The sequence below is a fragment of the Octopus bimaculoides genome, chromosome 9 (genome assembly GCF_046866305.1).
Source record: "Octopus bimaculoides isolate indiv1 chromosome 9, ASM4686630v1, whole genome shotgun sequence".
In the NCBI taxonomy this organism is placed as follows: Eukaryota; Metazoa; Mollusca; class Cephalopoda; order Octopoda; family Octopodidae; genus Octopus; species Octopus bimaculoides.
Window position 1 is genome coordinate 83,219,970 of NC_142936.1, and position 144,179 is coordinate 83,364,148.

The following is a 144,179-nucleotide window of genomic DNA, read 5'->3' on the forward strand; positions in this document are numbered from 1 at the left end:
AGATTGCCTCGGTTGCATTTTGAAAGCTCAAATATTTATATTTTCTTTATCTACTTGTGATAAGTAGGCCATCATTATTGTAACTTAATGAAACTATTGTAATGATTATAAATTTCTATTATCTCAAAGTTTGGATTTTTATAAACCCTGTACACCTGTTTATGCATCAGTGCATGTGTACGTGTGTGTGTGTGTGTGTGAGTTGCATGTGTGCTTTGTGTGTATGTGCATGTCTATACATACATACACAGTCATCCAGGCCATAACGCAGAGATTAGCTTGTGTAGGTATGGCTATATGTATGTGCGTGTTCGCGCGCGCACTCACACACACACAAAACCGAGCAGTTTGTAGTTACCTCCCTTCACATTCAGGAATTCTGCTAAGTCAGCTTTACTTTTTCTCCCTCCACTGTCAACAGAATACATACCAGTTATGTACTGAGGTTGAATTAATCGACTATATTCTTCTTTCCCAGTCTCTGAGAAAACGAGGTCACTCGGTTTTCTAAAAATCAGTCCCTATCATCTTGGGAAAGGCTTCACCGGATGATGACGTGTTGGTCATAGGATGGTTTCGATTGTAGGGTTAAAAAAATTTCTGTTGGGTTGCTGTTGGCACTCCGTCGCTTACGATGTCGAGGGTTCCAGTTGATCCGATCAACGGAACAGCTTGCTCGTGAAATTAACGTGCAAGTGGCTGAGCACTCCACAGACACGTGTACCCTTAACGTAGTTCTCGGGGATATTCAGCGTTACACAGTGTGACAAGGCCGGCCCTTTGAATTACAGGCACAACAGAAACAGGAAGTAAGAGTGAGAGAAAGTTGTGGTGAAAGAATACAGCAGGGTTCGCTACCATCCCCTGCCGGAGCCTCGTGGAGCTTTAGGTGTTTTCGCTCAATAAACACTCACAACGCCCGGTATAGGAATCGAAACCGCGAGTCCGCTGCCCTAACCACTGGGCCATTGCGCCTCCATTCTGTTGGGTAAGATGTTAATATTTTGCACTGTGAAGAGGTTACTACCAACTATAGTGTAGCTAGGGAGAGAAGGTGAGGGATCGTTCCGCCCACGCAACGCTTTTATGGGAGTCACACTTTTGGGTCTGCTGTATAAACCCGCAATAAATTTGAAGGCGATGGGGGAACGGCAACCTCAAAAGCTGTCTCGGGCAGCACACATTCGAGCTATGTCACTGAGCATCAGAGGGGATGGATGGTAGAATTGGTAAAGGATCAGACAACATGTTTTGGTCAGACTTTCGGATTATTTTGAAACTTTTACTTGTTTCAGTCATTAGACTGCGGCCATGCTATGGCATAGCCTTGAAGAATTTTAGTCGAACGAATCGAACCCAGTTCTAATATTTTTTAAAGCCTGGTACTAATTCAATCGGCCATTTTTGCCAAACAACTAAGTTATGTGAATATAAAGGCATACCACTGGTTGTCAAGTGGTGGTGGGGATCACACACACACACACACACACGTTGGTGTCCTGACTAGCTGTCGCAACACCCCAGGCTCTCCACCTCCCGCGCTAATGCTGTAAATATTTTGGAGTGTCAAATTTTTTTAAAGAGCTCTCCAATTTTTCCTGGTTCGGTGTATCATTGAGGGAGTATTCGTAAGTCCATTTCGAGCATTTATTTATTTTTTACTTTTCTTTCTTCATGTTCACACTGTTTACTTTTATAAATTATGTTCTTTAGAAGAACGTTCATGACTGGTATATCTTTAATTACAAGTCCGTTACCTAAAGCTGTTCTAATAATATAAAATTGTTCAGTCCCAGAAGTGAAGGTATATAGCGTATACAAACATACCTATCTTGCTTTCTACATTTCTGCAAATACAAAACGGCATACTTACCTAAGTATGCCCCCGCCAACTTTGTTTCGTCATAACTTGCAGAAAAATGGAATACGCTTCATATGGTATAAATCGGAATATTGTAATTAGTTGTGAAAAATTTCCCCGTGAGTAGAGAAAAAAATTCACAAGAGTCGGCTTATTTCCTCATAACTTTCAGAAAAAGAATAGATATTTTTTTAAGAAATTTTCTGCAAATGCCTCTCAGATTGCTATTATATCGGAATTTGATATGAAAAACAAAATATTGGTGGGCTCACATACACCACATCACATATAGCCATCAAATGAAGCATGAAATTTCGAAAAAAAAACTTGTGATGTGTGCCAGTATGTACGTGTGTGTGCTCACCATAAATTCCGATTTAATCTGAAAGATATTCCTAGAAAATTTCATATAGGCATAGGAGTGGCTGTGTGGTAAGTAGCTTGCTTACGAACCATATAGTTCCGGGTTCAGTCCCACTGCGTAGCACCTTGGGCAAGTGTCTTCTACTATAACCTCGGGCCGACCAAAATCCTTAAAGCAGCTCGTCGTGTATATATATGTGTGTATGTTTGTGTGTCTGTGTTTGTCCCCCCACCATCAATCACTTGACAACCGATGTTGGTGTGTTTACGTCCCCGTAACCTAGCGGTTCGGCAAAGCTGAACGAGAGGATATGTACTAGGCTTACAAAGAATAAGTCCTGGGGTCGATTTGTTCGACTAAGGGCGGTGCTACAGCATGACCGCAATCAAATGACTGAAACAAATAAAAGAATATATATATATCTATATACTTTCCCGTCGAAGGCGTTCTGCTTTTGCCGATCGACCTGCACAAATAATTTGTTTATAGTGATCAAAGGCATGTGCCGTACGTTAGCTCACGCCTTCGTTTACCCGAACAGGTGCACAGCGCATCAGGTGTCGAAGTGATAGCAGAGCGACGTAAAAATGAAGTGTTTTGCTCAAGAACACAACGCACCACCGAGTCTAGGAACTGAAATCAAGACCTCGCGAGCGTGAGTGCAATAGTCTAACCACTAGGCCATGCGTCCTCCCATACCCATTTATACACATATTCATGTTTAGACATACAATCAGATCAAGAAGCGTTTTTCACTGATTCCTTGATGAAACAATTTGCAAGTTACAAAATTTGAAATATATAGAATAACATGCCCTGCCGAATTAAAACGCGTCAAGGACTTCTTACAATTTTCTAAGACATCTATCTATCTATCTATCTATCTATCTATCTATCTATCTTTATTTAGTGAAGGTGCGTGACTTAGTGGTTAGAGTGGTTACACAGATGATCGCAAGGTTGTGGTTGTGATACCCAGACCGGGTGGTGTGTTGTGGTTCTTGAGCAAAACATTTCATTTCGTGTTGCTGCCGTCCACTCAGTAATAAATGGGAAACCCTGCGACGGACTGGAGTCTCTTTCAGGGGCAAATGTTGGCCGTTTCCTTGTAGACAGCAGGGTAGCATCATTCGGAAGCTACATGCAACATACCCGTCTCTAAATGGGATGTACTGGACGACACTGCTTCCTCTCTATTCAATAGTGCACCCTCAGATTTACAGCGATACACTTACTCTTTTACTCTTTTTTTTTCTTTTACTTGTTTCAGTCTTTTGACTGTGGCCATGCTGGAGCACCACCTTTAGTCGAGCAAATCGACCCCAGGACTTATTCTTTGTAAGCCTAGTACTTATTCTATCGGTCTCTTTTGCCGAACCGCTAAGTTATGGGGGACGTAAACACAGCAGCATCGGTTGTCAAGCAATGTTGGGGAGACAAACACAGACACACACACACACACACACATATATATATATACATATATACGACGGGCTTCTTTCAGTTTCCGTCTACCAAATCCACTCACAAGGCTTTGGTCGGCCCGAGGCTATAGTAGAAGACACTTGCCCAAGATGCCACGCAGTGGGACTGAACCCAGGACCATGTGGTTGGTAAGCAAGCTACTTACCACACAGCCACTCCTACACTTATTAAAAACTCCATTCTAGTATTAATACAAATTAGGGGTGACCACCCAGAATATTCTGAAGCACTCCACCAGGCACCAAAATCCGATGACGGGCCTCAGATGTAAGGAAGCGTATTGTGACTAGCGATGTATAAAAACATTTCATAATCTGGTCAATACAGTAACATACACACACACAAACACGTCTATGTATATAAGTATATTTTCTAGTAATTGAGATCCGCAGACACCTATCAATTTGCAGATCTATTCAACCCTACGTGGTCACATTAATTAAATTATAATATACCACAGGTAAAATAGACTTACCATATCTGCAGTTTAATTTACTCTAGTTGAAGGTTCTAGATGGTTTCTGTGACTTGTCTGGGTTGTTGCACACAGGTAAAAATACAGGTGGCGCACACGGATTGAATGAAGCTGCTCAATAGGACTTAATGTGATCCGGCATGAGTCAGTTATGGCAAAAAACGGCAAACATTAAGCTTTATTATATGGAAACCCACACATCCACTTACCCAAACCCCCACCGTCACAGTTGCTGAGGAGATGGTAGCGGTGGTAACGGGGATGGGTGTGGTTTGATTGACCAGTGGATGATGGCAGCTCGACAACTACCCGCCCTCCTGCGTCAATGTAGATATATGCAAATAACAATGTCAGTGTGTGTGTGTGTAAGCGAAAAGCCAGTTTATTTTACTGTTAGAACACGTTGTTTGAGTGTGTGTGTGAATGCATGCATATATGTAATTATGTATGCATGTATGTATGTAACAAAACACACACATAGATGCGCGCGCACACATACACACACACACACACACACACATCTTAATGTGTGTGTATATATGTACATATCTAATTTCATGTGTCCACATGCTTCTGGCCTTTGTCCAATAAGATCTCCCCGCATTTTCTGTTTGAACTAAACACGCACCTGTGCGTGCGTGCGTATGTATGTAATGCCAAGGTAGACAAGTTATAACAAGTTGTCACCTGACAGTTGCAGAGCAACATATACTTGTTGGCGTCCCTCATTCATCCCTCTCTGTCCCTTCTACTTTAGGATTGTTGGCTCTCTGTTGGGGGTTACCTAGCAACAACAACAACAGCAACGGGGTATACAGAGTTCTCCTAAACAACACACTTCTTCACATTCATATGCACGCAATGTTTGGTTAGCAACGAGATGTTTTATATTAATGATTGGCGAAATAGCTTAAGCAAGTGGTTACATGTATCAACCATTGTTATACATTCTCACACACGTCGCACGTATATATATTTTAAGCACACACACACACATTTAGTGTACATAATAAGGGAGAGAGTTTAAGGGATACAGAAGGAAGTGAGGAGCTTACGTGTGTGTGTGTGTGTACACCGGATTTGTGTGTTCTACACATACATAGACACACACACACACACACACACACTCTCTCTCTCTCTCTCTCTCTAACACACATACACACACACAAGTCAAGTGTATAAGAAAAGTAATTTAAGGTTGACAAACCCCGGTTGGGGGTTCGAATTGTTTGTTGGCCAACTGTTGCCATAGAAATAGGATCAGACAAACAACATTTAAAGACTACGTTCAGATCAATGCTAGTCAAAGTTAGCAATCGTGAAACCTCCTGGGACTTAGTGAGGGTGGGGTGGGGACAGTGAGATTAGTAGAATTTTTAATAAATTATGATATTAATTGTTATTGCTCCCTTAATCATTATGCTGTATACCAATCCTTTCCCAGAGAAACAAAGGTATATAGATGCAGGCATGGTCGTGTAGCTAAGAAGCTTGCTTACCAACCATGTGGTTTTGGATTCGGTCTCATTGCGCAGCACTTTCGGTGAGTGTCTTCTACTATAGCTCTGAGCCTATAGTAGAAGACACTTGGTTGTTCTGTGTGATTTTCTTTTTTTTTTTTTTTGTTTTTCTTAAGATTGGGTGTTGTGTTCTTCACCAAAACACTTCATCTCACGTCGCTCTTCGATCACTCCGGCGCCTGACATTTGGTTACACCGTGCACCTATTCAGGTAACGTTGATTTGATGGAGCGAGTCAGCTAATGTACGGTACATACATTTGATTACTACAAACAAATCATTTGTGCAGGTCGTTCAGCAAACACTGAACACTCATCATACGTCGTCTTGGATTTGGATGCGAGATGCCATCATATACACACACACACACACACACAGAGGGCGCGATGGGTAAATTGTCGCCGTTTTATATTTTTAATTTCGCGCATGCGCATGTTTTTGTATTTGATTTTGTCGACTACACAGTTTAGTAGGGTCAAGTTGGACAACTTCTGTGAGAGAAACAACACCATGACACAGTTCACTCAGCCAGAAATTTGGAAACGACATGCTGTACTGCAATACGAACAATTCAGAGTGTTAGAGTGTCAATCTGAGGACAGTGCAGAAGATTAGGAAAGAGATGGATGAGTCTAATGGTGATTACGAAGGTACAACAGCTCGGAAAACTCATTCTGATCGTTCTGATAATAAAAGAACTCCCGAATTTGTTAGTGAGATCCAGGCCATGATTGACAACGATCCCGCCAAGTCAATCAGGTCCATCGCCAGGGACATGGCAGTGTCTGGGTTTCTTTTTAGGCAGGTAGTGCAAGAAGACATTTGGTATTCCTCATACGAGATAAGAAAGGACCAATTTTTATCTTAAGCCATCAAGGACAAGAGGAAAGACTGCGCTACAAAGCTTTTGAACAAATTCAAGCATCCCTTCCAACCGATCATACTTTGGTCTTTCTCAGACAAGAAAATTTTCTGTCAGGATCAGATGGTGAGCACACAGAACAACCATTGGCTTGCCGTGTCCCCAAAACATGTACCGAGAATGATAAAAATCAAACATCCAGTCAACATCATGATGTTTGGAGAGATCACTATTGATGACGACGTTATGCCTCCATTCATCTTCTCATTCGGCCTCAAACGCAACTCGGAGGCCTACATCAAGTGATTGGAGGAGGTAGTACTGACCTGGGTCAAGAGGGTGGCTATTGGAACACCCTTTGTCTGGCAACAGGATTCTGCACAATGTCATACAAGCAGGAGAACTCCTAACATCTGGCCACCTAACCCCCCAAAACTGTAACCCCTTTGATTATTATGTATGGGTCCCAGTTGAGTGACAGACAAAACAAAACTCCTTGTAACACCAAAGATGAACTGAAGGCAAGGATTATGGCAGCATTCACCAACTTAAACAAGGAGACCATCCAGAAGAGTTGCAGGAGATGCTGAAGTCGTGTGGAGGCCGTGGGTGAAGCCAATGGCGACTTTATTGAATAAATTTACTCTTTAGTATGTTAAGATATTTTAATGTAATTTTGGTAAATATATCTGTTAAAATGAGATGTCAGTGTTTTTTGCGTAATTTAGACGACAATTTATTCACATACATACAGGGTATTCCGAATTTATACGCATACATACAGAGTATCCCGAAATTTAGGCAACCGAAATTTCAGGCTTTAATAACAACCAATAAATGTGATAAGATATGAAAATTATACATCATTATAAAAGCTTAGTGTGTTTTCATTTTGTTTCAGACTAAACAAATTCAGATTTATAAATTATAGAATGGCTATAGACCGAAATGCAATTGTAAGAACGACCGTGCGAACCAAAAGGAGAAATGGTGGCGAATGGAAAACAGGCTCCTTTTTTAAACGCGTCACACGGTCGACACAAAATATAATATGTTATAATATACTATAACATAGAGAACTAAGAAGTTTGCCAGGAATGACAAGATAGGAACGCAAGCGATAAAGATGAATAACAGTAAGATTTATTGTAGCATTAAACTGTATGTCTGTGTGTGAGTGAATGCGACATATTAAAACACAATATAAGACAGGCCGTCATGTAAACAAAAGAGTGTGTATACAAATGTATGTATGTGTATGTAAGAGTTACAGAGTATAGATAAGAGTCAGTAACACGGATAAGGAAATACCAGTTCTGTTGAGGTACACAGTTCGATTGTAGGTCTGTATGTAAGAAGTTAAGGTTAAGGCAGAGCTGTCATTTGTCGTGATGTTGAGGCTTCTATGCCTGGCCGGATTCTTAATACAGATGGGTTCTAGCAGGTGTCGAATTCTGGCTGTTATTTCGTGGTGAGGCGATTCACACAAACAGGGTTGAGAAGAGAAGCTGCGGTTGCTTGTGTACGTGGAAAAGTCATGTTGACGCTGGCGGCGATGCTTGTAGTACGTAGTTGAACGATGCTGGTGATGTCGTCGCTGGAACTGGCTGGTTGGTTGGTGCTGTGTTACGCGTGTGTGGTCAACGACCAGATCTATGAGGATCTGAGCCGCGACGAATTGCCGCGGATAATTTAGGCTATTTATAAGAAAATAGGGGCTCCAGAAAGCATTAGAAAAACACTCTATCACGTGACCTTATTAGTGGCTACGGTTGGTCGGTTTGCGTCCTGGCGGCAAATGGAGTGGAGACAATTGCCGCGTAAATAAAAGTCAGTCAGGTGATGACACAGCAGGCGGGAATAAGTTGTTTTCTGCTACGCTCGCATTTGTTTATATATATACCGTGAGAGAGGTAGTTTCACTACACAATCATAACCCTACACAATCATAACCCTCCACGAAAGTAATACAGCTATAACAAAAAAGCTTAAAATCAATCGAATAACAGACTGGAAAATTATCCAGAAATTTCAATAGACTGGTTCCACCGCTGATCGACTTGGACATGGCCGAAAAAGAAGTGTACGGAACCCTCAGCTTCTCAAAAGTACCAGAGAAAAGACATGGCAAAATCCTCGTCACAACAAAATAAGCCGAACATCGATGTATCGAGTGCAGAAAGAGGATCTCAAGACACATCCCTACATGATGATCCGCCGTCATGAGTTCACGCATGTTTATAAGGCCATGAGACTGGAGAGAAGTCGTCTTATCCTGCGTCAGATTGCTGAAGGTACCCTGGACAACCTAGTGTTCACTAGTGAAAAGAAATTTGACATCGAACAGACACCAGAATGACTTTGGAGTGTATTTGATCTGTCGAGAATATCGAGAGTAGACTCGTAAATCGACGTCAAAATTCAGTCAGCTGTGGCTTGGGCGGCTGTGAGAGCTACTGGAAGGTTTCCCCTTGTTTTTGTGCCCTCGGGTGTTAAAATTAACACCCAGCGATACATTAGCGACATTCTGGAAGCTGAACTGCTTCCCCGAGCAAATGAACATTTTTAAAGCACACCTTGGAGCCTCCAACAGAACTCAGCACCATCTAACAACTCCAAACAGATACAATACTAGATTCAGAAAGACATTATGTCATTCATAGGCAGGAAGGTTTCACTTTCAAGAAGCCCCGATCTCAACCCCTTGGATTTAATGTGACAGTCCAAGGTCGACAGGAAGCGGTCCAGCTTCCTAGGGCTAAATAGCAGCAGTATGATTCCCTTATTGGGACTGTCACATTAAGTTGACAGTATACAACTGCTTTATGCATATACGTTGTATAGTTAATTAAATATTTTGAAAGTAAAAGGGTTCTGCTTTGCGATTCTTTAATAATGATACGGCGAGCTATATAAGTTAGGAATAGTTAATCTAGGAACTCCCTAGCTGACTGGTGTTGGTGTGAACGGCTGTTATAATGAAGAAAGCTTCTTGTGAAAATAGGGCTCAGTTACAAACGGAGGAAATTATAAGTGAGATAGGGGCCACTAGATAGATAGAGAGAGAGAGGTATTTAAATTAGGAATACATAGAAGACAAAGGATAAATATAAGTTGAAGCTACTAGATAAACAGTGAAAGCTTATGTAACATTAGTGCGTTCCGTCTTGTCAATTGTCCATTATTATAGACAATTGTTACTGTTGCAGTCAATAATCCGTTAACGGTTTGTGTGCTATCTCGCTGTACGCTTTAAGTAGATATTCATGTTGATAAAGATAATTAAGTCAACGGACTTAATTATCTTCACCAACACAAGTTTTGTGTCATTATTCCTGGTAGTATCTGTCCTTCAGTCCCGACCCCTCAAAAAACAGCCAAGCTGACGACTGAAACTATACTTTTAGACATGTTCCTTCATATCGCCCCCCCACCCTCAACAGAGAGCCAGGTGTTCCAAGTTCGGGAGTGGAAGAAAGGACCTACAACGTCTGGCGAATCTCACCCATTCTTCAAAACTGAGTGGCGCTCACCTAGCTGCGCACTTAAGTAAATCAATTTGTGTTCCTTTTCCCTTTGTTAAAAGAGCTTAGGTAGACATGGTTCCATCGGCGGATGCTGTCACGGGCTCTGTTTATGGAATCAATGAAGAATTGGTGCGTGTTGTCCAAATGACGTGTGGATGTGTATGTTTAGAAGTTTGGGAGGAATGATTTCATAGATTCGAAATTTCAAAAATGTGATTGTTTATTTTTAGAACGACATTATCCTGCAGCCTTGGAGCGGACCGATTCCCCCGACGTGCCGCTCTGAATGACATAATCTGAAGGGGCCTTGACGCAGCTGGTTTCCCGTCTTAACTTGAGCCAGCAGGTTTCGACCGCGGTGACGATAAACTCCCCGGCGAGATAACCCTTTTGCCAATCAAGGGGGGCAGTTACACGTTCTCTGGCTCCAAACTTGCAGCATCGGCTGCAAACCTAGATACCGCTGCCCGTAACGCGGAGGAGAGAAAAACCAATATCGGCCGCTATCGGTTTGTGCCGGTCGCCGTCGTTATCTCTATTCCTCTGCAGAATAGGGATAACGGCGGCCTATCCGAGAAATCATCCCCACGAGATGGAGTGGCCGCTTCAGTAAGTGTTGCTGGCCATTCTCCCGAGTAACGCCATCGCGATTACCGCTGGGTACGCTCGAGCACCCCTCATGTTCTGGGGTGTGTGGCCCTTCGTCCCCTCCCCATCCATCTTCCGCTGTTTTACACCTCCCTTTTTTCCTTGTCTTTCGTTTCATTTCTATTATCTTTTCTTTGCATTTAAGCGATCTAATAAAATATAACTTGCAATTCTCTCTAAAAAAAAAAAAAAAAGAAAAGTATCTGATTCGAGGTAACTTGGCAGTTATTTTTAGCATATCGAACCTCGTTTCCTCCTTGGTTCGTAAAGAGTTCAATTTGTTAACTTGATTACCTTGGTTACCACTGTTGGTTACGTGGTTACCATTGCTAACAACTTAGTCAATATGTAAACCGAATTAGTCATATTAAACAATAGTAGTAGTGTTTAGTGATAGCGGTGGTGGTGATGGTGGCGATAATGATGGTAGCAGTGGTGATGGTGTGTACTGATGATGATGATGGTGGTGGTAGTGAGAATGATCATTATAGTAGTTATGGTGTAGTGATTAAGTAGCGGGTGTGGGAGTGGTATCATCTGGTGACGGTGGTGTCCACAAAAGTGAAGATAGTTGGTAGCAGGTAATAGAGAAACCATGTCTTATAAACAACTACGAAACGGTTTCAATTTTCGTCCCGGTTTTCCATTCAAAACACTAATAGGTATGCGAAACGTATGAATATCACAGCTTAGCAGTTCTACCTTTAAAGTACATAACCAAGCTTACTTCCTAACCACATGGTTCCGGGTTCAGTCCCACTGCGTGGCACCTTGGGCAAGTGTCTTCTACTATAGTCTTGGGCCGACCAAAGCCTTGTAAGTGGATTTGGTAGACGAAAACTGAAATAAGTCCGTCGTATATAATACACACATATATATATATATGTGTGTGTGTGCGTGTGTGTGTGTGGAAATCTGTGGGTATGTTTATTTGTAGCGGTTCGGTAAATAAGTTACGACGGAACAAGTACTAGGCTTACAAAAAATAAGTCCTGGGGTCGATTTGTTCGACTAAAGGTGATGCTCAAGCATGGTCGCAGTCAAATGACTGAAACAAGTAAAAGAATAAAGTAGTCGCATAAGTGGTAGATGATGATGATGATGATATGATGATGATAATTATGATGATGATGGTGGTGGTGGTGGCAGAAAACTAAGAATTAAAAATGACTTAGGCAGGATTTGAACTCAGAACAAATAAATACCACATTCCCTCACAGTATTTTTAATGCTGACAGTTCATAATAATAATCAAACTTCACAAAAAGCAACACGCAGACATGGTTGTGTTCTTAAGAAGTTCGCTTTGCAACTACGTGGTTTCGGGATCGTTTCCAGTTCGCTGCAGCTTGGACCTCCGGACCTTGCGAGTAAATTCGGTAGACCGAGGCTATGCGGGAGCCCGTCGTGCACACGTGTGCGCGCGTGTCTGTCCACCGCAGCGTGACAACCGGTGCTGGTTTGTTTACGCCTCGTCATTTGGCGGTTCGGCTTGAGAAACCGATAGAATGAGTACCTGACATATGTACTGGGATCGATTTGTTCAACCTAAACCTTTTGATGCGGTGCCCCAGCGTGGCCACAGTCCAATGACTGAAACAAATCAAAAGAAATAGAATTTCCGCTTCACTCTGCCACCACCACCACCACCATCATCATCATAATCATCTACCACTTATGCGACTACTTTATTCTTTTACTTGTTTCAGTCATTTGACTGCGACCATGCTTGGGACGGCTATGAGTGGAAGGCCTTCCACTCATAGCCATCCCGTTTTTTTTTTTCAGACTCTGTGTATTTGTACTATTCAATGTGCCCTTCACTTTTTAAAAAGGTAGGTTATGATTTGAAAGAGATTTGTCAGTTACTTTTAGCAAATACTAGTCCCCTCTCTTAAAATTCCAGGCCTTGCGCCAATAAATACCAGTCAAGAACTAGGATCGATGTAATCGTCTGCCCAATCCCCCCCCCCTCCAAAATTGCAAGTCTTGTACCTACATTAGTTTCAAATTGTGGTACATGGCTAGTGATTTCGGGAAAGGGGTAAGTCGATTACATCGACCCCAGTAATCAACTGAGACTTATTTTAACGACCCTGAAAGGATGAAAGACAAAGTCGACCTTGGCGAAATTTGAACTCAAAGCTGTTGAGCATTTTCCCCGGCGTGCTAACACTTTTATCAGCTCGCTGCCTTAAGGGCCTTGTAACTGTATGAGAAAAGGATTATTTGTAAGACAGTTGACTTGCGAGTAAGTATTATGAAATAGTTTTTTGTTTTTTTTGTAAAAATATTTTACTGGTAATTGAACTGTGGCCATGTGCAGGGTTTAGCCTAGCATATCAACCTCAAAACTTAATATTTATTTTACCTACGTATATTTATCGACATGCTATGCTACAGTACATAAACAACCAGTTTCAAGAGGCATTAACGTAAACACACTCACACACGACGGGCTTCCATACAGTTTCTGCTTGGCAAATTTCACTCAAATGATTATTAAACTTGAGGCTTTAATTGAAGATAATTGCCGCAAGTGCTACGCAGTGGGATTGATCACAAAACCACGTGGTTTCCAAGCACAATTCTAAATCATAGTTACAGCCACACCTATACTGCTGGTCCTTTTTTAGAATCCACAACTCAGTGGGTCAGCTGCTATGCTCCGTGCATTGGAACAATAGATTCAAGTTTAGTCATATGAATAGTCTTCTCGTTAAAATAAGCACGTGATGCAGCGTATCAAGTATTGTTAAATATTTACCAACGTAAACTTTACTCTAACAGAATAATATATATGGGTTATATCTAATGAATAGCTTCTTAGATTCTAAGTCAGGGTTCGAAACCGAATCTACATTTTTCTACCAGTTCCTTTCCTATTATTCTCAGCATTAGTACTTAAACATCTATGAGACTCAACTGCCACACTTGGTTAAGTTCTAATGTGTAAGTTAACATTTTAAGGTTAAGCATGGTTCAGGCAGCTACGAGCTGGAAATCCTTTGTCGGCAGGGTGGCCGTCTTACTCTGAAAAATCATGAAATCTTAAGGCATCTGTAATTTAGGTCGCGGCTTGGTGAAAGGCAGCATGACAGTGCTTTGAAACTAGCGGCCGTCTATTCTCCGAGAGAGACAGAACAGTCCAATTCAGATGTCTAGAAGATTTCCTAGAGATGTCCCGATCACTACTGCAAGTGAAGTATCGAAACTGCATTTTAATTGCACAGGAGAACTGTTTGAGAAAAGCGCATAGGAAATCAATGTGCAAAAACCTGGAAAACCAGCTCAGAAGTGTCCAATTGCCTGACAAGTACCAATGGAATTTTTCTGTTGTGCTAATGTGGGTATGAAATAAATACAGCGGATCATATAAAGTTATATCTAGTGATTCATTGCACTAACAGATAGTGTAGGATGTCCATAGTTTAAACTGGTCGGTATACACACAGATCGGCTCCGGCGCATGTTATGCGATTGCTGACAACTTTCCTACAGAATTTATGTATATCTGGTAAGTTTTTTTTCTTTACATTTAACCTTTGTATGTTTGTATAACTTGTCAAATTCAATTACATGTAACTTGCAGAAAGACCACCCTCTGCTAACACCTTGATAATATTTTCCTATTTGATTCCTAATTCTAATAATTTTTATATTTTACGTTTAATTATCTCTTTGTATAATAGTAATTATCTCTTTGTATAATACTTGCTTAGTAAGTATTGCTTTCATTATTTTATCACAGTCATAATCTCTCTTTTTTAAACAAACATCACGGTAGTCCAACAACAGAGGGAGAACAAGTTTGTCAAGTTTTACCATCCCCTCAAAGCAACACAGAGATTTCAATTCAGCACTCCTTCTGTAAGTTTTGCAGAGTGTGAGCGAGAGAACATTGCAAACAATGAATGAAATAAACATGAAATGAAAAATCGTATAAATAAAAGGACATTACTACAGATGTATATACTCCCGACTTTGTTGCCTCATGACATCCAGAAAAATGGATACTTTTAAACAAAATTTTCTACAAATACCACTTAGATGTTGTGGCTTCAGAGTATATAGGGATTTATGAGAAAGAATTTTTCCGAGGGGGTGGAGAGAAGTGTTTTGGAAAATTCACATGATCTGACTTTTTTCCCTGATAACTTTCAGGAAGATGGGTATCTTTCAATGAAAATTTATACAAATCCCTTTCAAACGGCATAGATTACGATTATAAAGAAATTTATGGGGAAAATTTCTCCAGGGATTTTCCTCAATTTTTTTTTAAAATCACAGCCTTCGGAATAATGAGTGGGGGTGGGTGTGGGGAATCTTTATATGAAAAACGTTTTGTAAACATTTTTTCTTACACTCTGTCCCTCATCATCCCACTCTAGATCTATTTTGGCTAATTTTTTTTTTTTTTTTGCACTTCAAAACCATGAGAAGAGCATTTTCGGTAATTTTTTAATTTTTTATTGCTAATAATCTCAGAGGGAAAAGTGAGTGATTTAAGGGCGATTTGGCTGTTGTTTCAAACATATCCAAAGACACCCCTCCTCGTTTCTTTATCACTCTGGCATGTATTGATGTTTTTCAATATTTCCCCCCATAAATACATTTATATGCTATAAAAAGAAAAATTTAAGAAATTATGAATTTTTTGCAACCCCTCTCCCTGCCCCCTGTTTAGAAATTAAAATATTGGAGAGACTGAGAAGGTCAATGCTGGCATTTATCCACAGTGATTTAAAAAAATTACGGAGATGTACTTGCATAGCAAGTGACTTGATTTGAAATCGTGTGCTGAAACAAAAACAATTGCAGCGTAGATGTTTGTAAGCCATTCAAGAACACACAGAAACCATTAGTTTCACGGCACTACGTAAATATAAAGGTCCCGATGCTTCTACGTAACGATATGAAAGGGAGGGTTAGTTTTTAGGGTTAAGGTGTCATTACACATCCACACAGCGTACATTTAAAATGTTTTGTACGTAACACCTGTATTTAAGTAGCACCTCTGTATTTAAGTCGTACCGTTAAGGGACCTCTGTATTTAAATTTCATTTGTGTCAAAATATTTTCTTCGCTTTGAAACCGCGACCTGTTCACTGACAAATCTTAGAAAAAGTAATGCAGCAAACACACACACACACACACGCACAAACATTCATTGCCTTACACTTGTGTTTATGTATATCTATGTGTGCGCGCGAGTGAGTCACTGTTGAAGTCGCTCATGCAACTTGTTTGTGTTTATATTTATTTCTTTATTGCCCACAAGGGGCTAAACATAGAGGGGACAAGGCAAGACATCCGCCCGTCCCCACCAAAAATCACCCTTAAAAAAAAAAATTTTCGGCTATGGGGAATACGAATCTGCAAAAAAATTGGCAAAAATCGGCATTTTCAAATTACCACCCCCGCCTCCATTTCCTTCATTTTTTACTTTTTTCAGAAAATTCTTTTTCCAAAATATGCGGGAAAATACGTAGACTATGATTCCGGAAAAAAATTACCAAAGAAATTTTTTTTTTTTTTCTAAATATGCAGAAAAATACGGACATTATGATTCGGACAAAAATTTCAAAACATTTCTGTACTTACGGTTAGGGTTAGAGTTAGTGTTGTGGGATTACATTAAAAATTGAAGAAGTTGTGGGGAGGGGGGAAGTGGGGAAAAAATTTAACAATGCCGATTTTTGGCAATTTTCCGGAACTTCTGTGGCAAAAAAAAAAAAAAAAGATATGAAAAAATAAACAAATTTCGGAGAAAATGGTGGTAAGGACGGGCGGAAGTCTTTCCAACATTATTACAGACGACCACGTTTCTTGATACCTGTTGTTGGCACTCCGTTGCTTACGATGTCGAGGGTTCCAGTTGATCCGATCAACGGAACAGCCTGCTCGTGAAATTAACGTGCAAGTGGCTGAGCACTCCACAGACACGTGTAGCCTTAACATAGTTCTCGGGGATATTCAGCGTGACACAGAGTGACAAGGCCGGCCCTTTGAATTACAGGCACAACAGAAACAGGAAGCAAGAGTGAGAGAAAGTTGTGGTGAAAGAGTACGGCAGGGATCGCCACCATCCCCTGCCGGAGCCTCGTGGAGCTTTAGGTGTTTTCGCTCAGACACTCACAACGCCCGGTCTGGCAATCGAAACCGCGAATCCGCTGCCCTAACCACTGCACTCTTGATACCTATATTTATCATAAACTGACCTATGTGTAAATGTCTGCATCAACATTACTATAAATAGCCACGGATATGTAAGTAGTTGCATTTACATTATTATATATTAGCATAATGTATATGTAGACATACACTCTCGGAAAATATTCGTAGGCGCAGGCGTGTGGTTAAGAAGCTTTTCAACCATGTGATCTAGGGTTCAACCCCACTGCAAGGCACTTTGGGTATGTCTTCTATAACTCTGGGCCGACCAAATCTTTGCGAGTGGATCTGAAGACAGAAACTAGAAGGAGCCCGTCGTGTATATACCTTCATTTTTTACTTTTTTCAGAAATTAAATTTTTTTTTTTAAATATGCGGAAAAATACGGAGATTATGATTCTGAAAAAATTTCCAAAAATTAAAAAAAATTTTTTAAGTATTTTTTTTTCTTCTAAATATGCGTAAAAATACGGACATTATAATTCGCACAAAAATTTCAAAACATTTCTGGGATCTTTTTGGTTTGACGGGCAACACTTGTTTTCTTAACGAAACACTTGGCAAAATAAATAAATAAAATAGACATAGTTGGGAGAAAATGGGGGGGGGGGGCGGAAGTCTTTCCATAACGTTTAGTCATAAGTATGTCTTTGTGCAGCTAGACATTATGCAATGAGTTAATTGGATCTTTTCCTTTTGGCCGGCACATAGAAAAAATAATTTTTTTGTAACTAAACACTTTCAAATTTCGTATACTGGTAGAATGTGTCATTTAAAACACCATTTACTCTTGGCGTTTTTAAGAAAATTCTTTATTTTCGAGTGTGATATAAAGAAGATTTAGCTGTCATCTCTAACGGCTCGAGCGACCATGTTGCTGTGCTTTGCGTTGGGAATAATTCAGTGAGTGTAGAATACCTAAGGGAGGCAACTGCAGTTCTTTTCTTATTACTTGAGTAGGAGAAACCAAATCTATTTTACTCTTTTACTTGTTTCAGGAATTTGACTGCGGCCATGCTGGAACACAGCCTTTAGTCGAACAAATCGACCCCAAGACTTATTTGTTGTAAGCCTACTACTTATTCCTTGTCCCTTTGACGAACCGCTAGGTTACGGGCACGTAAATACACCAACGACTGCTTCTTTCAGTTTCTATCTACCATATCCACTCACAAGGCTTTGGTCGGCCCGAGGCTATAGAAGACACTTGCCCAAGGTGCCATGCAGTGGGACTGAACCCGGAACCATGTGGTTGGGAACCAAGCTTCTTACCACACAACCATGCCTGTGCCTATTATTAAAAATAAAATTAAGGCTTTAAGAGAACCAATGCCCGAGTGTCGGGTGTGTGTGTCATAATTTCGCCATATACAAGCATGCACAACAAAACAAGGTAAGCAATAGTTTAATATATTTAACAAAAATGTTCTAGTATATTTTAAAAAATTTCATCTCCAATGCAACACGAAGTCCAGAAGACAAATCTACTGGAGAACCTGTTCCAATAATTACCTCCGCCAAGGCGGAGATATTGTTTACGGTCGCGTTTGTTTGTTTGTCCCTGGACAAAATATCTTAAGAACCGCAGGATGAATCCAGATGAAACTTTCAGGGATGTTTGGCACGAACTGATTAGATCGATCCAATACCGGACAAGGATTCTGGATTTTTTTTTCTTCTTAATTCTTAAGAGCAGTTCATTTTAAGTATTCTTGTTTGTGAGGACAGTCTAGTTTATTTCAGATATTCTCATTTTAAAAACCATCTCTGGCTAATCGTTGAGAGGACGGTGGGGTTGCCTTGGCGGAGGTTTGCGCTGAGTGCCCGTTTTAAATCTGTTGATCCACAAATACCATTTTTATTTCAGTCCATGTAAAATATGGACAAAGTTAGTGTGTAGCGAACATTTTGATGTGAAATCTGAGTGTATTGTCTTCCTTATTTCAGTCATTAGACTACAGCCATGTTGGGGTACGCCTTTAGAGAATTTTTTGGCCGAATGAAGTCGACCCCAGTACCCACCACCCTTTTTTAAGACCTGGTACTTATTGTATCGGTGTCTTTTGCTGAACCGACAGTGTTACGTGGCTGTAAATACATCAGTTGTCAAGCAGTGATAGGATACAAATATATATTTATGACGGGCTTCTTTCGTCTTACCAAATCGACTCACAAGGTTTTGGTCGGCCCGAGGCTATGATAGAAGACACTTAAGGTGTCACATAGGACTGAACCCGGAACCACCTAGCTGGTGAGCAAACTTACCAGTCACGCCTGCCTTTTCCTTTAGATTTGTCATACGTTAGTGGGTGTAGAACTGGTTCTGCAGTTATAGTAGAGCTTTGCAAATGTGCCTTCAGGTTCGATTCTACTGTTAAATATTATAGCATTAACTCGACCAAAGTATTGGGAGTGGAATTTCGTTGATGGAAATCGTGTGGAAACGTAGAGAGAACACGGTTAAGTGTATGGTAAAACTAATCCCCTGCTCAGTTTAAAACTGGATGCTTTTAGTAGAGTTCACTTTGTAAATTTAACAGAGGCCAGATCACCAAATTTCTTCCAGTTCCAGGACAATAAGACCAAGCTCTCACTTAATGTAAGGGAGACAATTCTTGGGTGTGGAGTAAACCCCTTAAGAGAAATTTTATTTTATTTTAAAAGTAGAGTTTTTTTTTTTTTTTACCGTATTTTCCAACACCCAATCTATGGAATGATATCCCAAAGTCTTTGGATAAATTCTGGTTGCAAAGGCTTCGGTAATTTTGATACTGTGACTGTTCTAAGAATGTTAAATATTCCATTTTTCTGTAAAGATATTACGCTTATAATTTTGAGGTTAATAAGGATATAAAAAAAAAAAAGTAAAATTTGAGCAAACGTGCTTTCATGTGGTTGAACCTGCAAAAAAGTGCAGCCAAACTTCTCTACCATCGTAAAAAGACAGGTAGTCACGACCAGAAAGCTTTTGATTAAGAGTACTATCAGTGTTAACCTAGGTGTAGTCCCAACAATATAAGAAAATGTTGATTAGATAAAAGATTTTACATCCTCACCAACAAAATTTCCTTTGTCTAGGAGTCATCATTAGACTGCCCAGTGAACTTACTTGAAATTGTAGCCAGATCCTCAATAATTTATGACACACATGAATAAACATATGCAATATAGTCATCGGAGATTTAGATGGGTGACTCTGGGTGATTGTCACACCCTATAAAAAAGATGGTAATAGCAGTTCAAGATCTACACAATCAAGGTTAACCTGCAGTTTAACAGCAATTATCACAAGGAGAATGTGCTTTTGCTGTTGTAAGAAAATACCAGAACCATCAATATTTAACCAAGTCCAGGAACAGCATACTTTGTTGGCCTCGGAAAGATGACATGCAAGAGTGACAACGGTGGAATTTAAATAGGATACAATTAGTAATAACATAATCTGAGGCCTCTGCCAGCCCACTTCTGTGTACCTTTCCTTCATTGGACACTAAACTCTGCTTGCGAAGACCTGTTGAGACAAATGAAATAGAAATAAATTTGATGACTGGCACCCATGCCAACCTATCCTTCATTGGACACTAAACTCAGCTTGCAAATACTTGTTGGGGCAAGTGAAATCGAAATCGTGATTGAACCGAATTCGATGACTGTCACCTGTGCCAGTGGAGTGCTAAGAGCATCGTCCGAACGTGATCATTGCCAGAGCAGCTGTCTGGCTTCTTTGCCAGTGGCATGGAAATAGCACAATTTGAGTGCGATCATTACCAGCACATGAAAAAAACATTCAAGCGATGTCGTTGCCAGTGCCACTAGACTGGCTCCTGTGCAGGTGGCACGTAAAAAATACCATTTTGAGCATGGCCGTTGCCAGTACCGCCTGACTGGCCCTCGTGCCACGTAAAAGCACCCACTACACACTGAGTAGTTGGCATTAGGAAGGACATCCAACTGTAGAAACCTTGTCAAATCAGATTGGAGTCCGGTGTAGTCTTCTGGTTCGCCAGTCCTCAGTCAAATCGTCCAACCCATGCAGGCATGAATGGTGATGATGATAATTGATTGCAAACTACAATACTAGCATTGACATTAAGCTCATGTGATGATACACAAAGCTAGAGGAAAAGTAAATTTGATTGTAGCAACGTTTGAACAAAAACACAGGGCAATAACTAAATAGATGGCATTTTGTTCACCACTTTAAACAGGTTTGCTTAATATAGGTATAATGAATAAGGCAGAATCATAGGACAAGATGCTTAGCATCCTTTCAGAATTGATTAAGTATTGAGAACTTTCGTGGGTATAATAGACTTACCCACCTCCAAGATAGCTGGCCTTGTGCCCAAATTTGAAACCAATATAGGTATAAAGCTTAAAAATGATGCTGATGGTGACAGTTGATTATTAGTATATGACTGGTATATGCTTTGAAAAAAAAAAAACGAAAACAAAACGATATAGATAAAACGGCAAACTTTATTTCCATACTTTGTTACATTTCAAATTATTGGAATTAATATTCATCTCCCTCCTCATCACCTTCAGCCTCAACTGTGTCAACACCAACTTCTTCATAATCTTTCTCTAAAGCAGCCAAATCTTCACGCGCTTCAGAGAACTCACCTTCCTCCATACCTTCACCCACATACCAGTGAACAAAAGCACGCTTGGCATACATCAAATCGAATTTATGATCAAGACGAGCCCAGGCTTCAGCAATTGCTGTGGTGTTGCTCAACATACACACAGCCCGTTGGACCTTAGCTAAGTCACCACCTGGAACAACAGTTGGAGGTTGGTAGTTGATACCGACCTTAAAGCCAGTTGGACACCAGTCAACAAACTGAATTGTCCTCTTTGTCTTGATTGCTGCAATAGCCGCATTGACATCTTTTGGTACCACATCACCACGGTATAACATACAGCATGCCATGTATTTTCCGTGGCGGGGGTCACATTTGACCATCTGGTTGACCGGTTCAAAACAAGCACTAGTGATTTCACCAACATTCAGTTGCTCGTGGTAAGCTTTTTCAGCAGAGATAATTGGAGAATATGTAGCCAATGGGAAGTGAATCCGAGGATAAGGCACCAAGTTAGTCTGAAACTCAGTCAGATCAACATTGAGAGCGCCGTCGAACCTCAGAGAAGCAGTAATAGAACTCACTACCTGAGCAATCAAACGGTTCAAGTTTGTATACGATGGACGTTCGACATCCAGGTTTCTTTTGCAAATATCATAGATAGCTTCATTGTCAACCATAAAAGCACAATCAGAATGTTCAAGAGTGGTGTGGGTAGTGAGGATAGAATTATAAGGCTCCACCACAGCTGTTGCTACTTGAGGAGCAGGATAAACTGAAAACTCCAACTTTGATTTTTTTCCATAATCAACACTGAGACGTTCCATCAACAGTGATGTGAAACCAGAACCAGTGCCACCTCCAAAGCTATGGAAAATCAGAAAACCCTGAAGACCAGTACATTGGTCTGCCAGTTTGCGGATTCTATCAAGTACAAGATCGACAATTTCCTTCCCAATAGTATAATGACCTCTAGCATAGTTATTGGCTGCATCTTCTTTACCAGTGATAAGTTGTTCTGGATGGAACAGTTGTCTGTATGTCCCGGAACGGACTTCATCTGGAATTTTGAATTTTAAAAATTTGAGAAACAATCCTTCACAACATGCTAAGATGAAAAACATTTTTAACAAAATTTACTGCAGGGCATCATTTGATTATACATTAATTATGAATTAGGAACTAAGTTTGAAGGAAGTGGCTGAACCATTTAATTGTTTAATTAACCAAACTATCAGATTACTTACCAACAACTGTTGGCTCCAAATCAACAAACACAGCTCTGGGAACATGTTTCCCAGCTCCTGTCTCACTGAAGAAAGTGTTGAAAGAGTCATCAATACCACCGATAGTCTTGTCAGATGGCATTTGACCATCAGGCTGGATGCCATGCTCTAGGCAATAAAGTTCCCAGCAGGCATTACCAATTTGGACTCCAGCTTGGCCAACGTGAATACTGATACATTCCCTCTGAAAGCAAAAATGAGAATATTTTAACATGTTTGCAGATGGAAAATAAACCAAATTTATAAAGACATTTGTGAGGTGGAATGGCAGCAATGGGATTTTAATATCCTCATTAAATTTTAGTTTCCCTAACCACTGACCTCAGGAAATAACAAACCTTTCGCAATATTTCCGAAATTCGTTTAACATGGAGACATAAGTGTAGGAACGAAATTTGCAAATTTAGGCTTGTTAGAATGATGAGGTCAGTCAATATAAAGATCCCTACCCGTTAAGGAAAAAAAAAACAACAATAAACCCCTCCCCCTAGCTTGCTGGGTGTTAAACGTAGAAAACGAATATATAAAAAAAATCGCGCAAATGAACCTAGGAGTGGGGAGTGGACTTACGGAAAATTCACAAGATCCGATATTTCCCTCATGACTTTCAGGAGAATGTTAAAAAAAAAAAACCCTCTCCTCTCCCAATTCTACGGTCTTGGCCTCCAAGCAGGCTGTCTACATGCTAGAAATAACAGCCAAATCTAAAATGGGCAAGACCATTTTCAGTTCCAAACACGATATTTTGCGCCGGTCGAATGACTGTCTTTAATTTCACTTTGTCACAGTATTTCCTTGCTATTTTTACTTTTCTTTTTCAAAAAGAGTTTGCTGCTTATTTCTCTCATTTTTGCAAAAACAAAAAACACTTTAATTTCACCTGAATTACTTTGTCATATTACTGCGGGAAATTACTCTGAAAGAAATCTTTACAGAAAAGTGATTAGTAGATTGATCACACATTAATTTCATTATGCTTTCGCAGGTTTGTGAGATTTGGCCGTTATTTCTAGCATGAGAATAGCCTGCGTGAAGGCAAAGGCCGTAGAATTGGGAGGGGAGAGGGAATGGGAGTACATATTTTCATGTTTTGGAAAATTGAAATTTTACAATTTTTTTATTATCAGAATAGTATTGTCTATAGCCGAAAACGTGGGATTCCGTAGAAAAAAAAAATTTCAATATATATCCACTTTCCGAAAGTCCTCTCCCCACCCCCAGGTTCGTTTGTACAATTTTCTTTTCATATTCGTTTTCCACACAGTTGTTGATACTCAGCTGGTTTTTCTTTTGTTTTCGTTAACGGGTGAAGATCTTTACATTGACCAATGTTGACAATTTCATTGGCTCATCCTGCTCCCAACTTTTTGGGGCCGCGCTTGCACCCCCTAATTCTTGAGCCATTCATGTGCAGGGATATCTTAAGTTCCATTATTTCTTTCAATAGATTCCTGTAACAAATTGCTGTCAGATTCTTACACTGCCCTCCAGAACATGATTACGAAAACCATACATACTTTTAAAACAGTAATTCTATACAACTGCAAAAGGGTGTGCGCTTGTGTTCTACATACACAGTAAGCTACACTTCTATTACGGTTAAGAAATCAGATTGTAAAGAGAATACATAACTGTCGTTTAGGCAGATAAAAATGAAATCGTTACTCGATGTACTGAAAATATACGCTAAAAATCCCAAACCACACCCAAAATTTAGAAAACAAGGTCAATTTTGGGCCAGCAAACCCGAAAAAATATAAAATAAAATAAACTGCATGCCTGAAATATCTTTTAGTATCAACCTCAGAGCGAACCTGAAGGAGAGCAGCCTCTTATAAGTACCCTGAATCAGACTACTGTGAGTTAGTACGCCACCTGACAACTTCACCTGTTGATTGGTTTACAGTAGAAAATTGGAAATATCGCAACCTGCAGAGGTTGAAATAATTTATTAGCAAACAGGTAAACTGTGTGGTTAATTCGCTTTGTATCCATGTAATCTCGAGTTCAATTCCCCTGCACTGCAAACAGCGGAACGACTAAAATAGTATAGATTACAAATCGATATCTTTACATCTGATTAGATTACGAGCTAAAAACTAAAGTCCCATCCATATGTAGCAACTACAGTTTCAGTGCTTTAGTCAGAACATTACTCCTCACTCTCAGATAAAAAGAGTATATACATCACAGAAAACTTATTGAAATACTGATTTCTCCAATTTTAAAAAGAGATATATAATAATAATTACGTTATGAAAAAAAGCAATCTGAGTTAAACGAAATGTCACCACTGAGAAATTGAACCCGGTTCGTCGTGAGAGGAACATAAGAATTGTGCAGTAAATTAGGACAATATTGTAGAAAGACATACTGAGAGAGGAATAGCAGGTGGGAGAAGAAGGAGAAAAGCGCGAAACAAGGAGTATAATGGAGTTCAGTTTAAAGGGAAAAAAAAAAAAATTTAAAAACCGGGTATGAAAAGGCGGGTGACTGCAACGGTGAGCCGCGAAAATACTAGGAAGTGATTGTAGTTGACTAGATAATGATGCCTGCTGTTTGTTTTGATATCTATTTTTATAAATGAAATTAACGGTGGACATTGTAATTAGACACTGAGGGAAAATGGCTGTAACTATGAAAGCAAATACGATTTCAGTTAACATTTAAAATCCATTTTATATTAAAATATTTTGAAAGCCGTAATTTCTTTGGATGTATAATAGTGAAAGTTTGGCGGAGGTAAAGAATACGTACACCACAGTTTTCGCCAAAAACTCTAACCCCTAAATACAGGCTCAAACCAGACACCTGAAAGGATTAGATTTAGGTGCACTCAATTATTTAAAAATTCTCTATAGGAATGTTAATTTCGTTTAATTTTTTTTTAATATTTAAATTTTGCCCAAATCATCTAAGTTTTAAAACTTTGTGAAACTTATAATAAAAAAAAAAATCTGATGTGACGGGCAGATCTCAAATGTTTGTAAATTCTAATCGAACTAAGAAAGTAGAAACGATTAGTTTAAGATAAAATAGGTCCCGATGAGATAAAAGAAAAAAACAAAACGGAAACAAATTTTACAATTAAGGAGATTCATTCATTCAGCAGCAGCACGTTAATCATGAAATCGTAATTTTGAGCCTACATGTGCGTGTCGGCGTATGTAAGTAAATGAAAAGTTATTCACTGATTTATAAATTACATTTTCACAAGATTACAAAATCAGCAAAACATAACAATGCCGCATTAATAATAATAATTATTATTATTCACTGACGTCGCCGCAGCGATAGATCACTTGCTGATAAATATTTCAAAGAACGATGGCTATTAGTTGAGCTTATTTATCATTTTGAAATCTGGGAAGTGATGGATGACTGTCACACGAAGTGACCGTTATAAAAATTCCGCCAAAAAACGTATTTAGAAAGTGACATAGTAATGGGTGAATGATGACTGCTTTAAAATTAACCCAGCAGGTGCTTGGCGACGACTGTTACAGATCGATTTGATGAATTTACTGGAATGGGAAAACATTAATGAGAAAATATACAAATGAAAGATAAACAGAGAAATTGCCACATATTAAAATTCTCGTTTCCCCTTTCTCGGGAAATTAAGACTTTCGATTACATGAGATTTTTAAATACAGACATAGCTTAGTGGTTTCAGCCTCATACTAGTTGAGTCAGAAAGTTCTCGTGGAAGATTCCAGAAGCAAATCGGATGCCAAAATTATCCTCAATTAAATCTTCATCAGAGCGCATTGAAAATTTAGACAATTATGCTTTAAATAAAGATACAGCTTGACAAAAGAAAAAAAACGGTGGATTAGAAAAGAAAATTGATAAAAGTTTTCGAAATTATTGAATTAAAATGCGGAATTGAAATGTAAATAGCTTACCATTGTTCAAGATTTGTTAGAAATTTAGTGAGTTGAAAGAAAGGGATTAATTTGTTCTGTAGATATGAGGGCAAACTTTAGCTGAGAAGACTCACTGGGACGTGATGAATCCTACATGAGATCACAAAGCAACTGAATAAGATCACGCAGTGCCGTGTGGTTTTATATATAGCAGCACTACTCACCCTCTCTTTATTTATCTATCTATCTTTCTCTAATTCTCTTCCTTCTCCTTCTTCATCAATTAATATTCTCCTCTATACTTCTTTTCCCTTTCTTTCCTTCTGTCTCATATTTTTACCTCTTACTATTCCTCAGTTGCGTCCTGCTAGTCGGTCGGTCATTTACTGACCTTCAGTTCACACTACCCAACCACCCTCCCTTTTATTTCTTCTTCACTTCCACTCTATAGTCTTCTATCTTACCTCCTCTTACTATTCCTCTTACCTTCCCCCACATTTGCTTCTCTCTCTCTCTGTACCTGTCTCGATCTTTCTCTTTCTCCCTATTATAATGTGGGGAATATCAGTTTCAGTTCTATTGTCCAAGCCGTTTCGTCATTTATTTGGAACACTTCATTTATGTTGCTAATTTCTCGGAGAAAGGATGACTACCACAACACCCTAGAGTTTCCTTCCTTAAAAATCCACAGACTCAGACTTCGTGTCAATAGCTCTAAAAAAATTGTTTAAAAAAGATGTTCTATTATTGCTGTCTTTTCTTTCAACACTAAATGCTCATCTTAAAAAGTATATACATGGTTGCAAAACGAAATACTATGGCTTCGCCAGCAATTTATATATATATATATATATATAGCTCCAGATGGACTATATGTAATCTGAACCTTTCCCCCCTTATTTTTTAAAATTTTTTTACAGAATCCCACGTTTTAGGCTATGGAGATTCCGATTCTGAAAAAAATTTTTCAAAACTCTCAATTTCAAAATTTCGTGTCCCCCCCCCCCGGTTTTTATATAGATCCACAGGGTAAACCTAACCCTAACTCAAACCCTAACCCTAACCCTAACCCTAACCCTGACCCTAACCCTAACCCTAACCCTGACCCTAACCCTAACCCTAAACCTAACCCTAACACTAGTTTTGTGAGATTTGGCTGTTATTTCTAGCATGTAAATAGCCTGCTTGGTGGGGGGGGGAATTGAAATTTTTCAAACAATTTTTTTTCAGAATCGGAATCTCCATAGCCTAAAAATTAATAAATGAAGGGGGGAAAGGTTCAGATTACATATAGTCCGTCTCTAGTTGGGTAGTGTGAACTGAAGGTCAGTGAATGACCGACCGACTAGCAGGACGCAACTGAGGAATAGTAAGAGGTAAAAATATGAGACAGAACGAAAGAAAGGGAAAAGAGGTATAGAGGAGAATATTAATTGATGAAGAAGGAGAAGGAAGAGAATTAGAGAAAGGTAGATATATATATATATATATGTATATATATATATATATATATATATATATACACTCTTCGGGTAGCAAGTGTGTCGCACACACCTGCATGTCATTTAGAACACTATACTATCAATACGCTTATTCAAATGTATGCACTCTCTCTCTCTCTCTTTCTTTCCAGTCTGACTCACAACACCAGCTTCATCACAAAGTAGGACCACGTGCTAACAGGGAAGGTTCTTACGAACCCACTAGAAATAATAACTAAATCGCCTCAAATTACATCCGCTATTATAAACATTAAATGCGGTAGCCTACAATCCTAAGACAGACGAGATGGTCACGACTGGTACAAGTCTGCTCGATCAGGGTCTATCTAGGATTAAATATCAATAACAACAATAATCCATTTCCACCTTAATCCCACTCCGTTTACATACCCTTATGCCCACATGCAACCACCCGCAACTTTCTCTCATAAACCCTCTATCGAAATCTCACCCAGCTACCATTATCCAATTGATGTTTACGTCATAGATCTTCATTCAACACACTCCCGGATGTTTGATTAGACATTATTGCTCATCATCATCACCACCATTTTTCTACCGCCATCATCGCAACCACCAGCATCACTACCACCAACATCACTATTACCACCACCACCACCGCCATCATCATTCATTACACCACCATCACCATTATAATCCAGAACGTCATAAGAGTGTCACAGAATAAAAGATAAAATTTATGGTGTACGTAGAATGTAAGTAAGGCTGGTTTAAATTTCCCATTTGCAACCAATTTATTCCACTTTGAGAAAAACATTCAAGTCACAGAGCGTCAATTCGCCATTTGTGTGGTATCAGTCTGTGACACTGTGGTACCCGAGATTGATGCAGCAGCTACAAAGTGACTCTGCGTAACACACTGTCGTACTTGATATAGGCGCATGCGTGGCTGTGTGGTAAGAAGATTACTTCTCGACCACTCTGTTTCAGGTTCAGTTTCACAGCGTGGAAGCTTGGGAAATTGTCTTCTGCTATAACCTCGGGCTCACCAAAGCCTTGCGAGTAGATTTAGTCAATGGAAATTGAAAGAAGTCCGTTGTATGTGTTATTTCTTTACTACCCACAAGGGGCTACGCTTAGAGGGGACAAACGGATTAAGTCGATTATATCAACTCACAGTGCGTAACTGGTACTTATTTAATCGACCCCGAAAGGATGAAAGGCAAAGTCGACTTCGGCGGCAGACGAAATACTGCTAAGCATTTCGCCCGGCGTGCTAACGTTTCTGCCAGCTCGCCGCCTTATGTGTGTGTTTAGCCCGTTGTATGTGTGTTTGTCTCCACCGCTTGAAAACGGTGTTAGTTTATTTACATCCCCGTAATGTAACGGTTCGGCAAAAGAAAACGAGGATCTTGTTCAAAACGGGGGCACCAGTATCTTCTTAACGAAACACTTTGAAAGTTGGGACACTGGTAGAATGTGTCATATAAAACATCTTTTTCTCTTAGTCTTCTTAACAAAAAAACGTACATCGCAAGTTATTTCATGTTAAAGTTGTCGTATTTCTGTAATTTCAACCAATCACTGACGTCTATTCAGCTGAATAGAGTTACTGCTATCCGGTCATAAAAATGTTATTCCCTGTGACATATTTCATCCGGTTTAATCGTAATTTATACGCATATATTGTTTATATAATAAATTACGCTGTGCGTATCTATGTGTGTAACAATTTTAGAGTTCGGATTCTAGAGTTAGGGTTAGGGTTAGGGTTAACAGTCTAGTTAATCGGAAATGTCAGAACTAACGGGGATTAATACGATATACACCGTTACAGCGCTAACTGTTTTCAACTGAATAGACGTCAGTGATTAGTAGAAATTATCGAAATAAGACAATTTTTTACATGAAATAAATTCGAATACAAAAATTTTTTTCTGTTCTATAACACAAAATAGATAAGTATACGAAGTTTGAAAGTCTTTCGGTACCAAAAACACTACATAAAACATAAATGAAAACTGGTGCCCCCGTTTTGAACAAGATCCGAAGATCCGAAAACGATACAATAAGAACTTGTCTTTTAAAAAAATTAGGGCTGGTGTTGGTTTGTTCGACGAAACTCTTCACGGTGGCACCACAGCATGGTTGCAGTCCAATGACTGGCACAAGTAAGAGGTAAAAACAAATAACATACACAACTTCTTTCGCTCGTCCCATCTCTCTCCTCTCCCTCCCCCTCTCTCTCTCTCTATCTATCTATCTATTTATCTCTGGCTAACACACATATATACAGAAACACTATGTCCACAGACTATTACGTACACGATGTCACAAGAATAATAACTACACACGCTGCCCACACAGATAATCATTCACACAATGTTTCATTTCGAAGACTAAAACCAGTCCTTCCTTTCAGAACTAGAAAATACTTCAGCTGTCCTCCCCCTCAGCAATTAATGTTTCTCAACAAAACTCGGACGAAGTCCACAATGGAGTATTGCACCTGCTTCTTTCACACAGACTAAGGTGGCCTTAGTCCAGAGAGAGATTATTCTTTTAAACATGTGAGACAGCCTCGTCTCACATATTTGCTGTCTTTTTCTTTCTACAGTAACTATAATGGCCTCTGCTTCGCGAAGGCAGTTGGTCTTGTGTTACCGTTACTTGGGTATTTTCAGCTCTTTATCCCATCAGCCTTACTATGTCCCCCGCTCTAGCCAAACCTAACACGAATTATTATGATTACTCCTTCCTTTCCAGAATGTTGCCTCTCTTGAATTTCATCTCTCTCTCTCTCTCTGCTCATCGTTAACAACATCAATTTCATTGTTATCAGAGGGCGTCCCTTCTTCCTGATTTAGCAAGTAAAAGAATGTTACATGTACAATATCTTTCGCACAACGACAGACAGTATTACCTCGTATCATTTGTGACATACTCTGTCACAAACGACACCAACGCACTGTCACATATAATGGTGTCACTCATAACATAATTTCCCATTTCGAGACATAAATACAGATCGAACGTCACATAGATAATAAAAGACAGTCACACATACTGGCTTGTTCATTGACACGCGCATACAGACAGAATTTCACGCAAACTACACAAAATGGTTGGCACTCCGTCGGTTACGACGACGAGGGTTCCAGTTGATCCGATCAACGGAACAGCTTGCTCGTGAAATTATCGTGCAAGTGGCTGAGCACTCCACAGACACGTGTACCTTTAACGTAGTTCTCGGGGATATTCAGCGTGACACAGAGTGTGACAAGGTCGGCCCTTTGAAATACGGGTACAACAGAAACAGGAAGCAAGAGTGAGAGAAAGTTGTGGTGAAAGAGTACAGCAGGGTTCGCCACCATCCTCTACCGGAGCCTTGTTTTCGCTCAATAAACACTCAACGCCCGGTCTGGGAATCGAAACCGTGAGTCCGCTGCCCTAACTATTGCACTACCACACAAAATAACATATGTACATAATGCGATATGTTCACAATATCTCACACTTGCATATGCAGTACCTGCAGGTCTTTCGTGTAGGAGACAGCACCCCAGCATAATAATTAAGATCTATTAAATAAAGTAGGAAGTGAGTGTAACCTTTAGTAGTATGATGATAACTGGATACATTTCAATAGTTTTAATCCTCCTAAACAAGTCGTACTTTATTTGCGATTATCAGATGGCTGGAGATAAATCCATGCAAAACAGTATTGTAACTCAATGTCAGACAGAAAAAAAAGAAGACCCGACACGTCTGCTGCACGGAAACCCTTGATGTTGAAGACTAATAGTGGTGTAGCTAGAGCGTTACAGCCCTTGAATTTTCTCTCCCCATCCCGCCACACACAAGCTTATACAACAGACCCAAAACTACCCCCTCATAAAAGCGTCGACCGGTCTGCAAAATTTTTTTTTTACGAGAGTTCAGGACCCCAGTTATGAACTCATTTGCATACACCCAATCAGAGCTCAACTACCAAACTAATTTATGAGCGCATAACAAGTGATGGGCAATAAGATAAGGTCACTTGAGTAAGGAATGACCATGCTTCTTTTCTCTTTTAATAATGTTTGTTGTTCTTGTTCTTGTTTCAACCATGGCTGCTTCTGCGTAGTTATTTGTTGTTTACTTTGTAAAACAGTAAAGGGAGATGGTTGCTAGCACATTACCTTCTACCCGCATTTTCCCCATCCACTTCTTTATCATATGGGGTCCTAACAAAATTCGATAATAGGTATAGATGCAAATCTAATTACTTGTCTCCTTCTAAAACCAGGCATAATTTGGCGATCGGTCGACTTACAACACCGTTCTTCGTCTTGAGTTTACTTGGTAGAGTATATTTGTTAACTTGACAACGAAGTCAAGGTGAGCTCTGATTGGCTGTATGCAAATGAGTTCATTACTGGGGTCCGGAACTCTCGTGGCAAAAAAAAAAAAAAAAATCGCGAGCGGGTCGACTGCTTCACTCGTTCCATTGTCTCCACCCACCTCCTGCCACGCTACTGACAACCAATAGATCTCAAGAGTTACATTTTTCGTAATGAAACAATTATTATCGAAATGACTGTAGCAGGGTTTAGAATTGAAACCGCGTTAGCTCAGTAACAAGAAATAGGACCACAACATATCAGGTGATCTCGGCTTCGTTGTCAGTCAATGGTATTTTAGCTAGGTACGATTTCTACTGGAAATTTCCATAGGTTTCCCGCAAAAACTTGGTTATAAATCGAGATGTGCCCCACAGTCAAGGGAGAGGCCCCTCTGTGTTAGACCCAGTGTGGCCAATAAAAGACAGAAAGAGAGGCATCAGACGTCTATGAGAAAGCAGGTTTCTTGGTCGCTGCCCGATCCCAAGTTAAAAAAAAACAAATCATTTGTCCACAATGAATGTATAATTTTCTCAACACGAATACGTTGCTATTTAATTCTTAGACAAACACAACATACATACATGAATACCTCTAGGGATCAATGTTACAGCCTCCGGCAATTAAACACTGTAATCATTGCAATGTTTATGCACAAATAAATGGTCTCATCAAAAACCCAAAATGGACTTGGTTGTATATGGGAAACAGCATGCAGCTTCATTCAGCTCTACCAGTCATTGAACATTCATAATTGTGGGAACGAAGTTTGTTTAGGGGGTACAAACCCAGGTCCAAATTTTTTAACATATAAGGTCTTATTTTTATTAATCTTAATAGCAAAACGAAAACAGGTAATATGAAAATAATAATAATTATTATATTTGAACATCAATCAAATAAGATAAATCCAATAATGGAAAAGTAATGTTTCAAATCAGTCCCAAAATATTTCTACGCTCGTTCGTTTTGGCAATGTAGTTTTTCAGTGGGCATGTTCAAAGCATTTTCACTGTCTCTATTCCCAATTTTTTTTTTGTGGGTGCGGCTTACACCTAGTTTCCGACCTTATTTTAACACTCAGTTTACCAATTTCTACGTCTAAATCTAGTATATATGTGTATACACACACACACATAAGAATTTGTTAAATCCGAAACCTGGTTCCTGTTTAATAATGATTTTTTTAGGTGATTTTAAATGTCTTGCCCGCTCACGTTTTTGGTATGCTGCTATATTTCATGTTGAGAACTTTTTAGGTCTTAATAGACACAAAATGTGATCTATTTCTAGCGCATTAATTGTCCACGTTAGTGGTCGACGTTATTTTTAAAATGTACCTTAATCCCCTGAGATTGCAGATAATATTTCTGAATCTCTTTGATTCTTTAAATGTGCTGGCCCCCTGATAATTAATCGATATTAATTAATAATTACCAGATCTTATAATTATATATATATATATATATATATATATATTCCTGACTCCGAAAGGATGAAAGGTAAAGTCGACCTCAGCGGAATCTGAACCGTGAAGACGGACGATATGCTTTTAGGCATTTTGCACGACGTGCTTACGGTTCTGCCAGCTCGCCGCCTTAATTTATCAGAAGTTATTAAAAGACTATTGTTGACTATCGTCATTGTTGTTGCTACTGCTGCTGCTGTTGTGGTGGTTTTGTTCGTTGAAGGTCACTCTAAAGGTCAACTTCATCAAGAGGTTTCAATTGACATCAGAATATATCTTTTTCATTCATGGCGTTGAATTGGCGGAGCTACTATGTCGCTACCTTATTCACGCTCCGTCTTGTTTTACATCACTTCTACTTCCTTTAGTTTACGACTTCCCTTTCTACTATTTTCTTAATTTCCCTCATCTCTCCTCCACATCCCTCCCCTTTTCTTTTTCTGTTCTTTTCTCTACAACAATTACTAGATACAGTATAACATACCAAACTGAAACCAATATCAATGGATATGTTTTGCTATGGCGTTTATAGACACTCCAATCCTGATCTCTAGCAAAAGAGAACGACTAGACGAGAAGAGGGTGAAATTTTAGTCTATTTTAATCCTTCTTCATCCTAAAAATGGTTTATTTAACATTTTTTGTTGAAAGTGGGAATAGGACTTTTTTTCTTTTGTTCTAGTCAAACAAATATATGTGAGACTGCTTGTTGCCAAACTATTAAAATCAATCGATCAATAAGGTCTTGTAATTAAATCGTGATACCACGAAAGCTTTCTGGATACTCTTCAAACCAGTTTTGTGAGCATAGTTCATTGACACTAAACATGCGAAGTTCGAGTTTTATACAGAAGTATTACACAATTAGTCTGCCATAATACATGCTGCTAATCGCAATGTTATCGACGTAACTTTAGACATGTAGTGAAACTACCTATCGTCACTAGATACAAAACTACTATCGCCATTACATACAATCTTCTCATTTAAATATAAATAAATGCGAGCGTAGTAGAGAACCCATTCCTTGTCCATCACGTGACTGATCATTATTCGAATCGGCAACTTCTTCGAACCGTTCCCGCCAGAACGCAAACTGACCAATCACGGCCCCTAATAAGGTCACGTGATAGAGTAAAATTCTGAAGCCTTCGGGAGCCCATAGTTTGTTATAAATAGCTTTAACTCATACCCAATAATTTGTCTCGGTCCAGTTTCTCTTTGAGAACTGTTCCGTGTACCACACGACAGCAGCAGCAGCCAGCGACCACTTCAGCAGCTTCGTCCAGCCACGATGACCTCCGCCGTCGCCACATCAGCAACAAGAGTCTACGACTACTATCCAGCATCATTGTCATGACCAACACGATTAATACCAAACAGCCTCTACACTACCAGCGTCAACACGAATTACTATGTACACCAAACCAAACCTCCGCGGCACATCTCTCTCTTCGATTCTGTTAGGTGACTCAGCTTCACCACGGTAAATAAACAGACAAGAGTTCTTAAACAGACAAGAAATTCTCAGCCAGCGATGAACATCTGTATAACAAGAAACACGGCCCGGCATCGATACCACGACATCACAACTAGTGATCAGCACTGCCGCACTCAGCCTCTCCTCACTTTCACATACAGAACTTTTCCTATAGTGTACTAACGAACTGGTATAATTGCTCACGTGTCATTTACTGACTCTTTCTATCTGCTGTAATAACTCACACATGTATCACTCACATACACACTTTTCTTTGTATGACGGCCTGTCTTTGATTATGTTCTTATATGTCGCATTCACACTCTCACACAGACATACATCTTTAACGCTACAATAAATATATCTGTTATTCATCTAATACGGTTGTGGTCTTTCATTACTGGTCATCTATGTTATCGTCGCATAACATATCATGTATATCATCTTTGATATATATATTTGTATGTTCGACCGTGTGACGCGTTTAAATAAAAGGAGTCCTCTGTTTTTCCATTCGTCACCATTTCGCACGGTCGTCCCTTACAGAAATTAATTTGTGAGATATGTTCGTTCCGTTTCTCGATTTCCCTCCATCTATCTTTCATCAAGTCTCTCCCTACTCTCACTTAAATTAAACAATGAAGCTTTCTCAAATTCATCTCCTTACACATTATTCTCTGATGAAACCTGCTTTTTTCTTTCATTATACTTGCTGTTTTATACTCCCACACCTTTACATGCATACGTACTTACGTAGGTATAGATAGATAGACAGATAGATATATAGATAAATAGATAGAGATGGGGAGAAAAGAGGGAGAGAGAAAACGATAAACCATTACCGAAAGGAGAGATTAAAATGGTTCGACCATGGTAAATCAATGGCGCATGAACCTTTACAGAGAGAGGCCGACTTCTTCGATATTTCGGGAACAGTCAGCCGACATTATTTACGGATGGCGGCACGTACTGTTGCAATATGATCATCATTCGTTGCCGTGAAAGAAGTCCAAATATGGAATTGCCTTCGAGAGATGCGTCTTACGATTTGAAACGCTTTTACATGTGACATTGCGTACAATCTTCCCGAATAGATGTATACATACATGAACACACACACACATTAATCTGCACATCCAGCTTAACTTGGAAGTGTTAAGAACGCCGTAGACTGTGGTAATCGTCCTGAGAAATCATCTCATATGGACGTTAGACACTAAAAAGTACACACACACGTGTATGTCTGCGTGTGTGTGTGTGAATGTGTATGCGTATGTGTGTGTATGTAACGTCTATAGGAGATGATTTCTCAGGACGATTACCGCAGTCTACGGCGTTCTTAACACATCCAAGTTAAGTTGGATGTGCAGATTAATGTGTGTGTGTGTGTGTTCTTGTTTGTATACATCTATTCGGGAAGATAGTACGCAATGTCACAAGTTGTAAAAGCATTTCAAATCGTAAGACGCATCTCGGCAACGAATGATGATCATATTGCAACAGTACGTGCTGCCATCCGTAAATAACGTCGGCTGACTGTTCCCAAAATATCGAAGACGTCGGCCTCTCTCTGTAAAGGTTCATGTCGCATAATTTTATAACCAATATTTAATATGCATTATGTTGCGGAAAATCTACGACCGAACCACAATCAATTAAGAGTTATTTGATGGTTCGAATGCTGACGAGAACTTACAGAAAGTGTTATAAGAGGTGACGAAATGTATGTGTATGATTACGATATCGAAACTAAAAGGCAATCGTCGCAGTGGGCTGGATCATCGCGGCCAGTGGCATAGTTAGAATACGTGCCACCCGGCACAGTCCTTGTGTTTACCATCCCTCTCCCGTTCATGTCACTATACAGTAGTGGTTCTTAACCCATTTTTTGTAGCGCCGTCCTTTTAAGTAGTTGTTATGTCTAACACCAACGTGAGTGGTGAGTGAAGTATCACGACCATTTTACTCTAAAAATGGATTGTATAAGCATTTACAGTGAAATCATAAAGAATTAATAAAGACAAAAGTTGCAGGTTTGCTTTATACGTTGCAAGTTAATGACTTGCCTGTGCCTGGTGAGATCTCATTTTATTTTAATAACCATTACTCGATTTTTATTATGCATAATATAATTACTATTATAGATATAATTTAGTATGTTATGTTGCCTCATTGTCGCCACCACACTTTAGCTCCCCCTTCGACATGCACAGCAGCCCCTTGGGGTCGATACCGCCCACGTTGAGAACTTCAGCCATACAGGTTTATGTAACAGACCCAAAAGTACCGTTCCTATAAAAGCACCACCCACGTGGGTCGCCCAAACATCCCATTCCACCCGTAGCTACGCTACTGATTGTGACTGCTACATCCTCTTCCACCCACCCCGAAAAAAAAAGTACGTCAGAATCGTTAAACGGAGACGTTGGCCACCAATAGATCTTGAATGGTTTAAATGGGAGAAGATTAAAAACCAAGCAAGACCGTAGTGAGTACCGTGAATACTCCACATCCCCACGAAACTGTCGCCGCTATGTCTTAAACATTTTCGATTGAAAGAGTAATGGTCTCCCCGTGTTTGTTACACGTCATTAGAAAGCAATAAAGAGTTTTACTTGGATGTCTTGAGACGTTTAAGAGATGCAGTGTGAAAGAAGGGGCCTGGGGTGTGGTCAAATGAATTCTAGATGCTGCCCTCGACAAAACATCTGATCATGCATTGTCGTTCTCTACTCGGAGCTTTTCGGCAGAGCACAAGACGGCTCCCGTTCCTTAACTCCTCTACTCTTCGGACTTCTTTTATTTATTTATTTACTTACTTATTCATTTATTGTTCTCAAATTTAATATCCATCCTGAAAGGTTTCTGATTTCAGGTGAATGGAGAGTTCAAAGAATATTTGCTACGAGAGCTGCGACCATCCCTGAAAACGCGTTCCTAAACTGGTGAACGTTGAGAGTTGTGTACCAAGACAGAAGAGAACTATTCTGAAGGTAACAAACTTGCTTAGAGCCATAACTCACTTTTTAAAAAATATTCGGTTACATTTTGGAGAAACCTCTTGTGAGTATGCACTTGTGTGTGTATGTGTACATAATTGTGTGTGTATGTGTGTCATTCAGTTTTATTTCAAGATTTCTTGCCAATAAAGAAAGAGCCGGTTTCTAACCATGATCCAAGGCCCCTTCATTGAAATTTCAACAACAGAGTATTTTTGTATGTGCAGTATTTGGAGTCAGTGCATGGGTAGATTCGTGTGTTTTGTTTGATGAATGTATTCTCATGCACGTTGTTACATGTCTAGACACGCGCATGTGTGTGTGTGTATATGTAAAATTTTTTGTTGTCAACATAATTTTGTATATTGATGCAGTAATAAAACAAAGTAAGGAAGTGGGACAGTGCCACTGTGACTCTTTTCAGAACCGTTGAGACTAGTGAGATGAAGAGAGGGAGTTATCTACGGAACGGAGACCTCGCAGAAATATTTGTAACAAAGTGGACACGACTCACGATGCCTTAGGGCCAACTGATAGCATTAAACCGGGTGACGAGTCAACTCCACTACCTAAGAACAAACCTGGCGGATAAAAGTGTCAGTAGCCTTAAGTTTGGAATTAATGATTTTAGTTTCATTCCTGTCTGGGTGTTGTATATATCTAGGAATACGACAACTGATAACAAGTGGGGATCAATATCTGTTGCCTTACTCACTGCATCTTTGTGATGTGTGTGTGTTTGCATGTATGTATGTATGTATGTATGTATGTATGTATGTATGTATGTATGTATGTATGTAATATCATAATTAAAAGGCCAGTTATTGACCAGTTCATAACGACTATACTGTTATTAGTATCCTTGGTAACATTCATCACGGATGTTTATACTTATTGTGGTAGTTTGTTATTTCAGAAGTGGTGTGTGTGGGAGATAGAGGGAGAGGGAGGATGGGGATATATAGATTATCCTTCTAGTAAACGAACTGATGTAAATGAAAGCCATGACTCATTGTGCGATGATGATCCATTATAATTCACTGAAGCCTTTACGACGGAATCAACATCGTCTTATTTGTTTCCAAGACAACGTAATAGTCGCACCGATCATCATACTTTTAAAAAGTTGTTTTACGTAACTATGTAACCAATAGAAGGCTGACTAAACAGGTTAAACAAGAGAACATTAAGCCAACACCTATAATCGGAGACATATTTCTGGATGCTGGATGGAGAAACTTAATTGGTTTCTTCTAAAGAGACAGCTGCTCTCTGTGGTGAACATGTTCCCAAATAGCAAAGGAACTCCTTTGCAGAAAAAAAAATATATAGTGAGAAGGTGATTGAAAGTAATTCCCTGGGGAGCCAAAATATTTCGAACACAACTCATTGGCACTAAAGATATTTCAAAGAATAATAAGAAAGTATGTTCTTTAATCAGTAAGTGATCTTAATACTCACCAACAAACACAAGTAGAGAAAGGGTAGAAAAGAGAAAGTGAGCTAGTAAGAGTGGTGGGACGAAGCAACTGCATCGTTGGTGAGTTACCATAGTTGTCCATCTGTGCCTTGTCATTTAGAGACAGCGTTTCGTTCAGCCGGTCAGCCAAACTCGGTTCTCACTAACTGACTTTGGCTTACGAAGTTCTAGTGTTCATAACTGTACAAAACTATCTAGAAAATAGATAAAAAAAAAGGCAGTAAGTAAATAAATACCACCTGATGTCGTGGCTGTAAGAGAGAAAAAGTAGAAAAAACTAGAGTTAATAGAGCCAGGACGACAATCATTAAATAAGGATATAGCTCCTCCAGCTACACTATTCATGAGCAGCCACAAACTATGGCACACATAGTGAGATGTTCTCTAACGTAAGAACCAAATAATTTGGTTGTTGACATTAGAATGTATAATGAAGATGTAGAAAACCATTTTCAGGAGTAGCAGATTCGAAACCGAATCGACGAATTTCCAAATAAAAGCCACGGCTTAGTAACAGCCAATTTCACGTGATCGGCCGCTTAACTGGCCAATCAGTATGGAGCCATTACGCGATACAACCTTCTAGAAATTTCTACAACGTCCCTAACGAGACATATAAATAGACGAGTTTTAGTGCCAAGCCTTTGCAGAGTGTCGAAGGTGACTGTGCCAAATGCGCCGCCTCTCTTACCAGGGATATTTGCTCATAGACCTGCCGATTCATTTCACACGTCTCACCCCTTGCCACAAAGTGTTGGGAATCGCCGCCATGAAAATCACGCTCTCACTTTTCAGTATTTAACAATTATTTTAACAACTTCTTATTCAACCGAGCAGACAGCAGCTACGGTATTGCAATTATGAATTTAACGTTTTATCTGCAGTCTTAGCAGTATATTCACAGAGCCTATTTAACTAACTATTTTCTCATAACTACCGAATTGTGCTTTGCATTATGTAAGCTTCGTCGTGTATTATTAATTCAAGACCGACATGGAAAATGTTTTGTGCATTGAATAAAGTTTCTGTTAATCGTTCACGTGGTGTTGTTCGTTATTTTCTCGCGGTTCCTCTCACACCTTGCGATACAGGTTTTGGTGAAGAAAATTTAGCTGAATGTGAAGCGGATTCTATAACAGCAGTTTCAAATTTTGGCACAAAACCAGCAATTGTAGTGGGAGGGGTTAGCCGATACCTTCAACTCCTGTACTTCATTGGTATTTCATTTTAACGACCTTGAAAGGATGAGAGGCAAAACTAACCTTGGTGAGATTTGAACTCAGAACGTGTGTGTATCTGTGTGTGTGTGTGTGTGTATTATATTATACTATATTCTTTTCTACTCTAGGCACAAGGCCTGAAATTTTGGGGGAGGGGGACCAGTCGATTAGATCGATCCCCCAGTACGCAACTGGTACTTAATTTATCGACCCCGAAAGGATGAAAGGCAAAGTCGACTTCGGTGGAATTTGAACTCAAAACGTAAAGACAGACGAAATACCACTAAGCATTTCGCCCGGCGTGCTAACGTTTCTTATTTTTTTATTGCCCACAAGGGGCTAAACATAGAGGGAACAAAACAAAGACGGACAAAGGGATTAAGTCGATTACATCGACCCAGTGCGTAACTGGTGCTTAATTTTTCGACCCCGAAAGGATGAAAGGCAAAGTCGACCTCGGCGGAATTTGAACTCAGAACGTAACGGCAGACGAAATACCGCCAAGCATTTCGTCCGGCGTGCTAACGTTTCTGCCAGCTCGCTGCCTTTATATTATACTATTATGTTGTAGTGTATCGTGCGCGCGCGCGGATACGAATGTGTGTGTGCATGTTCAGGTGCAAAAGTATATAGGTATGTGTGTGTATTTGCATATATCATCTTATTCATAGCGAATGCATCCTTTTCATGCAGACACCTGTCTGAAACAACACATTCCTCTCATGCCATTAAAATATCTCATTTCCGTCTCCGATTGACACTTCAGGTCATCCCTAATCCCCTACAGTTATAATTATCATTACTTTGTTGAAGCAATTACGAAGCAGCCGTTTAAAAAAATAATGAAAGGTACCCACTAAATTTAATCTTTCATATATCGACACATTGTTACATAAACCAACTGGAGAGCCTCTGTGAGGTCGTTCGACCTGCTAGAAATAGCAAATAATTCTTCTTTTTTCAAACTACACTCTGCTGTTTTATATAAGGATCGGATGGACGTAGGAAGAATGCCTCTGATTACAGGTATGTCCGATCAATGTTGGCATGGGGCCAAATGATAATATTTAGAGATAATGAGAGAACCTCTCCGTAGTTGCTTTACAAGCTAGAAACAGTAGACAGTCCTCCGTGCCGTCCTAAGAAAAAAAGAAAAAAAAAAAGAAGAGGAATGACATATTGGTCGCTGATATAAAGAGGCAGGGTGGTCATGACTAGAATACCTTTTCTCGTAGGGCAATTCAGTTATAGTTGAGTGGGAGTAACGAACAGCTTCCTAGCTACATTTTTCAACCAGTTCCTTTCTTATTGTCCTCGGCTTTTCCACGTTGAAAATTATGAGTCAATTCTATTGTTTAAGCGACTATTTCAAGTCAGACTTGGGTCAAGAGACGGAAAATCCTTTGTCTGGCCTGACCTAATTTAGTTAGGAAAAATATAAATACAGAACCCCAAATCGGTTCTGCCTCTTTTCGCTTGGCTCCTGGCCAAAGGAACACTTTACGTATGGCCTATCATCACGCAAGTACACAACTTTCGCCCTCTTTACTTGTCTAATTTCGTTTATTCTTTCTCTCTCCTTTTTTTCCATCCGTTCCATTCAGCAAAAGATGAACTTAATTACCTGTGTTTTTTGTGGGGTCCGGAGGCGGCAAACGGAAGAGCCGCCCCGAGCGGCACACACTCTAGCTACGCTAGTGGGAACGGTAAGTCGAATATATCGATCCTGTGCTCAACTGGTACTAATTCTATCGACCCAAAGGAATAAAAGGCAAAGTCAGCCTCGGTGGAATTTGAACTTAGAACATAAAAAGCTCCGACAAATAAGCAGTAATATCGAGGAAACAGAGAGAACTATTGTAGGGAAGTTTTAGAAGAGGCCATACATATCCACCCAAGGTGGAGACACATAGATCTGGAATCCAAAAGACATAACAGTGCAGCATAACTTCTCTAAACTCCTCTCCCTTTCTCTCTCGCGCTCTCTTTGAGTGTTTGTGTGTGTGTGGTTATCATCCAGTTTCATTTTCTTTAAAAACATCGAACCTGCATCAGTCAAAGAAATATTACAGTTCAAACATGTCTATGGGATTTTATCATAGACGGATGAACAATTTTCTGACAAAGACAGGCGATGGTGTGTTATAATTAAGATAGTATTGTGTTATAATTAACGTAGCGATACAAACGGAGTGTTGTGTAAATGTGGATTGAAAAAAAAAAAAAGACGCCAGTTAATAAGTGTCTCCGTCTAATTTATTAGCTGACACAGTTAAAATAATAAGTACGGACGTTCCTGTAAAAGACAGACTGGTTAACTTTAACGTATTGACGGAAGACTGTAGAAAATTATATTTCCGTTTGCACGTGAGGAATCTGCAAAAATTTCTTGAATTTCAATGTATGGTTCACGGGATCTTTCTTTTTCCTCAAAACATGAGAACGTAAATTTCTGATTAGCATGTCGGGGAAAATGCTTAGCAGCATTCCGTCCGTCTACTATTCCCCCCTCCTCCAAAATTTCAGGCTTGTGCCTATCGTAGAAAGAATTATTATTGCTGTTGTTGTTCTGATGATATCGGTTAGATAACAAATACGTACCGAGCGACAACCAATAAATTAGGGCAAAGACTGTATTGTAAGTTAATTGTTCGACACAGCTTCCGGTCCTGTTTTTTTTTGTTTTTTTTTTTAAGAAAAAAGATGGTTTTCAGAATATAGATTACAAGGACCAAGGACTTGTAGAGTGTGAGCCATATTCCCTGCTGCTGCTTCGGTCTTTGTTACTGTTTTCATTGGTTTCATGCAAGGTTAGTGCACCTCTGTCTTTCTGAGTTGCATTCGATATTGTCATTTGAGGTTATAGAATTGTATATATACACTAAGGCTGCGAGCTAGCAGAAACGTTAGCACGCCGGGCGAAATGCTTGGCGGTATTTCGTCTGCCGTTGCGTTCTGAGTTCAAATTCCGCCGAGGTCGACTTTGCCTTTCATCCTTTCGGGGTCGAAAAATTAAGTACCAGTCACGCACTGGGTCGATGTAATCGACTTAATCCCTTTGTCTGTCTTTGTTTTGTCCCCTCTATGTTTAGCCCCTTGTGGGCAATAAAGAAATAAGAAACGTTAGCACGCCGGGCGAAATGCTTAGCGGTATTTCGTCTGCCGTTGTGTTCTGAGTTCAAATTCCGCCGAGGTTGACCTTGTCTTTCATCTTTTAGGGGTCGATAAATTAAGTACCAGTTGCGCACTGGAGTCGATGTAATCGACTTAATCCCCTTGTTTGTCCCCTCTATGTTTAGCCCCTTGTGAGCAATAAAGAGATAAGAATTGTAAATACACACTACATCAGTTTAGTTGTGGAGTTTGTTTCACTGTTTCTGGTGTTATTTTAGTGGGCTTCTTTCTGTTTGTTGTGCCGGGTAGGTTGCTATGTGAGTAGAACTTATTATTATAAACCTACCTTTCGGGATCGATAAAGTAAGTACCAGTTGAGAACTGGGGTCGATGTAATCAACTTACCCCATCACAGTTCTATATTTAAGATATAAGGAATTATGTACATTATTTACATTTGACAGATGTTTGTCCTCATCTTGCTTGTTATTAACACAACCTTTCGGCTGATATACCCTCCAGCCTTCATCAGGTGTCTTGAGGAAATTTCGAACCTGAGTTCTCATTCCTAAAATATTTTTCGATGTTGTTGTTGTTGTTGTTATTATTATTATTATTATTATTATTATTATTATTATTATTATTATTATTATTATTATTCAGGTCACTGCCTGAAATCGAACTCGGAATCTTGGGGTTAGTAGCCCGCGCTTTTAACTACTACGCCATATGCCCACGGGCATATAATAATAATGTTCTGCATTTCAGTAGGATCGCAACTCAATCATTACCGGAAGACACGAAACATCACAAGAAATAACAAGAAATACTAACTTTGTAAGAAGAGAGATAAACAATAAACATCAATATCAAAAATATCGCATTTATTCCTAATAAAAAATATCCGTTAAAATTCATCATCGTCTTCCTCGTCCCCTTCAAATGTATCAATACCGACTTCTTCATAATCTTTCTCTAAAGCAGCCAAATCTTCACGTGCTTCAGAGAACTCACCTTCCTCCATACCTTCACCCACATACCAGTGAACAAAAGCACGCTTGGCATACATCAAATCGAATTTATGATCAAGACGAGCCCAGGCTTCAGCAATTGCTGTGGTGTTGCTCAACATACATACAGCTCGTTGGACCTTAGCTAAGTCACCACCTGGAACAGCAGTCGGGGGTTGATAATTAATTCCAATCTTAAAGCCAGTTGGACACCAGTCAACAAACTGAATTGTCCTCTTTGTCTTGATTGTTGCAATGGCCGCATTGACATCTTTTGATACAACATCACCACGGTATAACATACAGCATGCCATGTATTTTCCACGACGTGGGTCACATTTGACCATCTGGTTTGCTGGTTCGAAACAAGCATTTGTTATTTGGGCTACATTCAGTTGCTCATGGTAAGCTTTTTCAGTAGAAATAATTGGCGAATATGTAGCCAACGGGAAGTGAATCCGAGGATAAGGCACCAAATTAGTCTGAAACTCAGTCAGATCAACATTGAGAGCGCCGTCGAACCTCAGAGAAGCAGTAATAGAACTCACTACCTGAGCAATCAAACGGTTCAAGTTGGTATATGTTGGACGCTCAATATCCAGGTTTCTTCTGCAAATATCATAGATAGCTTCATTGTCAACCATAAAAGCACAATCAGAATGTTCAAGAGTGGTATGTGTAGTTAAGATAGCATTATAAGGCTCCACTACAGCTGTTGCTACACGAGGGGCAGGATAAACTGAAAACTCAAGTTTAGGTTTTTTTCCATAATCAACACTGAGACGTTCCATCAAAAGTGATGTGAAACCAGAACCAGTACCACCTCCAAAACTGTGAGAAATCAGAAAACCTTGAAGACCAGTACATTGCTCTGACAATTTGCGAATTCTATCAAGTACAAGATCGACAATTTCCTTTCCAATAGTATAATGACCTCTGGCATAGTTATTGGCTGCATCTTCTTTACCAGTGATAAGTTGTTCTGGATGGAACAGTTGTCTGTATGTCCCGGAACGGATTTCGTCTGCAAAAAAAACAAAAAAACAAGAAATTAACACTAATAGTTTCAGGGAATATTATTTATTGTTTCATATAGAATAGGAGAAAAGCAACATAAAATTAGAGAAATGTCGCAATTAACTCCAGTGGCTCTGATAACAAGTTTTTAGTCCTGTGTTTATAGCAATAAGTTGATGTAAAAAATCAATTTTCTGGATAGATCGTTAGTCCAAATAGGACTGAGTGACAACGCATGAAGCTTGAGACTGCTTACAGATGTAGTGTGTGTGTATATATATATATATATATATATATATATATATATATATATATATATATATATATATATATATATATATATATATATATATATATATTATATATATGAAACAGCAACGACTCAAACAAAATCTAAGAAATATTACCACAATAACTTATCAAGTGTTAATTTTATTAAATTTCAGACTGAAGACGAGCAAAGACTCAGAAACTAGTCTCTGGATGCAGGTTTAGCTGGGTGGAGGTGCTTACCTCCCCCTTGTAAACATAAGGACACGGGAAATGTGTCAAGGCTGACAGGAAGCGGTGCTGCTTCCTCGGGCTAAACAGCAGTAGTGTTATTCCCTTCATGGGACTGTCACATTAAGTTGACAGCATACAACTACTTTATCGTATCACTACTGCATAAATCTCTTCGAGAGATTTAGAAATGTATTATTTCTTTTTTTTTTTTTTAATTCCCAAATATTCAACGTTCAAAATCAAAGACTATGACACAATAAACAAATGAATCCATTCGACAATCTGCCTGCCTGCCTGTCTACCTGCCTGCCGGTCTGTCTGTTCTCTCTCTCTCTCTCTCTCTCTCTCTTTCTCTCTCTCTCTCTTGTTTATCTCTGCCCTTCTCTCTCTCTCAATATTGATAAGAAAAATGTTGTAGATTATGGATCTCCCAAATTGAGTCACGATGGCAAAGTTTCGGGAAGTACGGCTAAGTGGACTGAAGTATGCACAATTAGGTAAATAGCCCCAAATCCCACAGTAGAGATGGACATAGATCCTGTAAGTGTGTAGTAGTCTCATAGCTGATTTAATTAATCATTTCACGTGTAGGAAATGTGATATTATATAAATATCTAAAAACTCACCGACAACTGTAGGCTCGAGGTCAACAAACACAGCTCTGGGAACATGTTTTCCTAATCCTGTCTCACCAAAGAATGTACTGAAAGAGTCATCCACAGCGCCCATTGCTTTTTTGTCAGACATCAAGTAACCATCAGGCTGGATTCCATGTTCCAGACAATAAAGTTCCCAACAGGAATTCCCAATCTGGACACCAGCTTGTCCAACATGGATACTTATACATTCCCTCTGAAATGATAAAAGATCACAAAATACAGACATTAAAACATGCTTCAAACGGTTAGTTTGGGGTTAACGGGAGCTCAAGGAAGAGTCAGGAAATATTTCATCTCTCCAGCGAACTGCCAGTCTGTGCCGTTTGGAGGTCAGGCTCCCTCACTGTGTGACTGTAGTGTTGTGGTTGTCCTTGCTTCACAGTCCCTAGTGCATATAAGTTACATTTTAATGTAGTGTATATTTTGTTCCACTTGTTCTACTATTTGTAGTGCGCGTAAGCGGAGGTGTAATGGCCCAGTGGTTAGGGCAGTGGACTCGCGGTCATAGGATCGCGGTTTCAATTCCCAGACCTTGCGTTGTGAGTGTTTATTGAGAGAAAACACCTAAAGCTCCACGAGGCTCCGGCAGGGGATGGTGGCGAACCCTGCCGCACTCTTTCACCATAACTTTCTCTCACTCTTACTTCCTGTTTTTGTTGTGCCTGTAATTCAAAGGGTCAGCCTTGTCACACTGTGTCACGCTGAATCTCCCCGAGAATTACGTTAAGGGTACACGTGTCTGTGGAGTGCTCAGTCACTTGCACGTTAATTTCACGAGCAGGCTGTTCCGTTGATCGGATCAACAGGAGCCCTCGACGTCGTAAGCGACGGAGTGCCAACAAAGTGCGCGTAGGTTATATTCCAACCATGTGAACTTCACATCTACATAAGGAGTAGTTAACTAAGGTTTGCAAGTTAAGAAGACATTATCCAGTGGTAAAGATGCACATCTGTAAAATATATATTTATTTACAGAAACAATATGGATTGAATCTAGAACAGTTAAATGTTAAGCTTTTCCTTCCTCTGTCAAAATTCCATGCATATTTAGGATACTTTATAAAAAGATTATATAGACCGCCGTACTAGTACATTATTTTATCAATCCCGGAAGGATGAAAGGCAAAGTAGGGATTTTGTCTGACAGAAATAATGGAATACAGTACTTAGGTTAATTTCAACATAGTTGATACAGTAAACATAAAAGAAGATGCAAATGGAAGTAAGGAATAGACAACACCAAGTCGATGTCAAGTCATTATGTTGAAACCAACAAGGCGGCGAGCTGGCAGAATCGTTAGCAGGCCGGGCGAAATGCTTAGCGGTATTGCGTCTGTCTTTACGTTCTGAGTTCAAATCTTGCCGAGGTCGAATTTACCTTTCATCCTTTCAGTGTCAATAAATTAAGTACCAGTGAAACACTGGGGCCGATGTAATCGACTATTCCCCTCCACTCCGATTTCAGGTATTGTGCTTATAGTATAAAGAATTATAATGAAATCAATACGTCGCGACGTTACGTTAATATTTCAGGGAGAGAATTCTCCTTTACGAGGCGAGTCCTCTCCCTTAGCTTAGAAGCTCATGAAATTCAATTATCTTGCAGTATTTCTTTTGACACTTAACCTTCAAAATTCAAGTTTGCGTGCTTAAGTATTTCAGAAATAGCAGCTTAGGTACACTGCTCCAACGTCAAAAGATCCAGCAATGAACACCATCACTGAGAAAGAAAGCAATTAGGTCGCTTGCATGTCGACTCATGATAACCACCACAGTTACATACGTACAATGCAATAATCCTGCATGACTGCTGGGTTGTAGAGAAAGAACCAATGGAAGTGGTGGATTTATGTATTAGAAACACGTGTAGCGTGATTAAAAATATCTTCTTTCCCCCACAGACTAAATAACAGGTAAGTTATATATATTTTTTCAAATAATTTTATTGTATTTTATAGTATGTTTTTAAATGCTTATATTATTTCATTGGATATAACTTTCTATGTGTATTCCATACAATAAGGTTATCCTGAAATAGGAGTTGCGGTTCTATTGGTAAAATCACAAATTTGTAATAATAATAATAATAATAATAATTATGTATATATATATATATATATATAAGCAATGTTAAATCTCTGAACGAGGTATTAACAGTAACTGCACGATAAAGTGAAGTATATTTGCCACTTGAATGTGGCTGACCCCGAGGGGTGGATGTTACTGTTGCTTTTAGCCCCAGGAGGACATCTCCTCCAGCTGGCTATCGACACACTTCTGTGTCCTGTCTGTATTTGCCAAGGGAAGTTATCCTTCCCATCTTGATCTACGATACGTACGTACTCGAGTTTCAGGGTTATTTCCCTTCTTCAGCGTACGACAATCGCCGACCTTCGATGCAAAAGGCATCCCTTGGCAAATATATATAAGTTTTTCCAGTGAAATTATTCACTGATATCGAAAAACTGAAAACAAGCAATGTTAAATCTCTGAACGAGGTATTAACAGTAACTGCACGATAAAGTGAAGTATATTTGCCACTTAAATGTTTATATATATTTATAAACAGTAATTAGTATATACATAAATATACAGTGTTTAGTATGAGCATATCAACAAAATATGGTGTGTGTATATATAACCAATACTTAGCATGTATATACAAACAGAATTTGCCATGGATATATATCATCATCATCATCATCATCAACATCATCATCATCATCATTTAATATTCACTTTTCCATACTTGCATGGGTTGGATGGAATTTGTTGAAGCAGAGTTTTTTTTACAGCTTGTTGCCCTTCTTGTCACCAACTCTCACTTGCTTCCAAACAAGGTAGTATTATTTCCCTATGACCAGACATGTTTTTCATGGAAGACAGGGAATGAACAACCTCGCTTGTATGACGATTCTTGTTTAGAACCATCTCATGAAGTCCACTGCATGCACAAATATACTCGTGCACAAACACACACACGTACATACATACATACACCCAATGAAGTTGACATCACTTCATATCCCTCACAGGCACCTCTCTACTTGGACATGTGTCCTTTTTCAACATCAGCTCTTAACCATTAAACACTGATAAATCACCATTCTACTGGCTATTTTCTCCAAGTGTCCTGAAGATATGGCTACCAGGGCCCTCTTGTTTTGAGGCCTTTCTTAGGTTTGTTATTTCTAATCCAGAGGGACCAGCTTGTGCAAATCTAGTTTTAAAATGTTGGCCTTTGTGGTACTCTTGCTGTAACCATTGCTGCAGTTGTTTCTGGCTATCACAATGAATATGTAATGATGGGGGTATTGCTGTTCACTGGAATCATGAAGGTGGGAGTAAACGCCATTGCTTGCCGTTATCATACTGGCACCATTATCAGCTTTAAACACTAATTCACTGAGTAATAATCCTTTCTACTATAGTCACAAGGCCTGAAATTTTGGGAGAGGTGGCTAGCCATTTGCATTGACCCCAGTACTCAACCGGTACCTATTCTATTGACCCTGAAATGATGAAAGGCAAAGTCGACCTCAGCAGAATTTGAACTCAGAACGGGAAGACAGACAAAATACTGCTAGGCATTTCACCATGCATGCTAGTGATTCTGCCTTCACCGAGTAATAATAGTTACTCCTATATAACCAGCAAATCAGAAATATCAATCTTATTGTGGTAGGATGCAGAATGTTTTCTCAGGAAAAATACAAACAACATAATAAGATTTGAATGAATTTACATTAGTTAATTTGTAAATTATATGCATACAGTGTGAACTCTGAAAATATCTGAAACATGTCAAGGTGATGAGAATTCCATATGTGTCGCTGTGTGGTAAGAAGTTTGCTTGCCGACCACGTATTTCCAGTTTCAGTCCCACTGTGTGACACCTTGTGTTCGTGTCTTCTACTACAACCTCAAGCTGGCCAAAGCCTTGTGAATATATTTGTAAGATAGAAACTTAAAGAAAACTGTTGTGTGTGTGTGTGTATATATATATATGTATATGTATTTATTCTTTATACCCGTGGAGAATCTTTATGCCTGTACATGTATGATTCAACTACTTTGAATATTTTCGTTTATGCGTTCGGGAATCTGTTTGACTGCCTGTGATTTGCGTTTTCAATTTTCTCTACTCTGCATTTTATATATACATACATATATACATACATACCATACATACATACATATATATATATATATATATATATATATATATATATATATATATATATATATATATAAATATATATCATCATCATCATCATCATCATCAATTAACGTCCGTTTTCCATGCTGGCATGGGTTGGGCATATATACATACATATATGTATTTATATGTGCATGCATTTATGAATGTGTATCTTTGTGTTTGCACTTGTCCACATCATTGCTTGACCTTTAGTATTATTTTATTTACATCTCTGCAACTTAACAGTTTGGGAAAGTGGGACCAATAAAATAAGTCACGGAGTTAAATAAAAGAAAAAAGTACCAAGATCGATTTATTTAATTAATTTTTCAAAGTGATGTGCCAGCATGGCCACAATCCAATGATTGAAACAAAAAGAAGATAAATGATAAAAGATAAAAGGTCTCCTGAAGCACAACAACTGATTCATTCTCATTGACACTCAGAGATTCCCTGAGAACATCTTCACCCTTCCCCTCTGTCATATAGATTGCCAACATGGCGATTACACTGAGTGCAACGTTCATTAGATAGAGGGCTGTGAAACTGGCACTCCATCAGTTACGATGATGAGGGTTCCAGTTGACCCAATCAACGGAACAGCCTGCTCGTGAAATTAACATCCAAATGGCTGAGCACTGCACAAACACGTGTACCCTTAACAGAGTTCTCAAGGAGAATCAGCATGACACAGAGTGTGATAAGGCTGGCCCTTCAAAAAACAGGTACTACTCATTTTTGCTGGTGGTATGGACTGGAACAATGTGAAATAAAGTGTCCTGCTCAAGGGCACAATGCATCACCGAGAATTGAACTCATGACCATATAATCATGAGCCGAATACCCTAACCACTAAGCCACATGCCTTCACATAGAGGGCTATAAAGCAGCTAGAAACATGCTAGATACCCAGTCTTGTTTTCACTCATCTCAGTACTATAAGTTTGTTAAAAAGATAAACTCAAAGAAAATGTACCTGTTCACTGTCCAGCGATTTATGTAGCTGCCGCAGCCTCAATAAACATCTACAAACCTATAGCCATGGCATACTGAGTCCTCTATACTGAGGACATTGGCAGTATGTGGATTGCGTGATCATGGGAAGGGTGTTGGTAGCAGACTTTTGTATCACCAATTGTTATGATGATACTTTTCTACACTATTACTGTATAACTGTGTAATAAATATATAATGTAACAATCCAACAATTTCCCCGTGAACTATACACAAACCAGCAAATGTTATTCTAACAAACTACCAAAACGACACCTACGATTAATGCCTACTTTCTCCCTCACTCAGACCACTACTATTTATAGTCGTTTGGTCAAGTTTATTCTCACAGGGGGTGTTGTGACTCTTGCCACAACACAGACATTGCCTGACCAGTAGATGTTCAAATCTAGTCAGATGGAAACATTGGCGAGGCACAATGATCAGTTGGTAATTTATAATTGGAAGTGATGTAAGCATTCATCACTTCTACCCAAACTGTCAGGGATCGTTTGCTTTCAGCCCATTTCTAGGTGAGGGTGACCACTCTGCTCATAACCTTGTTCCATTCTCTATATTACAAGGGGACCAAACCAAACTAAGCCCCAAAACAATTTAACTGATTCTTCAGTCCAACACCTCATGACAATGTCCTACAGTATAGACTTGCCTTAATAGATGTTTGAGTGCAAGCCCACCAAATTGAGATAATAATTAAACTAATATTGGGTTCAAATTTTGGCACAAGGCCAGCAATTTCGGGGGAGGGGTAAGTTGATTACATTAACCCCAGTATTCAATTGAGACCTATTTTAGTGACCCCAAAGGGATGAAAAGCGATATTTGAACTCAGAATGTAAAGTCAGAAGAAATGCGGCTAAGCAATTTTTACCGGTGCAATAACGATTCTGTCAGCTCACTATCTTAATAGGTAAAATAATAACTAAATATGTATATTACTACATGTGTGTATGCCTGTGTGAGTGTGAGTGACAGCTGTACTATAAAGAATTTATGAATATAATGTAGAAGAATTTTACGTTAAAAACTTACCATGATGTTGGATAATATGAAGTTTACAAAGACGATTCAAGATGAAAATATGGGAAATATCCCTGTCAATATAGTTGCTGATGATGGAAGTTGGCGCTCACTCAGATTTGAAGTACCTTATGTGAGGTCAATCTGTGCCTGCAATACCTCCTGTTTGTCTCCCACAATATATATATGCGCGCGCATGTGTGTGTGAACAAATCTATAACCCCCTTCACCCCCCACCATCATTAGATATTCAAATGAAGTTAGTCATTTTGTCTATCTCATTTCTAACTCCCCACCACCACCATTACCAACTTCCTGTCTTTCTGTCTTATCTGTTAATGAAGCTCAAAGTCTATTTATCATACCCGAGATAATCGTCGTCTAATTAAATATTTGAACAATTAGTTATCAGTTCCTACAAAAGATAGATTGTTGGTCAGATGACAACACAGTCTTTAGCATTGTCTCAATTCTGAGTTCATACACCACTGACATCAACAGTTTTTCTGTTTTCCCAGGGTTGATAATATCCTGGGGCCTCCACATCACTATACACCTCTACTACCTAACAAACATTGCCACATGATTAAACAATCTATTAATCATTATCAAACCCATTTTGTATCTGTATGGATATATTTCTGGTGCCACATAGAGGAGCACCCATGCTGGTGCCATGTCAAAAGCACACAAAAAAGCATCTGTGACAGTGTTACATAATCCGTGTCAGCATTACATAATAAGCAACAAGTAAAGTAGTTGGTATTAGGAAGGGTATCAAGCCATAGAAATGATGCAAAAACAGACAATTGGAACCTGGTGCAGCTCTCTGGCTGGCCAGCTTCTGTCAAACGTCCAACCCATACCAGCAGGGAAAACGAACGTTAAATGATGATGATGATATGTATGTGTATATCTATGTAAAGTTTATGTGAATATCTTTGTATGTGGAACAATCTTACTTATAAACACATAATTATAACAGATTCTACACACTTCTAACACAGATGTTTATTTAAGTACGTTGTGTTTTTACACACACACATACACATGATGTAGGCTAGTGCCTTGGATGCAAACAATCCTAAAACAGTCTTTTATGGCAAGCTTGCACCCGCAAAGTGACATAAAAACTCTCTGAAGAGAAATCTGATGATGAGTCAAGTGAATGAAGTAGTGACTTCTTCACGGATTCAACAGCTGATCATGATAACTGGAGATCTCACTACATTAAGGGCATTACTTTAAAAAAACGAATCATCATCATCGTTTAATGTCCGCTTTCCATGCTAGCATGGGTTGGACGATTTGACTGAGGACTGGTGAACCAGATGGCTACACCAGGCTCCAATCTGATTTGGCAGAGTTTCTACAGCTGGATGCCCTTCCTAACGCCAACCACTCTGAGAGTGTAGTGGGTGCTTTTACATGCCACCGGCACAAGTGCCAGGAACGCAAAGCTGCAGCACAAGTGCCAGGAAGGCGTCACTGGGCACAAGTGCCATCACGATTTTGCTTTCTCTTGCCCCAACAGGTCTTCACAAGCCGAGTTTCGTGTCCAATGAGGGAGAATAACATTTTATTTTTTCTTGGCCACTCTGTTGTCTGTACTTGTACTCACACACACACACACACATCATCATCATCATCATCATCGTCATCATCATTTAATGTCCATTTTCCATTCTGGCATGGCTTGGATGGCTTACCAGGAGCTGGCAAGCCAAAGAGCTGCACCAGGCTCCAATTGTCTGTTTTGGCATGGTTTCTATTGCTCAATACCATTCCTAACACTAACCACTTTACAGTGTGTGTGTGTGTGTGTGTGTGTGTGTTGTAGTGAAAACACAATTGCGTTCTAGTTTTATTTTTTGTATCAAGTTTTTTTCTCATATTTCCATTCGAGTTTCTTGTTTCTTGTAGTTTGTTTGAAAAACTAAAGTTCTGGACTACATGGACATTTCTAGGCCTTCACAGTCCCATCTTCAAAATGAAGTGATGTTGATGTATGTTGCTGTCTCTTTATAGTTTGTAATGTCCACTGTAAAAAAAGATAAAACTAAAACACTAAATTCTCAAAAATCTCTGAAATAAGATTTTTGAGAATCTTTCACATACAGGATGATACAGTGTTTCTGTTAGAATACCAAAGAGTAGGAATGTAATATGCTGATGTGTTCCCAGTTTTTAAGGACTTCGTCTCTTGTTATTTTTTGGTGAATGATTTTTGTGATCTCCAGTTGGTGAGTAAGGCCTGGCAGTAGGGTAGCTGGGGGAGGGCATGGAAGAATTGTATGGAGAAGGTCCACACTAGGTAACACTTTTATTGGAGTGGCACATTTGGGTCTTTGGTATAAAACTGTATAAAGGACAGGTAAACAGGGGCTGTAAACACAAGATTTGTCTTGGGACATACACACATTCTAGCTAAACCACTGAAGCCTGGGCTGCTAGGAGACCATAGTTGTGAGCAGTAATCCAACCGACACAAAATAAAAGATTTCCAGTGTCAACATCCTTCTCATGTCTTTCATAATAAATGTTTCAGTTTCCAGCCACTGAGCAGTTGACAGATTGTTGACAGACCATAAACATGTCTGGAATGATAAACATCTACTAAGACAGACACAAGCTGGCAGAAACGTTAGCATGCCGGGCGAAATGCTTAGCAGTATTTCGTCTGCCTTTATGTTCTGAGTTCAAATTCCGCCGAGGTCGACTTTGCCTTTCATCCTTTCTGGGTCGATAAATTAAGTACCAGTTACGGACTGGTATATATATATCGACCCCAGTACACAACTGGTACTTAATTTATCAACCCCCGAAAGGATGAAAGGCAAAGTTGACCTCGGCGAAATGTGAACTCAGAACGTAATGAGAGACGAAATATTGCTAAGCATTTCGCCCAGCATGCTAATGTTTCTGTCAGCTCGCCTTATATATATATATATATATATATATATATATATATATATATATATGTATGTATGTATATATATAATAATGTATGTATCTATGGATAACCAGTGTTGGTTTGTTTATGTTTATGCACCCGTAATTTGGTGGTCCAGAAGGAGAATGATAGAATAAGTACCAGACTTAAAAGATAAGTACTGGGGTCGATTTGCTTGACTTGACTTTTCAAGGTTGTGCCCCAGCACAACTTCAGTCCAATGACTGAAGCAAAAAAAAAAAAAAAAAAATCAATATTTAAATATATATTTATAATGTAAGTTTTATGAACTAGATATAAAACCTATTAATTGCTATGTAAAATATATATCAAGTAAATGTTCTCAAACTTTAAACTTTGATATTATGATAGTCTAGATATGCGTCAGTGAATGACATAACCAGTAGAATCACAAAATGTTTGGTGCTATTTAGTTACGTCCCTTTGTATTTAAAACCCAGTGAAGGCACGTGACTTAGTGACTTGGGTATTAGCTCACAATCCTAAGGTCTTGAGTTTGATTCCTGCCAACACATTATATCCTTCATCAAGACCCTTTATTTCTTGTTGCTCCAAATCATTCAGCTGGCAAAAACGAGTAGTACTTGTATTTCAAAGGGCTACCCTAGTTACATTTTGTGTCATGCTGAATCTCCCTGAGGTCTATGTTAAGGATACGCCTGTCTGTAGAGGTTGCTTGGCCACTTTCACATTAATTTCATGAGCAGGCTGTTCTGTTGATTGAACCAAGTGAAATTCTCATCATTATAACTGATGGAATATCAGTATTTATAACCCGGAGGTGTCGACTTGATCTTTCATCTTGCCTCCATCGATAAAAGATAAGATTAATAAAAGATTTCTTTTACCGAAAGTTTTAAGTGCTGGACTTAATTTAACTGCACCCACCCACCTCACAAAATGTTTGACTTGTGTTGATGTTAAAAATCATGAAAATATTCTGGCTGCTTCCTGTGGAAACGGTATGCTGCCAACTTAAATTGAATCTGATCCAGTGCCCAACGAAGTCAGTTCAGTATTAACAGTTGAAGATGTTGCATAACCCCAGGTCAGTCCTGAACCAGCAGATGTATAATCAAATGTTTTCTAGCTGTGACTATCTCATGTTATTTTTTTTTTTCCAGCATAATGTATTTAAGACTACATTATCCTATGTCTCATACCTTTTTTTGAGACAGTAGATTGTGACTTGGGGGAAATTTGGCTGGTATTTCTATCAGGTCAAATAACTATTTAGAGGCATCCTGGTTTTTATTGTTGCTGTTTAACCCTGGATCAGCTTTGATCCAGCAGACCAAGGCTCCACGATCTTGCTAATTTTTCTTCAGAAAGTGCATCTAGATGGTTGGAGTGATTTTAAGCAAATTTGGCTGTTATTTTAAGCAAATTTGGCTGTTATTTCTAAAAAAGCGAAGTGAACACACAGGAACCCTTACATTGAAATATAGTAGTTTCATGATGTGTAGGTAGACTGTCATAATACTTGAAGGTTAATGTATTTGTTTTTTATTTTTTATAAAATGTTCATCAGTGTACAACTTTCAAAGCTTGTTAGACCAGGAATATAAAGTACTCCAGATTAGACCAGTCTTACAAATGCATTGTAAATATAAGATTAGAAATGTGTTATTTTTATATATATATATATATATAGCGGGGGAGAATTTACAAAAAAACAAAAGACGAAGACAGGTGGTGTAGACAACAAACAAATGTAATAGTATAATGCTCGAGAAGTGAAAAAGTCTTTAATGTTTTGAGCCTACGCTCTTCCACAGAAAGAAAGGAGAGAAAATAAAGAATGTGTAGTGGCTAGCAATCTATCATGGCGAATATATATATATATATATATATATATATATATATATATATATATATATATATATAGACACACACACACATATATATATATATATATATATATATATATATATATATAGACACATATATACAAGGGAGTGCTGAAAAGTACTTGGCTTTAAGGGTATTACAAAAGGCCTGGCTGGAGGCCTAACCTTCTGAGTTCTTTCACAGGGCTTACAAAACCTGAAGGACCACTGCAATAAGTGTGTGAATCTGAGAGGGGAATATGTTGAATAAAATCATAATTAACTGTTCCTCTTGTTTCTGACTTTTATCCAAAGTCAGAAACTTTTTAGTAGCCCCTCACACACACACACACACTGTACTTCTGGTTAGACCTGTGTTACATAAACATCACGTATTTCAGGTTAGATTTGTCATAATATACAATATATTTCATGTTAGATCCCTCATATATACACTATGTATTCCAACTTAGACCTGTCTAACATATATCATGTATCCCATGTTACCGCAGAACAGTTGCATTTCAAAGAGAATGATTAAATAAAATGTTCGCCCAATCTTATCATCACACTAGTGTATGTTGATTGTTTAATGAGATACCCATCTATACAAACACCAAGGTACACAAAGTACATATATATATATATATATATATATGTGTGTGTGTGCATGTGTGAGTATGAATCAGTTGTTTATATGTTTTAAAATTTTGAAGAGTGATTGTTATCTGCAGCTATGACCTGATTGACTGTCCTTGTGAGTCATTGAAATGTTCTCACTGAAACAAATCAAGTGTGATTCGTTCAAGTGATAGCAAAGAGTTATAGAGAACTTCCCACTGAAGTAATGGATCCTGTGTGTAGTGAGAGCGCTTATATTCCTAATATCAAGAATGTATGCAATAGGAAAAACAAAGATATGTGGATTCTAATATATTTGAAAGACTCAGATAACGACAATAGATTAAAATTACCTTCCTCCCCTGTAGTGACGTGTAAAAATTATTACATAAATGGCTTCGTCATGAAAGACAGGGGAGATAACCCTAGAATTTCTATTGAACATAGACTATAGTGGAGTCTGAACCCTTAATAGTAAGGGGGACAACTCTGGACATGTTTCTATCTCATTAAATCTCATCTCACCTCAACATCTATTGTATTCTATATTTAATTAATTTATATTCTGGGGTTGTCTTCCCACTTTCCTTGATTAAAGTTAATCATTAAGATACTTAATTTTTTTTTTATCAATGTGGCTGTCATTTTAATTAATAAAAAAAGGTTTTATCTTCTTACACATAACTATTTACTATTAATATGATCCCTGCCATTGTAGATGAAAAATGTTTCCTACTACAAGGCTCAGTTCTTGGTCTTCAATTATATTTCCATTCACATCCAGAATATGTTATAACCATGATTTTTAAAGAGGGAAAGAGCTCCCTTCTGTGTTGAGAGGATTGAAAAGGAGACAGACAAAGAATTGTGTTTCAAAGGGAAAAAAAAATTTCAAGATCATTTGAAGCATTTAAAGCTTCTTGTTCAACAGTATGGGGATGAGGTGACTTGTGGCAGGATTGAGGTGTTCCTTAAGAATACAAATGTGACCAGACTCCTTTTATTTGGGGAACTCATATATGCTATACTGCTTTCTGACTCACATCATTTAATTCATATACTGTTGTTTTATTAGAATTATTCCCTTTCATCTCAGATTTCTCATAGGCATTTTTATATAATTTTCTCTTTGTCAATTTATAAAATTTACTTATTTATTTTTTTTTACTATAGTTTAAAATTATTGAAATAAAATTAATTTACTTTTTATACTTTCTGAGTTTTTTTCATATTAACATTTGTTTTGGCTGTAAAATGTGTTGCCTGTTAAAAGAGTGTGCTAGCATGGAAAATGTGATAATATTCTTTATAAATTTAAGCTGGGAAAGTGCGGAGCAAGAAGAAATTGCTGCTGAAATAAGATTTGAAATAAAAAATATTACTCTTAGCTTCATTCAAATGTAAAGGTATACTAGAATCTTTAGATTCTAACTAACCCCATGAAAAAAGTTCTTTGGTGGCTGATAGGAAGGGCTGGGTTTGAAGTCCTTATATTGATGAAGACGCAAATCTGTCTTTCAAAATTTTAAAAATGCTCAGTTAACTTACTCTTATGTTTTTCTAATTATAGCTGAGCACACATCTAAGAATACAGAAATATGAGCTCATTTAGTTTGGAAGAATGAAAAGGATGCACTCTAACTTGTTTATTAACAGTGAGGTAGGCCATAGTATCCTGTTGGCTGAGAAATAATAAGAGATAAATAGTGTGGTGGTTTTAGTGAAATTTAACTTTCTCAACTGAAAAATGGAAATTCATTCTCACTAGAGACAAAAGATTTGGAATCTCTGTTCATGAAATTCTATAAATCAACACTATTGGACTCTTGATACCCACCAACACTCATAACTTCTATAAAGCTTTATCAACAAACCTCTTTTTTCCAGTGTGCTAAACAGTTATCTTCCCCAGACTCAGCATAAACCATTGAGTATGGTCTCAGTTAGATATGTTCATGGAAGGGCTCTTGGAGGTGAAAAAGTGACCCTTCAAATCTAGTCACTTCACCAACATGCAGCTTAAGTACACACTAGTCTTCTCTTAAATCTCTTCCTTACTTTCTTCATCCAAAACACACTTAAAGGCAAATTATTTAAATTCAAAATCCATTTTCAGTTGTAATATTTTTAAGCTTCCACTTTTTCTTGTTATGTATTTTTCCAGGTTCAATTTAAAATATTATCACTCCTGCATCTGCATTTTTCCTGCTTGTATAAATATAGTACTTTTACAAGAAGAGGGGTGACAGTGACTTCAAAGTTTTGCTCCTACCCTCCCACCTTTGTTGTCCCACTCATTACAGCCATTCTCACCGACCTCTGTTACTGTTCCTCGCCTTCCCCTCCCTCTCTGTTCTTACACACTGCACATCAACTCCCTGATCTATCCACAGTTTCATGATGCTACTGATCTCCATATCTCTTGTACTGCTTCTTGTCATCTCCTTCTTCTTGTCTTTATCTCTTTTCTACTTCACCCCAGTCATTCCAGTCCTCTTTTCTAAAATATGAGAAACCATGTGGCTCCTCTACAGGGAGAAACCTGTACTGCTCTGTACCACTCTCTCATACATTAAACCCTCATTGCCTAACATATAACTGCCCCTCTTGAGGTTCATAGTCTTACAAACTGCATAGTGGAAAGAATCTTGTATACACTGTAGAGTGGTCAATGTTAGGAAGAGCATCCATCCATAGGATCAAGATGATTGGCAATTTATTGGGCTTGAGAAGACCAGTCTGTTTCAGTAAAAATGAGGCCTTAAAAGTATATCATTCATATCTATGTCCCTGTACCCAATCTGTCCCTTATGTGTCTCTTTCCCTCAACTTATCTTCCAAATACCCATCCTTTTATCACTCATGTCCATGGCACGATTCACTCAGCTGCTGTAGTTATATAAGAGTGAAACAACACCAAGTTCTTCCTCATCTTCATGTACTCTCACTCGCTCTCCATGGAACCACTTCTCTCTGTCTCTTGCATTCTCAGTGTCATCCATTATCATCTTATTTTCCACCGAACACCCCTTTCACCTCCATTTTTTCCCCTTGTACACCCTCTCATTCTGCCTATGACAGCCCCCTCGACCTATCTTCAACTGCTATTTTCACCCCTATGTACCTCTGACCTTATCCTTGGTTCTGTGCCTCTCTTGCACACCACTCACATTTCACATCACCTGTACTACATTCTATTACTTCCACCATCCCCATCATTGACCATTCACCTTATCTCTACCTATATTAATCTGTCACTCTCCTTTTGCACCCTAGCACACTTGCCTGCCAGTTCACCCTGTCCACTTCTCTGGACTACTCTTATATTCACTTTCCTGTAACTTGAATGTGTACCTTAACACATCTTAACTACCATCTCTTTTTTCTAACTGGTTAATCATGTGTCTCCTCTACTGGAAGACACGTGTCTGTTCCACTATCATACTGTAACTTCTCGTCATCCATCGATATTACACTCACCTCAGTCGAGAGGGTCTTGTCTTGCAGTTTACTTGATCACACTGGTGACATTTAAATAGTACCCAATACACTCTGTGAAGTTGTTGGCATTAGGAAGGGCATCCAGGCAAAATAACCATGCCAAAGCAAAAACTGGAGCTTGCAGTCCTTTTGCCAAACTGTCCAACCCATGCCTACATGGAACATGGACGTTAAACATATTTCGACGACGACACCGATGATGATTACCTATCAATGTATCAACTATTTTCAAGTCTCACTACTTCAGTACATCATTCATTATTACATTTTAATGTTATATGAAACCATTCACTCAGAAATATTTAATTCAAGAAGTTCGGCATTGAAAATTTAAATTTTTACATGTTGCTGTCATGCAACACGACACCGATATGTTGGATCACTCAAATATCTGTTTGCTTACTTCATCACAAAACGTGTAAACAGCTAATGGATTAATAAGCAGAAGAATTTGTCTTCCTTTAAGGCATGAATCAAATTAGACCAAGAATGGTTAATACGGTATTAATAATGTCTGTCAGAAATAATACATACATCAACTTGATAGTAGCGCAGTAAATAGAAGGTTTTTTTCGTATAATTTTATAAGGAAGGTATAAATGTTGAAAAAATAATTATATTTGACAAATAATTATAATTAATATTTTAGTGCCATTTAAATGTGAATATAACAATATAATTACACTAATTGGTCACTAATAAATATATATTACGATATGTTATGCAATACGGAAAACGTAAATACGGCTAAGAATAGTTAGATAGAGTCATAACGGCACTCGTGTCTACCAAAAACTTAATGTCTGTTGATCTTCATTCCTCACTCCAAGTATTATTTCTTCCAACTTTTTAACTATTTCTGTTCTGGTAAGTCACTTAATTCTTATTGTCCACTCTTTACTGCTTTATTTAGAGATTTTTGATATTCAGGCTACTCGAATGTTCCAGTATGACAAGATTAATGTCTACCATGAAAATATTTCTTCAGAAATACCAAAGATAATGGGATAGTTTAAGCTGCTGCTGTGTGTGTGTGTGTGTGTGTATATATATATATATATATAAATAAAAGAGTTTCGTAATGTGCGTGTTTAATATATATGTATATATATATATGTGTGTATATTTAAATCTCTACCAAATATTTTGGTAAAATATTGTACCTGTTATCAAAGTAGCAAAATTCTCACTTGAAAAGTTAAGTTGTTTATACTTTGTTTAAATATAAAGACTTTCATATATGTGATACAATTTTGGGTGCATATCAATTTAAATAAGAGCCATAACGCAATCCTATAATAATAAAACTTGTTTATTATCCTAATATATTATTATATATATAATATATTAAACACGCACGTTACAACACTTATTTTACAATGAGTTTATTGACGACGAAATATTGCGCATTTCGGTAATATTTTCTCGGTTATAGTTTCTCTTTTCATGACTACCTAATGTTCCTACGTTTTTTCTTTTAATCTATTTTATTTACGTCGTTTTATATAATTTCTGCTACTGTCGTCCTATTTAGCCCTTGCTCTGTTCATTTATATTAGTCTATATCACTGTCTAGGTAACAAGAGACGCGATACTTGTACAAACACAAAGTTCCTTTCTTTTCCCTTATTTCCTTCAATAATTCCCACTCCGTCTTTTTACAAAACACTTCCTCTACAAAATAATAATAATAATAATAAATAAAAAGAAAGATAGAAAGAAAACTAAAAATTCCATGAGCCATGTTTCACGACAGTTACCTAATATGAAAGAAATGATTCTTCCGAGTTCGACTTTGCCTTTCCTCCTTTTGGGGTCTATAAAATAAATTACCAGTCCAGTACTGGTCGATGTTATCGACTATCCCCTTCTCCCTAAAATTACTAGCCTTGTGCCAAAATTTGACACAATCATCAAAGAAACTGTTATTCCTATACTTTTCAATCGAAATACTCCCCACACGCCTTAACAACCCGTGTTTATTGTAAATAAAGGGTCTCTAATCAGTTTTGATTGGGAAGACCAATAGAGGAACATGTATTTACTGCACTGCAACGGTCAATCTATTACGTCGAAGTTAATGTTTGTTTTGACCTGTTTTTGGAGCTGATATTGCACCACCTTGGGAAATTTATGTAGACTAGTTTTGTATGTGTTAGTCTGAGATGGTCGAGGCAGCAGTACCTTAAACTGTTGTAAGTCCCTCATTGGATCTCTACAATGTTAAAGGATGGAATTTTAGATATAAAAAAAAAGGGAGAGAGAAACCCTTCCCTTTTTTTTTTTAACCATTCTACGGTTTCACGCAACACTATTTTTACATAGACCTGAGGGTCTTGCGCTTTACAATAATATATATATATATATATATATATATATATATATATATATATATATATAATGCAAAAACACCCTGCAGACTACTATAGTCAATAAAATAGGGGAGGAAAGTGTTCTTTCTCTGCCATGGCTGGGGGCTTAGGGGTTCCAGGTGTAGAATATTTAGTACTGTGTAGGTAGGAGGAGAGAGGAGGATTACTTCAAATGTTGTTTAGCCCCGGGTCAGTCCTGATTGAGTAGATTTATGATTAAATGTATTCCAGTCGTTACTATCCTGTCTTGAATTATTTGGTACTTAAGAGATTGCCAGCAATATTTGAATGTATTGAAATTAAAATAAAATAGTTAAAATATGGTGTTATCTTTCTTTCATCATCAATTTGTGCTTCTCCAGTTACATGATAGCATAAATATACAAAAAAATTACTGTTAATTAAAAAAAAAAGATCTGTATTGATATATCAAACAGCTTTTCGTTTTACAGCTGGTAATTACAGGCATTGATGTTTTTTTTTCTTTTTTTAGTTTCATGCTTAACTGTCAAAATTCTCTTTCCAAATCCTTCATTTATTTGTTTTGGTTATTGTATAGCCACAGGAGAGCATTTAAACTGGCCATAACTGGGCCAAATATTCTACCTGTTTAATGTGAATGTGACCAAATCCAGCCTTTCACACTTATGCTACAATGTCATTGTAAAAATAAACAATCACATCATCAAAGCTGTATGATAGAGCATGATTAAATGAAAACATTATGAATAAATAAGTATTATATTTGGCAGAGTAATCTAAATACTAGAGGGCCGAGTGAGAGTATTTTTTAAAAGTCCTGATTGTCATTGATGCTACAGGTATCTTTCTCTCCATACAGTCATATGCATCAAGCAGAATTTCTTTAGATCTATTCCCTCCTGCAAGCTCTTTTAGTTTCCATATCTTCCTTCTTCACATTGTCTTTTGCATCTTCCTGGCTCTGATTCTGAAATTACTAACCACTAATCTATGTTGCATAGTGCATTCTTCCCTAGGAAAGGTTTTGTTATTTACAATAGTCCCTCTCCCGTTTCCTGGTGAAAATATAATCTATTTGACTTATGTGTTAACCAGATTGGTAGGCGATGAAGTGACTGGCAGGTTTCTTAAATGGTGTGTTGCAAATTGTCTGATTAAATTGCATTACAGAACTCTCAGAGCTTTACATCCTCTTTATTTCTCTCACCATAGCCTCCATGTATGTCATGGTGTGTTGGCCTATGTGACCATTGAAGATGCCAGTCACAATGATATCATAATCATTGAGGTAGTTTGCAGAAGGGTCTGCTAGAAGCAATCTTTCTTTTCCTCTGTTGATCCTGCTTGTGGTGTGTATGCAGAGATGATAAATATTACTGAGTTATCTCTAATTAGTTTCGTCTTAGTTGGAAGAATGCATGTGTCTTCAGTGATAAATCTGATTGATCATTGGTTCATTACAGCTTGTAACTATGAAGAATTAGAAAAGTTGTGTGCTTTGTCAGCAGTTTGTAGATTTATACATAATTATTTTTTTCCTTTTCTGATGATTAACCATTATTCTTTCATTTTCCAATATTTGCTGCATATGCTACAATAAGTACTGTTTAAATTGTTATCAGTAAATAAATGTGTGTGTGTGTGTGTGTGTGTGTGAAATTCGTTGAATTGTAGTAAACAACTCCAGGTTTTGATTTTTGTATTTGAGTTAATAAAACAGTTTTTTTTTTTTTTTTTAGTAAATTCATATAATTTGTTATTTATTCCAGTCGGTAGTTTCACCTACCACTATGCCACTGTTCACTTGTATCTCTTGTCGAGTGGTGTTTGCTAACTCAGAACTACAAAAAGCTCACTACAGAACAGACTGGCATCGATATAATCTGAAACGTAAAGTAGCAGACCTGCCTCCAGTAACTGCAGTAGACTTTCAACAGCGAGTTTTAGAACGAAAAGCACAGGTCAGTCTTTTACCTCTTATACAATTTTGTTTGTGAAAATTTTTAAAATTTCTAAACAGACGAAGCAATGTGTCATTGGTAATGGGATCAAACTAAATGTGGATATTTTAGTAAAGGAATTGCAAGATGGATTCTTTAAGCTGAGCCAACTAGCAGGAGACCAAAAACAAGGTGGTTTGATATTATCCATAGTCTTAGTTGGTCATGCTTGGGAATCAAGCCAGAAAATCTAGGGATGGTTGCTTCTGATAAGACCCTATTGAGGAGGTGCCTGAGAAATCGACTCTCCCAGGAATGGAGTGGATAGAGAAGATGAATGAATGGATGTTATAAGATATCTCTGAGAAAGTCAGTTTAATTGATGTTTATTTTCCATGCTAACATGAGTTGGAGACAGATTTATTTGAAGCAGTATCTTACAACCAGATACCCTTCCTGTCACCAACCCTTACCTGTTTTTGGAATGTCAACATGCACGCAAATGTGTGCACACACACACGTGCACCCATGCATTCACACATTATGGGCTTCCATACAGTTTCTGCCTACCAGTTCCACTTAAAGGCATTGGTAGGCCTGAGGCTCTTTTAGAAGATGCCCAGGATGTCATGCTTTGAGATAGAGCTAACACCATGTGGCTACAAAGCCAACTCTGTAGCCACTCAGTTAGGCCTATGGGGAGGTGGTGCCATTTTGCAGGCCAATCCATACAAGTAGAGTTGATGAATGCAGTAAAAATTGCAGAGGATCATATGTCTGAAGATGAAGTATTGAATAAAATGTCAAGTATTGGACGATTCAAAGTATGAAGTGGTGAGGTGTATTATATAGAAAACTTACTGCTTTAGAAAAGCAGAAGATATTGTATTAGAGTAGTAAGGAAGATACAGGAGAATGTATGTGTGTAATGTGAATGATTGCAGTAGGGGAACAGACAGAGAAAAAAAAAAGCTCTGTGGTTTAATAGTTGATCTGTATTTGTCAATCAATCAAATAACATTTTTATAGTGATAAGAATGTTCCTGTATGCAGCAGTACTATTACTACCACCATCTAATGTAGGTCTTATACCAGTGGTAATAGCTCTACTACTAGAGATATGTACTCTTTATTTAAAACTTAGATGTGTTCTGTCTAGGCCACCAAATGATCATTATAACTCTTAACATTATAGTGATTGCAGTTTACATTGGACAGCTGAAAATCTTTGTGCATCATTGGGGTCCTCTGTTACTAGGAAAGTCTATTTGAACTGGGTACCCACTCCCAATTATCCAGTGACTAACATGGATAAATATAAGAGTGTATGTTAAGAAAAAATAATAAAAGATATTTTTTTTAATGATTACCCTTCCTTGGTTTTCAGATTTCTGAAGCTAGTAAAAGTCAAGGTAGCTATTGTAAATTGTGCTGTAAACATTTTGGCAGCACCAAGGCTTATGCCAACCATGTTATGTCTAAGAAACATCAAGAGAAAGAGTTAAAAGAAACCCAAACTCTTGTACAAAAAGAAAATGAGAAAAACACTGAGAAGGGAATTTATGAAGAAAATATCAAAGAGTTATCAAACAAGGCTTCAAAACTTGAAATCAAAAATGGTGCCAGCAGCAGCAGTGGATTGGACATGAAATATTGTGTACCATCAACAAAAACTAATTCTAAAAAACCTGCTGATCCAGTAGCACAACCATCTACATCAGCTGCTGATGAAGGTATGATTAGTTGTTATTTATGTTGTTCTATAACAGATTAAACTTTTAATATGTAACAATTTGGCTTAGGCAGGTGAAGGGGATAACATATTTATCTGCTAAATTCCTGAAACTTAAATAGACGAAACAATATCACCTGATCATTTAGATTGTTGAGTCACCTTTGAAGACTTCATCTTTATGAGGTTTCCTGTAATCATCTCTAGTTGGATTGTAAACCCAGTGTTGCAATCTTTATATATTACCTTTTTCATTAACATTCAATAGACTACCTTTCTTGGTAGCTATTTCCAGCCATTGTCACCTAGATTACAAATAAACATGTATACTTAGTCACATTTCCATGGGTTTTATAGATCTGTATTCAGTCTTTGAAACTGGTTTAACTCTTTAGCATTCCGATTACTTTGTCAAATGTAATGTTCATTTATTTATATTGTTTTAAATTATCTCAAAGCTTCAAGATTTTGACCATGTGATTATTTTTAGATTAGCATTGTAGGGTAGGGTACATGTGAGAGGCCAGATCTGTCTGGTCTGAACATAAAACTGGTAAAATATTTGGGCTGGATATGGCCAATTTAAATACTAAAGGGTTAATGATTCACTCTCAACAACTTTTAGTAGTTTCAAATAAAGATGGAACCAACGAATTGTGTCTTCCATTAAAGATTTATCAGTAAACACTTGTATCATTATCTGATACTCAATCGTCATCATTTAATGCCTGCTTTCCGTGTTGACATGGATTAGATGGTTTGACTGGAACTAGCAAGCCAGAGAGCTACACCAGGTTCCAGTCTGATTTGGCTTGGAACTGTCATTTTATTTCAAAGTCTAAAACTGTGATGATTTTGAGGCAGCTATTCTGGTGATTATTTAACCAATATACCTCGGTGTTCCATCAGATATCACCATCTTTGTACTAATCACATACATCCTTTTATTTACAGCTTATTTCTGGTTGTCATTGAATGACTAAATGTTTAGTTGTGGGTCCATATCCTATTGCAGTCATTTTTGACTCTAGAACCAGAGATTTAATTTTACATACTTCAGTTTATTTTGTTGGGAAATTAGTAAGTTAGTTGCAATATACTAGTGTCTTATCCAGGAGAAGCTGTATTTAACATTTTATATTTCATGAACCAAAGGTCATGGACTTTTGCAGTTTATGAAAATATTGACTTTCTTCAACTATTTTACATTTGATTTCTCTACTAGTTCGCTATAAACAAATATTTTTTGATTAATGTATTTTTTATTAAATTTAAATTAATCACCATCCATACATTACTTAACCCTTTAGCGTTCAAATTAATATTTCAAAAGTAATCCTTATTCATTTACATTTTTAAAAGTTAATCTGGTATTATCCTGTAGCTTCAAGAGTTGAAAGATGTAATTGTTTATTTTTAGAATGACATTGCAGGGTAGGTGTGAGATACTTGTTCTAGCCAGTTTGAGCATAAAATGAGTAGAATATTTGGGCTGGATATAGCTGGTTTGAACACTAAAGGGTTAAACATTCTTTTCAATTTATAAATCTGTAAACAAAATTTTTTGTTTCAATAGGAGCATCACTACTTTCAAGACATTTTGTTTGAGATGAACAGAAAATATTTTAAATTAACATGTTTTATGTTAATTTCTCTGTGTGTATGTGTGAAATTTCAGTTCTTTATATTACCTTCTTTCGCTTAACTCAGTTTATATTCCCAAATTTTCACAGTTCTTTTAAGAGATTTGATTTTGCTTCAATTTATGATTGCTTTTATCCATTTTATTGTACACTTTCTCTTAGATTCTGATTGTGAATCTGATGGCTCCTGGGAGAGTGTTGAGGGAGAGGCCATTCCTATTGAAGCTTGCCTTTTCTGCCCAGTGGTCAGTAAATCACTGGAGAAGAACATGCAACATATGACTCAAGCTCACAGATTTTTCATCCCTGATGCTGAATATCTTGTTGATGTTGATGGTTTAATTGCTTACCTTGGTAAGTCATTTTTTCTTTTTCTCACTTTACCTCTCTCTTATCTACTCGAAATTTGTCTGGGACAGAAAAGGTTCTATGTTGGTGTTGTGTCGACGCCCCCAAACGAAGAAGTAGGATCGACCAAGGCATATAAATAGAGGTAGTCTGACCGTGGTAGGGGTTGACTGGCTGTTGAGTAGCAGTTGTGAAGCGATTGAGTAGAGATCATCCGAAGGTGCTTGATAGCAGTAGCTTGAGACATAACAGTAGGTTAGACTGGTCCATAGTAATGTTTCTTATTTCTTTACTGCCCACAAGGGGCTACACACAGAGGGGACAAACAAGGACAGACAAAGGGATTAAGTCGATTATATCGACCCCCAGTGCGTAACTGGTACTTATTTAATCAACCCCGAAAGAATGAAAGGCAAAGTCGACCTCGGCGTAATTTGAACTCAGAAGGTAACGGCAGACAAAATACCGCTAAGCATTTCGCCTGGCGTGCTAACGTTTCTTATTTCTTTACTGCTGACGGGGGGCTAAACATAGAGGGGACAAACAAGGACCCCAGTGCATAACTGGTACTCACTGCCTTTAGTAATGTTTCTGACTACTGTTCACTAAAAACAGTGTCTCCTGGTGATGATTGGGTTGGTTATAATAATGTACTGACAACTGTCCATTAGAAAGGTTTAGAGTTTGCAGCTGAGATGCCTCATATTGTCAACGTACAACAGTTTTAACTTTTTGAAATCTATCAAATGAAGGACTCGACACTTTATGAATTAACTTCCGAGATTCTAATTTGCTATTGAAAAGATTTAATAAGTTTCCATTAGCCAAACTAGAACCCTCTATCTGTTGGTTACCAGACAACAACATTACTAATTACACTAAGCACTGATTGTATTTCCTTCTTTTTGTTAGTTTCTATAAATTGTTTTTGCTATTTTAATTATACCATTTTGTCACCACAATTATTCCTGAAACGAGTTATTTGCTCATATTCTCATTAATAGTGTCTATAAGCAACAATGCAAGACAAGACATACAACACTTATAATCAATGATGTCTTCCTCATTTCTTTCTCACATTACTATTTATAATATCAAAGAGGCTGTTCCTGTTTACAGGTGATGTGCTTAATTCATGTTTTATTCAGCAGATAATAAATTAAATTCATCTCCCCAAAATGGAGGCATTTAACCAAATACACTTTGTTGCAAGCATACAAACCAAGTCTCTGGCTCCTTTCTTTTCACCAGTCTCAGGGACCCTAAAAATACACTTGGATGCTGCCCTTTCTTCTTTGCTGGCTTGGCCATGACATCAAGCAATGGTGGGGAGGACAAACATAGACACACAAACACACACACACATATATATGACGGGCTTCTTTCAGTTTCCGTCTACCAAATCCACTCACAAGGCTTTGGTCAGCCCCAGGCTATAGTAGAAGACACTTGCCCAAGGTGCCACGGAGTGGGACTGAATCCGGAACCATGTGGTTGATAAGCAAGCTACTTACCACTCCTGCGCCTGTTATTAATAATTTACGAAGAAGAATTATGTCTGCTTTGCCATGCTGGCTTCATCATATATTTTATTTTTGGCAATAATAGGCTGAACAGTTAGAGGGGAAGTTGACTACTGCATCTTGTATGTTCGTGTTAACTTTTTTTAAACTTTTCTGTAGAGATGGTTTATACATCTGCTGCATGTATAATGATATACTGTATTCTACATGTAGTGTGTATACATTGTTATATTGTGGTCTGCACATGTGATTTATAAGCAATCTGTTATGATACAAGGTTTTTCTGTTTTCAATTCATATTTATTTATTTGATGTATCTGAAAGATTAAGGCAGGTCAACTGGTGCATCTTCAGGCTTTTTGTGCTTGATGCACAAGCGAGTTCTTGTAGAAAATTTAATCTCTTATTTGCTGAAATTATTACAGCCTCTCTGTGTTCATTGAAAATCATTGTGTTGTGAGTGCAGTTTTAGATAGTAATTGCACAACTTAGATGCCATTCCTGACTTGGTTTACATTCAGTCCCTGTCTGTAATTATCTGTTTTGCAATAAAAATCTTCCTCCATATACAGAAACTATACTGAAGAGCCTGCTGAATTTTATCTGTAGCTAAAAACTTGAGAAAAGCATGCATGTAACAATTTCCAGTATGTCCAGTTTAACACAGTATATCTTCTCTGTATTTTGTAGGTGAGAAAGTTGGTGAAGGGAATATGTGTTTGTGGTGCAACGATCGTGGTAAAACATTTTACAGCATTCGATCTGCTCAGCAACACATGACTGACAAAAACCATTGTAAGATATTACATGAAGGAGATGCTTTACTTGAATATTCTGACTTCTACGACTACAGGTAGGTACTGAAGGCTTTTGCTATTCTAACTCAGAATCTGCAGCCAATTTTAGCCCATTGTCTTAAATGTAAGGAAACTATTATAATAGTTTTTAGTTAAACCAAAGCCTCTTACTCTTTCATCACCATTTAATGATCACAGGTAAGTTCACTGTCATCAATTCATTGCAGGAGAGTTTACCGAGAAAATATATCCATAGTATCTCACCATTAATAGTTTAAAATTATTTAGAAAATATATCCATAGTATCTCACCATTAATAGTTTAAAATTATTTTATTGAAGTTGAAAAAATTATGTCAAAAAATTTGTACAGTGCATTTTCTCTGCAGTGAATTGATGACATTGAACTTACTGGACATGTCATTTAACATTCTCTTTTCCATGGACAAACTTTAGTTCAGGTAAATTTTCTGTGTCTGGATGGCCTTCCTGTTTCTAAGCAAGATAATATTTTTCCAAAGACAGACATGTTCTCACAGAATTTTGGAAATAAATGACACTGCATGCAAGATCATAGCACTCATTTACAGTGATCATGTGGTGTCAAGACAAGGAGACAAACACACACACTTATATACATACAACAGGCTTCTATCTACTAAATCCACTCACAAAGCTTTGATTGGCCTAGGGCTGTTGAAGACACTTGCTCAAGGTGTCATGCAGTGGAACCATTTGCTTGGTACACAAACTTCTTACCACACACCCATGCCTGTGCCAATTTGTTAATACTAATCTACATATATATCTTAATATAATCCATCTCCCCCTAATGGATTAAGTTAATCTACTGATGTTCCATTGGGAACATCAGTAGATTAACTGTAGTTCTTTTTTCCTATAAAATATAAACCTATTTCAGTGCATAAATCTTGTTTTCATTGAGATGATTTTGTATGTCGTCACTTCAGGCCAAGTTATCCTGATTATAAAGAAAGGGAAGCTACTGGAACCGATGATGAGGATGATGAAGAGGTGAATATCGAAGAACTGGCAACAGATGGCTATGAACTAGTTTTACCTTCTGGTAAGTTTGTATTTACTTTATTGTATTTTTGGAGTTGCTTTATTGGAAGAAGAAAGTCACCTTGTATGAGACTTTTTTTTTTTTTATATGCGCCCTTCTAAAGCCAGGCTCATGGGCCCGGTTTCTATGGCGTATATGTTCCCCTGCCAGCTGGACGGGACGCCAGCCCATCGCAGCGTTACTCAAGAAACAGGAAGAAAGAGTGAGAGAAAGTTGGGGCGAAAGAGTACAACAGGGGTCGCCACCACCCCCTGCTGGAGCCGCGTGCAGCTTTTAGGTGTTTTCGCTCATTAAACACACACAATGCCCGGTCTGGGAATTGAAACTGCGAGTTCACTGTCCTAACCACTGGGCCATTGCGCTTCCGCCTTGTATGAGACTACTGTCTAAATATTAACAAAACTTGCTCTTTTGTGTTGTAGGTGCAACTATAGGTCATCGATCACTTCAGGTATATTACAAACAGAACCTGCCGCCTCGAAAATATACACAAACTGGAAAGTTATTACCACGGCTGCTGGCGCAATACAAATCACTTGGATGGACTGGTATTTCTGGTAAGTTCCATACAGTTTTAATATTTGAAGGACAAAGCAGCCAAGTGTCAGAATATATACACTGTTGTATTTAGTGTTTTAAAATACCTGCAATATGTTAATGTAATTGAATTATATTGTCTAAGTAATTATTTTCTATTCTTTAATTTTTAGGTCCTGCAGCACAGAAGAAAGCCAAGGATGTAGCATATGTCCAGAATCTTCGTGCAAAAGGGCATCTCAACTTAAGTATAAAAGCTAATAAATTACAGAAACACTTCCGTCCGCAGGTGGTATTCTAAAGAATATTTTATTTTCATGTTACAAATAAACAAGTTTATATAAACATATTTTTGCGTATTATTTGAAGTATTTTTTTCATCCATTTCTATATAAAAACAAAATTTAATATATAAAATTAACATAATTTTGGAATGTTCACATTACAGTCAGTTGACTGTTGTTCAGAGATGAGCCACTTTGGTATGGATTTCCAAGAGGTCTTTCATTTCATTGAAAACTTCAGTGAGGAGGCTGTTGAATTTCTCACAGTCAGTAGAGTCACTGTCTTTAAATGATGAAGCAAACACGTAGATTCTGGAGAGAATATGAAATTTTATCCATTTAGAACTAAAATCCAACATTATTAGAAATGAGTAAATGAATATTTCTGTTTTATTAACAACATTGAGAAAACATGTGGAAAATGTTACCAAAGACATTCCTTCAAGTAATGTTATCTAAAACCCAACAGCCAAGTGATATCAGCTAGTGACATCCACAACTGATTTAAAAAAGAAAAACATCTTTTCCTAGAAGTTACATACCCCCCCCCCCAATTGCACTGTTTACACCTCCCTACCCTCTTAACACTACTTACATAATACCCCATTCCTAGTTGCATGTCTCCCTCTTCCTTCTATAGCAAGGCTAAAATGAAAATGCCAGTACTTACAAGCCTTCTTCAATGTGATAAAAGATTCCATAACCATCTTTAACCATGGGCAATGTCCCTCCTTGAGCTGTCGTGTAACCAAGGAAACTGGTAGACAGGTAAAAGTTACCACCACCACCGCTGAATTAAAAATTTTGAAGTTGAATTTACTGATTATTATTTACAGCAATATATCTTCACATCCAACTATTCAAAATGAGGCCCCTTCAGCCATTAATTATATCTCAGTTTAAAAAAAAAAATTTTTGCGTTATTTTCTTGTGAATTTGCAGTTTTGTGTGTTTTTTTTTTTTTTAACCTCTTCACCTTTGAGAAATGCTTCACTTGTGCCACTAAGATACTAAATCAGGTGGTATAAGAAAGTGTCTTAAGCAATAACTGGCCTAGCAGGGGCATTAGCTGCTAGAAGGGCAAAGAAAATGTGTTAGAAGAAACTACACTGGTATTAAACAGGTTAAAATGAAAAGAATATCGGTGTAGTGCTGGTTTTGTACCAAGAAGAACTACTAATGCCAACTTCCTGGTGAGACAGCTGCAACAGAACAATCTAACCAGGAATAAGCCCCTATACATGGCATTTGTTCATCTAGAGGTCTTTGATATGGTTCCCTATGATAGACAGTCTAAACTACAGATATACATAAGAGACAGTTGGTTCACAGGCTTGCTAACAGAAAAGGTAGACTTCATATGGGGTAGGTCTATAGGCTCACTCCAATGCCCAACCAGCTTTCTAGAAGTAGTTGATAGCTTGTCAAATTAAGAACTGGTTCAGGAAGTTCATAGGCGCAGGAGTGGCTGTATGGTAAGTAGCTTGCTTACCAACCACATGGTTCCGGGTTCAGTCCCACTGCGTGGCACCTTGTGCAAGTTTCTTCTACGATAGCCTCGGGCCGACCAAAACCTTGAGTGGATTTGGTAGACGGAAACTGAAAGAAGCCCGTCGTATATATGTATATGTTTGTGAGTTTGTCCCCCCAACATTGCTTGACAACCGATGCTGGTGTGTTTATGTCCCCGTAACTTAGCGGTTCGGCAAAAGAGACCGATAGAATAAGTACTATGCTTACAAAGAGTAAGTCCTGGGGTCAATTTGCTCAACTAAAGGCAGTGCTCCAGCATGGCCGCAGTCAAATGACTGAAACAAGTAAAAGAGTAGAAAGAGAGTAAGCTATTATGTTTGCTGGCAATGAAAGGCTTTTCCATTCAGAGTGAAGAGTAGATTGTGTTATGACTTGAATGCTAAAGCTGTATGAAGACTAGAAAGAAATAGAGTGAACATGCTCTGCTGGATGTGTAATTCTAGTGTGTATGAACAATGGAAGACAAATGAGCTGAGAAAAAAAAAAACTGAACCTAAGAAGAACGTGTGCAAGGGAGATGAATCTATTGGTATGGACATGTGATGATAACGATGGTGTGTGTGTGTGTATAAATAGGTACAGGGTGGGCCAAAAAAACCATGCACAAAATAAGTTCAATATGTTCCAGAATTGTCAAAGACCTTCAGTTTTTCTAAAATTGAATAAAGTAATGAATACACATATACATAAACAAAATTAATAATAATAACGTAACAAATAAAATGTCATATCTTCGCATGTGGCTTTTGGCCTAAACTGTATTCAGTTTCTTTTGCATTGAAAGTGTTTACTGGTTTGAAGTGCTCATCTCACAGTCATGGATTTGAATCCTGGACTGAGCAGCACGTATCATTTCATGGGGATCTAAATTGCTCAGCTGAAAATGAGTACAACCCAAGAGTCTCAGTAACTTAAAGTACTTCAATGCCCTATGCTGCTAACAGTAAGAAAGATTTCCTGACATGTAAGGAATAAGCCAAGAGTGCTTGTGACAAGCTTCACAACATCTTTCAGTCAAGTTTCAACGTCAAAGCTAGCCAAGGAAGGACTTTCAAAATAGCTTTGATGGTATTTACATAAAACTTCTCATGGTATGAGTGCAAAGCCAAAAACGAAAATTTATAAATGCATTCCATTCATTGTGAAGGCACATGGCTTAGTGATCAGGGTGTTGAACTCGTGATCATAATATTCTGGTTTTGGGTGATGCATTGTGTTCTTGAGTAGAACAATTTCATGTGGCTCCAGTCTACCTAGCTGTGATGGACCAGCACTCCACTCAGGGAGGAATATATATGCCAGACAAACCACAAAACCAGCCCTATGCTCCTTACGGAGTGATGTGGACTAATCATTCCATCCATTACTATTGTTGCTCAATACAGAATGGGGTTTACTGGCCATAGCTGTTGTACTGACCAACAGGCCATATCGGACATCATGCTTTGGAAACTGCTACATCCTAATACAGGACTACATTGGTGTTACTAGCAGAGACACACAACATGAAATTGAGGACCTCCCAAAATTAATAGTGGTGGGGACAGATTCTTGGTGCAGCCACTTAAAGGAGATTATGCATATACACATACACACATTGACAGGTGTTTTGATGTGGCTACATTAGAAATCATACACAAGGTTCTGTCAGTTATTGAACAGATGACCGCAAACAATGAACTGTTTAAGATGTAACATTTTCATAGATAGATATATTATAAACTGACCTCTTTATGAAAGCTGGGTCTGTAAATATTGCCGGAATATCTTCACCATTATCTCTTGCCAGAACATACAGTGCCAATAAATGTCTGTCGCAACCTACAGTGGAATACAGTGAAGAAGAGTCAGTTGAATGCAGTCAGTGTTGGTGACATGTACAAATGTAATGGATTTAGAAACCTCCAGAACTTACCTTCCAAATTCTGAGCTTCGCTTCTCAGTGTGTTGTGTTTCTGTGCAGCTGCTAACATGAGGTTCAATTTTTCTGCTTTCTGTTAATAAATTGGAATCAAATTCAGAAATAGTGATGAAACATTTAAGCAGCTCTACTTAACTATATATCAGAAGTCAAAACTAGAAGGTTATGACGATTTACTAACATCATGCAGTTTGTCATCTACTAAAGGCTTGGTGACTATATTCTTGCACTGTGATAGAGTGGAAGTTGTCTGAGAGTGAAGGAGAACTCATACATGAATGCATATAAATATATGTGATTGCTAACCTGGAAAAAAGGCCATTTTTCACTGTGGTTTGCCATAGAGAAAATTCTTGCTTTAGGTATAGGTGTCGAAACAACATCAGTCATCTCAGAGTCTCCTGGTTGACCAATAAATGCATTTGTAACTATTTGGTTATTCTCAGTATCAACTACTTCACAAGAGACAACTTTGGAAGCTATAGCTTTGTTTATAGAAAATCAGTGAAAGCTATTTGTTGATTCAAGTGATGACCTGCCAGGCTAGAATAAATTATATATTATGCATGCTAAGTAGTGTTGTAAACTAAAAAATCTTTTAAATCAGTTCAGATATGATGGTGTTCTGAGACCTATTGCCTGAAATAAGAATTTTCTCCATGGCAGATCACAGTGAAAAATGGCCTCTTTACAGGTCAAATATGTCGCAAACATACTTGAACTGATTTATAAGTTTATTTAGTTCACAATACTGCTTAGCATGCATAATATATAACAAAACAGGAAAAGATGCAGCAACACTCTATACACTTTTCTATGAACACACATAAACAATTAGCACTTCTCCAAATTAAATAAAAATTCTCCATACCATTTTGCTACCATTCAACAGAATTCAAATTACCAGAGGAAATTTTAACTTAACAGTGACTATATAAAGTTCGACTGGGGTCTGGGAAGCCAGGAGGCTGCACCAGGCCCCAATCTGATCTGGCAGTGGTTTCTACAGCTGGGATGACCTTCCTAATGTCAACCACTTCGAGGTTCAATTTTTCTGCTTTCTGTTAATAAATTGGAATCAAATTCAGAAATAGTGATGAAACATTTAAGCAGCTCTACTTAACTATATATCAGAAGTCAAAACTAGAAGGTTATGACGATTTACTAACATCATGCAGTTTGTCATCTACTAAAGGCTTGGTGACTATATTCTTGCACTGTGATAGAGTGGAAGTTGTCTGAGAGTGAAGGAGAACTCATACATGAATGCATATAAATATATGTGATTGCTAACCTGGAAAAAAGGCCATTTTTCACTGTGGTTTGCCATAGAGAAAATTCTTGCTTTAGGTATAGGTGTCGAAACAACATCAGTCATCTCAGAGTCTCCTGGTTGACCAATAAATGCATTTGTAACTATTTGGTTATTCTCAGTATCAACTACTTCACAAGAGACAACTTTGGAAGCTATAGCTTTGTTTATAGAAAATCAGTGAAAGCTATTTGTTGATTCAAGTGATGACCTGCCAGGCTAGAATAAATTATATATTATGCATGCTAAGTAGTGTTGTAAACTAAAAAATCTTTTAAATCAGTTCAGATATGATGGTGTTCTGAGACCTATTGCCTGAAATAAGAATTTTCTCCATGGCAGATCACAGTGAAAAATGGCCTCTTTACAGGTCAAATATGTCGCAAACATACTTGAACTGATTTATAAGTTTATTTAGTTCACAATACTGCTTAGCATGCATAATATATAACAAAACAGGAAAAGATGCAGCAACACTCTATACACTTTTCTATGAACACACATAAACAATTAGCACTTCTCCAAATTAAATAAAAATTCTCCATACCATTTTGCTACCATTCAACAGAATTCAAATTACCAGAGGAAATTTTAACTTAACAGTGACTATATAAAGTTCGACTGGGGTCTGGGAAGCCAGGAGGCTGCACCAGGCCCCAATCTGATCTGGCAGTGGTTTCTACAGCTGGGATGACCTTCCTAATGTCAACCACTTCGAGAGTGTAGTGGGTGCTATTTACATGCCACCAGCACAGGGACCAGAGGAGCTGGCATCAACCACGATCAGATGGTGCTTTTTACATGCCACCAGCACTCAAGCCAGTCAAAGCGGCACTGGTACGAAAAGGAAAATTAACTGCAGTATTTATCCTGAGGTAATATTTTTATTATGGATGCATAGTGTTTAAAACCATGAATGTATCAGCACCAAACAAAAGTCACCAAGCAGCAGCAACGAGAATGCTAGAAATAGATTTCTGCCTCATCGAGCTTTCTCAGTAGCATGTACTCACTCTCAACTGCATGCTAAGACAATATCAGAGCCTGGTGTAGCCATCTGGTTCGCCAGACCTCAGTCAAATCATCCAACCCATGCTAGCATGGAAAGCGGACGTTAAACGATGATGACTGCTATAGGAAAGCAGTGATATTTTTTCAATACATTTTTTTCATCATTTAACATCCGTTTTCCAAGCTGCCATGGGTTAGACAACTTAATGTGACAGTCCCCTGAAGGGAATAATACTACTGTTGGTTAGACCTAGGAAGCTGCACCGCTTCCTGTTGACTAGCAGGTCATGCTACTCCAGACTGATGACAAGCAAAGACTCAGAAACATGTCTCTGGATGCAGGCTTAGCTGGGTGGAGGTGCTTATCTCCCCCTTGTAAACATAAGGACACAGGAAATGTATCAAGGCCGACAGGAAGCGGTGCAGCTTCCTAGGTCTAACCAACGGTAGTATTATTCCCTTCAGGGGACTGTCACATTAAGTTGACAGCATACAACTACTTCATCATATCACTACTGCATAAATCTCTCTGAGAGATTTAGAAATATATTATTTCTAAAAATGGGTTAGACAGTTTGATTGGAGCTGGTAAGCCGAAGAGCTGCACTAGGTACCAGTCTGCTTTGGCTTGGTTTCTGTGGCTTCCTAATGCCAACCACTTTACAGAGCATAAAGAGTGCTTTTATGTGTCGCTGGCATGGGTGCCTCTTATGCATCACCAGAATGGGTGCCTTTTATGTGTCACTGACATATATGGACAATGAGGGTGATGGAATGGACTCTGAAACAATGGACAAGTTAAAGAGGCTGACCAAAGACAAGATGATTTCACCTGCTACCTGGAACCTCTATGGCTTTAACTGGTCAGACAGAGGTGGAAGGCATCCAGGGGGATGTTTCTCCTTCAGGAGTGATGAAGCACTGGATATTGGATATATATATGTGTGTGTGTGTATATGTAAAAATGTATATATATGTATGTATATGTATATATATGTATGTGTATGCGTGTATATATATGTATGTATATGTATATATATGTATGTGTATGCGTGTATATATATGTATGTGTAAGTATATATATATGTATGTATATATATTTGTATGTTTATATGTATATATATATATGTGTATATATGTGTATGTATGTATGTGTGTATATATACATATATATATATGTGTGTGTGTGTGTGTATGTATATATATATGTATGTATTTGTACATACGTACAAATGTGCACACATACATGTGAAATATTTCTTACCGAGACTTTAGGATCTAACATTGCTTGGCACCACTTGACAGCTTCCATAGAACAAGATCGGATTGTTTCTGTACGCCCATGCCAAAATACACGGATTGTTGCAGTTTCATATGTCGGAGCCGGCCTGAAGTAAAAGCATTAAATGGCAATTATTTCTAATCTGTGAAGTCTAAATTGTAATCATTAAGATCCTAGATCAATAGTTGTTATTCTAGAAGTTTAACTCTTTAGCATTCAAACCAGCCATATTTGGCCAAAATATTCTACTGTTTTATATTGAGACTGGCCAGGTCCAGCCTCTCACACACGCTCTACAATGCCATTCTAAAACTAAGCATTTACATCTCTAAACTACAAGATAATGCATAATTAATTTTATACTATTTTTTAATTCTTTTATTTGTTTCAGTTATTTGACTGCAGCCATGCTGGAGCACTGCCTTTAGTCGAACAAATCAACCCCAGGACTTATATTTTGTAAAGCTAGTACTTATTCTATCGGACCCTTTTTGCCAAACCACTAAGTTACGGGAACATAAAACACACCAACATCAGTTGTCAAGTGATGGTGGGGGGACAAACACAGACACATAAACATACACACACACACACACACACACATATATATATATATATATATATATATATATATATATATATATATATATATATACGGCGGGCTTCTTTCAGTTTCCATCTACCAAATCCACTCACAAGGTTTTGGTCGGCCCAAGGATATAGTAGAAGACACTTGCCCAAGGTGCCATGCAGTGGGACTGAACCCGGAACCATGTGGTTGGTAAGCAAGCTACTTACCGCACAGCCCCTCCTATGCCTGTATAAACAAACATTACATTTGGCAGCATAATCTGAATACTAAAGGGTTAATAGTTATACTCACTTGCCATTCAGACGGTAGTAGACATATTGCAATGCAAGTTGGACATGTGTATCTGGATGAAGATTAAAACTTCGCAGGAAAGTACGGCCATATTTATCATACCACAAAATGTTACATTTTACTGTCTTGGCCTGAAAATGACATAAAACTGTTACAGAGAAAATGTAGCAAGTAGAGGCAGGCTGGTTGACTGAGACACTAATAAATTAATGGTTGAGCCATTCCATTGTCTCTTTAGTCTGGCTTCAGTCAACAAGCTACAGAGGGATGACCAGCTTCCAACCAGAATTCTCCTTTTATATAAAACCTTCATTGCTGTTTCCTATAGATTATGGCTCTCAACACCACCCTATGAGATAACCTCTAAAATTTTAAACCTGATAGACAAGTTCTATAAAAAGAGACTTCAACATATATATATATCATATAATATATATATATCATCATCGTTTAATGTCTGCTTTCCATTCTAGTATGGGTGGGACAGTTTCACAAGAGCCAGTCAGGCAGAAGCCTGCACCAGACTTCTGTGACTGTTTTGGCAGGATTTTTACAGCTAGATGCCCTTCCTAACACCAAACACTCAGCAGAGTGGACTTGGTGCTTTTTACATGGCACAAGCACAGCCGAGGTCAGTTTTGGCAAGGCTTTTACAGCTGGATGCCCTTCTGAATACCAACCAATTTACAGTGTGGACTGGGTGCTTTTAAGTGGTACCTGCACTGACATGGTCACCAAGTACTTGCAAACCAAAAAACAAAAACTTTTAAGAGGGGAGGGGGCACTGGAGGAGGTGATCTTGTATTGCATGATGAAAGGCAAAAGTGAGACAGACATATAAACAGGTATCTTGCTGTGGAGGAAGTACAAGGTTACCTGGAGAGAGAAGGACAGAGATCAGGAATGAAGACAGAAACAGGTGTGCTACTGCAAAGGAAATACATGGTTACATAACGTGAGGGAAGTGCAGGAGAACGTGTGAGAGAGTGGGAAACAGCAGAATAGAGACGGTGGCAAAATGCTTGGCATACTCACAAGGGACGGGGATCAGAATATAAATGGGATGGTTGAGTAAAGGAAGAGAGGGATATAGATGGTGGTAAGTGCCGAGGCATACCCTTGAGGCTCGAACGCCATAATATAAGTGGCAGGATATTGTGACGGTAGTGTGAATAAAGAGTGCAGAGGTGGGGGAGGGGTGGCGAAAACCTGGGTATATATATATATATATTTCATTACAGAACAAATAATTTACGGGAAAATAATTTCCGAAGATATCATTGACTCTATAATTATCAAGTGTAACAATTTTAAAATGATAATAATAGAATTGATAATATAGGCGATTACAGACCCCACCCACCAAAAAAGCATTAAATAGCTGAAGGATTAAAATTAATCGAAGGACATACTAAGTATGTCTATCTGTTGGAAATAACAGTCAAATCTCTTATTTAAATCACCAAAATATATGCACATATATATATATATATATATATATATATATATATATATACATACATACACACTTAGCTTTTCATCCTTTTGAGATTGATGAAATAAATACCAGCCAAGTGCTGGGGTTGATGTAATCGACTTCCTCCTTCCTACAAAGTTGCAGGTCCTGTACCAAAATTTGAAACCATTATTATTAAGGTGGTGAGCTGGCAGAATCGTTAGCATGGTTGATGAAATGCTTAGCAGTATTTTGCCTGTTGCTATGTTTTGAGTTCAAATTCTGCTGTGATTGACTTTACCTTTCATCCTTTTGGGATCGATAAATTAAGTACCAGTGAAACACTGGGGTTGATGTAATTGACTCATCCCCTGCTCAAAATTGCTGCCCTTGAGACAAAATTTAAAACCATTATTATTATCATTATTATTCTTATTATTATTATTTAGAGTAAACAACCTGAGTTTCATGAGCTGCGAATGCAGTAAGTCTTCCTTAAGATAAAATGAAAATCTAAACTTACAGTGTTCAAATATATTTTCCTTGCATCTTCAATTCCTTGATAAATGCTTTCATTCAAGTGAAGTGTAATTTCTTTTGGCGGTTCCAAGTCTCGAACAGTCATGTTTCCCTGCAGTGATCAAGTTATATATCTTATAGAAACAGCTGTTGGCAAATTATTGAGAGCAAAATGAAGTTAAACAAGAGATAATATGGAAGCTGGTCATTCCATCATAAATTAAACCTTGATTACAATAGTTTATTCAGTGTTAATGAAATGTAATGAGCAGAGAAAAGTTAATTAAAATTTCTTTTGTAACAAGGAAAACGAATCATTGGTTTCATGACTAATTTCTTTTTTTGATAAAGGTAACAACAACAATTCTAGAATTTATATTTAGATTAACCCAAAAAGCGCTTGGATTTGCATGGACTGTTGAGCACATTTTATGAAAATGAGACTACCATGCACACATAAAAAACAAAAAATAGTTAAAATATCTTCTTAGTATATAATGGTGGCAAGTTTTATATCATCTGAAAAGTCATTGGGGGGTGGGGGGTGGCGGTATTGGAGTGTTTGAGTGACATTAGACTCCAACAAATGGTCATAAATTAAATGCATCTATCTGGGTTACGATTGTGGCCTGTCATGCTTTATGTGTTAAATATATTTATGTGTGTGTGTGTATGTGCATATATATATATATATATATATATATATATATATATACATATATCTACACACATACACCCATGCACATATATGTATATATATATACATATAAGTGTACACACACATTTATATACACATATATGTGTGTATATGTATGCACATAAATATATGCGTGCGTGTGTGTATTTCAAAGTATACAGTATTATATATCTATTACAAATGATCCTGCCAATTAGTTTCACACTGGATATAAAACCAGATTTTGGATAACAGCACATGAGGCAGAAATAACATCAAAAGGACCACATGAGCAGCCAAAGATGTGAAAGTATGTGGGAGTGGCAGAAAGTCTCTTCAGGATTAGATTCAATACCCATAAGTTCTTCTTCAATATCCTAAAGAGACAAAATGTCACTGCCCTGGCCAGGCACAAGTGGTCATTAAGGAAAGTGCAATGGAATACAGAATAAAGTGGAAAATCTTAGAGAAGTGCAAGGCTTAATGCAGATTAAGCTTAGCTGAGAAAGAAACCATATAAAAAAACTCTCAGGACCATGACATCTATTTAAACTGCAGAAGTGAGATCTTTAGCCCTTGCCCACATGAAAGAAAGTATATTTCATCATAGCTACAGGCTCCATTATGACTATAGTTACTAATTCTGCACCTTTAATATGAGCAGCTAATACATTGACAGTCCATTACTGGGGACATTATTATTCCTTTTTACAATATTCCATTTACTGTGCTTTTATAGATAAAATATATAAGATATAATGAAAATTCAGTCAAGGAATCAACTTTGAAGCATGGTGCATCAGTAGTAGTGGTAGTAGATTTTGTGGTTTCATAATAGTTCAGGGCCCGACTGTGCTTCAATAGCCAAAATTTAACTTGGTTCCCATAACAACTTCTTCAGTAGCTATGGGCTTGTCTTGATCTCTGTCATGCCATAAAATGTAAAGATGAATGTCAGAAATGAGTAAAACTTACTGTCCATTTTCCTTTTGACTCTTTGACGCGGCAGTCAACATAATATGTCATGTGGACGGTGGTCATCCCATCAGAGGGTGAGTGCTAACAGAATAAAATGAAGAACAAGTCATTTATAAAGTGAAATGCTACATCATATATGAGAGGTTGTAGGGCAAATAGTTATTTTCTACGGGCAATAAATGAGAAGGAAATAAGAATTATTTGTTTAAATAGAGAAGTTGAAAACTTGAAGTATTCGAAAAGGAAAAGAATTTCTAAAGATAAAGGGGAGCACTATGAAATGGTGTATGTTATAATATGGGAGGTGAGTGTCAAAATAAGGTTAACAATAATGAGGAAAAGGGATTAGGTGGCAAACCACCAATATTGTTAGCATGCTGGGCAAAATGCTTTGTGGTATTTTGTCTGTCTTTATGTTCTGAGTTCAAATTCAACTAAGGTAAACTTTGCTTGTGCTCTAACTCAAGTGTTCTGAGGATCTGCATGTATACAACTATAGTGCCTCCTGTGTTGGTGGCATGTAAAAAGCACCATCCGAACGTGGCTGATGCCAGTTCCCCCAGGCTGGCTCCTGTGCTGGTGGCACGTAAAAAGCACTATCCAAATGTGATCAATGTAAGGATTGCTTGACTGGTTCCTGTGCTGGTGGCATGTAAAAAGCACCCACTACACTCTCAGAGTAGTTGGTGTTAGGAAGGGCATCCAGCTGTAGAAACATTACCAGATCAGATTGGAGTCTGGTGCAGCCACTAGCTTTCCAGACCTCTGTCAAACCGTCCGACCCATGCCAGCATGGAAAATGGACGTTAAACAACGATGATGATGAAAACCAAAATGGAAAACAAAATTACTTACATCAAGGTTAGAACCAAAAAGACCATTTTTGAAACTGATAAGGTTAATAGATTTATCAAACCATCTGTTAGTTGGATCACCGGCAATGGCTTTTTGAAACAACTGGGAAAAAGGAAGAAAGAAATAATGATGTTAAATAACATGGACAAGAAAATATTAATATCTGGGCTACCACTGCCATCATTATATACAATCACCACTACCATCTTCATCATCTTCATCACATTCATAGAGTTACATTGCTTATATAACATCTTGCCAAGCACATAGAGTTTTTACATAATTCATTTTTCTTTCTCTTCCCTCCACACACACATTCTACATCCAATACCTCAGTCCCACCCCATGCACATATCTCTTGCTCTCACACACACACACACACCACAACATATATACCATGCTATAACTGTGTATAATAATTCTCTAATGTTATCTAAGAGACACTAAATCTGTTCTGAAGATGAAAACAGTAAACATATCTTATTGACACTCACCAGTTATTATTGATGGATATGAATATCTATTTACAATTTTTATATTATACTCTTGATGCATATATATATATATATATATATATATATATATATATATATATATATATATATATATTATTTCTTTATTGCCCACAAGGGGCTAAACATAGAGAGGACAAACAAGGACAGACAAAGAGATTAAGTCGATTACATTGACCCCAGTACATAACATAACTGGTACTTAATTTATTGACCCCAAAAGGATGAAAGGCTAAGTCAACCTCGGTGGAATTTGAACTCAGAATGTAAAGACAGACGAAATACCGCTAAGCATTTCGCCTGGCGTGCTAACGTTTCTGCCAGCTCGCCACCTTTATGTATATATTATACAACATGTATTTATTTATATACATGAGTATATATAAATACATATGTATGTATTTGAAGAAATATAAGCTATGGACAATATATAAAGAAAAGGGAACATAAGTTCATTTCTGTTTATTTGTTACTTGCATGCATGTGACCATGCATGCACACACTGACTAATAAGAAAAATTGTAGATGAAGGAATGATAACTGAACCTTTATTGATCATCTATTTGCTATATATTGCATTCTTTCATTCATGTCCATTTCTCATCTCGCAATCACTCCCTCCTCAGTTCTTACTCTCCTATGCTTCTAGTGTAACTGGTGTAGACAGTGGATCTCCTCTGCTCATCATGCATTGCTTCCACTCAGTGTAACTAAGCATGTACCTATTCTGACTGTTTTCTTCCTACCACTCCTTTATACTGCTCATTAATACAGGACCCACCTGCTTTCCATTTGCCATGCGATCCCCTCCATTACTCAATCCCTTCAGCTCATCTCATCACTAAAGGATAAATGGCTACATTGAACCACTTCTGCTAGTTCACTCTAGCTTCATCCTCCACTTTACTGCTTGTCATCATCCTCTGTCACTGCCTGCTATCTTATTCCTATTCTTTTTTTCCTAGATATTCTGGTTCTCTGCCATCGACCGATTCCTTGGGTCACATAGACTTCTGTCACCTCTCTGACATCTCAGTCATGTCCCATATACACACACTTCCCTTAAAATACTGAGCACTACCATCACTCCTGTCCCAATCACACATCCCTCTCATCAATATCATTTTTGCCTCTGTCACTCAGGTTTCCCACTCTGTAAAGAAACTGGCAAACAAGGACAGATGTGGTTTTATGAGGTCCCTTTAGTGATGTTGTGATGATGGCTACCCCTCAAGTGCTGGCGTCATGAAAAAAAGCACAGCCAGTATGTAAGATTGTGAGGATGTTTCATTTTGTCAAGGTCATGACATCTCCCTATTGTTGGTGCTGTGAAAGAAAAGAGTCAATATATTCCGTAAAGTCAATGTTAGGAAGAGCATCTGAAATAGAAACCAAACTAAAAATGAAATGCAGCCATGAGATGAAGTCACATCTAAAAATGAGGTGAAGTCAGCTGAACAGTCTAGATAAGTAGACCCAATCACTACACGTAAGTATGGAAAGCAGATGCAAAATAACGATGATACCATTCAGATATACATTGCACACAGATATATACACTATGCACCAAACTTCATAAAACAAAAAAGAATCATACCTCACTGGTGTCTTGAGGACAGTCTTCATCCAAAGAGACAGTCATTACACTCTTCTGAATCAATTCCAAGGTTTGGAAGTTTCCTGGATGGATTGCTAGTAATTCCTTGTAATACTGAAAATACAGAGAGTAGTAATAGAAATATATATATATATAAATATATAGTCAATCCAAACATGAACAACGCGAGGATGTGGCATAAGTACAGTGTTATTGGATGCTCAGGAAAGGAGGATTTCACGGTTCAAGCAGAGCTCTTCATCAGAAATATAGAAAAAGTCCAAAGGGAAGATGGAGAAAGAAAATCGCCAACGATACACACGCGGAGCTTATTTTAGTATTTGCTTTGCAATACTCCTGAAGTGAAATTGTCTGTTAATCAGACATTATTGTATTAATGGCAGGTTATTTTACCAATTAAAACACATGTACTGCTTGTAATTTTACTGCCTTCTATTATTACCAGTCAACATATTAACTAATTAGCTAATAAACTGCTCAATTAATTAATCAGTTGGGTAGTCAGAATCTGTTCATCATAACCTCTGATTTTATCAATGACACATGCTCATCCACTCTTCTGTTACTTTCATCAACTGATTTCTCTGTCCTTTGGTTGCAGCACTGAGACAGAGAGGATAAGGTACATGGGGTTGTTTACAGGGATATTATATATATATGTGTGTGTGTGTGTGTGTGTGTGTACATAGTAAAATTGATAAAATGAGAATGGTGAACTTGTTGTGCGGAGTGTGAAATACAATGTTTCAGACAGAGTTCTCCTTCAGGGAAAAGTCGATAGGAGAGAGATCAATAGAGACAGCAGAGTTTTACATTCTCTAAGTTAAGAAAAGTGACTAAAACTGATAAGGAATGCAGGACTATGGGAGCTTCATACATGAACAGAAAGAAACATGGTGAGAGAGGTTGAAGGATAAGAAACGGTTACATGAACTAAGAGGTGTAGAATTAGAAGGAACAGAACATGGTCTGTAATCATGGTAGGAGAGAGTTATGACAGTTGATGACCTAGGACCAGCAGAGTGCTGGGTCTATAACTGACTGAGGAAACTTTTGATTCAGAAAGAATTGTCATATTCTTTGACATTGAGACTTGAAATTCAAACCAATGCTGCAGAGCTGGTGAAGGCAACTGAATTGAAAGATGTAGCAGACTTAATATGTTTGGAGTGGGAAGAAGAGTAGTGGACGTAGAAGTGAGAGTCACTGGACTTGTAAGTGGAAGGAGGTAGACAGGTGGATATTGCTCATGGTGATGGAAACATGGAGAAAACTAGCAGACGTATCAGATATGGTGGAGGTAAGTTCCAAGGTAGGATGACAGGAATTAACAAAAGAGATAAAACTGTCAAGCTGTTGTCTGGTGAGTATGGTGGCACCAACACAACCATTAATCCATTAATATAATGAGCACTCAGTTCTAGGATGGGTCCACTGAACTAAGCAAAGATTTGCTCTTCGGTGTGACGTATGAAGAGGCTGGCATAATTGGAAGCTATCCTAGTTCCCATAGCAACCCGACTAGGTTTGCAAAATTCCAGGAAAATCATCAATGGAACATTCAGGTCAAGCAAAGCTGAAAGAACTGAAACTTAGTTGAAAGATTTATATGAGATAAGAAAACTAACAAAATGTGTTTTGAGGGCTGATATTTCACAGGGTTGAAAGGTCAAGTAGACTTTTGTCTTGCAGATCCCTTATAAAGGATTTTGGTGAGCCTGTTCCTTTCAAAAATCAAATTGAAAAAGTTAACTCAAACCACACACACACACAAAAAGAGACAGACTATGAGATAAGTACTTGAGATAAGTACCAGGAATAAAAATTGATGAAGAATTAAAGCAAATTTTGACTTGTTTCCAAACCAAGAAATGTGAAATGAAATCTTACCTTTGCCCAACTTGTTCTATCATGTGCTGTGAGTATCCCAACAGATGGTCCCACTGCTTCTTTGATACACTTATCATAAATAATTTGAAGTTGTTTCTGCATCTCTGGTGCAGTGATCAGTTCATCTGTGTCATCAGTGATTCCCATTGTAAACATTCGACCATGACACAAGACCAAAATATGCCGGGGAGTCTCCCCTTCGCTCTCTAAAACACCAAAATATTACATTATTTACATTTGACAGATATTTATCCTCATCTTGTTTGTTGTTAACACAACGTTTCGGCTGATATACCCTCCAGCCTTCTTCAGGTGCCTTGGGGGAATTTCGAACTTGGATTCTCATTCCTAAGGTATTTTTCGATGTTATTATTATTATTGTTACTGTTCAGGTCACTGCTTGGAATTGAACTCAAAATCTTGGGGTTAATAGCCCGTGCTCTTAACCACTATGCCATATTCCCATGGGCAATTATGGAGTGAATTTTAGGGCATATAAATCTAATATTTTTCTATCCTTCCTTAATATATCAGTATTAAGAAAGGATATGCCATATGCCATATGCCCATGGACATATGACATAGTGGTTAAGAGCACAGGCTACTAACCCCAAGATTCCGAGTTCGATTCCAAGCAGTAACCCGAACAATAACAATAATAATAATAATAATAATAACATTGAAAAATATCTTAGGAATGAGAACCCAGGTTCGAAATTTCCTCAAGACACCTGAAGAAGGCTGGAGAGTATATCAGCCAAAACGTTGTGTTAACAACAAACAAGATAAGGACAAATATCTGTCAAATGTAAATAATATACATAATTTATCATCTCTTAAATATAGAACTGTACCAAAATATTAGATCTTAACTTTAAGGTTATGGCCAAGGAAATTGTTATAGATTGTTGTTATAGAAAACAGAATAGTGTTGAAATGACGGTATTGTTGAATAACTGAGATCAGCATCTCATACAGATGTATAATGTCAAAAAACATAGAAATATATCAGTAGTAGATGGCTATATGAGATACTTTGAGTGATGATGATGAAGATGATACAAGTATGTTGATGCTGGTATTAATAGTGGTAATGATGATGATAATAGTGATCCAACCTGTTTTAAAATAATACAAAAGATGGTCCTTCTTTGTTCCGGGGATACGACAGGTGGTAAATATAGTGTGGTATTGGTTCATACACAAGGACTGACCATTTCTGTTTGTCTGAGATCGGAGAGTTTCACTGCAACAATGGAAACGGATATATATATAAATATATATATTGCTGTAGAAAGTGGGTTGAAGTGATGTGGAAGTAAGAGGGAAGAGGTATGAAAGTGAGAATTGAAAATTTGTGGAAGTATATTGGAAGTGTCATCATAGCATGGAATGAAAGATGACAAAGTGGACTCTTGTATGAGATGTTGTTGTTGTTTATTCTAGAATAGGAAAGTAGAAGATAGATTTAGCTGCAGTTGAACCACAATAATTTCACTTGACACTGTGAAAGAGTTAACATCTGTTCAAGTACAGACTCCAGCTTTTGATATAAACAGTTCAGAGAGCTCCCATCTCTTCTGGTAACAAAGGCCTCTCACTAAGAGAGAAAGGCAGACTGCATGGTGCCTGTGTGTGAACAGCCATGCTACACAGCAGTGAAACATAGGCTGTGACTGCCAAGGACATGAGTAGGCTTGTAAGAAATAAAGCTAGTATGCTTTATTGGATGTGTAATGTCAGTGTGCATGCATGACAGTGTAAGCATCCTGAGAGAAAAGTTAGGCATAAGAAACATCAGATGTGGTGTGCAAGAGAGATGACTGTGCTGGTATGGTCATGTGATGCATATGGATAAAGACAGTTGTGTGAAGAGGTGTTGCACTTGAATGGTAGAGGGAACCTGTGAAAGAGGTAGACCCAGGAAGACACAGGATGAGGTGATGAGGTACAATCTTCAAATGTTGGGCCTCACCAAGGCAATGACAAACGACTGAGACTTTTAGTGATATGCCTCACTTGAGAAGACCCGCCAAGCCAAGTGAGACTGTAGTCGTGGCCGATACCAGTGTAACTGGCTTGTTAAAAGTACCCTTGAAACGTTGGGCGATATGCAGTGCTTGTGAAGACCTGTCGAGTCAAGTGAAATCATAGTCATGGCTGATGCCAGTGACATCTGACTGGCACCCATGCTGGTGGAACATAAAAAGCACCATTCAAGCGTTGGGCCTCAAGAAGGCAATGACAGGTGACTGAGACCTTTGGTAATATACTGTGTTTGTGTAGACCTGTGAAGCCACACGAGACCATAGTCGTGGCTGATGTCGGTGTCATGTTAATGGCACCCATGCCAGTGGCATGTAAAAGTCACTCACTACACTCTCAGAGTTGTTGGTATTAGGAAGGGTAACCAGCCATAGAAACCTTGCCAAATCAGATTGGAACCTGATGCAGCTCCCCAGCTTACCAGTTTTCAGTTAAGCTATCCAACCCATGGCAGCATGGAAAGCGGACATTAAAATTAAATGATCGTGATGATGATGGGGCAATGGAGAAGAAGAAAGTGAATAAAGAGGAAAAGATAAAGAGAAGAACAGAAAGAGGAAAACAAAGAAAATGGAGAAAGAGTGGATAAGAAAAAGTGAAGGAACAGATAAAAAAAGTGAGAATGAGAAAAAGGAAGAGTGGTGTGCGTGTGTGTGTTTGTGAGAGAGAGAGAGAGATATCTTACCGTCTAAGAAACTGCCAAAATTCAAGAGTGTAATACAAACACATAGCACACCGTTCTATCTGGGTCCCTACTTTGGCTGGCCAGTAATGCCTATAATAAGGTCCTTCACCCCCAGTGTTGATCATAGGTGCACAGGGACTGCGAGTCTCTAGGTAAGCAAGGTCTTCCCACCATTTCTCCAACTGTGGAACATAATTACAGATTTATAAATTAATAATTCATTATTTCCGTAATTAGAAATATAAAAATTACTCTATGGTGATGTATACACATCATATACACTCAAACACTGTATATGCACATATCTACAAGCTGTGTATGCACATACATCTAAATACTGTATTCACATACATTTACACATTATATACACATATCTATACATCATATACATCTAAACACCATATACATATATATCTATGCAATGTATACAAACATATATCTATAAGCTATATAAATAAGTAGATAGCTCTCTATAGGGTTCAACAATAAGTATCCAGTTGTTCAACCATCTCGACCAATCAATCACTGAAATATAAGTGTAAGTGGCAGAGTATTCCACAGATAATTATACCATTAATTAGGTAGAATCTTGTCTCTTGGATCTCCATGAGTGGGTTCCTAAGCAAGTCTCTAAGTTGATTGATCCCTTTCTCAGCAGGCATTGAAATATGACCTTTTGCAAGTTATCATGTAAGTGTAAGTTTATATATATATATTAGTATGTATACAATGAGAGAAAGAAAAGGAAAAAAGAAAGAGACAGAACCAAGAATGACATCTTGAATTGCAATTTAATTGCAATGGCTTGACCACATATTAATGAGAAAATGTATACATTTACAAATATGTTAATATGTATATAATGAGAGAAGAAAAAAAAGGGGAAAGAAAAGAATGCTTTTGAAAATAATGACTGAATTAAGCTAACTTCTTGAATTGTAATTGAATCTCAATGGGTTGACCACATTGGTACAATATAATTGAAAAGAAGCTTCTCTTTCCCTATCATCCTTTTTTTCTTCTTCCTCTTTTTTGTTATCTCTTCCATCATAAGGGGGTAAGGTTTAAATTGTGTTTGATTAATACCTAAATAATGCATGTGCTGTACTCTTTTACTCTTGTTTCAGTCATTTGACTGTGGCCATGCTGGAGCACCGCCTTTAGTCGAGAAAAATCAACCCCAGGACTTATTCTTTGTAAGCCTAGTACTTATTCTATCGGTCTCTTTTGCCGGACCACTAAGTTACGGGGACGTAAACACACCAGCATCGGTTGTCAAGCGATGTTGGGGGGACAAACACAGACACACAAACACATATATATATACATATACGTATATTCGACGGGCTTCTTTCAGTTTCCGTCTACCAAATCCACTCACAAGGTTTTGGTCGACCTGAGGCTATAGTAGAAGATATTTGCGCAAGATGTCATGCAGTGGGACTGAACCCGGAACCATGTGGTTGGTAAGCAAGCTACTTACCACACAGCCACTCCTGCGCCTACTTCATGTTTTTCTCAAAAAGGTTTGTTAAGTATACAATTTTGAAAGACCACTGTTCAGAGAAACATAGACCCCATAGTGTTAATGAACCAACATGATAACACTAGTCCAAATACATCAGTGTTTAGCAATGGCAGAGGTAACACATTTGTGTTGCAGAAAACTACATCTTTAGCTTTTATATTCCTGACAGAGTTTGTGAATTTTCTTTATAACTTTCTTTGAACTTGTAGAATAAAATGAATCACTGCAAAATGTTAGAATTAAGAAGGTAAGAGAGGCAATAAGCATCCCCCACTTCTCATATAAACATTACAATAAAGACACAATGTCTGAAGTATTAAGGATCGAACAAAGTTAACTTACCCAATTATTCTCATTCTTAGCTTTTTCCTCCAAGAGTCTATGTAGTCTGGCACCGGCATTGCTGGCAAATTCCTGCACAATTTCCGTGGTCTGCTGGTATTCTTCGTCAGATACATGTGGTCGGACTAAAGACACAAACAATAATTCCCCTTTTATTTTGTAGAAATCACATTCTATTTAATGATTTTCTGCTATGCTGGTAAATATGCCAGCCAGCATTATGGAGGTGTTCAGTGAGTCCCAACCTCCCCTTATCACCCCACTTTCATGGTATGTATGACCAGCTACCAATTGCAACCAGCCAGTTCTACTATAAGCTCCTGTATCCATTTCTAGAAATGCATACACTTCAAACAAACCCACAAACTCCATGCCCCTCCCATTAGTTTTCTGTAAGCACCTCCCTCTCCTGCCCTCCTTTACCGCAACCAATGGTGTTCAACAGGTACTTATTTTATCGACCTTGAAAGGATGACAGGCACAGTTGTATTTTTACTGTGAAAGTTGGGGAGATAACTATATTTTGGGCCTTGTGCCTAGAGTAGAAAAGAATATACTATATATACATACACTACAAACACTAATATACTATATTGTGTGATTACATGATCAACCAGACTACTGGATGTTGTTATACATCACTGGTCACAATGTGCTTTGCATTGTTTTTGGTTTTGAATGGTGTCACCCCATTGGCAAGGTGAGCAAGCCAACATTCCCCCTGATCAGAAGGCTATCCGGTCATAGGGTTACTGAATAGACTGGAGCAATGTGAAAGGAAGTGTTTTTCTAAAAAAACACAATGCACAACTAGTCTGGGAATTGAACCCATGATCTCACAATTGTGAGTGAAACACACCTAACCACTGAGCCACATGCCTTCACAATATATTATATACACACTGTACAAGGGGATGCTGAAAAGTTCCTGGCTTTGAGTAAAAGAAAATACAGGAGGATCAGTTAATTATGATTTTATTCAACATATTCCCCTCTCAGATTCACATACTTATTGCACTGGTCCTTCAGGTTTTGTAAGCCCTGTGAAAGAACTCAAAAGGTTAGGCCTCCAGCCAGGCCTTTCGCGACACCCGCAAAAATTCAGAAACTTTTCAGTACCCTCTCATACATACACACTATACACCTTACATACACAATCCCTTTCATATTCAGAATGAGAAAATGAGAGGAACTTTACCTGAATCCAAGTATTTCTGGAGAGTTTTACTAAGATCTGGACATGGTAGAGGCGGCAATGCATCTTGGTTTTGGAAGGTCTTCTCTTCTGTTGAAGTTATCTGCAGAATTGTCGCAGACATCTTTCTGTCAATGAGAACAGACGCAATAATTTGGAGTTTAGTAAAGCAATATAATAAAGATTCAGAGAATTACTAGAGAGAGAGAGAGAGAGAGAGAGAGAGAGAGAAAGAGAGAGAAAGAGAGAGAGAGAGATGGAGAGGTATGACATACAGAACAACTAGGAAGTTCTATGAGATACTTATTAGGAGCTACAGATCAAGGTAGGGTTCCAGACAGACAGAAAGTGACTTGATTGGGAAACAGTACAGCAGATAAAACCATTAAAGCTAAGAGACAAGCCTACAAAGACTGGAAGAAAGAGAGTAGCAGAGAACTATACCAAACTGCTAGAAGAGAAGCTAGATGTTAGGTCATAATCATTATTCAATGTCTGTTTTTCCATGCTGGCATGGGTTTGACAGCTGAGATGGTAATGATGTGATAGTAATAGTATGAGATGAAGTTGTGATAGAGGCAGAGGCGATGGTGATGATGGTATTGGTAGTTGAGGTGGTCAAGCATGATGGTGATAGTAAGGGATGTGAAAGACAGTGGTGATGGTGGTGGAGGGGAAGGTGGCAAAGTCGAAGGTGTTGATGTTGGTGGTGTCAGAAGTCTGAATGTTGTGTAGGGCAGTTGTGATGGCAATGGCGGTGATACTAGCGATGGTGACAGTTGAAAGCAATCAACAGAAAGAGAAAGAGAAAAAAAATGTACTTAAGTTGGTGTCTTTTACGTGCCACCTGCACAGGAGCCAGTCCAGCGGCAATGGCAACGACCTCGCTCGAATGGCAACGACCTCGCTCGAATGGCAACGACCTCGCTCGAATAGGCAACGACCTATATATATATATATATATATATATATATATATATATATATATATATATGTATATGTATGTGTGTGTGTGTGTGTGTGTGTGTGTGTGTGTGTGTGTGTGTATGTGTGTGTGTGTGTATATATATATGTATGTACTAGAATAGATGCAAGCGCTAATATACGATTTATAAAAACATGTGACATTAATAAAAATCTGTAAATGTACAACCATCCAGATTTCTGAGTACCTTATTTTTTCTAATATATAATACCTGTACATCACCTCCAAACCTAATATATATATATATATATATATGTATATATATATATATATGTCTCTCTCCCCTCTCTCTCTCTCTCTCTCTCTCTCTCTCTCTATATATATATATATATATATATATATATATAGAGAGAGAGAGAGAGAGACTGGAACGAACACGACACAATGAAGTAGAGAAATTTGAAAAGACAACACGAAACCGGTTATTTCTCAAAATACAATGTTTATATACCAAAAAGATTTTATAACATTTTTCTGACATCATTTAAATATATACTTTAACCATGTAACACAAGCCTTCTGTAGTTTTTTCACTCTTATTATCTTTTATATATATATATATATATATATATATATATATATATAAGAGAGAGAGAGAGAGAGAGAGAGAGAGAGATAACGAGTGAATGAGAATAACGACAGAAGGGTTAAAAAAAGTGTAAAAATAATTGAAGATAAAATGTAACAAAGCTGAAGCCAAAACATTAAAAATTATTGAAAGTGGGTAGGAATAAACACTACGTAGTGTAGTAGTACTACGCTAGGGTATCTGTAGAAAGTTGAATGTGATATTGGAATATAACGAGGAAAAATTCGTGAGTTTTCCGAAAGTCCTCATCCCTCCTCAAGATTTTCCCCACAAATTATTTCATAATCGTAATGTATGCCGTTTGAAAGGTATTTATTTAAAATATCACTGAAAAAAACAAACCATTTTCCTAAAAGTTACAAGGGAAAAACACCCAAAGTTTATACAGCTGTAGTCCGAAGGGTAGTAAAAGTACACAATACGTAATAATTGCTTATATTCCAAACTGTATAAAATGTTGGGTGCATATAACTTGACTCCGGTTATCATCATGATTCGATACATTTTCTTAGAGTCAAACGACTTAATATATATCAAAAAAAAAAAAAAACCTTTTATAATCACATTTGGGCGGAGTTCCGGAACAGGCACTGTCGATACTTTATTTTTTCGAGAGTTTCCTTAGCTTTCCATACCTAAAAAACTAAATATTATGATTCTAAGTACTGGCATTGATATAATTGAGGCTAGCTCTCGAGATATTATAAACAAACGGCGACAAATGGGAGCATAGAATGTATGACCGACATTCTCTTTCACTGGGGTAATTAACAGAGAATGAATGCTATTGATTTCAGATAAATTCACATAGTGAATTCCACCCATGATAACCTATCTTATAAAAGGATTACATTTTCCGGTGATTTAAGGAAAATCTGACTGCCATTTCAAGTCGAGCAACCTCGTTGGGTCACGAATGGTGTCAGGCCATTTGTGTAGACCTAATTAAAGGTATTCGAGAGATGATCAGCCAATCTTTTTAGAAGTACGTGGGACTAATTACACATATATTTTTTTTATTGTAGATGATAGAGTGATTTGAGGGATTTGGTTGCTATTTCTAGCAAGACGAGCGACTATATAGAGGCTGTCGCGCATGATTAAGAATGCATTGGGATGCAGCGAAATCAGCAGACAGGAAAGGCGGTGACGGTGACACAAACAGTGGCAGTGGTACGAAGGGTAACAGTGACACAAACGTACACAAAGGAAATAAATAGACAGAATAGAAAGCGGTCAATAGGACAATGGGGGAGCAATTGAACATGTCAAATAGCACAATGTGAATATATCAATGCTTTGATGTTTGACTGTAGACAGTAGTAATTAAACAAACGAACAGATAAATGTCTAGCTACAGGCATGCACAAAATATACAAAGTCTGAAAACAGATAGATATAGAGTTACGTGTTACAAACCTAGTAAGTAAGTGTCTCCAATATTTGGGATGTCGGTCTAGATATTGACTTATTCACGGGAGATAACGCCCATTGTTAAGTTGAATTGTTGAATTACCGTTCTTGATGGTTGGTTCCCGACTGAACTCTTAAATATCCCTCTGCTTCGCTTCGGATCAGAGGTACGAAAGCAACAAAATAACTTTTAAAACGCAGAACAGGTTTGATGACGTTTTAATGTGTCATTGGTTTAGATAAGCTTCCTTAACTACTATATCTCCCTCTCTTTCTCACGCACGCAAGTACGCACGTATGTATGTTGCGTGAAACTTACGGAGAAATAGTTTGTGAAGTTTTTTCATCGTCAATAAAACTTTACTTTCAACTTTTGGTATTCAAGTATTGTCTTTTCCACCTTTTTGTGCTCACATGTGTGTGCGCGCGCGCATGCGTGGGTGTGTGTATCTATCTAACCAGAGCTGGGCATAAGTCCGTTAATCCTTAATTAACGAAGTTAACATTTTCGTTCAAGATTTAACTTTCAAGTTAAGTTTGAAAATCATTATTAGACTAATTAACTTCCGTTATATTTAGCTTCCTTTAACTCGAGTCCGTTAATCCAAAACTCGTCTACTGCAGCCTCTTAGTCGACGCAGCTTTGGCCCCTTGGTCGACACAGTTTTGGCAGGCATCGACAAAAGATTTGCGACCCTCCTGGGCGATGAGGAATGCCAACTGGCTGCTGCCTTCCAGCCCAGGTTTCGCCTCATCTGGTTGGATAGGTATTATAGCGCCAGGTTCACCAAGGTGAGGGAAAGCCTGGCGGATAAGGTCGAGGAGGCAGTCTGAGGAAGTGAGCAGCAACAACGAAGACGTGGAGGGATGAAGGAAGCCACAGGTCACTGAAGGACAAGGCCTAGAATTTAGTAAAGTCCTGGTTGGAAACCAACCCCAACGATCTACTAACAGATGCTGCCTTTTTGAGTAAGTGGGGTAAACTTGTTCATTAAGTTCAACACAGCCATCCCTTCCAGTGCTGCAATTGAACGTTTATTTTCTATGGGTAAGGACATCTTCAGTGCCAAGAGATCGTTCTTGTCTTATGAAATTTTTAGTATGTTAATCTTCGTGAAGGGCAACATTAATCCCATCAACAAAATGAAGAGGAAAAATTAAATTATGCAAATACCGTGTTTTTAATTTTTTTTTTAATTTTTATTATTTTATGGCCACTTTATCGATAAATCGTTTTTAACTTAATATTAATATTGTTTCATTTGAGGTTTTTATTATTTTTTTTACCCTTTTCTGGCTCTAAAAGCCTTTAAAAACCTAAAAGGGCTAAAACTATGAAATTAGCTTTTTTTAGGCCCTTTGAAATTTAAAACTATAAAAATCAGCATTTTTTAACTCAAAGCAAAAAAAAAAAAAAAAAAATTATAGTTTTTGGGTTCTAAAGCCTTCAAAAAGGCCAAAAAAAGCGAATGTTCACCTATTGAACCACCAACCGATTTAGGGACACTGGTGGAGTTCAAGATCGAATGAGAACAGGACGTCCCAGGTCAATCAGCACTGCCAGGCTCCAGAAAATCATCAGTTCTAGAGTTCACAGAAATCCAAGGTGTTCCATGGAAAAAGATGGCTGCCGAACTGGAAATTTCAAGAGAATCTTTGAAGCTGCCAAAAGCAACTTGGGACTTGCTTCATTTAAATGCCAAAAAATTCACAGCCTAACAACTGCTTCAAAGGGAAAAATGACTCACAAAAAGACATGTACTACTTGAGCGGCTTGATACTCATGGCTTGGACAATGTGCTCTTCACAGAAGGAGCTCACAACAACCAAAATGACAGGATCCTTGCAGAAAAAGCTCAGTCATTGCTATATCCTAAAAATATTGAATTATTAAAACACCTACTTCAGTATACAGTATACTTAGTAAAACTAGTAAAGACACAACTATGTCAGACCACCTACTATGTACTCTTGTACTGCACGTATTTCGCTTTACTTATAGTAACTAGGAGATTCCATCCGTCACGTGGGAGGGGTGTACCATTATTATTAATTCCCTACAACATGTCCCCTTTTAAGTTTTTCTCTTAGGAAGTGTAATTTTATTCAGCAATTTTTTTTATTTGCCCCCACCTCTTTGTTTGAGATATTTGTTCCATACAATTTAATATTTTTGTGCTTACCATCTATTTTCAGGAACTCTGTATCTTTTCTTTTCCTCTCACTTGTACACCTGGATTCAATCATTTTCAGTGGTATTGGTATTTGGAACATATCGTACAACCATTCCATAGGTTCCTCCAGCTTCTTAGAATCACTTTCCATGAATCTCTTTTTCAATTGGTTCCTGTGTCTCTTTTTGTATGCTTTTTCTACTTTTTACCCAATACATCATTTTATCTATGCATTTGGTAATTATGCCATCTTCTCAACTCAGCTTTCCATTCTTGTATGCCCTCATATACACCTTTTCAACAAACTTAAAGAATCTTGCTATGTCTTCCCTGGCACTTTTTCTTTTCTTACCAGGTAGCAATCTATCAAAGACTGATTTTACTTTCCTTGCAAACATCAGCTCTGCTGGTGAGCTACCTGCTGGTGTATTCGGACTTGGTGTTAACGGTACACTCTCAAAAATTGTAGTAGAGCTAACTCATCCATGACTTCCTTATTTGTTTTTCTTAGGGCTCTCTTGAAGGTATCAATAAAGTGTTCTGCCTGTCCATTAGATCTGGGTTGGTATGGTGCAGTAGTTACATGTTCTACCGTGAACGTTTCACGAACTTTTAAAAATTCACTAGACACAATTTGTGTTCCATTGTCAGGTGCTATCTTGTCTGGGATGCAAAGTCTTGTGAACAATTTGGGTAAAAAATTTATCACAGTTGAGGAGGTTGTTTTTTAACTCTTAATTTCAGGCCATTTTGAGAAACTATTAACTATCACTAAGTAGTAAGAAGCATTTAAAGGACCAGCAAAATCGATGTATAGCTACACTGTTATTTCTGAGAGCCTCCTCCAATATGTGGCACTTGGTGAAGAATGGAGTTTGATGTAGCTACCCTCATTGGCACCTCTTGCTGTGAGGTAGGTTCATCTGGGACTCTCGACAAGAAGAGGTCCAGCTTTGATTTTAAAACCCCTATATCTACTTTATGAAGGTTTCTCAGGCTCTTTGGGAGAATATTAAAAAGCTGTGGGCCCCTGAAACCCAGGCTGTTGCAGTAACTGGTCCTGAAGCATGATGGCATTGCTGGGATCTTTGGCACTGTGCAGTGGTTACCTGTTCTGGCATTGGTGTAGCTTTCAATGCCAAAATTTGGCACAATTCCTTCCAGCATCTTCCAGATGTATATTACTGCATACTTCTCCCACCTTCACTCCAGGGAGTAGAGTTTTAGCTGTTTCAGCCTTTCCCAGTAGCTGAGCAGTTGCAAAGAGACGATCTTCTTTGTGAATTTTCTCTAGAATACTTCAAGGTTCGCTGTTAATTTTACACTGGTGGGTGACCATAGCTGGGAGCAGTAATCCAGGCGGCTGAGGGCGAATGTCCTCCAGAGGACCATCATGGTTTCCTTATCTCTAGTTCTGAATGTTCTCAGGATCCATCCAGCCAGTCGTCTGCACTTTTTCGTCATTCTAGTAATGTGCACTTGGAAAGAGGTATCATCACTCATGTCAATACTCAGGTCCATCAGTGATTTAGGCTCTGGGATTGTAATCCCCGGTGGACCAGTGGACCCTGTAAGTTTCAATTTCAGTCTTGGATGCTAGTAGCACAGGGCTTAGAATTTTTCAGCATTAAACTGCATATTACCCTCAGCCCATCTGTAAATTGAGTCCAACATCACAACACCGCTGGAGTTCTGTATTTTCTGCAAGACTTTTGTATCATCTGTGTAGCAAGCAAGGGGGGCTATTTGGGCGGTTAAGGGTATATCTGAGAGGGCCACTATGAAAAACAGTGGTCCCACGACAGTGCCCTGTGGAACACCGCTCACTATTTGTGTTTTCATTGAGGTGGCTCTATTGGCTACTGCTACCTGACTTCTATCTTTCAGAAAATCATGTAACCACTCACCAAGTTTTCCAGCTATGCTGAGATCATGCAGTTTGTGGCTTATCATACTATGATCCACTTTATCAAAAGCTTTTGCAAAATCAAGGTATATTACATCTACATTTGAGTTGTTAAGTAACTGCCTCATTAAATATATATATATACACAGGGGTTGTACAAAATAGTGGAAATATGTTAAAATTTCAAACAAATTTATTTTAATATGGGGTAGGACCACCTTTGGCAGTAATTACAGCTTGAATTCTACAAGGTATGGACTCGTACAAAGTTTGAATTGTTTCCAAAGGAATTTTTGTCCATTCTTCAGCTAAAACAGTTTCCAGGTCTTGTAGTGATGATCGTGGAGTATATCGACTCCTTATTTGTTTTTCTAAAGTCCACCATAAATGTTCAATAATATTGAGATTTGGGGACTATGGTGACCAGATAAGATGTTCAACTTCACTAGAATGTTCCTTGTGCCATTCAGTAACAACTTTAGCCATGTGAATTGGTGCATTATCATCCTGAAAGATTGCACTTCCCTCCGGAAACAGTTCTGCAACCATAGGATGATTTTGATCAGATAAAATGCTTAAATAGTCTTGACTCTTAATTCTTCCATAAGGGAAACCATTGGGCCAGTGGATTTCCATGATATAGCCCCTCAGATCATCACAGATCCTCCTCCATGTTTAACAGCTGGAAGAAGGCAGTCTGGGTTAAATGCTCCTTTTGGCTATCTCCACACATATACTCGGCTGCAGCAATTTTGGGGGCTGTACTTTTGTGATCCTTTTAACAATTTGTGTAAGAGTCTGACGGTCCCTATCTGAAAGTTTTGGTTTTCTTCTGGAGTTTTGTTTCGATGAGGAGGTTTTTCCCTCTTTCTCAAAGGCTGTCATTACTTCTTTATACACTAAACATTTCAGCTGCCATATGAGCACCAACAATTTGACCACTTTGAAAGTCTAATAGACCTGTCATTTTAATGAATTTTAATTACCTTCTGATGATGATATCTAAAAAGAAACAGCAATTTTAGCAAAACATATTAAGCAACATTAATAATAAATCAAAAAACATAAAAATAAACAAGCTTTTGACGGTTTTATAGATATTTCAAAATTATGATGCTATGTATTTCCATTATTTTGTCCAACACCTGTATATGTATATATATGTACATAGGTGTGTGGTGTGTGTGTGTGTACTTTAGACCAGGCCAGAAGGATGCCAAAAAGCAGACCGATCTGGAAAAGAAGGATTTGGAAGCTTAAGGACCCTGCATATGGTCAGAAAGTTGAAGACATCCTAATTGAGGAATTTGATGGGAGGCAGGAGTTGGCTATAGACTTGTGACAGAAGGCAGCTGGGAATTTCTGCAGAACAGTTTGCTGAGTGCCACAGACCAAATATGCAGTTGGTGAAAAGTCCCATCCAGACCTAGGGTGATGTGGTGATGGCACGATGCTATAGACAAGGTCATTCGAGCAAAGAAATAGGCCTGGAAGAGTGGGGGGGGGGGTAGCAGGAAACTGTATCAGATAACCAGAAGGGCAGCTAGGAGACAGGTATACCTAGCCAAGGGAGAAGCAGAAAAGAAGTTTACCTATGTTCAGCGCCATGAGGACCAAAAACTTGAAGTGTTTTGGATTGCAAGACAGTGTGTAAAAGAAAATTGTGATGTCATAGGAGAGAAATGTGTTCACATGGTTGATGGTGCACTTGCATTTAATGATACTGCAAAGAAAGAAGCTTGCAAATGCCATTATGAAAGACTGCTGAACGTGCAGAATGAATGAGAGGAGGAGAGTCTGTCAAATGTTGACCCAGTTGAGGAACCAACTATCCAAATCGACAGTACCTTGGTAGATAAAGCAATTAAGGATATGTAGACAGGGAAAGCCCCTGGCACATCAGGAATCACCGCTGGGAGGCTTAAAATATCTGGTGGTGTTGGTTTTGGTCTAGTTACCTGTATTGTAAATCAGATGGTTCACAAAGGAGTCATACCCAATGACTGGTGTAGCAGCACAACTGCTACAAAGATAAAGGTGATGCCTTAAATAGAAATAATTACAGAGGTGTCAAATTGTTGGATCAGGTGATAAAAGGTATGGGGAGGGTCATAGCCCAGCTAATTAGGGAGAGAGTTAGTTTAGATGAGATGCAGTTTGGCTTTGTACCAGGGAGAAGCACCATTAATGCTATATTTCTGGTAAGGAGGCTGCAGGAGAAATACATAGCCAAAGATAAACCTCTGTACTTGGCATTTGTTGACTTGGAGAAAGCTTTTGACAGGGTCCCTCGATCCGTTATCTGGTGGTCAATGCAGAAACTAGGGATAGACAAGTGGTTGGTGCAAGCTGTATAAGCCATGTACAGGAAAACTACTAGTAAGGTGAGGGTTGGCAATGAGTACAGCAAAGAATTCAGGGTACAAGAAGGGGTTCACCAAGGATTGGACCTCAGCTCCCTCTTGTTCATCATAGTCCTCCAGGTAATAACAGAGGAATTTCAGACAGGCTGCCCCTGGGAGCTCCTCTATGCTGATGATCTTGTTCTTATTGCTGAATCACTACCAGAACTAGAGAAGAGGTTTCAGGTATGGAAGCAAGATCTAGAATCAAAGGACCTTAGAGTTAACCTAGCAAAAACCAAAGTCTTAGTAAGTAGGAAGGCAGACAAATCCCAAATCCCTTTAGGAAGATGGCCCTGCATGATCTGTAGAAAAAGCATAGGTAGAAACTCTGTAAGATGTATCCAGTGTAAGTTATGGATACATAAAAGATGCAGTAATATCAGAGGAAGGTTAACAGGGAAAATAGCTTTTGTGGGTAAGCTAAAGATAGTAGATAGCTTCTGTTATCTATGTGACCAAGTTAGTAGCAGAGGTTGATGCTCTGAGAATGTAACAGTGAGAATAAGAATAGGCTGGGCAAAATTCAGAGAGATCCTATCTCTGCTGGCAACAAAGGGCCTCTCCTTCAGAGTGAAAGGCAGATTGTATGATACCTGTTTGCAAATAGCTATGCTACATGGCAGTGAAACATGGGCTGTGACAGCTGAGGACATGTGTAGGCTTGAAAGAAATGAAGCCAATATGCTTTGCTGGATGTGCAATGTCAGTGTGCATGTTCAACAGAGTGTAAGCACCTTGAGAGAAAAGTTGGGCATAAGAGGCATCAGATGTGGTGTGCAAAAGGGACAACTGCACAGGTATGATCATGTGATGTGTATGGACGAGGACAGCTGTGTAAAGAAGTGCCAATCTCTAACTGTAGAAGGAACCTGCAGTAGAGGTAGGCCAAGGAAGACATGGGACAAGGTGGTGAAGCATGATCTTTGAACTTTGGGTCTCACAGAGGCAATGACAAGTGACCAAGACCTTTGACGTCATGCTGTGAAAACCCATCAAGCCAAGTGAAATCATAGTTGTGGCTGATGCTGGTGTCACGTAACTGGCACCTGTGCCGGTGGCATGTAAAAAGCACCTTTTGAGTGTTGAGCTTTACAGAGGCAAAGTGGCTGATGCCGGTGGCACGTAAAAACTCCTTTTGAATGTTGAACCTCACAGAGACAATGACTAAGACCTTTGGCATTATGTCTTCCAGCTTGCCAGGCCCTGGTCAAATCGTCCAACCCATGCCAGCATGGACAATGGATGTTAAATGATGATGATGATACATACACAAACATACATTATATGCGTGATATTTTCAACCAAGTCATTATAATCATATCTTATTTTTCAAGTGTTCTAATTCTGTTTATGTACATAAATTTGCTAGATTGCTGACAATTATTAATATCTTTCCCCAATGTGTTGATGCCCTATTTTTTATCATTAATAAAACTGTTGGCATTTTTGCCAACATGGGGATGCTAGTGTACGTGTGTGTATGTATGTATATATATATATATATATATATATATATATATATATATGTATGTATGTATAGCCACAGGAGTGGCTATGTGGTGAGAAGCTTGCTTCCCAACCACATGATTCTGAAAATTATTTAGACTTAAAATGAGATTCACCAATTATCATTCCAGAAAGGGGACATCACCATGCATAAACACTATATCAGGAGGAGATTATTCTGTAGTTTCATCTATTTTAGAATTTTATCTTCCTGAAACCTTGAGATCTCTGGAAGTGTGTGAGTAGAATAGGAGTTATTTTTGAATGAAGGAATATATATCTAATTATCTTTAATTTCAATGGAGTTCAAAGTCGACTTCATTTGGTGAATTAGACAACAGAGAGCTTATAAAATACTTCTTTAATTATGGCTTTGTTATTTTAATAGTGAGCTTTTGGTCTTTCAATAAATAAGCCAATAAAAAAGCCTATATATGAGGTATAGGAAACCTTTTCGAGAAGCAGGTTGCATGAGACAGGGTTCATCATCTGACAAGTCATCTACCAACAAATTTTAAGGTAATATTTTGCTAGGTGTGCTATTTAGAAAGTCCTGCAGACCACATATATCATTTGTGGGACTTTCCAAATCAGTGGTTCTCAACATTTTTAATACCTGAGCCAGATCCAAAACCTGAATTTTTTTTAGGGGACTGCACCAAAAAAGTAAAACAACTAAATTAAAGAAAAATTTATTACATATATAGAGGGAAGACCATTGAAGGTGAATGAAGTCCTGGGAGCTGAGGTTGAGAACCACTGTTCTAACACCCAAATTTTCTTCAAAGAAAAAAGGGGAGATGGGATACAATATTTCTAAAAATAAGATTGGATGATTATAATTAGGAAGCTTTTCATCAGAGATTATAATTAGGAAGCCTTTTGATCAGGACAGATTTAAAGACTGAAAAACAACAAATATTAGTTGAAATACCTTAATTGTTGATAATGAGATATGTAGTCACAACTAAAAGTACAAAATGAGTGTTATAGTTGAAAAATTATAAAAATATGCTTAACACATAGCAATTAACCTCAAAAGAAAAGATATTGATTTTCTTGTAAAGATATATTAAAATGTGTTTTTATTAACATTAGGCTCATAAAAATGGTGGCAGTGACCTGATATTCTGACCTTATAAACTGTGTCTCTTTAGGGTGAACTAGATTGTTAAGAGTTAGTTGTAATAGGATAAAACAGACAAGTTTTCTCGAGAAGCAGGCTGCATGAGTCATGGGTCATCATCTGGAGAGCCACATCGCTAAAGCACTCAAAGTAACTTTTTGTTAGGTGTACCATTCAAAAGTCCCAGGTGCCACAAGTTACCTACGACAGGAACAAAATGATGACTGAAGGAAAATACTCAGGTAAGAAGAGTGATAGTTTTAGACATGATTTTGTCTTATTAGACACCTAAGTGTTTTATTGTTTACACAGATTTTTCAAGAACTAAATGACATTACCATTGTACTAACAAAGACTCAATTTCCAATAGATTTTAGATCAATTGTTAGTGTTGTCTTTCCTACATACACATTTATTTAACCAAACAGCAAATAACTCAGTATTCTTGTACTTGTTTCAGCCATTTGACTGCTGTCATGCTGGAGCACTGCCTTTAGTCAAACAAATTGATCCCAGGACTTATTCTTTGTAAGCCTAGTACTTATTCTATCGGTCTCTTTTTGCTGAACCGCTACGTTACAGGGATATAAACACACCAGCATCGGTTGTCAAGCAATGGCGGGTGGACAAACACAGACACACAAACATATACTTTTATATATATATATATATATATATATATATATATATATATATATATATATATACATGCATACATACATACATATGGTAGGCGTCTTTTAGTTTCCGTCTACCAAATCCACTCACAAGGCTTTGGTCAGCCTGAGGCTATAGCAGAAGACACTTGCCTAAGGTGCCACACAGTGGGACTGAACCCGGAACCATGTGGTTGGTAAGCAAGCTACTTACCACACAGCCACCCCAGTGCCTATGCTATGTTTTATCTATTTTCTTTTTTAATTTGCCATTAGATTATTTTAATTTGTACTAGATAATGTATAAATGCATTTCTCTCAAGCATACTGGAGCAATTGTCTACAAAAGGTTACACACACACATTTTTATTTCATCCATCATTTTGATGTCCATTTGCATGGGCTGGATGGACTTTATTGAAGTGGATTTTCTACAATTGGATGCCCTTCCTGTTGGCAACCATCACCTGTTTCCAAATAAGGCAATATTTCCCCCATAGCCAAACATATCCTCACAGAATATTGGAAATGAATGACACTTTTTGTATGAGACAATTATTTTACAACTATTATGCAATGTCAAGACAAGGAAACACAAACATACACACACTCACACAAACATACATACATACATGCTGGTTGTTTACTCCTTATGCAGAGTTTGACCACCTCCTGTACCTACACCTTAGAACCATCATGGCGTCTGATGTGGCTTTTTAAACCAGACAACATATTGAAAAAGACACCCACATAGATTGCATATGCGATTTGGACCACCAAGAGCAGCAGATAAGTTCTGATCTTTGTAGATCTTAAAATGTCTTTTGAAAATCAAAAGTAAACAACTGTTATGGGAAATGCCATTATTAATGAATTCACTTAACTACAAAGCTGCAATGTGATCAGTTGTCTATTTTTAGTATTTTATCTTCTTTCTTTGTGTTGTTAATTACTACTTCAATTACCAGCAGAGATTATGTATTCCTGTGTGAGTGGGAACACAACATGACAGGGTTAATAAGACAATTCTTATCTAGCAAAAACCAAATGTGTTTTAATAAAAATTTGTGCAGGAGTGGCTGTGTGGTAAGTAGCTTGTTTATCAACCACATGGTTCCAGGTTCAGTCCCGCTGCGTGGCACCTTAGGCAAGTGTCTTCAACTATAACCTCAGGCTGACCAAAGCCTTGTGAGTGGATTCAGAAGACGGAAACTGAAAGAAACCCGTCATGTATCATCACCATCATCATCTTCGTTTAACGTCTGCTTTCCATGCTAGCATGGGTTGGACGAGTTGACTAGGGACTGGCGAACCAGATGGCTACACCAGACTCCAATCTGATTTGGCAGAGTTTCTACAGCTGGATGCCATTCCTAATGCCAACCACTCCAAGAGTGTAGTGGGTGCTTTTTATGTGCCACCGGCATGGAAGCGAGACCGCTGCTCTGGCAGTGACCCCGCTTGGATGGTGCTGTCAGTGCTCCAATGGCATGGGTGCCAGTCATCGGATTTGGTTCAGTTTCAATCTCACTTGCCCCAACAGGTCTTTGCAAGCGGAGTTTGGTGCCCAATGAAGGAAGGTTGGCATGGGTGCCAGTCATCAAATTTGGTTCAATTTCGATTTCACTTGCCTCAACAGGTCTTCGCAAGTAGGGTTTTGTGTCCAAAGAAGGAAAGGTACGCATAAGCGGGCTGGTTACACCCTTGGTAAAGGCCACGGGTTATGGTCTCACTTGTCTTGCCGGATCTTCTCACACACAGCATATTTCCAAAGGTCTCGGTCATATATATATATATACACCATAAAAACCCATGTAATTTATGCACTTTTTTTTGCAAAAACAAAAATAAACTTGGGGGGGGGGGGTAAATTACATGAATAGATCATTTCCAGAATCGTTCTGGAAATTTTTTTGTTGAAAACTGAAATTCATCACTTGCCGACAACATCATAATTCATCCTTGCACATGTAAACTCACTAAATGAATATGACAGTGTTCCTACAGAAACCTTCATTTACCTTATATGGTGTTTAATGTTGTTTCACATTCATGTTGAATTATGCACCAATCTTATGTTCTCTTCATAGAACACTTGTAATGTATTACCAATTCTTTTGGTATAGTAGATTTTTGCTATTCTTATTTATGTCTCCTCACAGATATGTATATTCTAACAAGTTACTTCTTAAATTTCTCACCTCTCTTGTTCAATAACCACAGAGTTAAAACTTGCAAAGCCGTTTATTTTCTCCTTTCGATTTTTAATGTTTATTTTAGCGGGTTACCAAACTATCAGTTTGGTCTCCTGGCTAAAACGGTAATGACAAATTTTTAAGTTTGCTTGACATTTTATAAGTGAGAAAGGGATTAAAATTTTGATTCTCCATATCAAAGGTTCCGACAAGAATAAGCAGAAAATCAGAGCTTCAGACAAGAAGACCTTTTTGACTAATCAGAATTCTGTTTACATAATCAGTTTGATCAGTCACCTTCCTCTGTTGGTTGAGTAAAGTGTCACCCAAGCTGATGTTTATTGGAAATTAAACTTATTTTGCAACACTTGTGTGTATTTATCAACTTTGTTTTTGTTGGTAATTCTTAACAACTTTTCCTGTGATCATGATTTGAGAAGACATACAGCAGTATGCTAAAGATTGGACATAATCTCTTGTGGGCAAGAAATGTAAAAATAAAGTTTATTATAAATAGCACAAACATTTCGTAATTTAATAGCTTTCAATGTGATACCTGTTAAACAGAAATTATCTTTATTTATTGAAAATTTAATAAGATCTAATCATTAGTAAGTGAAATTATGCTAAGTACAACTAAATTGAAAACCTTTGCCCTCTGGCCAGATTGGCAATTCTGAAAACTTTTGGGTGCGAATTTTACATGAGTAGAAGCTTTTTTTTAACAATTTTTATCTTCAAAATCACCTGCGTAAATTATACAGGTGTGCAAATTACATGGGTTTTTATGGTATATACACATGTGTGTCTGCGTTTGTCCCCCCACAATCACTTGGCAACCAATACTGGTGTGTTTATGTCCCTGTAACTTAGCAATTTGGCAAAAGCGATGGATAGAATAAATGCTAGGCTTACAACGAATAAGTCCTGGGGTCGATTTGTTCAATTAAAGGCAGTGCTCCAGCATGGCCACAGTCAAATGACTGAAACAAATAAAAGAATGTTTTTGATAAACTTTCTTAAGATTTTTTTATGACTCCACCTTTAACTTCAATGACTGCTTCAATATGGGACCAGAACTGTCGATATGCCTTCACTAAATTATCCTTATTCCTGTCAGATATCATCTGGAAGATGGTGGCTTTCGGTGAAGCTATGATATTGTGAGATTGTAGGTTGGTCTCTGTTTTGACAATGCTCTATAGGAATTAAGTTTGGCATGTTTGCTGCTACATGATAATAAAGACTGTCTGACATTTATTCTTAGGTTTGTGAAATGCTGAGTCTTGTTGAAAAATGTTTAGCCTTCCACTACTTCAGTCATTCAGAGCTAAACAACTGCCTCTAGCATCTCAATGCATCCAGTGCTTTCTTAAAGCATCACAGTTGCTAGAAACAGTATGTATCACTCTAAGGACATCAGAAGGATCTGCCCACAATCATCTGTAGTTTCTCCTGTAAGACTTTTGGTCTTGGTTGAAGTTTTTCTCATCAGAGAAGGACCAAAGCATTCCATGATGGTGAAAGCTTTTTACTTTGTTATTTAATCACTTGACACGGATCAAACAGTTTTCTTACATCTTTGCAGTCACTAATTGACCTCTCATTAGTATGTATGACTTGTATTGAATGCCATCATGCACCACAGTTCCAACAGGCTACCCGAAGTTCTTTGGCAATGGCCCTCATTGATTTTCCAGGATCATCATCGATAAGTTTTTGAAACCATTGGACGAATTATGGTGTCCTTATAGTGTCCAAACGTTTACAATTTTATTTTTCTCTTTGAGACAGTTGGCACATTTCTGCCAGAAGCTTCCAATTCGATCCTAATTTAGTGTACATAAGATCTTGCAAAATTTAGAAAGTTGGCAATTTTTAAATGACTGTGTTATTCACATGTGACAACAATGACTGAATGTCTTCTCATTTCTAGTGTTAGCATCTTATCTACCATGGGAGATCTGAAAGAAATAAAACGTTTTGATTAGCTTGAAGAGAGTAATATGCTAACAAGTGCCTTCAAATAGCCCTTGCATCCTTTGTGTGTGTATTACTGGAAACAATTTGGAAACAATTTTAGGCTATACTCAAGTAACTGAATGAGAGTTATTAGCCATATCTAGACCTATAAAGCACTTATATCAAGGCATCTACACCAAAATATCCATCTGTCTAATCACTAAAATAATATAATTATCTCATCTTAAATTCTACTTTCTTTTGTGATCCTTCACGTCATCAGTTTCACATTTTTCTTCACCTCCGTCTATTTTACTTGATTCTGTACAGTGCTATATTTAATAACACATACACACACAGAGGAATTTTGTGTAGTTCAGAAGTTTACTTTGCTACCACTTAGTTCAAGATTTGACCCCCAGTGCACAGGACCTTGATCAAGTATTTTGTACTTTGACTGCATGCTGACAAACGGCTTGTGAATAGAATATTTAGATGGAAACTGTACAAAAGCCTGTTGCATATATGTGTGTGTCTGTGTGCATATATGTTTACATATGTTTGTGCATGCATATGCATGTGTGTGTGTGTGTCTGTGCGTATTCAATGATCAACAAAAATGAATAAATGAAGCACTTGGAGGTTTTACTCCAACATGGACACAGTTCAGTACCTCCTGACTGGCCTTTGTGCTGGTGGCACGTAAAAGCACCCACTACACTCTCGGAGTGGTTGGTGTTAGGAAGGGCATCCAGCTGTAGAAACTCAGCCAAATCAGATTGGAGCCTGGTGCAGCCATCTGGTTCGCCAGTCCTCAGTCAAATTGTCCAACCTATGCTAGCATGGAAAGCGGACGTTAAACGATGATGATGATGAACAAAGTGTACATTTGTGCATCAAGTGGTTCCTTTTAAAGCTGAGGAAGTGGAGTTCTTCATCCCTTCCTTGCATGCAGAATTCTACTTAATGTATAAGTCATACAACTCTATACTTGATTTTAACTGCAAAAACTGGGGTGTAACTTATACACGGGGCAAAGCTAAAACAACGAAGAGGAAAAAAACTTTGTATCAAAATTTAATACTAAATTAGGGGTGTGTCTTACATAAGTAAATAAAGTCACTAAAATTTCAGAGTTACCTCCCGTCCCTAGAAAAATGTTAATTAACCCTTTTGCTACGAAATGAAATTTCGTGGTTATTCTGGTAATGATGTTAAATACCTATCAAAAAATAGAATGGGAATTTTCTTCAAGTCATGTTGCCTCAATAAACTTTCACATATCTCAACAGCAAATAATTTCAAATATGACATTCCACAACAAAAAAATAGATTGATGATGATCATCATCATTTAACGTCTGCTTTCCATGCTAGCATGGGTTGGACGATTTGACTGAGGACTGGTGAACCAGGTGGCTACACCAGGCTCCAATCTGATTTGGCAGAGTTTCTACAGCTGGATGCCCTTCCTAACGCCAACCACTCAGAGAGTGTAGTGGGTGCTTTTACATGCCACTGGCAATATAAAACTACTTTCCACAGTTAAGGGCAATGAAGTCTTTGGAGGATATATCTGATTTCTGTAGTAAAAGGTTTAACATTAATTTTGCTCACTACATTAATTACATTCTCATTCACTTAATTATTTTATAAATGGATTGACTGAGATAAGCAAATTTATGGCAGAAGCAAGTTTTGAACTGCTGACTCTGTTTTCAGAGGACCACAAGCATCATCTGAATCACAAATCTCCACATTTGCATGAATAGTAAACAAGGAGTGACTCACACAAACGCAAAAATACACAATCTCATAATTTTTCTAGACATAATTACAAGAGAAAACAGACGTCATTGATGGATGTGGAGACAACAGTTGATAGTGAAGCAGATGAGCAGTAGATGAAGACAATGAAGGTGGAAATGATGATGATGATGCTCAAGGTGATGGTAGTGGTGGTGGTGGTGGTGGTGGTGATGATGATGATGGTGATGATAATAGTGATGATGGTAAGTTTCTGACTTTGGTACAACGCCAGCAATTTCAAGTGGTTGGAGTTTGTTGATTAAACTCTATCACTTGACAGGTACCTTATTTTATTGACCCTAAAAAGATGAAAACAAACTTGACCATGGCAGGATTTGAACTCAGAATGTAAGTAGTCAGAACAAAATCCACAAGGTATTTTTTTTCCGACTCTCTAACTATTCTGCCAGCTTCAAGACAATGAATTACGATTGTGAAAGCAAGAAGACAAATTTTAGAAACAGAAGTTGTAAGAAAGCCAAAAAAAAATAGAAAAGGACAAAAAAAAAAAAAAAACCAGACAAAGATTATTATTATAATTATTATTATTATTATTATATTGCATTTTTTTTTTGGTTTGCTTTGTTGGCAGAAATGTTTCAGAAATATACAATATTTTCTTCCCATTCATGCTCTCCTGACAATCTCACAAACTCCCATTGACAGAGACCCATCTGTTTTTTTTTTCTTTTTGTTTTTCTTTTTAGTTCTATAAAAAGTCATCAGCCCCAAAATTGGTTTTATACATGCGTAGGTTTTTGGAGTTTTCTCGTGGAAGTGGGGGAGACATGGAAAGGGCTCTGAAATCTTTTTTTCAAAGGAACAAATATATATATACCTTTCTCAATTATTTTTAGGGCTATTAATGTATATATATGGGAATGGGATGAATCAGTGCAGTATATACACTTTTGTAGGTATGTAAAATATGTGTGGATGCTCGTGTATGTATGTATATAATTATTTACTCATTTGAAGAGTAGAAATTTGTATTTTTAAATTAAAAAAGGGACAACTTGCCCATTAATAGTCATCAATGCACTCTGTATGCATATAAGGGTGGGTGGGGACAGAGTCTTCTGCTGGCTCATAAGGGTTCACTTTATAATTACAATGCCAGCCTTATTTCCTTAATGTTTGCTCAATGGTTGGTTGAGCAGGGAAAGACGAATCTGATGAACCGGTCTGAAGACTGTAGGCCTGTAACCAGGCCAGTGGAGAATAGTCATGAACCTCTTTGATTTTAGGAGTGGGCTGAAATGCTTCTTTAAAAATAGTACGACTGGGGTCATCCTTGCGCTGTAATAGCAATACCAGTGTGTTATAATGTTCACTACCCCCAACCGTGTGTCGTCGCTTGCCTCGTACTTTCCTCCTCGCTAAAGGGGGTGGGGAATTGGATCGAGGTTTCGCAGTTGTGTTCACTTTGGCCAGTACTGTAGACCGTGGTGTCCACAACTGTTGACCACTAGCGGAATCTCTAAAGTTCTTACGTGTATTTTCAGATCTGTAGCCACCATTGAAACAGTTATTTTTGTTACAAGATGACTTTAAGTTTTTTTTTGAATGGCAATCTTTTGGAGGTGAAGCACTTGCTGAAGGGGACAAAGAATATATTTTACCTAAATTAGAAAGTTTAGAGTCTATATACTCAGTACAGAGTCCACCACCATTGCTACGTCGTTGGACCAGTTCCGAAGATGATGCTAAATGACTTGCAGCTATTGGTGCAGCACCATGTGTTATTATTGCCCGCTCACCCAAAACATGTGCTGTCGGACTGGAGTTACTGCGTGTGAAACGAGAAGCAATACCTATTTTTGTCTCTGGTTTCTGAGAACGATGTAAACTGGGATCACGGAAACTATCAAAAACATCTGTATTCTTTTTTGCCTGTCTACTATACGCCAAACCAAGGTTCAACATACGTGTACTCTCGGCTTGGGCCAACTCAAGACTCTCACTGGTACAATCATAAACATTGCTGTTGGAAGGGACAATTTCATTGTTTTTCACAGCTGAATATGGTGGCACACCTATGTTGGATGGAGGCCGTGGTCTGGAACTACCATTTAATTTATATTTAGGATTTAATAGGATCTGCAGTTTCTGATCAAACGTTGAGGTTAAGCTTGTTAATAGGTCAGAACCATCTTCAGAATCAGTTGAAGCCCAGGACAAACGATTCTCTTTCTTATCATAAAAGTCTATCATAGAATCTAGAGAACCTCTCCGTAAGCTATTTCTCCGTGTAAGGCCCAAGTCAGAATCATTTTGTGGACTTAGCTCTCTGTCTTGTGTCTTACGAGCAACCATTGACAATGGAGATGACCAAACTTGACCCGTGTCAATAATTGTCTCAAGAGAATTTGACCTCTTTGCATTATCAAATCCTGTATTGAGGTATGATGTTCGGTCAGAGATCTTGCTGTTTCCAACACTAACAAAATACTTTCCACCACTAACTGGTTCAATTGCTTTAGAAGTTGACCAGCTCTTGCCCTGTAATTGATAAGAGTCTAATGAATCATAAGGCTTGGCATATGCAGCAGAGTAAGGGTGGTTAGTAGAGTACCATATCTTTCTTGGATTTAATAATTCTTCAAGACTATGTTTATCTTCCAACTCCATCTCATGCTTAGTACGCAGATATTCCTGGTCAAATTTCTTTGACTCTTTTTCTCTCACTTCGCATTCTCTTTTATGTTGTTCCTGAACTTTCTTGAGAAATTCCTGTTTGCTCTGAAGATTTGATTCGAGGCTGTGGCTGAAAGTTTTCTGGAGACCATATGAGAATTCCAGCTCATCACTTTTCTCCAATAGGGATTCATCTGAGAACTGACGAGCAAGATGAGGGTTTGAAGACTTGGAGAACACTTCAGAATCAGTGTAATCATCGAAGCCTATAGACAAAGAAGACACAGATGCCTTATGTTCACTGGTGAGACGACTATTGTAAGAAATAGTGTCCAGTTGGCTTTGAGAACCATCAGACTGTAGTTCCATTGAGTTAGCCAGAGCTTTGTTAGAATGAAATTTAGCAATCTCTGCATCAATATTGCGTTCTTCATATTTGGGACCAGGCGGTGTTGAAGAATCTGCTTCATCAAGGCCTTTGGTTTTCTTGTTGTGATTCTTATTCTTGGCAGCAGCGATCATAGCAGCAACTATTTCCAACGGATTTGTTTCTTCAGATTCATCTGAAATGGCAAAAAAATATTTTGTAAACATATAATAACAAACATAATTACATAGGCACAAGGTTATACATCCGAGGGGGGGGGGGGGCTGCAATCGATTATATCTGCTGCAGGAAGTTGAAAGATAAAGAAAATGGTGTTACTTTGTCGTGTGATCCACAACTTAAAGGGAGATTACTTTAGGTTACTTGTTAGTTTATTTTTCAATTTCTAAAAACACTTAAGATGATGGCTCAAGATTTTTTACAATGAATTCTTTTGTACATACTTAGCATTGTAAATTTATTTTTTCAGAATCCTTACTATTTTAATAATCAAACCATGTTTCATTTATGCCTTAGTAAATAATAATAAAAAACCAAGAAAAACAATCTAATTAAGATAAGCTCGTAGCTCACAGTTTGGCAGTCGTGAGTTTTACAACGTAAAGAAACAAAAAACTAACCTAAAGTAATCACCCTTGAATTTGTAGATCACACACCAAAGTAGCACCAAGAAAATTTTGGCAGGATTCAAACCAAGAATGTAAGGGTATAATGTAATGCTCTACAAGTCAACAATTTACTGTTTCTGCAAGAAATAATCTCCCCCCATCCTTTCTTCCACTTTAACAAAAACAACAATAATAATATAGGCAAAAGGCCTTAAATTTAGATGGGAATGAATAAGATTTTAAACAATCAACTCCAGTACTTTACTGATACTTAATTTTATCACTTTCAGAAGGATGGAAGGAAAAGTTAACTTTGACAGGATTTGAACTCAGAATCTAATAAGGAAGAAGTATAGCAGAGTGTTTTTCTGATACTCTAACAATTCTGCTAGCAATACTAATAAAAATCCTTTCCATTATAGGCACCAGGCCAGAAATTTTTTTTGGTGGTGGGGCTAGTTAATTACATCAACCCCAGTGCACAACTGGCACTTACTTCCACTTATTTCAATGACCCCAAAAAGATAAAGGGCAAAGTTGACCTCAGAGGAATTTGAACTCAGCTGCTAAGCATTTTGCCCAGCATGCTAACAATTCTGCCAGCTCACCATCTTCATATGTAATATTAGAATAACAAAGTGTGAGAAAGGGCAAGAATAATTGATTTCATTTGACCCTAAGACATAAGAGGTATTTATTGAATGAAGCCCCTTTCCTCCACCCAGAAGGAGTGTGTGGGTAAAAGGCAAAATTTGTTGAAACAAGGTTATTTTAAAAATAATTTAGTTTCATCTATTAATATTTAAATGTGAAATTATGAATGATAGGCGCAGGGGTGGCTGTGTGGTAAGTGGATTGCTTACCAACCACATGGTTCCGGGTTCATTCCCACTGTGTGGCACCTTGGGCAGGTGTCTTCTACTAGAGCCTCGGGCCGACCAAAGGCTTGTGAGTGGATATGGTAGACGGAAACTGAAGGAAGCCCGTTGTATATATGTATATATGTATATATATATGTATGTTTGTGTGTCTGTGTTTGTCCCCCCAGCATCGCTTGACAACCGATGCTGGTGTGTTTACGTCCCCGTAACTTAACAGTTCGGCAAAAGAGACCGAGAGAATAAGTACTAGGCTTCCAAAGAATAAGTCCTGGGGTCGATTTGCTCAACTAAAGGCGGTGCTCCAGCATGGCCACAGTCAAATGACTGAAACAAATAAAAGAGTAAAAGAGATTATGTTAGATATGTGATGTATCAGTAAAATTGCTAATCTGCTGGTAATGAAAGAAAGCTGACTGAATATCCAGAAATAAAGGGTACCCAAATACTTGACCAAACCTGTGAAAAGGGAAACCCCAAATAAGGGAAATGTCCATCGCTTGTGTATGTATGTGTTAGTACACCTATGTATGAGTGTGTGTGTGATCACTTACCAAGATCATCATCAGGAGTGGATGCCGGTGCCATAGGACTGACCGTTCCTGTAGGAACCTCAGCAGCTCCATTCTCATCCACAGGAACATGATCATCAACATCCCATGAACTGAAGAACCAATCAGGCTGAAAACATCAAATAAAAAAAAAAACTGTATATGTATGTATGTGCGCATGTATATATATATATATATATATATATATATATATATATATATGTAATGATGATGATATATATATATATATATATATATATATATAGGGAGAATTCACAAAAAAACAACAGACAAAGACAGGTGGTGTAGAAAACAAACAGATTTATTAGTATAACGCTCGGGAATTCAGAATAGTAAACAGTTCAAACAATAGACATTTTGAGTTCGGGGTCTAAGAATGGAACAGCCAGGTTTGATGTTGGTAGAAGTTATTAAAGAATATATTACTTACATGAAGAATCACACTCTCAATAATCCGACATTGATGAGACATGTCAATGGCCATTGCTTGTACGTCTTCATCATGGCGGCGCACTAAAGTTGGACCAAGAACTATGGCCAGGTTTCGGGCACACATCTGAAACAGGAATATATACTAGAGATGTATGAGCATATACACATACTTACAACACTTATAGTCACAGCACCAGGATAATGTCTATACTTACAGTCACACTAATAGAACAATATAATTAGTTACACCAATACACAATGTCTATACTTAGTCATGCCAATAGACAAGGTCTATATGTACAGTCACACCAACAGGACAATGTCTATACTTAGAGTCACACCACTTGGAGGATGTCCTTACCTTGTTGATATGGCTGTGGTCAGCTATTTTGCGTAAATGATGCGCCAAATGACGAAATGTTTCAAAGTGGACATCTGGCAACTGATGAATAACCCTCTTCAATGTCAGCATCCTTTTCTGTGGATTTTCTATCTGGTTAGCATTGATGAAGCTCTGGTATAACTCTGTAACAAATGATATAGTGGTATGCATAAGCTGCAGATAATGTAGTGACATACATTAAGATGGTGATGTAATAGAAGCGTACATGATGTACCCTGTGCTGTGTACAATGTAACTACAGTAGAATGTTATACTGTGAAGGGAAGGCACATGGCTTAGTGGTTAGGGTGTTCAGCTTACAATCACAAGGTTTATTTGACACGTGAGTAGAACTATGTCTGGAAACCTCGTGACATACTTAGATTGTTGAAAAAAAAAATCGATAATAGGGCCCTTCCAATGGATCCTTCTATCTACTACATATTACTAATGTTTTATTTAAAGAACCTAAGGGAAATAACCCATACCACCTACAGATTTTAGTGAAGCGATTAATTTTTGATTCTCATGATCAGCCGACCTAATTCTGCATTTCACTACTCACAGTTTTGAACTGCTAAACATTATTATTGTACTTCCTTAATTTGAATCTTAAACATTAAAGACTTCATTCGTACATTTCTATACACACATACTTTTTTGAATGCTCATTACTCCGATAATTCTGCATTTTTACAGTTACACTTTTTCCATGACAGTAGATAATTTTTTTATTCCACAACGTATTTGTAGTGGCTTTATGCAGGCATGGCATGGATTCGATCCTCAATTGCCCAATTTCACTCAACACTTCAACAGCGCTTTTCTCATGGTAAACAATAGTTTTTCTGCAAATGACAACAGTTATATATTTCCCAGATGCCTTCACTAAGCAGAATAATGTCTTTGCCTCTCACCAATCTCCGCCAACCTCTCTCACCAACCTCTGACAATCTTTCTCGCTAACCTCCAAGTACCTCTCTCGCCAACCTCCTCCAGCTGACAGTTTTTGTACTTTTTTGTGACGGTTATAACAAAATTGCTTTCTTATATCACAGTAATAAGGCGTTTCAATAGAACATCTTTACCACCGGGAATTACTGGGTACACCAGCTAGTATATATATAGTCTAATCTAAAGACTCTACAGTTTCCCAAATGTGCAACCAATTTCTAAGACTGCAGTACAAAATAAGGTGAACATAATCTACTGGATGTATGATATTAGACTAAAAGAACAACTGGGTATAGGAGTTTGATTTGGTTTTTTTTCTCAAGGGAAGAAACTGTGTTGGTATGGGGTATGTGATGTATGAAAAGAGTAATAGTTCAATAAAGAAGAAGCAAGTGATTTCAGAAGAAGGAACCTACAGAAAACACATGCATATATAGCAATGCTTACTCACCATTGGTAACTAATGGTTCTGGAAGTTTCTGGAAGAAAGACTTTAACAAACTACTGATTACATTCACATCTTGCCATTTTTCATTTTCTTGGTTGATGTATTCTAGACCCTGTAGTGAAGAAGAGAGAACAAATAACAGTGAGGTGAGGATTTATAGTGAACTTTTACAGAAGCAGACAGGCTCTGTTGGGTACAAGATGGCGTGTCAATAACATTTGCAAAATGAATAATGAATTCTGTTGTTAAGAAAGGGCCACAATGTTGGATTATAGTAGAAGGTTAAAAGAGGTAGATCAAACAAAAAGGACACAAAAATCTACAAAAACAATGATATATCAACATGAACTCAGGTTATGGGGAGAAACCATCACCCAGGGTAATTTGCAGTACTCCCCACAAAACTCAACATGCCAAAGGTAATAATTATAATAATAATAGTAATATTTTCCATTATAGGCACAAAGTGAAATTTTGGGGGTAGAGGGTAAGTCCATTACGTCAACTGGTACTTATTTTATCTGAAATGACGAAAGGCAAAGGTGACTTTGCAGGAATTTGAACTCATAATATAAGGCTGGAAGAAATGCCACAAAGCATTTTGTCAAGCATGCTAACAATTCTCAGAGCTCTCTGCCGTAATAAAGGATTTAAATTTCAGCACAAGGCCTGCAATTTGGGGGAAGGGGGGTTTTTAATTCAATTACATCGACTGGTACTTATTTTTATTGACCCTGAAAGGGTGAAAGGCAAAGTTGACCTCAGAAGAATTTGAACTCAGAATGTAAAGACAGATGAAATGCCACTAAGCATTTTGTCCAGTATACTCTCTTTCTTGTTTTCAGTCATTTGACTGCGGCCATGCTGGAGCACCGCCTTTAGTCGAAGAAATTAACCCCAGGACTTATTCTTTGTAAGCCTAGTACTTATTCTATCGGTCTCTTTTGCCAAACCACTAAGTTACGGGGATGTAAACACACCAACATCAGTTGTCAAGCGATGTTGGGGGACAAACAAAGACACACACACACACACACACATATATATATATATATATATATATATATATATATATATATATATATATACGACGGGCTTCTTTCAGGAAAGTCTTTCTAAATATCTCCAGAGGAGTATGAACCTACAATTTAGTGGGTTCACAATTTTTAACCCCTGTTTGGCATTAGAAAGGGCATCCAGCTGTAGAAACTTTGCCAGATCACACTGGAGCCTGGTGCAGCCTTCTGGCTTGCCAGTCCTCAGTTAAACCGTCCAACCCATGCCAGCATGGAAAGTGGATGTTAGACGACAACGATGTAGCCATTATGCAAGATAATGAGGGATCCTCTATGGAGTCACTTGAGCTGTTAGAAATAGCAGTCAGCTCTCCCACCATCCTACTCTACCATGTTAAATAAAGAGGCTACATTGAGCAATGTTGTTCCTTATATATAACAGGATGGATGGTCATAATTAAAATCCCTTTCATCACAGGTCTCTAAAATCAGGGCTGATCTGGAATTATGTGACAACAATAAATGTGTGTGTGTGTGTGTGTGTGTGTGTGTGTGTGTGTGTGTGTGTTAGTAAAAAGTACAAACCTTGTTGAATTCCTCTTGCATGTTAGAAATAACCAACTTGTTGCCAGGAATTCTGTAAACACCAATAACCTTCAGTCCTCGTGTTTCAACAATACTGGTGCAGAGATCAATAACGAAGGGGATAGACTAGAGGGGAGAGAAAGAGAGAAAAACGGGGTCAATATTGATGTAATAGAGGACAGCATAGAAAAGAGAGAAAACAAAAAAAGGATTTGGGGAAAGTAAAACTTTATAATTTGAACATTTCTTACCTCTATTTGGTAACATTTAATAATTTAACCCTTTAGCATTCAGAATAATTACTCAGTCAAATTATAATAGAATACTTTTTTTATTCATATTATTTTGAATTAATTATGCATTATCTCATAGCTTTGAGATTTTGATGATGTGATTGTATTTTTTAGAATGATATTGTAGGCTAGATGTGAGAGGCTGGATCTAGCTGGTTGTTGTTGGCACTCCGTCACTTATGACACAGTGTGACAAAGCTGGCCCTTTAAATTACAGGCACAACAGAAACAGGAAGTAAGAGTGAGAGAAAGTTGCAGTGAAAGAGTACAGCAGGGTTCGCCACCATCCCCTGCCGGAGACTCATGGAGCATTTTTTAGGTGTTTTCGCTCAATAAACACTCACAACACCCGGTCTGGGAATCGAAACCGCGATCTTATGACCGCGAGTCCGCTACCCTAACCACTGGGCCATTACGCCTCCACATCTAGCTGGTATAAACATAAAAAAGCTATAACATATTGTCCAGATATGGCCAAGTTAAATGCTAAAAGGTTAAGTTAGAAACGTGATAGTAGTGGTAGTGGGGTGATGGTAGATGATAGAAGTGGCGATGGAGGTAGTGATTGTGGTGGTGATGATAACAATGGTGGCAGTGGTTGTGGGGATATATTATGAAGGTAATGTGATGTTAGTTTTGTGATGGTGGTCTTGTGATATGATTAAAGAAAACATGACTAGAACTCTAAAAACAAGTATCTACTCACTTCCTTATAGGGAGAAGGGGTACACAGCTCAAGATGGACTCCAAAAGAACCAGTTGCTTCTTCAGGGGCCGGTGGTTGGTTATTTCCCTTGTTTTTAAAACGAATCTTTTCTTTCCAACTTTTTGTCTTTGTACCATCTTCTGGAAAATACAGCATCGTGTAGACAGGGGAAACAAGAATTTATTGATAACATTAGCACATGCACAAACTATTTGTAGCTGTTCAATACAAGTATTGAATCTACTCCACAGCAACAATAAATTGAACAACCAGATATCATATGGGGGAATGTCCCATAGTATTAGTCTCGAATTTTGGCACAAGATCAGCAACTTGGTGAGAGTGAGGGTAAGTTGAATACATTGACCACAGTGCTCAACTGGTACTTATTTTATCGACCTCAAAAGGACAAAAGGCGAAACTGACTTTGGTGGAATTTGAACTCAGAACATCAAGACAAACAAAAAGTCACTAAGCATTTTGCCTGGCACATTAATGATTCCACCAGCTCACCACCTTAATGTCCTGTAAGAGTGAAGACCTAGTTAGAAGAGATTTCAAGTAAGATTTCAAATCATTCTAGAAATCTTAAAAGCCTGAAGGAAAACAAAGCTTTTAACCTTTTAACATTCAGATTATTCAATCAAATGAAATGCTTATTTATTCACATTGATTTGAATTAACCATGCATTATCTCATAGATTTTGATGAGATGATGTGATTGTATATATTTTTAGAATGACATTGTAAAATAGGTGAGAGAGGCTGGATCTGGTTGGTTTAAACAAAACTGGTAGAATACTTGAGCCAGATATGGCTGATTAAAATGTTAAAGGGTCAAAAGAGTAAACACCATCTTTTACTACATTTGGTTTGATTCATTTTGTGTTTGACTGTTGGATACCAGGTTGGTTATGTTTATCAGTGAAGGACAGAACTGAACTAATTAACCTTTGTTTCATGGAGGATTCATTGTAAAGATAAAGATGTCCTTCAACTGTTGCTGATTGCAACTTATCTCAAATGTTGGTAAATAACAACAATTTAGTTATTGTTTACACTCAGACCAATCCTAATTTAACTGATCAATGATCAATGTGATTCCAATCATGCCCATCTCACCTATGACAACATTTTCTTTTAAAGTGGTGGGATGTGGTGAGTTAAGGTAGATTTGGCTGCTATTTCTAACAGATTGAACTATCACTTAGATGTCCCTTCCTTGGTTTATCAAGTGTTTAATAATACATATATCCAACTAATTAAGGCAATTTATTTAATCTCTGGACTTGTGCACCCTCAATATTTTAAAAACAGCCCCAAATGCCTGTTTAGCATTCTGTAACTTAAATTACAAATTAGGTAATTTTTTTTTTAATATTCTGGAAACTGAAGAATGCAGTAATGAAGAAGGTGATTTAAGATATTATATGGACCAACATGGAGAGACAAACAGTTACACACACATACTTATATACATTCAACATTTTATATATGTGTGTGTTTGTGTGTTACTATAGAATCTTTGCCAATAAAAACAGATTAAGTAAATTCCATAACTCAAGTTACCGATCTTTTTTCTACTGAATTTATTAAGAAGTATGTCTAACTGTAATACACACGTTCTAAATGCCAGCAATACTAACATAAGTCTATGTTAATATAAAGCGATAACAGTATACATGTAATTATTTACAATGTTACCCCTCACTGTGTCAACAGTTGTAGATAATCAAGGTTGCCTCAACCATTCAGCAGTACAGCAACTACCTTTGCACCCCCCCTTCCCCACCACCACCACAACAGCAACAATTGATGAAGGTCAAATTGTTCAGATTACCTTTTGTTTTGGGTTTGCTCTTTAATATAAACAAACTGTTGGGTGAAAGAAGCAAGGACAAGTGCAACATTCAAAAGAAGGTATTTCTTTTTGGATCAGAATATAGCCTGTATGTCAAACAGAAGCTACCTCCATGTTAAATAGTGTCCCTGTCCTTATGTCAACCACAAGGTGCCCCTGTATCAACCACAAAGTGCCTTCTGCCAAATATTGTGTTTTATGCCAACATAAAGATGTTCTAAATCAGTGGTTCTCAACCTGGGTCCATTGACCTGTGAGGGTCCACATAATGAAATAGTAAATTAGGGATTCAAAATGATATTTTAAGGGCCCCTGAAAAAATATTTGCTTTAGATGTATGTATCGGTATGTATTGCAAGAAACAGTTAAGTTTTTCTTTTACTCTGACAGTTTACATAATTCAATCTACACAAATTAATGTGTGAAAATCAAAATAGGAATTTTGAAAGTAGTTTCTATAAAACCCGTTTTTAAACATTGAATGGCAATGGGGGGCCCACCAGAATAAAATAATAGTCAAAGGGGTCCATAAATAAAAAATGGTTGAGAATCCCTGCCCTATCAACCCTATATGGACCATTAGGTGTACCTGTATAAAACACAAAGTAACTACATATCAACCCGCCAAGGTACTCCTATATCAAAATCAAAGACCCCTGTATCAGTCACTATGTCAATTTCAAGCTGACTGTGTCAATACAAAAATGTTCTTATGTCAAAAACAAACTCACCCTCAAGGTTCACCTCCCACCTGTAGAAATTACTCGATACTTGAAAGGACTTACCATTAGTTTTTCGTCGGCGAGTACTTGGGGAATGTGTCATTTTATGTCGAAAAGACAGCACTTGCAATTTCTTTGAACTTTTCACTGGCATCTGTGGGGAGCTTTTTATGTTAGGTATATGGGTGGGTGTTGTTTCCTGTCAAAAACAAAATATTCAATAATTAATTGCAGAAGATTGTTAAGTCATTATAAATTATTTTATATTGATTGAAGTTTCTGTATGAAGCAGACCAGTCTCCTTTAAGTTTGAGAATTTTTTATTCACTCTCGGAAGAATGCATTCATTATTTCAGCCTGACTGTGTTTGTAGACAGTTGAAAAGAATACTTTTAACAAAAAAAAACCCAAAATAAATGACAGCATTGTAGTTGCTCGTGGGCCCCTTTAGTTTCCTGGCAACCAATATTTTTAGACCCAGTCCGCCACTGCATATATGTATATATTATAGATATGTAAGTGTGTATGTGTGTGTGTGTGTGTGTATATATATATATATATATATATATATATATTCATACATATAGGGACAAAGAGAGAGACGTTTAGTTATATATGATGTGTAACACAATGAAATCTGCGTATCCTTTGATACAAGGTAATGATTAACTTGAAAAGCTGTGTACTTACATAATCTATTTCACTATCACTAGAGGATCTGAGGGCCTGAATCCAGGACCACATTGTGTCATTGTCCTCAGCCTGAAAGAGAAACTCTGACGCATGATTGTTGGTGGTCAGACGAAATACATTCTTCTTCTTGGTGTAATCTGTGGCCACCTCCACTGAAGAAGACTTTATAGACACAGGCTGATCAAACTCAGAGATCTGCAGAAAAATAAAAAAGACACAGGATGATCAATATTTGAAAGCTTCAGCTGAAAATTAAATAGAAAATCACTTAATATTTAAAGAAATATTTTGATTGTCTTTGGGAGATTGAGTTCTAGAAAAATTTCATTGTTTCAAAGGATTACCAATAGATTAGCACATATAAAAGTTATTTACAGTCCTCAAGAGAATTATCTTCAATTGTTATCTCATATAATCTGTGACTATGGACTGGTCCCTTACTGTGAGTGAACATGATTCGGAAACAACCATGCAAAATTACATAAACAACATTGCATTTTCAAAGAGACAATATTTCTATGAATTAATGGCTAAAATTTGTTGTTCAGCAATGTTAGCTGGGCTGCCCTCTTATGTAAGTTGTAAATAAACTTTGAAATTTCGTTGATGTCATAAGAATTTCTATAAACTCCAAGAGAATATGAAATGATTCACTTTTGGAATGTTAGATCTTGAAGCAGTTAAGCTATAAATAATAGCATATAAGTGATGGGTTAAAAATCCCTATACATGCTATAATTTATAGCTTATTTCTTTCAAAATCCAACATTTCAAAAAAGAACCTTTGAAACATAAAATAACACACTCTGCTTTGAGATGTGTGGGGCAGTTTTTGATTTGCAGACACCTTAGCTGTAAGACAAGGAATACCTGTATGTATGCATGTACATACATATCTACATATGTATGTGTGTATGTGTGTGTGCGTGTGTGTGTGTGTCTGTGTGTGTATATAATATGTGTAGTCTCATAAGTTAACCGATTGGTTCTCTTCTCTATTTGAAGTTGATATTTGTAATATTAGTAATGATGGTTTTAATTTAAATTATAAGTTTAATTATGCTTTAACCATAAATATTAGGATACAATGAAAAGTTAGTTGATGTTTTACATAATGTCTACTTTGAATAATCTCTCTATTTTCTAATAAACAAAAATATTACACCCAAACTTATCTCTCGCTACATAGGGTGGGAGACTCTAGAAAGCTACCAGGTTTTCTTTACACCATACACCAAACAGAAACCAAGATGTAAAAGTCAATCGAAAGAGAATTATTCTTAGTCAAATACTTATTCTTTTGAATAAGAAACCATTATCTTTGATATGTAAGGAAAAAGCTTTAGCTTTAGAGACCAAACAGCTTAATGGCCTGGTGTGTCACAAATATTGTATTATAGAAATGAAGGACTTTGGTGGTGTTCTGTGAAATTAGTGATATGAGAGGTCAGAGATGAAAGAAAAACTCACAACTGAATTATTGTCCTTGCGTTTGTCAGTGAGATAGAGTTCTTGGCCTTTCAGCAGCACCAAACATGGTTTCCAGGAGCGATCACTAGACCTCTGTAGAGAGACAGAGAGAGATAAGTAGGTAGAGATAGATGTAGCTAGATAGAGAAGCAGATATAGATAGATAGATAGATAGATAGATGGATAGATAGATAGATGGATAGATAGATAGATAGAAACATATAGATAGATAAATAGTCAGACAGACAAATAAATAGATAGATATACATAGATACATATACATAAAAAGAGATAAATAGACACAGATAAACAAAGAGACAGAGATAGAAAGATAACATCCAGTACTATTGTTTTCTTAGTTATATATCATTATCGCACATGCACATGTAAATATAAACACACATAGACCCATATGTTGATTTAGAGGTAAAGATACACATATCCACACACACACAGTCTCCTCCACAAATATAAACACACATGTAACTAATCCTTTTTAACAGTTGGGTGCACACCCACATACATAAATACAAATAATAACACAAATATATGTGCACACGCAGCTAAGATAATAGCTTTATTTAGCAAGAAAGAAGACAGACAGCTACTGCCATCTGGGAAATACTCATTCTTGATATGCATAAAAAGAATAAGTAGGAACTCTACACTGTGTTCTCAGTGTGGGCAGAAAAGCTATAGGAGGGTCATGGGCAGACTGACAGAGAAGAGGGACTTTGTATGTAGCAGATACTGCATAGGAGTAATTAACAGTTAAAATAACATGGAATAAATTACTTTAACGACCCTGGGAGTCTAAATAGAAGATAATTTTTTTTACTTTGATGACTATCAACAATGAAAGTGAGCATTCCAAAATCATTGTGAGAACATCCTCATCATTATTATCATCATATAATTGTTTAACATTGGTTTTCCATGCTGGTATGGGTTGGATGACTTGACAGGAGTTGGCCAGCTGAGGAGCTGTCCAGACTCCAGTTGTCTGTTTTGGCATAGTTTCTACAGCTGGATGCCCTTCCTAACACCAACCACTTTGCAGAGAGTGCTGGGTGATTTTTTATGTGCCACTGGCATGGGTGCAATGACACAGCACCGGCATGAATGCATAAACATGTGGCACTGGCACAAGTGCATTTTATGTGTGGAAAAATTTCATGCAGCTGCTAACAAAAGGGATTCTTTGTATAATCGAAGAAAACTTTGGTTGTGGTGGATATGCAAAGGCTGACATGCTTTACTAAATATATTATGTTAATGTGCATGAATGGAAAAGGGCAGGTAATCTAAAAACACTTGCAACAATTATGTGCAGGTAAAGATGACTGACCCTGAACCTTTTGTATAAATTTGTCTGCTTTTTAGGATTACCTGACCCATGTTTGACTGCCATTTGTATGGAATCCTGCTCCCTTTTGTATTTGTGTGTTTTGTCCAGATCTACTCAATCAGAACTGAATAGGATATACACAACAATAAATCAACACCAGTTAAGTCAATATTTCTTGACTTGTTCAATGCAATAGCCAAATACCCTTCAACACATCCCATTATAGCCAGAAATACTGATCAATATTTCACTGGCACCACTGAATCAGTTGAGTTGATCCAAAAGTGTTTTAGCAAGATATGCAGATAAGAAAAGAGTTTATGCTTAGAATTCTTTAACACCACTCTCATTATGGTTGATGTTGGTTGGGATGTCTATAAATGTCTGGTTAATGTTACATTTGTTGTGTTTCAGTCCTGTACGTCCCTATCAGACAGTCATGACCTGCCTTCCAACATTTCATGCAACTACTCTCCAATGTTGACCGACTGCTAATAACTTCACAAGCTCAGGGCACCAACTTATAATACTTCAACAGCCACTCACATAACATGATCACACAGTCACATCACATGACAACATGTCACTACATCACATGACCACACAACACCAATCATCTCTCTTGTATTAAAAAAAAAAGTGACAGAGTCTCAACTGACCTTTCCATCAATGATGGCATTCTTGCAGGATAAACATCCTTCTTTCTTTGCTTCTTTCGGTGGACTAGATGATTGCGGTGGGGTGAAGTCACTTCTGCTTGGTTCTTCTGCTATTGAGGAATTAGTCTAAGAAAAAAAGGGAAAAAAAACCCCGTTCAGATTACTTTTAATTCAGCCACAGAATACAGTTTTAATGATATCACATTAACTCCTCTTTTAATGAGGGTTAAAAGGAAAAGTGAAGGAGACAGATGCAAGGATAGAGATGAAGGAGAGAACCAAAACAATTGCTGCAGTTATATCTTTGCTGAGCAGTGTTTAAATGAAGGGTACTCAGTAAAAACAAAACCTGAGAATGGCTTAAAAGTCACCAGTATATCTTGTTAATAGACAATCACACTGAATGTTCACTAGTCATCAGTTACTAAGAGCATGACTTTAGAAAATAGAGCATGAATAAAGGAAGTTTTCTAACAAATAGATAGATGAGTGAAGCCTGAGTGAAGGCTATCTCTTAAGAAGGCAGATTATTAGAGACTTAGTGTAGTCTGACAATAGTTTGAATGAAGTTTGCTTTTTGAGTGCAGGCACGATTATGTGACTATGGTTTTGGGCCTGATTGTGTAGCCTCACATAAACCAAGGTCTAGTGAGTGAAATTTGTGAGGCAAAAACTGTGTAGAAGCCTATCATAAGGGCCATTCCCACTTGGGGGTCTTAAATTTAATCCCTTGCTTAGTTTAATACCACTACACTGGCTCCTGATTGCCTTCAGTGGAGTCCAGTCTATTGCAAACACTTGGGTCAGCCTGAGGGTAATGCCCTTTCTTCCCTTACTCCTACCAGTCATGGAAGCACAGAAAAGGGTCGTGGGTGCACTCCTTCCTCCTCTGATTAAACCACAAAAATGATTTCAATCCTGGATAGCAATTCACATTTCTCTCTATTTTAGATAGGAGTGGGGGAAAACAGATATTTCTGCTTTAATTACTTCACCTAAAATTAATGAGTAATTAATTAGTATGATCACATCGTTGTTTACAATGAAGATGGCACAAACAACACTTACTTTTTCCTCAATTAGAATGGAAGACTTTAATTTCTTGGACTGAACTGTTTGTGAGGAACTGTCATAAATAGGTAAGGATCTGCAAAAGACAAAAGTAAAAACTTTAAACAAGGAATATAGTAACTTTCATGATAAATATTAACATGATTGAGGCATAGGTCTGTGATTAAGAAATTCATTTTGTAACCATGTGGCTCTGGGGTTCATTTAATTCTGTGGTACCTGAGGTGCCTTCTATCATGGCCTTCAGGAAAATCTAAAAACTGGAAATCTGTTTTTATATATATATCTATAAATTTAGTAAATGGAGTAAAACGCATATGTTAACTGAATACTTTTATTACCAACATATGTTTCGAAGATTACAAATTATACCTTCCATAGGAATAGGTGATGTTGATAAGAATGTAATCTTCTCTTCAGGAAAATGCATGGGAACCAGCTTAAACGTAAGACATTTTAACCGAATATAAGAACTGTATTTGGAGAAGGTTGTTACGTAATTTATTTGAAAATTATATATATATATATATATATATACTAGCAGAAATACCCGGCTTTGCCCGGGTTAAAGAGAATAATGAAATCTAAAAACGCCGTCTAGACTACGCAACCCTCAACTGTTAGTAGCTACGATACCATATTTCTACATTAATAACTCTCCAATCCATGCCAGCATGGAACATAGACATTAAGTGGAATGCCAGTCTCTCATCTAGGAGGGCCTTGAAATCAATGTTACCAACTGGGGACTATGTGTGTCGTAGTGATAATAAAAAGACCCAAAGGAGGTCTGCAACGAAATAATTTTACTCAACACTTTGCAAGTGAATCAGTGGAGGCAAAGATGCGTCTCATTTACTTGACAATTTATGCACCACATTGCAGAAATCACAATGAAAGTATATCTGAAAGGGTAGTCTTACACTGTTGTACCGTTGAATTACAAATAATGCTCATCTGTTATGTTCGGGTTAAAATTTCATCAACGTCAAAAATATATGAATTTTCATGGGAGTTATGGCCGTTATACATAGAATATATTTTCCAAATTTCATAAAGATCCGTTCAGTACTTTTGACGTAGTTTTGGATAAGAAAACAAATGACTAATGTGTGTGTTTGTGTGTGATGGGTGTATATATGTATAGATATCTGTATGCATGTATATATATGTATATATGTGTACATATTACATGTACATCTATATATATATATATATACATCTACACATGTGTATACATATACATGTATGCATATAGATCTATATATATATACATATATATATGCATATACGTGTACATATACATGTATATGTATACATATACATCTCTTTCTGTCTCTTTCTCTTTCTCTGAAAGTATCTGTCATTACAGTATCGAAATGTGATTGTTTCAGTTAGTGGAATAACGTGTACATATACATCTATATGTATACATATACATCTCTCTCTCTCACTCTTTCTCTCTTTCTCTCTCTCTCTGAAAGTATCTGTCATTACAGTATCGAAATGTGATTGTTTCAGTTAGTAGAATAGTTTCATTTTTAAAGTGAAAGTATTTGACATGAGTGTTTTTGTTTCACTTTTGACACGTAATACTTAAATAGTGGAGGAGATATTATGTTGCTGTGGGCATCTGTAAAATTTGAATGAAATTGGTTGCGTAGTTCTCAAGTTTTAGGGATTCACACAGACAGACAGACAGACAGACAGACACACATTCTCATTTTTATATATATAGATATATATATATATATGAGAAGTAAATGGATGTAATAACAAAGGGAAACTTGTGGTTTTCACTGGTATGCCTTTAATTTAATTAGATAATTGTTATCTAATTAAATTAAAGGCATATCAGTGAAAACCATAAGTTTCCCATTGTTATTACATCCATTTTCTTCTCCTACATAACCTAAACTAGGGTCTACCAACCAAACCACCTGCTACCGTACAACTTTACAAAAGACTGTACCTACCCAGGTAATAACCAGGAGTGACTTTGGATTTAATTATCCCTTAGAGGTATTAAACCCCTCTAACTGATACCTACACTATATATATATATATATATATATATATATATATATATATGTCCGCCACTATCCTCTATGGAACAAATTTAATTTGTGTCCGTGGGAAGAGCTATTTTAACAATGCGTCCTGTCCTAACTCTTCAAAACGCCAGTGTTATAATGGTGACAGCTGATGAAGAATATGTTCTCTATGTGGCCTGTGTGTTTTTTGTATCTTGTTTATCATTTTGTCCATGTTTTTTTTGCAACGTCATGTACCCAGATATGCATCTATATATACATGTAGATGAAGGTATGTACATACATGTACATATATATGCATATACTCATATATCATTTGTACACACACACACACACACACACACACACACACACACACACACACACACACACACACACATATATATAAAGAGTTTTACTGAGTCATATCCTTTTATATCAAACATATTTTCTACAATAAATGCCAGACTGAAAAATGCAATTAAAGAATACACACATAAGGCTATCTAGATAAGATATATGGAGGTATATCAGTGTATAAATGTGTAGTAAGGTGCTGCACTATTGTGCAGTACAGTGTGCCATAGTATATATATATATAGTGTTAATGTGCCATTGTATATATAGTGTGCCAGAGTATGTATGATGTGTCAATGTGACATAAGGCACACTGCTGTGTAATGAAGGGCATCACTGACATGATATTGGGTAGCAGATACTTACAGTTTATCTGGAGTGATGGAATTGAATTTGTTGATGGACTGCAACGGTGTGTTGAGATCTGAACGTTCTTTAGCGGTGGCCATAAGATAGGAGGTACGTCTCTGTAACTTGACAGCATCTTGTTCCGGGGACAAATCTGCAGAATCATAAAACAGTTTATTGACTTTTTTGGAGGGGTAAAAGTTAATGATTGATTGCTAGGGGTAAAGATTGAGCAAGTGATTAGTTAATGATTAATGATTAGTGGAACAAAGGTTATTAATTTCTAGAATCTTCTAGTTAAATAGCATAAGTAATTATCTGATACTTGTGTCCAAAACAGACATTAGTTAGGAGGGGACAGTGCCCTTTGCCTCCGCTGGCTGGTGAGACTAATGTCAGGTGACATTTACCACGAAAGGCATCGAGTAAATTTTGGACATACAGGAACTAAGGTTTTGGCTCTGAATTCTACATTTATGTTGAGAAACATGTCATCATTGAACTCCTAGCGATGTACCATGTTATAGGTGTTAAACTCCTGGTCAAGTGCTATATTATTAGCAGTGAAGTATGGATTAAGAACAATGCTACCAGGTCAGAGTACTAGGTTAGAGATGGTGAGTATTAGGTATGAACACCACAACTTCTACTTCTCAAAGTCAATGGATACTTCCAATTATAGTATGAAATATGATACTTTTATAAATTAGAAAGCATTTAGCAGATCAATATTAATGTAGAGCATTGTTTAGTCACAAGATATCTCTAATAACAGAGGCCTATGATCGTGCCATATGAGGATGAAAGGTAAAGTTGGCCTCAGCATAATTTGAACCAGGGACGTGCCATCTAGGTGGGTAAGATAGGCAGTGCTTACCTTGGATAAAATAGATTGATAGCAACATTTTCCTTTCATGGCAAAATATGCACCTAATTCAATAAAGTTATGAAGGTTACTCTGATTACTATGCATAATTCACCCCAGCTTTTCAATCTCAGTATTTAAGCCACGCATAGTAATTATGTAGTACACAAGCTGTGTAAACTCCTCCAACACAGTTTTCTTTATATGCTATAAAAGCAAAAGTAAATCTGCCTTCAACTCAGTCACATGCCTGTGTTTTGCTTATTTATTTTTGTGTTTTACTCACCAACTTCCTACCCTGAGTAATCACTGATGGCACGCGCCTGATTTGAACTCAGAATTTAAATACCGAAACAGCCACTTTCTTCAGCAGAGTTCTTCTGACTCTGCCAATCGACCACCATTGCAACAACAACAACAACAACAACAACAATAATAATAATAATAATAATAATAATAATAATAATCCTTACTTGCTTTAAGCTTGAAATTATGTGGGTGGGAGTTAGTTGATTACATTGACCCTAATGCTTAAGGAGAGAGAGAGAAAGAGAGAGGGGGGGAAAGAGAGATAAAGAGGATTCTAACCTTCAGTCTTCTTACGTAGAGTGACTTGGTCTGACTCAAAGGTGCTATGTGAGAAGAAACTCTCTTTGTTTTCTGCACAACTGGACATGTTGAGCAAAGTGCTGTCAGCTGCAATATAAATAACATTAATGATGATAACAATAGTAACAATGACAGTAATGGTGAAATTTACTTAGCAATTCAATGGTTATTAACATAAGTTGTATATAAAAATTCCAGTACTACAACAGTAGTAGTAGCAGTTATAATAATAATAATAATAATAATAATAATAATCCTTTCTGCTATAGACACAAAGCCTGAAATTTGGGAGGAGGGGGTTAAGACAATTACATTGACCCCAGTATTCAACTGGTACTTAATTTATTGACCCTGGAAAGATGAAAGGCAAAGTTGACCTCGGTGGAATTTGAACTCAGAACATAGTGATGGGCGAAATACTGCTAAGCATTTTGTTCAGTGTGCTAACGATTCAGCCAGCTTGCTGCCTTAATAATAATAATAATAATAATAATAATAATAATAATAATGGAAGATACTTGGCAAGAAATGGAAACTGAAAGAAGAAGAAAAATATAATAATCCTTTCTTCTGTAGGAACAAAGCCTGAAATTTGAGGGGAGTGGGACTACTTGATTACATTGGCCCCCAGTGCTCAGCTGGTACTTAAAAGACTTTGAAAGGATGAAAGGCAAAGTTGACTCTGGTGAAATTTGAACTCAGAATGTGAAGACAGACAAAAACACCAATAAGTATTTTGTTTGGTGTACTAAAGATTCTACCAGCCTGTCACCTTAATAATAATAATAATAATAATAATAATAATATCATAATTATATCATGAAATTTAATTTCGCAGTTAAAGGGATAAGGTAACAGAATTTTCAAAGAAATAAACTATAAAAACATTTTAAAAGAAAATCTTTCAAGCAGTTCAAAAATCTAAAATACATCAAAGTTAAAACTAAAAATCTGAACAACCAAAGTAACTTAACTCTTTAGCATTTAAACCAGTAATATCCAGTCAAAACTAGCTAAATACAGTCTCTTACAACAACCCTACAATGTCATACTAAAAGTAAACAACCGTTTAATCTAAATCTCAAAACTACAAGATAATGCACGATTAAATCAAAACAATGTGAATAAATAAGCATTACATTTGACAGAGTAGTTTGAATGTTAAAGGGTCAACAAATGACGATTGTAAAAGAAAGAAACTCAATGAGATACATAACCTTTCCTTTTTGAGATTAAAGAATTGCTTTGAATAAGCGAAACATTACATGAAACGAAATAAAAATTGTGTTGTAAAATATGCAAAAATGTATCCTTTTGAAAATGAATTGAAGAATCACTGTATCTATATAGAATACAAGGTTAAAAGCCACTCGATAGGGCAGCTTTTAAGCTAGCTCCTGTGGAGGGTTCTTCATTGGGCCTTGGGCTCAACAATGACACTTCATGCATTGAGTACATATTAAGTTTTATTAAGCTTGACCAATATTTTTCAAGCATGGAACAATTTTCATCAAAACAATGATATAATTTGCTGACTTGGAACTTATTGCAAAACTGTACGATAAATAACATTTTTTTGTCTTCCCATTTGTGGGGTCACTACAATTTTTTTTTATCTAATCTCTTTCTTTCTCTCTCTCTCTCTCTCTCTCTTTCTGTTGATTGTTTTCAACCATCACCATCACCAGTACTACCAACATCGCCACCACAATTGCCATACACACACCATTCAGACTTCTGAAGCCACTACTATCAATACTTTTGACTTCGCCGCCTTCCCTTTCACCACCATCACCAATGTCTTTCATATCACTTACTATCACTGTCATCCCTGACTGCCTTGGCCACCACCACCACCAACCACCACCACCCCACCACCACCACCATCATCACCGTCGCCTCTGCCTCTATCACAACTACAGCTCATACTATTACTATCACCCCGTTACCATCACAACCGTCAATCTGCTACCACCCTCACCATCTCTATGTCTACTGTTACTCTCACCCCAACATGAGGAATAGTAGAAGTGTCATTGGATAGTGAGCGGGGGGGGGGGGAGCAAAGTGTGATACACTGACACAGAAATTCGTTTTGACATTTATTATTATAGAAGGGTCAAATACAAAATCCAATGGCAAAATTGTCTAACATCTTGTTCTTAGAAGCAGAACTGTTTCTACTAGAACTTTCTTAACGCTGATATGATCATTTTCATCCCAGAAAATAATCAAATTAATATCTGTGGAATTGGACATTTTTCGGTGCTTTATATTATAACTTACACTTAATTTGAGTCAGAGTCAGTAAAACATGTACTGACTCTGACACCCAATAATTGCTTCCAGTTCTACAGCCATGTGTGTGTGTAACAGAGTGGACAAATATTTGTCTTAAAGTTTACAAGTTGTGTATGTATGTGAGCATGTATAAATGCATGTGTGTGTATACTAATATGTGGAGGCGTGTGTGCACTAATATGAGCATGTGTGTGTGTGTGTGTGTGTGTGTGTGTGTGTACAAATGTGTGCTCGTGTGTGTGTGTGTGTGTGTGTGTGTGGTTTCTGAGGAAACAAGATAAACCTCTCTTACATACAAAATTACTTTTAACAAATAAAAACCAGTTCAATATTTTATGTTTCCATGTCAGTACAACTTGAACAAGGATCACCTGGTCTGTCCCTGTCTCCACAATAACGATGACAGAAAAACAAAAAACAAAACAAGCAAAGCTAAGGTGTATGCAGGACCAACTTACCACAGAACATGTGTAAAATACCTGAGGGATGCCACACCATTATGACTGAAGCTGTTGTTGAAGTGTTGAAGGGTGAATGTAATGTGAAGTATCAGCACTGCACACATTGAGGTAGTGGTGGTGTTAATAGCTAGCACAAGAAATCAATTCAACTACGAACATCCAGGATGTGGTTTGCAAGTGGGACAGGAATTTAAGGAAAAACTGGGTCAAATAACAAAGTCCGGATATAATACAGATGTTAGCAGATTTGTTTCAACAAGACATTTATATTTTGATCACATACACAGATGTATACACACATACACAGACATAGATTCTCATGTGCACACAGACTCACGTACACACAAACAGAAAAACATGTGTGGGTAGAGAGACAGAGCTGATCCTGATATACAAAAGATGGAATGGTCACAAAATTTCAGTCCCAGATTTGCTGGATCAGGATTAACCCGAGACTAAACAACAACACACAAACAAAAACAGTTTGTGAAATTATACTAGTTTTAAATCATATTTGATATTCAATTTTACTTAAACAGATTGTTAATTATACATGGGAGTACATATGATTATATATATATATATATATATATATATATATATATATATATATATATATATATATATATGAAGACAAAAATAAAACTGGTTCTCTAAGTTATTGACTTTGTGCCATGATAGAAATCAAATAAACATTTACTGCTAATCTTCACATGATTTTGAAATAAAAAGAAATAAAACTGCTGTTTGCTTTGTGAATCATTCCCATATGATAATAAATTTATGAATAACAAGTTTTTCAAGACAACCAAATCAAACATTAATAAGAATTATCTAAAGCTTTAAATTGTACTTTTCAAAATGTGTGGTGTACCCAAATATTTCTTGTGCACTGTTTCAGAACCACTGACACAGACAGACCTACTTCTAACATGGGTCCTGTATGTGACCTCCTGGGAAATATAGTAACCCTTTCAGATATTTGTTTGAAGGGGGTCACATTTATAAAATTATGCCTGTCATAAATATATGCAACTTGGTGTTTGCAACAGTAGAGAATAAAAATTTATATATGTAGTCACATACATAGACATAATGATGTGCACAGGTAGACACACACACACAGATAAATGCAGTCACGTACAGTCATACTGTTTTTAGGAGCTATTTTTAGCAAGAGATGTAAAATAGGAATTGCTGAGAAAGAAAGTTAAGTCAGGGAGTGATTCAAACCTAAATTTAGAATTTAAAGACGTCCTGTTTGAGTTTTTATGACAATGAAATTATTATTTATTCCAAGTAGACTTGTAAGTAGGGAGAAATAATTAGGTAAAGAAAGTCTCTGCTGTTCCTGTCTTTCCTAATATGTCTTTCCAATGTAAACGGAGTAAAATGAAACTGTTTATGAGTAATGAAATTTCTCAATTATACAGACTAAAGAAAGATGACTATTAGTTAATTATCAATTATGTCTAACATTAGACTGTGATAACAAATTAGTGAAGGACATAATTAATTCAACTGATCCTAGCATTTTATGTGTGGTAGGAGGTTTGCTTCCCAACCTCATGGCTCTGGGTTCAGCCCAACTGCATGGCACCTTGAGGAAGTGTCTGCTACTATAGCCTCAGGCTGACCAACACCTTGTGAGTGAATTGGTAGACAGAAACTGAAAGAAGTCCATTGTATATATGCTTGTGTGTATGTGTGTTCATCTGCCATTTGACAATTGGTTTGGTGCGTTTACATTGCCATAGCTTAGTGGTCTGACAAAGGAATACTGCGGCTGATACATTTGACTTAAAATTCAAAGCAGAGCCCCAACATGGCTGCAGTCTAATGACTGAAACAAGTAAAAGAAAAATAAATGATAAAGTTAAAAGCTTTGTCCCTATTACTCTACAAGTATCGACTCAGGATGCCCCAATCACCAATTTTTGTCAAATCTATTCATTTCCTGTCATCCTGTTTCTTTTGGAGTCTTCTATAATAGACCGTCAGTTTTTTTTTTTTTTTAATTTATATGTTACCACTCAACTCCTGGATTTATAAATTTTATAAATGATTTTATAAATTTGTCAATGCCATTTAGTTTTGTTTTGTTATGAGATCCATTTCATTGGTTTCCATGGTCTTCCCACAGAATTTCCAAACTTCTAGTCTTCTAGTTTACCTTTTGCTTCTCAGGAAGCAAAAAGGTAAATCTAACTCTGGTGATGTTTCAACTCAGAATGCAGAGAAAAGTAGCTAAATACTGACATTCCATCATTTCTAAGATGGCAGTAATGATATTAAATTGTGTAAATGAGAATGTAATGTCAAAGCAGAATCACAGCAATTGTAAACATTTATTTAAATAGCAAAAATATTTGTGTCATTAACAAATCTGCATAGCAATCAAAGCATGTGGCTCTGAAGATAATGGCTCTAGACACTGCCTACTGCAACACTAGGAATATTGGATTATGAAACAGATTCTGGACTCCAGAAACTGTAAAAACTACAAAGTGCAAAATTTGGAAAATCCTTTGAAATGCTATATAATGAGTGTATATCTTAAGAAGAGATAGTCATAGGGGATTATTAAGTGTTAGGGAGAAGCTTTCAATAATGCAGTTTTCAATGTTACACATCTCGTTAGCATGCTGGGAAAAATACTGAGCAGCATTTCTTTCATCTTTACATTCTTAGTTCAAATTCCTCCAAGTTTGACTTCACTTTCATACTCTTGGGGTTGATGAAATAAGTACCAGTTGAGCAATGGGGTCATTGTTATCGACTTACCCCATCACATGAAATTGCTGATCTCGTGCCAAAATTTGAAATCAATATTACATACCTCCTATGAACTGAATTCTCCATATGTAAAACTAAAAAAGATTGACTTGGCTGACTAAATCCAGACAAAATGGTACAGTAAAGACATATTTGTGATCCAGGACTAAAACAAAAGACATATCAAGTATTGCCTATGTTATATTTGAAAGAAACAATACATATATATTAACCAGGATGTCCTATATTACTCTCATGAAAATGTACTTGGAGACACTATGATGTAACGAAAGTGCTCTACATACACCTACACATCAAATTTTAACTGTTGCAAGAAAAAAAAAAACTCTAGGGTACTTAACTAAAACCTCCAACTGTCCCAGAAAACAACAATAAAAAAATACTTGTACCTGACTGTTACTTTATAAAATTGACCTAGCAGGATTTGAACTCAAAATGCAAATGGAAGGAGATGCCATGAGTCATTTTGATACAGTGCTCTACTGATTCTATCAATTATCACCATCTTCAACAATGAGGCTTTTTTTTTTTTTTTTTATAGAAAAGACACAAAGCCGGTGATTTGGTAGAGTAACATTTGATGATATCTATGGTAGTACTTGATTCCTGACATTAAATATCAAAGTAGACTTATCATGTTGGTATGCAAGCTAATAAACTAATGCTGGCTGGGTTCATGCAGTCAGTAAAAGTCTTAAGGAGTACAATAGCCAACTGTGCGAATGTAGATGGCCCTTGCTTGTCTGACTGTTTGGAAACACAAGGCAAAGTGACTACACACACATACACACACGTGTGTATGAGTGCGCTGTTTTAGTGATAGACATACACTCACATATCTTCTATTTTTTCATTTGCC

At 37.6% G+C, this 144,179-nt stretch overlaps 6 protein-coding genes and 1 long non-coding RNA gene across 29 annotated transcripts in view; 2 read left to right on the plus strand and 5 right to left on the minus strand.

Annotated features, from left to right (window-relative positions):
* Positions 1–4,341, minus strand: part of LOC106877708 (tubulin alpha-1C chain) — a 7,524-nt gene extending 3,183 nt beyond the window's left edge. Inside the window, exon 1 of the mRNA XM_014926664.3 lies at positions 4,186–4,341. Coding sequence (XP_014782150.1) covers positions 4,186–4,188 — 3 coding nt within the window. The 5' untranslated portion in view covers positions 4,189–4,341. The remainder of the gene's footprint in view (positions 1–4,185) is intronic.
* A 7,208-nt stretch (positions 4,342–11,549) lies between these two features.
* LOC128248743 (uncharacterized) lies at positions 11,550–45,183 on the plus strand. Of its 2 annotated transcripts, none has more exons than XR_008264931.2 (4): positions 11,550–14,259; positions 17,915–18,309; positions 38,315–38,446; positions 44,930–45,183. It is a non-coding gene; the product is annotated as an uncharacterized LOC128248743 (long non-coding RNA). The 2 variants fall into 2 exon arrangements; XR_016243232.1 differs by lacking the exon at positions 11,550–14,259 and adding an exon at positions 14,743–17,011.
* On the minus strand, positions 21,376–26,830 carry LOC106877703 (tubulin alpha-1 chain). Its single transcript, XM_014926659.3, has 3 exons — positions 26,697–26,830; positions 22,750–22,972; positions 21,376–22,562 (listed from the first exon to the last, which is right to left on the minus strand). The coding sequence occupies exons 1-3, from the start codon at positions 26,697–26,699 to the stop codon at positions 21,433–21,435; spliced, it is 1,356 nt and encodes a 451-aa protein (XP_014782145.2). The 5' UTR covers positions 26,700–26,830; the 3' UTR covers positions 21,376–21,432.
* Positions 45,130–53,890, minus strand: LOC106877709 (tubulin alpha chain, testis-specific). The gene is made up of 3 exons (XM_014926665.3): positions 53,704–53,890; positions 47,424–47,649; positions 45,130–46,300 (listed from the first exon to the last, which is right to left on the minus strand). The coding sequence occupies exons 1-3, from the start codon at positions 53,704–53,706 to the stop codon at positions 45,174–45,176; spliced, it is 1,356 nt and encodes a 451-aa protein (XP_014782151.1). The 5' UTR covers positions 53,707–53,890; the 3' UTR covers positions 45,130–45,173.
* Positions 53,891–63,385: 9,495 nt separating this feature from the next.
* LOC106877706 (cytoplasmic 60S subunit biogenesis factor ZNF622) lies at positions 63,386–74,925 on the plus strand. The gene is made up of 8 exons (XM_014926662.3): positions 63,386–63,483; positions 66,740–66,931; positions 68,298–68,643; positions 70,448–70,639; positions 72,847–73,009; positions 73,924–74,039; positions 74,462–74,596; positions 74,750–74,925. Exons 2-8 carry the CDS (start codon positions 66,761–66,763, stop codon positions 74,875–74,877), a joined length of 1,251 nt encoding a protein of 416 aa, XP_014782148.2. The 5' UTR covers positions 63,386–63,483; positions 66,740–66,760; the 3' UTR covers positions 74,878–74,925.
* LOC106877705 (peroxisomal carnitine O-octanoyltransferase) lies at positions 74,859–101,157 on the minus strand. 6 transcript variants are annotated; one of them, XR_016243234.1, is made up of 17 exons: positions 100,096–100,223; positions 99,241–99,319; positions 97,106–97,230; positions 95,908–96,032; positions 94,038–94,219; positions 92,425–92,552; positions 91,307–91,512; positions 89,396–89,509; positions 87,287–87,388; positions 86,429–86,512; positions 84,782–84,889; positions 82,803–82,933; positions 81,902–82,025; positions 78,309–79,375; positions 78,121–78,214; positions 75,531–75,650; positions 74,859–75,172 (listed from the first exon to the last, which is right to left on the minus strand). XR_016243234.1 is itself a non-coding variant. In XM_089357932.1 (17 exons), exons 3-17 carry the CDS (start codon positions 97,224–97,226, stop codon positions 75,040–75,042), a joined length of 1,851 nt encoding a protein of 616 aa, XP_089214058.1. In that variant the 5' UTR covers positions 97,227–97,230; positions 99,241–99,319; positions 100,096–100,220; the 3' UTR covers positions 74,859–75,039. The 6 variants fall into 6 exon arrangements, 4 of the variants coding, with proteins under 4 accessions (XP_089214058.1, XP_014782147.1, XP_089214057.1 ...); XM_089357932.1 differs by having other exon boundaries at positions 78,309–78,387; positions 100,096–100,220; XR_016243233.1 differs by lacking the exon at positions 99,241–99,319 and having other exon boundaries at positions 100,096–100,284.
* Positions 101,158–116,354: 15,197 nt separating this feature from the next.
* LOC106877701 (rho GTPase-activating protein 23) overlaps positions 116,355–144,179 on the minus strand; it is a 372,660-nt gene continuing 344,835 nt past the window's right edge. For 8 of the 17 annotated variants that reach the window (XM_089357939.1, XM_089357936.1, XM_089357940.1 and 5 more), the window contains 14 exons: positions 137,742–137,849; positions 136,307–136,442; positions 133,548–133,626; positions 132,480–132,605; positions 130,473–130,565; positions 129,000–129,197; positions 128,373–128,508; positions 125,727–125,863; positions 124,728–124,853; positions 123,130–123,238; positions 121,704–121,867; positions 121,341–121,466; positions 120,893–121,019; positions 116,355–119,027 (listed from right to left, as the gene is read on the minus strand). In XM_089357939.1, the coding sequence (XP_089214065.1) occupies positions 116,950–119,027; positions 120,893–121,019; positions 121,341–121,466; positions 121,704–121,867; positions 123,130–123,238; positions 124,728–124,853; positions 125,727–125,863; positions 128,373–128,508; positions 129,000–129,197; positions 130,473–130,565; positions 132,480–132,605; positions 133,548–133,626; positions 136,307–136,442; positions 137,742–137,849 (3,743 nt within the window). In that variant the 3' untranslated portion in view covers positions 116,355–116,949. Of the gene's footprint in view, positions 119,028–120,892; positions 121,020–121,340; positions 121,467–121,703; positions 121,868–123,129; positions 123,239–124,727; positions 124,854–125,726; positions 125,867–128,372; positions 128,509–128,999; positions 129,198–130,472; positions 130,566–132,479; positions 132,606–133,547; positions 133,627–136,306; positions 136,443–137,741; positions 137,850–144,179 lie in introns of all 17 variants that reach the window. The other 9 variants (XM_052970828.2, XM_052970827.2, XM_089357938.1 and 6 more) reach the window with 2 other exon arrangements.

Excerpts from the sequence above, each read along its gene's own strand:
- LOC106877703 (XM_014926659.3), bottom strand. Across the intron at positions 22,563-22,749 it reads TTTGGAGCCAACAGTTGTTG|ATGAAGTCCGTTCCGGGACA; the intron begins GTAAGTAATCTG and ends TCAAAATTCCAG.
- LOC106877709 (XM_014926665.3), bottom strand. Across the intron at positions 46,301-47,423 it reads CCTCGAGCCTACAGTTGTCG|ACGAAATCCGTTCCGGGACA; the intron begins GTGAGTTTTTAG and ends TTTTTTTTGCAG.
- LOC106877706 (XM_014926662.3), top strand. The coding sequence starts at position 66,761 with ATGCCACTGTTCACTTGTATCTCTTGTCGAGTGGTGTTTGCTAACTCA. Across the intron at positions 68,644-70,447 it reads TACATCAGCTGCTGATGAAG|ATTCTGATTGTGAATCTGAT; the intron begins GTATGATTAGTT and ends ACTTTCTCTTAG. Across the intron at positions 74,597-74,749 it reads TGGATGGACTGGTATTTCTG|GTCCTGCAGCACAGAAGAAA; the intron begins GTAAGTTCCATA and ends TTTAATTTTTAG.
- LOC106877705 (XM_089357931.1), bottom strand. The coding sequence starts at position 98,306 with ATGTACAGGTATTATATATTAGAAAAAATAAG. Across the intron at positions 96,033-97,105 it reads CCAGAAATACTTGGATTCAG|TCCGACCACATGTATCTGAC; the intron begins GTAAAGTTCCTC and ends TTGTGTCTTTAG. Across the intron at positions 89,510-91,306 it reads ATAGAACAAGTTGGGCAAAG|TATTACAAGGAATTACTAGC; the intron begins GTAAGATTTCAT and ends CTGTATTTTCAG.